Below are 119,860 nucleotides of genomic sequence, written 5' to 3' on the forward strand. Positions count from 1 at the left end.
AACTGGACTTTAGCAAGACTAGTATTGGTGCCATTCTCAACCATTGACAGACAGGTTTGGTCAGTGTGGTTTTCACTGGCTGACATGTTAGCTCCAACTTACCATCTTAACTGCTGGCACTGGCTAAGTGGCACTCACTGCCAAAAAAAATGTATGGTAAAATATATAAAGGCTACAGATAAGCTCAGCATGCCCACTTTGTTTTATCTCCTTGTTTTGGAAGATTAAGGCTTAGAAGATTTCATATATTCCCACTATGCTGCTTAGAAGCCGACTACATATAGGCATAGTTTTAGGTGTTTATTGCGGTCTGGGGTTTGATGCTGGAGTGTGTGGAGGGACAGAAGAAGAAGGAGGAGGAGGAGGAGGAAGAGGGATGGTGGTTTTAGCCACCAGCTGTTGTTACCTTGAGCATAACGTCCTTTAACCCCCATTACAGCAAGCCACCACAAGCCACAAACACGCTAGCTTCAACTGACTGAAAAACAACCCAAACTCACTTGTTTACTAGCTAATGTGCCAAGCCATTTGCTGTCTCTTACTCATTCAAACACTCATTCAAAAACTCTGTTTTTTTAAATCAACTTCTTAATTTACATCTTGCTCTCTCATTTGTCTATCCAAATTTCCTGACATAGTCACAGTCGCTTTGTTAAATTTTCTCACTGTCTTTCATTATGATTCAGTTTTTCTGTATAATCATTTCTAACATCTTTTCCATCCCTTTCTTTTCACTTCCTTTTGGAATTTTCTTTCATCTGTGTCTTCCTCCTTTTGCCCGATTCAGAGCCTTTGTTGGTTAGGGCCCCGGGTATGCGTGGGTAACCCCGATGCCCATGCAAAGGCTGTGGACTCATTGAGCCTCAGTGTCAGCAGATGAAAGCAGAGGGAGATTCTGGGGCTGGCACCCATCTCCTTCTGTCCTGCCACCATGGTCTCTTATTTCGCAGAGAAAATTAATAACTTTAACAAACATCAATGAATGAGGGCCTGATGCTTGGTTGGTTTGTCGGCTGGCCTGGCATATGTGTGTATACTGTGTACACATGCCTAGATATGTGTGTCTTTGCGTTTACGGTTGTGTGTTTGAGCTCATACCTTACTTTATGTGAACCATTTTAGTTCTGCTGAAAGAGCCCGACAGGAATAGTTTACACGAATAGTGTACAGCAGAGAAACTGACAGGTTGATGAATAGTAACAGCGAGACAAGATTTTGGGTGGGGGTGTGTCAGGCTCCACTTTGGTTTGATCTGATCAGAATGTTGTCTTCTTGAAACGCCATAGTGTCGTCTTTTGAGGCCAAGAAGAACTGAGAGATGGATGGATGAAGGGAGGGATGGATGGATGGGAGAATGTGACCACTTCTGAGGCATTGTCGACAGCCACGCTGAATAGGCAGCGGGCCTGCCTGGAACCACGCCTGTATTTATGATCTTCAAAGGAAGGATGACACACACACGCTCACGCACATCCACAAATTATTGATAGTTACAGGAAAACACATGCTTGTGCAAGTGTGGCACATGCAAATTTGCATATAGATTTCTTCTCACACATAATAAACAAAGAAAAGCAATTCTTACATACATGGCGCCAGCACAAGTACCACCGCTGATAATGTGTATGTAAGTGGTCACAGCAGGTCAGTTTTAGTGAAATGTGCATTGCTGTTTAGCTATAAATGACACCTTTATGGTCAGAATGGTGCAAAGGTCTTTACAATGCCTATAGAGGTTTCACACGTGAAGTTGTCCGCCACATTATATATGAAACAACCACTGGGGAAAATGTGTATTGTAATGTGTAATGTGTATTATAAGTAAGAATAAAAAAGTCCCCAATCTGGAAATGGAGAAAGTTCACCTTCAGTGTAAAAGTTGTGCCTTAGCGCTGGAGTAAACACATTTCAAAGGTGCAACTTTTACTTTCAAGCAAATATTTTATAGTTTCTTGGAGAGTTGGTGAGTGTTTGCAAGCACAGACATTCACTAACTACAGAGCACAGTGACAGTCTGATAGCAGTGAAACCAAATAAATTCCAAGGAGGTCAAGAAATACACCCTACAACATACACAAGAAATCAAGAAAGTTTTTCCTTTGTAAATGTTGGTTGGGAGGAAGGGGAGGTCACTGACTGCCTATGTGATTGCAGCTTTAGCAACCAATTTCACAGAGACCTCCATCAACCTTCAGCAACCACTCAAGAACCAGTCAGGGAATAGACTACACATTTTTACTGGTTAATGGTGGTTGCCAGCTCAGATTCTAGGCCTGTGTGATTGGGATGTTACATCGCCACACATCCAAAATGGCAGAGAAGTTAACCTCGCATGGTTAGCTGACATGTGACTGAAAAATCTCAGTACCTGCATCAGCATCTGCAACTGGTGCAAGAACAAAAATGTGCAAGATGCTAACTTGGTGAATGATAGCATTTTCGGGGTTCAGTCTTTTGCTGCTTAGGAGAGCAAAGGAACTAAAAACTCCCAATAATGTGATATTTAAAGCAGTGAGGCACAGTTAGCTTGGCTATCCCTGAATTATCTGAATTATCTCTGATAATTATGACACTGGATCATGCGGTATGCACATGTAGACACAGATTTTTGGCTGTGAAGTTGACTGGTAGCAGCATGTGGCAGCAGTTGACTGGTGAAGACTTCATGAGGTTGCTAAACTGGTGAAAGAAATACGCTGTTTTACGTGAAGAGTGGGGAAATGTCAAACACTTAGAAAGCCATCTTCATGTTTTGTTAATAGGGTAAGCAATCCAGAGGATGAACTAGAGATATAAGAACTGCACATTTATATTAATTCAATCATAATTTCACAGACACCATCCATACATTCATGATCTTCTTAGCTGTGAGGAAGTAAATAAGTTTACTGCCCAAATAGTGAAACCTTTCTTTTATTTGTTAACACTGCTACGATTTAAGGAACAGTCATTAAAAGAAACTCTTAACAGTGATATCTTTGAAAAGTCACTGATCATGCCCCAAAAAAGCTTTTTATTCCTGGAGTAGCAAAAGTTCCCGATAAGATTAAACTGCATTATGGGAGCTATTCCACTTTGCGAAGCTAGAACCAAATTTGGCAAAACACTGACACCTCTATCTGACAAATTTTGATTTATTTGAACTAGTCTGCATGCTCCATACCAGGAAAAGTTTAATGAATTTACACAAGTGTCAGTATGTGCTCTGTTTCAGCTTAAAGGCAAAAACAAAAATAGATGGCTGTTTACTCTGTGTGAATCTCTCTATTTGCCTTTCAGTGTCCCATCAAGACACATGAAAAGCAGTGTTGCAGCAAAAAATACTTTACGGTGTTTACAGACACAAATAATAAAACGTAAACTGTGGAAAGCCTCAGCCTTGTACAGTTTAATTCATTCCAAGGAGCCAGCATTGAGAAACAGTGGTGAGACCACTGATTTTCTGCTGGCAAATATTTGAAGAGCTAATTTGGAGGGGTTGGGTTTGCTTGTGTGTGTGTTTGTGTGTGCATGTGGATGTGTGCTTCACCTATAGGCAGCAAGAGAACCAAGTAGCCAAAAGCTTTTAAATTAAAGATGTCCATTTTAGAAAACTGACATAAAGTTAGTACTATTGGTTATTTATTAGAGCACTCATTTAAGACTAATTGTCCCTGCTGTAACTCAGTCAGTCAACTAGCCGTTCAACAATCTGTCAGTCAGTCAGCAAATCAGTTTTTCTGCCAAGCAATCTACCTGCTAAACATCCAGGCAATTAGTATGTCTCACCCCTGGTAATTACCCTATTACGCAGTCAGTCATCCAACATCAAGCCAACTAATGACCCTTGATCTTTATGCAGCCGGGAAAAATTGTGGCAGTCTACTCCAGGAAATTGATTGCTTTAATTGATTGTGATTGTTGTTTACAATGTAAAACAAAAAGCAGGGCTGTCAGAGTACAGAGCTGTCAAGGTCACAGAAAGACACAGACAACAACTGGAAATGTGAAGTGGCAGCAATAAAGGGCAAACTTGTGTTTGCTGCTTGCCTGTCTGCCAGCAGAGTGTGGACAGGACTCTCCAGTGCGCCCTGTGCCCAAGAGGGGCGGGGTGGGTGGCAGAGTATAGGAACAGAGGGAGCAAAGGAGAGAGAGGAGGGCAGGACTGGCAGGGTGCGGTCTGAAGTGGCAACAGATCGTTTTGGATCACTCAAATCCCTTCAATTCAACTGGAAAGCTGCAGCTTGTTGCACGCCGGCAGCATATGGAGAGGAAAAGCCTTCAATCCAGAGAGGGCACCAACCAAAGAGCAGGCAAAAGTGGCTGCTGTTATGACAGTTTCCCAGAGGAAAAGAAAGAGGGGGAGAGAAACCACAACACTGCAACTTGGATATCAGTAACCGCTCTCTCTCTTTAACTCTCTCACCCACCAAATCGACTTTGAACCTGTTTGTTTAAAATGCACGGACTTTACAGCCTGCACACTTACTGTTGATTCTGTAAGGCGGTGCGAGCGAAGTTTCTCAATACAGGGTCGATGTTCTGGAAAAGCTAGAAAGTTTTTGGTATCCAAATGGTGCCCCGTGCAGCCGAGGTGCTGAGCTTCTTTTATCCGAGTTTTTCGGACGTGGATTTGCAACTGTCACGGACGATGGAGTCGGTAGCCAAACCGCGGAGGTACTGAAGACATCTCTCTCCCCCGGGAGAGTCCTCCCTCCCCCCGGGGCGATGCGGATCTCCTTCCTCCTTCTCACCGCCTCTCTGTGTGCCTTGGTCCTCCTCCTCCTCGCACCTGCCTCGGAGGGCTGCGGGCCGGGGAGGGGGTACGGCAAAAGGCGGCTCCCGAAAAAGCTCATCCCGCTTGCCTACAAGCAGTTCAGCCCAAACGTCGCCGAGAAGACCCTAGGAGCCAGCGGGCGTCCCGAGGGCAAGATAACACGCAACTCCGAGCGCTTTAAAGAGCTGACGCCAAACTACAATACAGACATAATCTTTAAAGATGAGGAGGACACGGGCGCCGACAGGCTAATGACCCAGGTGAGAAGGGGGATGAATGAGTAGCCTACGTATACGTTCGCAAGATGCGATACAGGCCAGAGTGCCTAAATATACCTGGTATTGCAAAAGGGGGAAAAGCTTTCTTTCTTTCTTTCTTTCTTTCTTTCTTTCTTTCTTTCTTTCTTTTTCTTTTCTTTGTTTTTATAAAGAAAGAATCGGTTGAAAGTTGATTGTAGCAAGTATACCACAAGGAGTTGAGTGACTAGGTTAGTTACACTGTTGCATACAGTTGTCTGCTCAATATCTCTGGTCAGTCAGATGTTTGAACTACAGTGATTGATTTCATTGACTCCTGGTCCTCTGGGTTTTGCTGTCTGACATACTGAACTGTTATAGACTTTTAGTGTTTCTTTTAGTCACGCACCAAGTGAGTCTCGGTCGTCGCCAATCTGCACGGTTTTCATGCCTAGACATAAACTTTGGTGTGCGTAAAATCACCGCCTTTGGGTCCCGGAGCATCTTTTCCCATCAAATATTAATGTCAGTGCTGTTTTCATATCACAATGTTCATTTGGTCAACAAGCACACACCTTAATGTAAAAAAACCCCAAAACACCCTGTTTTTTAAGCTCTTTTTTAATTGTGAACCTTTAAACAGATCGGCTAATTCATTTAATCCTACGTTCATTCATTGATCAAAGAACTAACATAAACCACAATAATAATGCTTCTAACAATCTGGAAAAACCCACCTGGCACATTTTTAATGTACAATGACTATTTGCAGATTCTTTTGTGTTTTTTTACAATCTGAGGTATCCTGTATTTATTTTGATGATTATTATTATTATTTTAGTCACTCATGCTTTCCTGCTAGTTACCCTAGCTAGTTATCTTACTGGGCTCTGCTGTTGTCATCCATGATCCATCTCTTGTCACCACATAATGCCCCTGATTAACAGACTTATCAGAAACAGACTGTCAACACTGTAAAATGTTTTTTCTTTTCATTTGTTGATTGCCACAATGTAATCATTCTTCAGAGACATTTCATTGCAATAAATGTTTCATATACGTTTCTTCTCAAGTTTAAGTGATACTGGGACTAGAAGATTTCTTTATGTTTCTAACAGTCTGCTTTCCTTTTGTTCTTGTTTGTTCCTCTCTTAGCGGTGTAAAGACAAGCTAAATTCTCTGGCCATCTCTGTGATGAACATGTGGCCAGGTGTGAAGTTGAGAGTGACGGAGGGCTGGGATGAGGATGGTCATCATTCAGAGGACTCATTGCATTATGAGGGGCGTGCTGTCGACATCACCACATCAGACAGGTAGGCTAGAATAAGTTATGTGCTGTGAATAGGCCGGCCGTTGGCCAGAGAACATTTAAACTGCTTGTAGTGCGTGAACTGTGACACTCAACAAGTTAAACTGTCAGTTAACTTATCTGCAATGTGATGAGTCAAGCAATTGGTAAACAAATACACCACATTTTTTTAGCTGATAGCAAGTTCACATATTTTAGTCTGAATGTGGGAAAAATTCCTTCCTTACAACTTGTCTACATAAATGTCAAAGTAGAAATGGTCTTTTTTGTGAATTTTAATTCAGATGGACTCATGCTGGAAATTAACTATAATTTTTTGTCCTCCTGACAGGGACAGGAATAAGTATGCTATGTTGGCTCGCTTGGCTGTAGAAGCTGGATTTGACTGGGTCTATTACGAGTCCAAAGCCCACATTCACTGTAGCGTCAAGTCAGGTAAGAGATGTAAATTAGAACAGTGCACAGTATGTATGCATTATCAAAGTACCTCTTTGTGTGTTTTTGCTTTTGTGTTCAGCTGTTATTACTGCTAATGAGGCTGATGCTAGACCATTTGACAGTGAGCCACTAATGGTTTAGTTTCCCATTCATTGCCTTTATTAACACTCTGGGTGTGTGCTTAAGTGTATGGTCTACTGGGAGCCAATCAAAGCAGGTTGTGCACCTGTGCTCTTTGCCCAGTTTAGCCTCACATGTTGGTCTTAATAGATGTTGTGTATAGTCATTATGTAAATTGTTAGTTATCAAGGTTTTAGGATATTTAGCTGTACAACATGTGGATGAAATGAATGAAAACAAATGTAAGTAGGCTTTTCTGCATTCAGTGCAAGACTAATGGCAGCTAATACTCTATATGTAGTACCACATTTGTGGTCAAAAACCATGAAAGATATATGGTGGTTAAATTAAAATACTTAAATTGCTTGACATAATAGTGTTTTCTGTATTCTTGACTGTATATTCAATCTGCATTTTTGTAGTAGATCCATAATATTTCAGTACACATACTTTATCACATACTTTCTTCATGCAAACAATAGCTGAAAGCATTCCACCTCCAGCTATTCTAACTTTTAAGACACTTAAGAAATCCATTTACCCATGTCTGGTACCACCAGTTATTTGATGCCAAACTGCATTCTAGCAGTCTGATGAGGTTAGTAGCCTGTGAGATGATTAACTCTCTCTTTGTTCGCTATTGCTTTTCCTTCAGTAGGTTTCTCTGAGATCGCTTATCTGAGTCTTATCACCCCCTGGTCTCTGCAGCCTTCAGGCTTACCGACACACACCTTGGACAAATATTTGGCTGCCTTAAGACAGCCCTCTCACACAAACACCCACGCACATTTATACTGATTCATTTCTGTTTCACAATTTTTTGCATTAATTATTCTATTCTATTCTATTCTATTCTATTCTATTCTATTCTATTCTATTCTATTGTTCTCCCAGTTCATTTAAGACGGTAGTACCATATAGTGCTTAGTAATAGCAGGATTCTTTGCTAAGATTCGAGCCCATTGTGATGTCTCAGTGTGTATAGAACCGCTGAGACTGGGGCATGTGACCCAGTTTAAAAACAATATCTAGAACCAGAGTCTGTGTACTTTCCTGGCTCTCTGACCCCAGGCCGTGCTCTGACTGTGGTGATACAATCAGCTGGTTATCCATTAGCTCTTGCCGACTACCCCTTTTTGCCACCTCATCTCGCTGCGTCTTAAAGGGCCAAATAGCTCAGATATACTCTGCAACACTGTCACTTCGGCAATAGCAAAATAAAATAGTAAAACAAAGGATGTTTCTCTGTTATTACTCTGCTAACTGTTAACATGAAAAATCTGCTTCAGAAAGATAGAAATACAGTACATGTACATACCATGGCACTGAACACTGTTTCCATAACAGAGGGCAATACATGAAAAATATGAAGTTACAGCATTGGCTGATATTTTGCTTTGTTGTCTTTTTTTGTAAGATTTCCATTACCCCAAGAAATTGATTTGCCTTAAAAAATGTTTTGGGAACTATTTCATGTATTTCAAACCATATAAATTTATTGTAAGCATTATAAAATGGTTACAATGACACATAACCATATTTAAAGATTGCCTCACACAATGAAAGGACAAGTAATAGTTTAAAAATCCAGCGATCAGCTCTTAATTGGTTTGTTTAAAAGCAGATAAAAACATAATTTTTCTGAAGTGGGTTTCTGTGTGTGCATAGTTTCTAAGCACAAGAAGAGGGCAAGAATCAGATAGACAAGAAAGCAGTTTGAACCTTGACTTTGAGTCATAATGTATACATGTGTTAACAATCCACCACTAATCCACTGAGATAAAGTTCTTCGAGAGTCAAAGTCTTACCTGCTTTATACTCAGTGACCCAGAAAAATGTGAAATCCCTGTAGGAGACCAAATGCCGCGGTGCCTGTCCTCCTCTCCTGAGAGGACCTCTCTTTATGCTTTTCATTCTTGCATTAGCACTAAATAATTACAAATAACATCATCATGTCTTTTGTTCTTCAATTCAACAGAACACTCTGTGGCAGCCAAAACGGGTGGTTGTTTCCCTGGTGACGCTCAGGTTGTCGTTGAAGGTGGTGCTGCTAAACAGATGCGTGACCTCCTTCCTGGTGATCGGGTCTTGGCTTCCTCAACAGCAGACGGCCATGGTCCTTTTCTCTACAGCCCAGTCCTATCCTTTCTGGACCGCCAGCCCAATGCCTCAAAGATCTTTTATGTTATTGGGACTAATGCAGGATTCAATATTACTCTCACAGCTGCTCACCTGATCTTTGTCACAGACTGCACTGCTGGGCTGAATCAGCAAGAGGAAGAGCCGTTATCGGGTTCCACGTGGGAAGGCAGGCCTAGATGGGGAGTAGGTCAGAGGACGGTTTTTGCCAGCGAGGTCCAGCCAGGACAGTGTGTGTTTACATCGGCAGGGGAAGTGAAGTCGCAGCCAAAACTTTCAGTTGTGACCTTTGTGAGCGAGCAGAGGAGCATTGGCTTGTATGCCCCACTCACCCAGCATGGGTCTATAGTGGTAAATGGTGTATTGGCATCTTGTTATGCTGCTGTGGACAGTCACCATTTGTCCCACTGGGCCCTGGCCCCACTACGACTCTTCTACAGCCTGATTGGGCCATCAGAAGCACAGAATGATGGGCTGCACTGGTACCCTTGGCTTCTACATTGGCTAGGGAAAATGCTGCTGGATACTACACACTTCCACCCCTGGTCTGTTGAACAATGACATAGATAAGAGGCGCAGAGACATGTTTCACCACGATGTCTTCTTTCAGTTAACACTAGTATGGAGCACTAGAACGCAAAGCACAACAACCTTTCTTTTCACAAGAAATCAACTGAGGGACCACCAAAGGCAATTCATTTTATAATGTAAATATGTTTTGTAGTAACTCCACTTGCCTGTATTTGCTGTACTTCAACAAGTTCTTTTGTTGTTCATGCAAACGAGATAAAGAGAGAAAATGAGACAGGACACATTATTCTAGTAACAGAAATATGGAAAAATTGTATTTCTAGTTTTATTCATTTCCAAAAAAATGTAATAGACATGAAAAAAATCTGATTTCTGTTTACCACAGATCAAAAACAAAGATTATACTAAAAAAAATTGCTGAGAAGTGAGACTGCCGGGTTTTTATCCTTCCTTTGTACTGTATTTACTCCAATCTGACAATATTTGAGCTTATTGATACAATTTTGTGAAACCTCTTTAGTGTCTCAGGCTTAAGATGAACACACAAAGAAAAAAAGAGGAGAAATTAGTGACTGAACAAGGTGAGATGTGAAACTTTAAATGTACATAGGTATTTATACAGTTAACTCATGGACTTTACTTAGTTTACTGTTAGATTCATCACTGCAGTAAATTCACTGATTCTTTACTCTTCCTTTTAGAGTCTATATTATATATTAGCAAATAATTTACAGAAAAATATTTAACTAGACAGTTTATTAAGTTCATTACTTTGTACATGATGAGATTAAATGTACTGGTGTTGCATTGTTTTTTGACATCTGAAAAAGGGCTTTGTTGTAACAACTGGATGGCGGAGAAAGAGTATGAATACACAGTATTTGTGTTACACTTTGTACACATACTGTATAATTCTACTTCACAACATTTGTCACTTACTGATGCAGGATTGATTAAAGGTGCTATAGTGGCCGCCCTGTCTCTGCCATCCGTTTCTACACGACTTGATTGTGTTAAACAAATTTATGTGGCTCATTTAAACGTCTCCTTGTTGATTATCAGGTGTTTTTAATTTAAAACTTTTTTATTTGTTTTTCATTGTTTCAGGTTTCCAGTTTTCAGATCAGTGCACTCAGGCTGTATTCAACTACTGTATTAAGTAGCTAGCTAGGCATCATATTAAAAACAGTACTTATTTTTATTCTTAAGCGTTTAATAGGTGTTTATCTGAAACTTTGCATGGTCTTTTTTGACTTCCGTCTTTATACACTTAGCAGTATGCCAAGCAGGTCTAATCTTTTTTGTTAAATGGCTTATTGGAGATGAATAGATATGTAATATATAGTTCATATTTCCCGCATGCCCCTCCCAGTTGAGTTGCTATGTGAAGACTCAAACATTGCAGTCGATCTGGAAAATTGAAGGCATTCTTTTGTATGACTGCTCAAAGATTTGTCACATATGTATATTAAGCTATTGTTGGAGAGACTATTTAAAGATCTATTTTTTAAAAAATGTAAATGTAATATTTTTTCTGGCAACTCTGTTCATAAAATTTTGAATTTGAAATATAAAGGTTTTCTCTTGTTTGTAAACTAAAATCTGTTGTGCTTTTATCATAGCAAAAAAAAATCTAAACGAGATCGTGACAATACAATACAAAGTATCATATAGATATAGATTATCTAATAAAGTAATAAAGTGGCTATTCTGCTTGTTGTAATAGAAATGCTTTCCGTCTTTTCAAGATCTATGCTAACAAAATGGACTAGCAAAAGGATTTCATAGATAAAACATAAATAACCTATTGGTCACTTTATGAAATGATACATCTATAACTTAATATAACAGCAGCTGTGGTTAGGGTGGGCTGCTGTTTGGTTTCAGTACCAAGGACAGCAGCTCTCAGCAAAGCTCCTCTTTCCTCCCCTTGATGCCTGAAAGCTTTTTCTTTTTTCCAGGATAGGAAATTAGTCAGTGAGCACAGTACCCCCTGCTGGATGCTTCAGTATTTGCAGAGAAGCAAGAAGAAGAAAGAAGGTCCTGGCTTTAAATCCATTCTGATTCCTTTTTAGGTGTTTAGCTTTCTTCCCACAGTCGCAAAACGGAGGTAGGTAAGGATAACTGGTGATTCTGAACTGGCTGTAGGTGTGAATGTAAGAATGAAGGTTTGTCTGTTTCTTTCTCAGCCCTGCACCAGACTGGGAACCTGTCCAGGATGTAGCCTGCTTCTTTACCTATGGAATGAAGTAGATGGATGGATGTCATGAAGAACAACACGCTGAACACAATTTGTTTTTCTTAGCTGAAGAAAAACACATGAATTAGTGAGAAGTACTTTAAAATTTTGTTCACTTTGTTCACATGACCAATGATCGCAAATAATGAGCAGAGGGAGAACTGTTTTTTGTTCCCATCTATCTATATATAGTTATTTATTAGACAAAGAACAAAGTGTGTTTTTATAACCAAATTTTAAAGCCGGCATTAATAACATTTAAAATATAATTTTGATTTGAACAAATTGGTGGATTAACCAGTTAACAGAACGAAAAATTCTTTTAGTAAGCAGCAATTTTGTTAATTAAAAATATTGTAAGGTTTATGCCACATCTTACACTCAGTGTTGGCATGATAAATTTAGTAGGAACTGTAAGGTACTGTACATTTAATAAATAATAACCACAGACAAGTAGCTATTATATTTTTTATCTTTAATATTGGTCAGTTAGGTACAGGAAAGTCCTTTGTGTCATACCCCATAGCTCAACATAGGAGAGTGTTACATAAAGACAAATACAGAGCCAGACTCAGGTAAACATGACTAATTTATACAAAAAAGGGAAAAGAAATAGTGATTAATTTGCCTTAATGTGAAGCTGTTGTTCTCACGTGTTATAAGGCATTTTAAATATACATGAACAAAAGAAAGAAATGCAGTCCAAAGTGGTTTAAAAATACTGAAAACCATTCGAAAAAGTCCACTTGTGTCTGGTTGCTTGGAATTTGTCTTTATGTGACAAGCCTCCATGTAATTAGCTCTGTTTGGACCACGATACCTAGCAACATTTTGAGGCAAGGCTGATGGGCAACCAGCAGTAATAATCAGGACTGATTTGAAAGAGAATGGCAGAAAAACACACACCATGACTGCCCACCACCATCTTATAAAGTTTAACAAAACACATAAAAAAATAAAAATAAATACCTTGTTTCAACTGCCTCAAAAGTGACCCAAGTATCACTGTCTTAAATTAAGGGTGTTCACACAACAACACATGGGAAGTCAGCATGCACACAGTAACACACATACAATATGAATGTCTTTATAGAATATGTATCTGTCATCACAGCTTGGTAAAATTACACTTATACACAACAAATGCACAATAACACCTGGAACCGTAATACCAGCCAGTGGAAAAAGGCCCAAATACATTTGAGTTGCCCTTGTCCGGTCAGAAAAACTTCCCCTGGTAGGTTGTGGCGGTGGTATCATCCAATAACAATAGCCTATAGATAAAGATTTCTGATCTCAAACAACTCATAAACACACACACATACAATCGTACACACGTACATTTTCTCTCAGAATTATTACATGTTAATAACATCATGAGAATCGCTGTTAATTCAGTGACTGAATGAATGACTGAATGTGAGATAGTTTTAACTACCTACGCGGCTACGTCGAGAGCAGTAAACCTTACAGAAGTACAAAACACTCCATATCATCCTCAGTTGGCAATTCTGTTGACATAGTTACATTAGGCTATATGTAATCATTGCTTGGCAGCATATAAAAATAAAAGAAGTTGCTCTGGTGCATATTCATAATCATCTGCATGTGAGTTAAATAGTCTCTTTGCAAACAGAGGGAACTGTTTTCGGCACATTTATTTATTTATTTAGTTAGTGAGGCTGGCTCAGTTATTATATATTTGATTAGTATAAGGGTGTTGCCATATCTATAAACTATTATACTACCAGTAGCAGTTTCTTGTTTCTGTATTTTGTAGGCTAGCTTTTAGCAAGCCAGGCTAATGCATATTTGAAATCGCTTGATAAGGTAAAAAAACAAACAAAAAAACAACAACAGTCAAAAATAATTTATCAATTAGTCATTAATACCATATGAGACTCCCAGACCAGAAATCATAATTATGGATTCCTTGTTTACTTGACTGTTGTCCAGCAATGTAAATCCAGTAATATGTTGATCAGTTAACAACATATATGTATTTATTTGGATTTTAACAACAGGTTCATACTACCTATACCACCACAGAGTCTAAACTAATACAACAACCAAGGGCCAATCTTCTATAAGTAAACAGTTAAAATAGGGATAAAGGACAGGTTTTATCCAATGCAGTTTATCAGGAGTGTGATCACTAATCTGAGAACTCCAGTCCTAGTTAAAGATCTGCTGCTGGGCTGATGAGGTTTCAGTACCATGTAAGTTCAAAGTTAGAAGGAAAGTGAAGTTGCAAGCTAGGAGTTGGTTCGATTTTTTCAGCGTTTTAATCTGCTTAGTGACTGTTTCTACTAAAGTGAAGTGTTTTTACCTTTTGCTCAGCCTTACATTCTCTTAACAAATCCATTTTTAGACTGACGTGGGTGTAAGACGCTCTGCTACACCTGACATCATACTAACTACAAACGGTCCTTGATATCTCATTCCCAGTTTAAAACATGTCAGTCAACATCTTTCGCATGATGACGAGTGATCAAGGATAAAAGATTTTAATGCCATTTCAGCTGCAACCATTTCAGGAATCACCATCCTTGCATTTATTCAGTATGAGCTCGAGTCTCCAATCACTTCCTCAAATATCAGGTAATTGCAGTGAAAAACTGCTGAAAGTGAAACCTGTGAAATGGCTACATCTGTAATTTGTAAATGTTGGCAGAAATCCACAGAAATGCCAACATCCCCTTTTAGCACAGTGTAGCAGACCTTAGAAATGCATGATTTCATCCAGGGCTGTGACAGCTCTGCTTTTATGGCCAAAGTCCTAGGAAAGATACAGTATCAGGGCAAGAAAGGGAAAATGGGCAAGAGGAAGAGAAACATAAAGAAAGTGCCGGACTGCGGTCCTGTCCTCTTGTAGATAAGAGGCAGCCTCACAGCCTCTGGGTAAAGTTTTCGGGAAATACTCCTTTAGTGCCATTTTCTTTGTTTTGCTGCCAGTCGTCTTGCTTTACTCCCATCAGCCAGCCTTCATCCTAAGCACACAAACATGCAAGCAATCAGATAACAGTGTCAGTGTTTCTGTGGCACAAAAGCACATGAGTACGCGTTTGAATTTTGAGTTTACCTGTTCTTCGGGGTTGTCAAAAGTCACTACTAGCACCACGTCACCGGCCTTCATCTCCAGTTCATCTGTGTCATTGGCAGCATAATCGTGCATCACTTGGACCTATTGTATATAAATGCTAACATGAGTTATCGTCGTATAAACAAAATACATTTTACACTTTTAGGTTTTCCCATTTGGTCTCCTGTTTTACCTTGAACAGAAAGCCAGGAGGCATCTCTGCAGATTCTGATGCTACTTCTGTTGATTCTGCTGCTACTGCAGGTGTCTGGACAATAAATACATTTAAAAAAAATGCTTAATTTATGGATACATTATTTAAATAGTAACATTTCACCTTAAAGCACACATACATGTCCATTAAATTTTACTACCTGTCTTTTTTAAACAAAATAACGACCTCATCAGATATATTATTTTGTGACTAATGAGATGCACTTTGTCTTTTATTGTATAGTTGATTCGTTAAAAGACAAATGTAGTTACCTAAAAAAAAACATTGCCAAGTATAAGGTTTACAATGTACATCACTTTGTCTTTCAACTGGTCCTTTAGGAGTAGAAACAGCCGATCATCTGCTCCATGTCATCCTATCTCTAGCATCCTCTTCTTTCACACCAACCCTCTGCAGGTCCTCCTTCACAGCATCCATGAATATTCTCTGAGGTCTTCCTCTTTTCCTTTCTTGGCAGCTCCATCTCCAAAATTCTTCGATATATCCACTATTTCTCCCCTGAACATGTTCAGCCTTGCCTCTTTTACTTTTATTTCCAAACCTCTCAACCTGAACTGTTGCTTTGATACACTAATTTTTAATCCTGTTCACCCAGTAAAAAATCTTAACATCAGCACTGCCAACTCTATCTTAGCCTCTTGTCATTTTGTTGGTGCCACAATCTCCATAAATAACAGAATAAATATAAAATCCAGAAAAGTAAGGGTCGTTTTTGTTACATAAAAAAATGCAGCTCTAAGTTAATTATAGCAATCGCTACATATTATAAATTAAACTCTTGCGCTCACCTCCTCTTCCTCCTTTGCTTCTTCTTCCACTACTGGTGCAGCCGGTGCAGTTGGTGTAGCTGGTTCAGCTGCTGCAGCTGCTGCAGCTGCTGCAGAGTCTCCCTGGTAGCAGAGAGAAAGATAAATAACAAGAGAGGTTAAAAGGTGAGACGGATAAAACCTTAAATTAAAGAGGGGCAAAGAATGAAAGAAAGAAGAAACAGACAACATGAGACAAAGACAAGCAGAAAAGCCTAAACAGCAAAGTCTTTGTTATTACAGGCATGCTGCACAGATGCAAGATTAAATACTACTGTACAGTTGCAATAAAGCTTTTGCACAGAATACTATGTGTGTGGATTAGCAGTGACTGGGATTAACTGAGTGTAGAGAAGCAGATGTTGCTATTCTTTTCCTTCCCTCAACAATTTATTTTCAACTTGCCCTCTTTATCACATTTGATGCATCCATGCTTCAGGTCCAGATGCATCCTAAATCTTTCCATGTCAAGATTTCTCCATCTGCCACCTTTTATTCACATGATCTTTTTCTCTCCAGTACCCCATGCTCAAACCTCTTTCTTAAGAGTCGATGCATCCATCATTTTCATCCAGATGCATCTCTATATTTTTTTCTCTCCTTGGTTACCTGACCCTCTTCATTATCCAACACAGCAGCAGCTGGGGGGGCTTCCTCCTCAACTGCGTCTGCTGGAGCCTCATCTGCAGGTGTTTCATAGTCTGTGGCAGGCACCTCTGCGACTGGTTGGCTTTCCTCATCGCCCCAGCCCTCTTGGGCTTCAGCTACGGTGTCATAATCAACCGGCTGGTTTTCATCATCCCCCCATCCCTCTTGAGCTGCAGCCAAAGGGTCATAGCGAACTGGCTGGGTTCCGTCATCCCCCCAGCCCTCTGTAGCAGCTGTGATGGGATCATAGTGGACAGGCTGCGAACCATCATCCCCCCAGGCCTCTGTAGCAGCAGCCACAGGGTCATAGTGCTGTGTGGTCGCTTCTTCTTGGGCACCACTGTCCTCAGGCTGAAGGGCAAGGGTCAGGTTTCAAGGAGTCAAGAGGGCACAAGAGATATTTTACCTTCTGGATATTCTAAGGGCTTCATAAATCAAATGGGATCAAGAAGAATTAAAAATAAGAGAAAGCTGGAGATGTTGTATGACCAGTTTAAGACTAATAATAAAAGTAAAGTATTGTTAATGTAGAAAGGGGTTTGATATTTTTTTTAAAGTGTAACTAAATTGATTTAGAAGAGATACATTCATAAGAAAGAAAGGAGGGAGCTTGAAATGTTTAAATACTAACAGGTCATACAAGTGATTTTGAATGTTTTAGCCCTTAATGTAACAACTATCTTTTACTAAATCTTATACTGGCCATATTGATGTAGCCAAAATACTTCTCTGTTTCCAAAGGATGATAGTTTTCACTTTGTCTTTAAAGAACACTGTAAGCATTTGGAAATTGACCAACTGTTGTATTTTGCAAAGGCAAATGTTTTCTATTCTTTCCCGATAAAGGGTTTTAGTTGCTCATCAGGTCTAGACTGCAGGCAAGCAAGTTTTGCACCTGGACTCATGCTACAAAGCCACACTGATAGAATCTGTACAAACAGACGCTTGGCATTGTCCAGGTGAAATAAGCTAACTGTGTATGACATTGTCTGTCTACCAGCATAAAACCTGCATATATCATTCAGCATTAATGGTCCCGTACATCAGCGGTCCACAACCTTTTTTGCGCCACGGACCAGTTTAATGTCAGACAATATTTTCACGGACCGGCTTTTAAGGTGTCGCGGATAAATACAACAAAATAAAATGATGCGACCAAGACAAAAACTGTGGTATTTTGTAAGTATAATAATAAATTATTATTATTATAATAATAATTGTGTAACTTTATTAGCAGCATCCTCCTGAAATGCACCAACAACATTGAGAGTAACATCCTCCTCTCTGCCCCTTAATGCTCTCTGGTCACTATGGTAACACGGAAATATTTCTTTCAAAATAAGACACATAACTACAACATGGGAAAAGACCCAGGGAAACCGAGTTAATGATAAAAACCCAGAATTTCACACCCGAGCTTCAACTCTCGCGGTACCAAACGACTCACGGACCGGACCGGGGGTTGGGGACCGCTGCCGTACATGGCATGGAAGTTAACGTGTACTGTACCTGTACTAATGTACCACAATCTGGTTTTTGTTTGTGTGACTATCATGAAAATTGGGGACATGGCATGTCACATTGTCCAAAGACTGTTAAGCATTTTGAAATCTTGGTTCACAGGACAGTTTTCTAATATGTCTTGGTCTTATTTACGTTCACAGTAGAAGGTGGAGAGATTTGTTGATTTTCTTTAGGCTATATGTTGTTTTAAGACTGACAGCAGTTTTCAGAAATGTTCTTGAGCCCTATATGGGCTCTGCATGGCTTGAGAGCCCCAAAAACATGGCCATTCAATATCGTATTTTAGCACAATCCCTTGTGTATAGAGTATGGAGTGTATTTCTTTTAATGACATAATGTGTCACATAATGTGTCTTTTTTTGAGAAAATTCTGACAACATTCATATTCTTAAATAGAATAAATAGAATAGAATAGAACAGAATAGTTCTTTATTGTTATTTTACACTTTTTGGTTTTGGCTTGACTTTTTTAAAATATTCAATCTTCATTTGGAAACAGGGCTGTACTTAATGTTAAATAAGGGGCTAAAACTCTTGCAAAATGAGAATGGTCTTTTGAAGGGATTTGAACAGCGATAAGTATTATCCTTATCAAAATAATTGGTAATATTTAAAGATAAAAATAAAGAAATGTATCTTAATTGAGCAGAAACAGGACCATGGGAGATCAGAATATGTCATTGCTCACAAGCATTATCATCATAATTACCATAAAGCCCATGAAGATTGATGTGGAAGTACCAACCTTTACAGAAAAGGTTCAGATTAAATCAAAAGACAGATGAGGGTTAAGGAAGGGTGGCAGTAGAAGGCAAAAACATAAAAGCTGTCAGCTTTTTCCCATCAGAAGATAGATGTTGGATCTTCTGTGTGTGGTTAGCAAGCATGGTTTCTAATCCAAGGCTATGTTCAGATGGAGAAAGAGGAAGGAAGCTTTGTAAGAGTAGACATGTCAGTCCTTTCTGAGCCATCACTGCTTTGCCTCAGCCTCAAATATAGCAAAACTCCATGATTGTTGAGACACGTCTCTCTTAACAGCGAGAGGGACGAACAAAAACGTAGGTTAATGGTCAAAAGGCCAAGCTACGAAAAAAGGCTTTGTGAAGTTGCCCAGTAGCTCTTGTTAGTTTACCAGACTCGTTTGTATAACACAATCCACAGCAAGCGTGAGCAACTTCACTAAACTTTGAGAACACAAAAGATCCCTGTGTGTCACATGAACCATGAAAATAACATGTAAAGGCTACATGTTCTATCAGTTTGACATGTGAACATACAGGTACAGCATGTGAAGGGAAACAGAAAGGAAATAAGTCAATTCAGTTGCAAATGATTTCAAACCACAGAAAATATTTTTCACTATTAATATTATGTTTCACTTTTACATTAGAATTTACCATAAAACACTGGGTACACTGGGGCTTTTAAAGGTCAGTGGTGTTTTCAGGAGGCAAAAGAAATAGAGTGATTTTAATTGTGGACTGCACACAAGACACTAATTATATGGACTCAGTATGTATAACTGTATGAAATGTCAACTTGGAACTGAATTGACTCAAACTCATTCACAAGCTCCATTTGTGCTGTTCAACAATATCTTCAGTGTCTATCAAATCACGCACTGCAGACACAAAGACAATGCACAAACAGATTTGGGACAGACAAATGAAAGAGGTCAGTGTATTGAAAAGCTTGCTAAACAGAAAAGCTGTAATAGAAAAGGCATAATAGGAGCGGGGCTTCTATAATGTATGACTGTTATTAAACTGATGGTTACTAGAAAAAAATAGAAATAAGTATTGATGAAGATGATGATAATTAGATTTTTTGCTAATTACTGTTGCACTTTTTTTTTTTTAGCATGAGTATAGATGGCTTACCCATGAGTCCCAGTTTGCAGGCTGTGGAAAACAAAGGAAGTAATAAATACGAAGAGCAGAATACTTTACAGGGTTGTTGCTTTTGCCTTTTACATTCAATAAGACACGCCCCATGCTCTAGAGCTACAAGCCCATAGCATAAGATCTCCAGCAGAACAACTGTACAAGCACTATGTGGTAAAGTATTAACTGATGTGTGAAGTCTGAAGGGGTAGATTTGTTAAATATATTAGTATATTATTTAATTGTGTTAAAAACTAACAACACTCTCAGACCAATGGATAACAATGTCACTTGGAACAGAGGACAATATTTTAACATTAAGATTTGGCAGCCTGTAAAACTAAGTCATAGAGCATAGCAAGAGCATTAGGGAATCCACAGTTAGGTCCACAATTACATTTTTTGTAATTTTGCCTCAGTATACAAATATAGGCAATATGATAAAAATTAAAGTGATAATTGACGTGTTAACTTTTAGCTTTAACTCAAGCATCTTAAAAAAAGCCTTCCGTTAATTGATTATGAATTATAGCCTTGGCATTGTAGGGCCCCCCAACCAGCAATAGCAGATGGCTTCCCCTCTGAGCCTGGTTCTGCTCAGATTTCTTCCTGTTGAAAGGGAGTTTTTCTTTCCCACTGTCTCCTTGCTTGCTCATATGGGGTCATCTGATTTTGGGGGTTTTCTCTCTTATATTGGAGGTTCTTTAAAAAATATATATATACATACATATAAAGGGATTAAGGAAAATATTAAGATAAAAGATTTTATCTCTCATTTGAGGCAATAACTTGTGATTTGGGGCTATACGCATGAACTTGAACAGAATTGAACTAAAGTGAATATTATACTACCACTAGTATAATGATTAATGAATATATAGTCAAACTATAACTGCGCTCTATGTACTTCTGTGCACTTCACAGGAGCATTTCTGATATTAATTATCAGTGATTCGTAGCTTTTCACCAGATCAATATTTTTACTGTACTATTAGTTTTGGTTTGCTCATCATGTACTTTCGTGAAAAAATATCTTTTGGCATGTTGGATGTTTAACGTTTTCACAAACTAACTGTAACTTTGCTAATTTTAGTTTAATTATACATTATGTGTACTTTAAAACCAAAACAATTAACTGAAATGGGTTAAAAAGCTCTATACACTGGGCTTCAGAGTGGGGAATTTAAAATGTATGGGTTTGTCATTGCAAGCTTCTTGTCTTTCAAGCTATGTAAATCACAAGTAATGGCATGTAGTAACTTTGATCAATACCATGCATAGTATAAGCCAAACAAAAATAGATCATTTAAGTATTTGAAAGAATAAAAGCAACTTCCCAGTAACATGAGGACCGTTTAGGTTATTGAGAATTTGTACAGTCTTGAGGACCAAGAAAGAACAGCAAAGCAGGGCTGTAGTCTGCAGTTCATGCCATGAGTGATCCATGGAAAGTGCTAAAGCAGGAAGAAGTGTACACTAGAGGCAGGTGTCTACAGGTCATCATGCCTTCATCTAACTCTTTTTTGGTATTTTGGAAAGAAGCAGAGCAGGCAACACTTCAAACTATGCCACGCTTACCAAGTGATTTCAATTTCTATTCAGACCTATCAAGCTTATTTCAGCATATTTAAAGTGAACCAACCACACTGGCAATGGCAGATGTTGTTGGCTAATCCTTCATTGGACATCTCATTCTTTAACTCAGTTCATTTGGAATTAAATATCATGAAATGAACTTAAATTCTGTCTGAATAGAAACTAAAACCTCTTGTGAAGACTGACATATCTTAAAAGAGAGAGGGTCTCTAGGATCTTTATCTTCATGCCGTGAATCATCCACCTGTGTGACCGTGGAGGCTTTGGTTGCTGCACTGAAAGAATCCAGGTCCATGTCCAACAGGTTGCTCACTGCAGGACTGTCAAACTGATAACAACAGGAACAGGAGGGCTCATTGGCTAATTGGGCACAACAGTGGGAGGGGGGATAAGGACAGAATTGAAAAGACAGAATAGAATAGAATAGAATAGAATAGAATAGAATAGAATAGAATAGGAGAAATTAGAGGAGGTGCAGATCAGAAGCGGGTGTTCTGACCTGCACAGAAAAGGGGAAAGCTAAAGGGTTCATCGACAGCAGCTGCTCACTGACCTCTGTAGGGGAGGTGACGTTGATATCAGGAGTAGCTGCAGCATCAAAAAGGTTGATGATATTCTCTGTTTTTAGCTCTTTAGATGGTGTCACCTTGGGTGGAGGAGGCACTGCTGGTCTGAGCTAGAATATAGAAAAAAGGCAGTAATTAATTCCTTCAACTAGACAAATCAATTGGACTTTGCTGTTATGAATGCAAAATTCATATTATGCAGTTCAATTTTGTCGGAATGTGCAAATTATATTTTGTATTCATTTGTTTTGAAGTACATGCCAGATGGATCAACATAAATAAGTTCTACGATAGTCTCACAAAAACTTTACCATGAAGCCGTGAATGTGTTTACATATACGATAATAGCCTAAACTGGGGTTCTATTGCCGATCACAAAGAGTTGACCTGAATTTAAAAACAAATGAAAAAAAATGTTTTGAAAAAACAAACAAACAAATAAACCACTTACAGCCCAAAATCCACAGGTATGGCAACCCTATGTGTAAGTGATGATGGCTCCCCAGAAACTAAAACACTAAATGATCCTCTGTGTATTCTGAACAAAGAGAAAACATCAGTGTGTGTGTGTGAGACACTGTTTGTCTACCTTGGATGGGGATTTGGGGATTGGGGGTGGTCCTCCTGGCCTGAGAGTGTGGTTAGATGCCTCTTTACCGCTGAGTAAACAAGATAGAGAGAAAGAGGGAGAAGAAAAGAAAACAAATTACAGAGAAAGCAATGAAGACGGCAAACGATATCAGATAAAAGCGCCGAGGTTAAAGAAGCAGCTAAATGCTAAAACACAAGATTGTAAGAAGGGTTACAAGACATGCACTGCAAGATTTCAAGCTGAAAGTGTTAGAAAAGCTGTCATGCAAGAAAAGTGAGTCCCCTTTCATGGTTTCAAGTTCTCTCCTCTCATGCAAGCAGGCTTTGTTTGTGCCTCCAGTAAATCGTCACAAGCGAGCAGTGATAGAGGCAACTCCTGTTACAGAGAAGATGCTCTAAAGTGGATAAAAGCTGCTCCAGAGCTGCAGATATTAAAAAAACGTTGACATATACCTGTAACTTAAAGCTGCAACAGGTGATTTTGTACACTGGCTGTTTTAGATGGCAGTGAGAGGTACGTTTTGGAATGTCAAACACATCAAGGAATTTGGTGTTTAGGATTCAGGGAAAGACAACAATTCTGGAGCTCCAGAACTCCAGGGTCCCCCCTAAGATCCAGGCTTATTTTGTGTCAGCATCTCTGAATATGTATGCTGAGTCATTTTACCACAGACAGAAGCTGCAGCTCCACTGATGTGTGTTCACTTATGGATCCTACAAAAACAATGCATGTTTATATATCTACAATTTAGTCATTTTAATCTTCTCTAATTTATTTTGGTCCATAGTTTTTATGATGGACCTTTGCTCTATTGTTGGATTTCAGTTCCTTGGTTTCCACTTGGCTTGAAAACATTGAACACTACTGACTAATGCAGGACCGACTGAAAATTCACCTTCTACCTTACGGTGAAAGACAGCATAACTGTTGCTAACAGTGACAGTCTTGCATGGCGCAGCATATAAGACACACAGGTCTACTCAACTCTATCTGCAGCTCTGAGCACGAAACTTTCCGATCCAAAAGTACTTCTTTGAAATCACTTGCACAAATCAAGCATCCAGTGCTCTGAAAACTCCCAAGTCTGCAGACTGACTAACATACACGCTAGCTCAACAGACAGGTCAGTTGGACAGACAGACAACAGTTGTTTCATCATTGTTACCCCAGCTGCTTCCAGTTACCTCCTATTTTCTCCTGATGATGAGGCGCCGCAGATACCTGTCTTGCTGAAAGGGGGGGTGGGGGATTCAGGGGTAGCTCTAAGTTAATCCATTGCTGTTTTTGATATGTGGTGTAATAATCTAAAAGATTCACAGTGATAGATTATTGCACCACTTCAGACATGCATCATAAATTAGTGATGCAATAGAGAGATCAGCCTTCAACATAAATCAGTTAAGATCATACATTACTCTAAAATATTTATCCCTTACAAGCACTCATAGAAACGTCTTCTATTTGCTGTTAATGTTAATCAAAAAATGAGGTATTTTTGGAACCTGCAGGATTTACAAATTAAAATAAAACTCTGCTCATAAACAGTGTGGACAAAAAAAGTTGTATAAATAACCTCCCCACTTCATTTATGCATCAAAAACAATGGCTTTGCGCTCTTCCTAAGGTAAACTAGTTTATGAGGCTCAGCATTCTGAAATCACTGTTAGGATTTTTTTTTCAAGCAGCTGTTTCAGGTAATCTGAAATGTTTCCAGTACCTCAGGTGTGTAAAACCCAATTTTATCAAAATAAAATTTGATTAAAATTAGTGCTGTCAGCGTTAATCTCGTTAAAATGACGTTAAAATGCATTAACGCGGCAAATCTCCGTTAGCGAGTTAGTTATGGCATTAACGTCATTTTAACAAGATTAACGCAGACAGCCCTAATTAAAATAGAAAAATAAAATGATATCTGTTTAATTCCACAGATCCCTCCTAAAGCTTAACCTCTTATGTAAAAAGAATATGAAACCACAGTTTCCAAGTACCTGAGAGAATTTAAATGACGGCTCATTTCTCACTAACCTAGTTGTGTCTGTTTCCTCCAGTTTCTCCAGGGTGTCATACATATCCTGATCCAACTGTAGAGACAGAAAGATGGTGTGTAAGATAAACATTTTTATATCATGTATTTATTTATTTAATTAATATTACATTTCCTTTGCCACCTTCTTTGATTTATATTTTACACTGCAAAGGCACCCTCCTAATAGATATTGTTATCCATGTATTGTAAAGTGTGTTTGCTACAGTTTGTTTCCATCGTCGGGTCCAAACAAATTACTTAGAAACTTTTTTCTTTCAAGGGAAAAAACAGAAATACATTAAAACACACTTTGCACTAGGTGATAAACAAGGAAGGTTAGATCAGATTTTATATTCAGCTGCAGGCCCTGCTGACATAGTCGATGGCCTCGTCTGGCCTGAACTGTTACCTGATATACTGCATCCATTTCTCTCGTCTAATCTTTATCTAAATCCATCACTGCTAGAGGCTTATAGAAGACTCCTACCCGACTCATTTCTTTGTGAAACTTCTCCTCAAAACCAGCCAAACTCTGGAAGGTGCTGACATAAAACCCAACACGACTAGAAAGGGCAGAGAAGAGAGAGACAGCACTGACTGCATTAACAGCTTGACTTCATTTAATATGCCTATAAGCACAGAAGAAAGTGAAATGCACTGATCCATTTAGGAAAAATCAAAAACACATATTCCCTACCTGTTCCAAAGTGACGGCAACTCTTCTTGCAAGTCAGCATTAATCTCCTCAAACACCTTCTGGGCCCTTTCTAGCTCCTCCTCAGCCTGAAATTAATGAATTAGAGTATGTTTGCAAGTGTGTTAGATGTTCTGGTAATGAATTAAATACATTGTGTGTGTGTGTGTGTGTGTGTGTGTGTGTGTGTGTGTGTGTGTGTGTGTGTGTATGCACAACATCTCTTCCACCACTGATTGTGCTTAATATGATTTTTTCTTTTTGATGTTCTCATTTTCAATTTGCCCTCATTAGATTATCAACAGAGAGGACAAACAAACACAGGGATCATCTCTAGAAAGGCTTCCTGAAACTAGCTCATACTGACTTCTTTGTTATGGTAACATATATTTTACTGCTGGGTTACCAGAAAACTCCTTACAATTGTAGAATAAGGTAAATATGTACCTGACTCCTGGAAAGACTGCTTTGGGCAACGTTGTGTGCAGACAGAATACCCTGAGCCCATCCTGGAGTGGCCCTTTCCAACAAGGATGAGGGCTACAAAACAAACATATATATTTTTTTAGGTTTCTTACATGTTGATTCACCTAAATAATGAACTGAAAAACAAAATAATTGTTGAATTTTGCATCTGAGTGATTACAAACACCGCAGCGCATTTGTTTTACCTTAGTAATTTTAATGCCCCCGTCCTTTTTCTTGGTTTTGTGTGTCACGGCATAGTTATGCCTGGCACTGTCGTAATCTACCAGCTTCCTGTCCCTTTTAGCTATACGAGTCTGAATAAAAAGAAAAAAAAATGTATTATTCACTTTCTTCATTTATATCGAAATGCTCAGTATTCATACAACATGCTTTCCAGCAAGGTCACAATATATAAAAGAGACGCTCACTGCCACTGGATTAACATTTAAGACCAACGATTTTTTGTTGAGGTCACGACCTCTTAACTTACCTTAATATCAGGGAACTGGCCCAGGTAAGTATCCATGGAGATGAGAGCATGATCAACCAGCTTCTGGTGGTAATCCGTCCAAAGCACATCACAATCCTGCAAGATGAAGGAATGTACAGAAGCAGGCACAAGACAGACTGTTTAACATTATACGAGACAAATCTCCTGCAGAGCACATTTTATATTGGAGTAGCATGCAATGTGAATATATTTCTCCTTTACTTTGTAACTTGTTTCAGGAGCTCTGTCGCATCATTTTGACTTGTGGTCTTCACTAAGGCAAAAGCCTTTTAGCTAATTGCAATGACTTCTTGCTATTTGTGGCTAATCAAAAATGACCTCAAGAATACAATTAGAGGACATTTTAAGGATCTCTGCAACATTTTTCACCAGACGTGGTTCTACGACATTCGGCATAATATAAAGTCTGTAGCAGTACAGTTTTTCATGCTATGGGACTATAATTGCTTGCAGAGATGGACAGCCTGAATATTTCAGAAGAGCGGTTATTCTATTATTTTCTAATCAGCTTGGAGGACTCGTGTAGTTGAAACCACTTATAACACAGGATTGGCGAACATCCTTCCGTTTACCTCATGACGACCAGACTTGTAACACTCAGCACTAAGTGGGCACGCATACTTGAAGGCAAGAAAAGTATAACCCCTGTATCACACAACTTTCAGGATGTCTAAGCGCACACATCATGTACACACATATAGCCTACTCACTTAATATGGCTTTTAAAGAAATAGTAAAAAGTGTTTCTCACCTCCACAATGGAGTCCACTTCATTCTTGCCGTACCAGTCTTGCTCATACATGTCAGCTAGACATGCCTGAAGGTTCTTAGAGGACTCATGCATGGCTAAGGACAAACATACATCCTCTATATTAGCTTATATTAGTGTGTATTCATACGCCAATGAAAGTGTGTTTCTGTGTGTTTGTGTCTCTGGATTGACTTGTGTGTTTGTGCGTGTCACCTTTCACAGCCTCGAGGTATGCTCTTAAATCCCTCTGGAGTTTGCTGCCTTCAGCCTGAGGATGAAACACTAAATGTGAGCCTCATCAAAAAACGCCAATCGTGTATTATATGCTGTGGATTCAGACTCAATGCAGGCTACAGTTTATCCTATTTTAGGCCATACTATTGTTGATATCTAGAAAATGTTTAATTATGACTCCATGAGTCACTGAACTGCACTCTTACATATTGTTTGTTGAAGTTGATTACTCCCTCTTCAAAAGCGACATCTTTGGTCTCGTCTGCTTTGCCAAGTTTCTGCAGAACCTGTCACACAAATAATGATTGAAAACATCAGACCGTACAACTGATTCCCAGCAGCTTTCTGTTTTGCCATCAAAAATCAATAGTATTTCTTTGCATTTGGTTAGAAACATGAAGTGACGATGTAAAACAGAAACATACACACACATGGCAAGTCTTTTTTTTTTTTTTTTAAATATTTGCCATATTGATGGGACATATAGCCAAAATCTCTATACACAGTCTAATTTCCCCCTTCGGTAACATTCACACAGACATAGTATGCATATAGGGAGGCACCCGTGTCTGCTTTCTGTCTATCTTTAGCCTTACAGCAGGCTTTATAATACCTTTAGCTGAACAAATAGCGCCCCCTCCCAAATATTGAGCGCAAAGTGCAGGTGTTTAAAAGCGTAGTCTGTGGCCTCCTCTACAACCTATAGTCAACATATTGCTGCATGGTTGTTTAATAACGGCCTCAGAACGTATGAGATGATGCCCCTTACTGAGTAACATCACTCATCTGCCAGTTTAGATAGGAGCCTTCAAATACCAGACACATCAGGCTAGATCATGAGCGGGCCTACACCATATCTGACTGCAGTACGTGTCCGCTGTGTGACAGTGTTTTAAAGCAGGGGAGCAGCCTATTTCAAGTAAACAGCTTCTTCCTTAAATACAGCAAACTCCACGCTTATTTGATGATGTCGTGATGCGACACTGCGCCTCTGTGGAGGATGCGGCATTACTGCTTCGTGGCGTGAGGGCCGGAGATATAAATTTACCACACAGCAACGCGTAAGGGAGACACGCTTACCTTTTCTTGCGCTCTGGTTAGTTTTTTCTGCACGTTACTGGCCACTTTCCCTGCAGTGAGCCCCTTCCCCAAATTCAGCTCAGCCATCTTGTAGCGTAGATCAGTCTTTGGATGCGGGAGGGAAGGGAATAAAAGCAATAACGATCGGAGGGACCGCTACGGTTACTGTTGAGGCAAATGCATCAATGTCCAGTTGAGAAACAACGAGGACAGGTGTAGTTGTGTGAGGTTATGATGTACCTGTGGGAAAATATGTGTGCAGAAAGCTAGCTTGTAGTCTCTAATATTGCACTGCTGTGTGTGCGCGTCCCTGACAGGAGAGGAGGAGGAGGATGCTGTGAGAGATGATCTTAAAGGCACAGATGCTGCGCGTCCACACGGGGACATTTTAAAACATCATTAGACAATAAAATAACCGCCGACACGCGGAATGTGAAGAAAAATGACGTGTTTTTGAATTGACAGCCAGAAAGGTTCTTTTGCAAACGTTTTTAATTTCATTTCTATCTGTACTTTGACTTTTTAAATACCTGACCCGAAGTCAGGTCTTGAGATCATCAATGTCTTCGCTTTGCGAGAATTAAACATTCAGCAAAACTTTCATAACTTCCAGCAAACTGGCGATAAACAAGAGGGCTACCTTTGAGCATGCGCGGTTTTATTAACGCGTCAAAACTCGTCCGTCCAGCTCCGCTAATATATCGTTACGTAATAGGTAACATGAGAGGCTGGTTTTACTAAGGAGCAGCTGTGCGTAAACTGACCCGAGGAGTAAACATTTGTAACTCACTATTATAATCATTCATTTAAAAATTATTCTTGTTAATATTTTAATGATGTGTTTGGTTTCAAATGGAATGGAGCCAAACTATAGAGCAGAAGTATTTATATGTTTCAGTTTAAAACGCAACTACAAGGATCTTCTCTACGCACATTCACGGATGATTAAACGAAGTTGATCCCAAATCAATATCATCTGACAATAACGCAAACACCCGTGGACTACATCAGGTTTTATCTGGTTCAGATGCGTGGCTCCCGTGTCCGACACGATGATGATTTCTCTCCGGGAGGGGGCACCATCAGCACGCTACATACATCCACATAAGACCACTAGAAGCAAGGTCTTTCACGCTAAGCTGTCTGATTTTGACAAAAGGCTGCTAAAATCAAGGCAAAGGCCTGATACTGTGTAAATTTAGCCACTTTCACGAAGACGGGCAACTCAAAATATTATTCTTGGTATATTTTGAATAATCCGAGCATAGTACCAGTTGGCAAACTTTATAAAAATATTCCTGCTGTACACTTATAGCTTAGAAAAAAAATCTAATTTATTTATTTATTTATTTATTTTAAAAAAAGACAAAAAACAAAGACAAAAAACAAACAAACCACCCATTAGAAAGTGCAACCCTTTATTTACACTGGTTGTTGGTGCCGGCTCGGAGCTCTCCGAGGTTCTGAACTGACACTATATTTTTTTGCTGAAGGAGCTCACAGGCAGCAGAGCAAACATGAAAGGCTATTGAAATAGTAGGCCGGCACTTGTGTTTTCTCTACCATTACACTAGATATAATTATATCTTGGTTGCATAATGTAGCATGAGAGCCCGCTTAAGGAGAAATCCTACTTACACATGACAAGAAAAATGGTTTAGTGTGTGGAAGCAGCTGTTCCAGAGGGAGCGATTATACAGTTTAATTTCATATTGCATGTAATGATATACCAGGCAAAAAGAAATTTAAAAAAAAAGAGAAAAATGGAGAGAGAGAGAGAAAATGTGCCCTTTGTCCCTCCTTTGCATCAAACTGCTTTACAGTAAATGTCTCCTTCTTTCCTTCTCTCTCACTTTCTCCTCCTCCTCTTCCCTTTCCCCCCTCCCATCACTCCATCTCCCGGGCTCTTTATCCCCAACAATAACAACATTTGGCCACGAGTCACCAAACCCATTCGTTCACATATAATCACAGGAATAGAGCACCCATCCACCTCCCCCCCCCCCCCCCCCCCCCCCTCTCGTGCTGCGGGAATGGTTCAATCCGCTGAGAGTGAGAAAGACGGGGAGCACAAAGGAAGCAGCGCGCATACTGTTCGTTTAGGAGGGAGATAATTGGGTGCGTGATGTAAACATGGAATTAAAAAAACCGTAAGAGTGCATTTATTTTTCACAATGCGCTGATCCATTATCGGTGTTTAATATTACATGAGGCTCTGGCTATGAACCACGTATCTGTCTGGACAAGGGAAGACAGGCAGCAAGTGAGAAATTGAAGCCAAGAGTGGAGGAGAGGAAAGAGGAGTTGAGCATTCTTTCATCTTCGCTTCAGGGTTTTATCTGGAGTTTCTCGCTGGCTTTGGACCGAACCCGCTTCATTAAGACGTGATGTCGGGTTTTTAAGCTGACCACACCGTCAAGAACAGATTTCTTCTTCTTCTTCTTTTCACATGCTTCCCCCCTTTTGAATATAGAATGACAAAAGGAAAACACGCCAATATGTTGCATTTCTGAGGTGAGTGAGTTTTCTTTGTTCAGTACAAAATGCAGTTATTTTATTTTATCATACCACATTGATTTTTTTATGGAACCACAGAGTGCCACAAGATTAACAGTAATAAGAATAAATACATAAATAACATGCAGCACCTTACCAATAGTGTAATTAAAGAACCCTCCATGTTTCCAAATGTTAAAGCGGTTCCAACAGCCAATTGTGTAGCCCACGGCATTGTGCCAATCAGTGTAATTGCTTTTGAAAATTAGATACAGGGAGGACCCTCAGCTCAAGCTATTGTTTTCCCTCTATTGTATTCAAACCGCTGCTTAAGGGAACATTTAGTGCTCTTACACAAAACACGAGCTCTTCGAGGCTACTCAAAGGTCGCATATCAGTGACAGCCATGTGAATCCTTCATGATGTGTGGGAATTAGTAACGTGAAAGCTTGAACTCTGTTTTTAACAGCAGTGTGCATAACTGGATTGGACAGAATGTAAACACGAGGAGCACAATTGATCGGAAGGGTCGATGGAAGTCACGTGCATTCACATTCTATCTATCTATCTATCTATCTATCTATCTATCTATCTATCTATCTATCTATCTATCTATCTATCTATCTATCTATCTATCTATCTATCTATCTATCTATCTATCTATCTATCTATTTTCAATCAAACTCACTATCTAACAATATTTAAGCTATAAACAAAACATATAGGGGGCAGATCTCTTACTGGATTTCTACATAACCTTACTCTGCCCTGGGGTACAGTAATAGCACATGAAACATCTTCGTAATTAGTAGTTTGCCAGAGCAAAGGGAAAGTAATTATAGGCAACAACCCAGCCTATAAGTGCTCAGCCTTTATTTCCTTTGTTAAAGATGCACACGTTGTCTGTGCAACTCGCTAGTTGTGTTCTGCAAATGTCACAGCTCCAACGAGTGTTTATTAAGAGACGAAATTATTTTAAACTGATCGAAACAGAATAACTTCAAGAATAAAGACTGTAGTTATTGGCTTCATTCTCCATATATTTTAGTTGTAATTACGTGTGGTGGGGAATGTATGCACAGCTGTTAATGTGGTGCAAGAGGAGATAAACAAAAGAAGAAAAGCAGACTTTCACATGAAAAATACAAAACAAAAGAAAGCAAGAACTGTAATAGTGAAATGCTAGAGCGGGAGTTGCAGGGGATGTAAAATAGAGTGTGATTATGTTGAAGTTTGGCTGCTCTAAAATTACAGCTTATAAGGAACATTGTGGCCTTTTCCAAGCATGAAAAATTACAATGTGCATGCTAATAGAAAAGCTAAAAGCACATCCACTGTAGGTCCCTTGAGATAAAATGATGGATTTGAAGGTTGTGCAGTGTTTGAATACAGGACTACACAATCTGGAATTGCTGTGAAGGGATACTATGGGAGGGGGTGTTAAGAAGCTGCTCTGTAGTGACTGTTTGCTATGTTGCATTGAAGAGTGTACTGGTGTCAGCTCATTGAGTTTCTTGCCTTGGTGGCTGTTAAGTCTTTTAATAAGACTCTCTGATTCATTTCCATGGCTGAACTTTTGCCTTACTACAGGTGAACTTGAGGCGTGTTCTGAGAAACAAACAGCTCGAGGATTCAGCACTCGAGCTGTTTGCTGGAGTTCTGTTTTACCAATCACACATTTGCATTCAGCTCAGGATTCAACAAGTCTGGTAACAGAGCTGCTTCACCAGTGCACCTGTAGGTCTTCCAACACAGCATTACACAGTATAATAAAAATTTCAAGCAGAATAAATGCAGTTAACATTGACTCTCTGATGGCCCTCTTTTATGTGGATCTGACAGCAATTTTCAGTCAGATCCACTTTCTCTAAATGCACCAATGCTATGCACCATAGTTACAATGGTCAGTGGGTGTTATTTACACTTCAATCTGCTCTTCTTTGATGTTTGGAATAATGTCGGCTCTTGACATCAGATTTCAATCATAGTGTCATGAAAGGACCGCTTTGGTCTGTGTTTTAAATAATGGGGCAATGGCAAAGAGGCAAGAGGAAACTGGGGACTCAAAACTGTGCCATCTGCAATGGGAATCAAACACATACCTTCAATAGGTCCATTTGAATCCACTTTAATCACTGAATGATCAACCCATATTGCGCTTTCCCGATAGTTACGTAACCATAACAAAAAGCCCACCAGTCTTTAGACTTAGGACTCTGGCCAAATTGGCAGGCTGAAAAAACGAGACGTCTATCAAGAAGTGGACACTTATTTCTCCTTGTTTCATTTCTTCTTTCTTATTAGGTCGTAAAAATGAGAAAATTCACATAAAAAATTCTTTGTATAGCACAATATCTGTGATTTTTAGTTTGAATGACGCTATCACTCCAGTGCATTTCCGTTCTTGAAAGAAAAACAGTCCAGGGAAGGTAAACAAACAAAGAAATCCTCCCCATCCAGAAATGTAATCAACACTGGGGAAGATCTTAGCTAGAAATGCACTAATAAAATTCGCTGAGGGGAGGATAAGTGCCATATATGGGCTGTCATTCATACAGAAGATATAATTCATGAATTACCAGTGTTACCGTGCACTCTATGTACCCGGCTTTGACAACAGATTATGTAAGTGCAGCATGAGCCAAGAAGTCTCAAATTCAAAACTGAGCACAAAAAGTCTGCAGGGACCCCTCAGTCTGACAGCGCTAGCCTGCAACAGGCAGCCTCAGCCATTCAGCTAACGAGGAAAGAGTGAAGAAGGATGCTGTCTGTCAAACTGCAGTGAAATAAGAACAAGTGATTTCAGGAAGAAAGAGATGGTGCAAACAAAGAAAGAGGCGGAGAGTTAAAAGAGCCAGGATAAGGAGTGTAAGTGCAGACGGAAGAGAAAGGTTAAAGTCAGTCCTAATCCCATTAATGCACGCCACTGCTGTGCTTCACACTGCAGTTTCCACATGCTGCTTCAAAGTAATCACCACATGTGTATTTGAGTCATTCAGCTCACCAGTGCACAGTGTGGGTACCATTTAAATGATATGAGCACTTAATGAAAAAAAATTAATGGAGACCAATGTGCCATCTGTATAATGCTGCCATTGTCAGGTTGAGAGCCTTTATTTCCAACCAGATCTGACTCAGAACATGTAAAGGCCCCCAGGCAGTGTGGCATTGTGTGTGTGTGTGTGTGTGTGTGTGTGTGTGTGTGTGTGTGTGTGTGTGTGTGTGTTGGCTGTCATGTTGGTTTGTAGCTGGAAGGGTCTTCTAATCTTCTAATACCATCTAAGTAGACATGTCTCTGTATCTGCTACTATTTATGTGGTAGCTGCACACAGAATTTCAAAAACTGTGTATATATGTCCATGCAGATGCACATCATTCAGAACTGTATGTGTATTAGACCAGAGCTTATAGTTTTTTAAAAATTCAAATCTGGTCACAGAATGTGTGAGGCCGTTGGACATTTGTCACACATGGTGTTATCAATGTAAATGGTGCCAAACAGAGTAAAGGGAGAGTAGTGCTGCAACTGAATGCAGTTATTCAGGACGGGTCTACAGAGAGACTGAAGTGTGAGGAGCCCAGCTAATAGAATCAGGGAGAGATAGAAGACAAGGCTTTCTACAGAGAAACTGTGTGCCACAGACTACAGTTGTGTGCTCACATCACCACACTAGTTTTCAGTCATGGAAATAAATTAAATGCATTTATTCACAATGTCTGTATGTATATAGTGGATATTGTCACTTGGGTTTTGTATCAGCAATGAAAAAGGGGCTTTTTGTGAATGATCACCTGGCTCTGCAGTGTTTTCTTGTAAATTGCTTTGGCACATTGTTACTGTTTCGGTTCAGTCTTGCCAATCTCGGCAGCCACTTTGCAACTGTTGGCAGCTGTTTTCAACAATTAACTTAAGATAAATGCACTGTATGCCCATCATCAATTGGCAGACTAAGACAAATCAAAACTCAAAGGAAATTGGTGTTTGGACTTTGTTAAGTAACCTATAATATGGCTGTTTATGCAAATGTCACTCAATGTCTAACTGATGTGTAAACAGGAAAAATGCTGTTTGTCAGTTGCTATAAACAGATATCTTAACTTTTAATCTTAATATGTAAGGAAGGGACAAGGATTTTGGTATCAATAGCTTTCTGGTTTCATCTCATAACCCAGTATTTTAAGACTACATTTACAATGGAAATGTCTATATTTTGCAGTTAAACACTGAGAGTCAAACGAGTTGACCTGATGGACTCTTAGAAGACTAAGAGTTTGCATAAATATATGTGAAAAGGCAATGCACTGCAAATTCTCCATTTTGTGGATTGTTAGCGTGCATTGTGATATGTAGTCATACATCAGCTCATTTGGGACATTTGGGCAAAGACAAATGAATCCGTGAGGGATTGAAGAGGAATTTTAACGCTGTGGCTTAAAGTAGGTCTTGTGTTCAGCAGGAGAGAAAGAGAGAGAGAAGGAGCAAAGTAGTTGAAAGCAGCAGTAAGACAAATGATGCTGGAAAGAGAGATGGTGAAAGACAGAGAATGAGCTGTAATCTGATGAAAGCCTCTTTACTCCCCTGTCACCTCACCTTCAGGCCACAAGCGATGACCAAGGCTTACACAGAGATCAATGCTGAGGCCGCTAGCACACAGACACACCGAGACACCAAACACATACACATGCTTCAGACATGCGCACGCACACACTTAATGATTAACTTTACAGGGACTTTCTCTTTGTCGCCAAAGGGAGGAGGTCCCCACAACAGATTTATGTGCACACAACATAAGTAATATAAATGCACGCTCACTCCTAAGATCGCTTCACTTTAAATGCTGTAAGGCTGCCTGTGGTACACGTGCAAGGTCCAAAGTAGATAGATGGTATACTGGTTGGGTAGAAACCATGATATTACATCTAAAATGAAGAACGCATTTTGTTGCCTTTGTGTTTTAGGGGTTTATAGGTCACTCAGACATTTCAATAGACTTGTAGCTCAAAGGGAGAAAGCAGGAGTGTGAGGAGAATGCTTCACAGCTCACATACAGATCACTCTAATGCATTTAAACCTCAGCAACCAAATAATCCCAGCCAACACTGTTTTTTTTTTTTATTTCTGCGTGTACTTTAGAAAAAAAAACCAATCAAGTATAAAAAAAAGGGCAAAGGAAATGAATGAGAAAAGGGGAGATCTGGGTGAAGGCGAGGAAGATAAGCAAGCAATGAAAGCTATTTAAATCCTTGTTTTTGTTACAAAAAAGTTTAATAGTAAAATGATGCAACTCAAATTGGCATTGAAATAGCCTTGAGTTTTGTTTTCGCTAGAACAGAAGTAAATAGGAAATTGTGTCATTAATTTCTTCTAGCAATAACAATGCACTGTACCTTGTTATGACTGTTCTTTTAGAACAACATTTTACTTCCTGATTTGCCATATATACTATGGTAATGAGACATTTTTAAGCTTTGTAAATTGAATTTTTTTAGCTAAGCATGTTGTCCATGATGTAGTTTAAACGTAAATGGATTGATGGATGGAAATAAATTAGACCTCTCTGAGGTCCATATATATATATATGTATATACGGAGAGAGAGAGAGCTCGATCATCGATAAATATTCAGACATTTGAGCTGCAGTGGTTGTGATTTCTGTTAAGGAGTGAAATGAAGCAACAGCTCATGAGATCAGTTTTATCCCAGGCCACTCGTGGCCACTACGGATATGCCAGAGAAAGTCTTTGAAATTGAAATTCAGGTCTCACCAACTATCATCAACAACACACCAAATGTGGTGAAAACACACAAAGTGTCTGTCCTATGATAAAAGAATAAAAATAAAAGATTAGGTCAAATAATCTAATGACTATATTCAAGCACTGAACATGTCTAAAGGTTCAAAGAACTTCACACATTCACACGCACTTTGTACATACAATTTTAAATGGGCATGCATGTATGCATGAAATGTGTCCGTGGAGTGTTTTTGACTCTTTGACTCTGATTGTGGCTGGTTTTAGCCGCTTTTAGCTGCTGAGCCAAGTGCCTTTCTCTTTTCATTTTCCCTCTATACTCCCCCATTCCTTATCTATTAACTTTGGGCAACTTTTCTAACTGTTTTCTGTCGAAAATCAGGCAGATGTTGTGCGCATTGCCGATATGCAGATAGATGCAAGTGGCAGTAATGCTGGTGGGAGATAGTGTCATCTGATGTGCGGATTATGCTGTGTTATCAGTGGTCAAGTTAGCTGTTCCTAGCAGGCTACAGCAACCCTCAAGCCATTGAGAAATGTCCTGGTGATATCAAAGAGCAGCTCAGCACTTTGTCATTACCACTGTAGGAACTAGTGCAATTGGCACATCATTGTCATACCTTATAATCACAGTGTAACGCCCAGCTCTGCATGACAAAGGTCACCAACGCACACGTACTGCCTTTTCTTTAAAGACGGCGCTGACAAAGCTGTCACATTGCTGCTAACCTCCTTATTGAAATAAAGACCACTATGCTTTCATAATGGTTGAACAGCAATAATTTTACCTTTCATGTCAGAGGTGAGCTAAATAACAGTAATTTCAGTGTCTCTTTTTTTCCACAGCACTCTTTAATGAGAGCAGGTGTTAGACTGGAGCATAATGCTACATGTCTTTCACAAGCTAGCCAGATTCCTCGCACACATAGACACACACACAAACGCACATACACACATGCACAGTAGTAGTCTTTTTGGTGACAGATGGACTAGATGGAAACAGTCATCCTGTCACATGCACACGAACGCTGTCCCTTTCTCTTTTCACTAAAAACAGAACAGAAGTGTGACAACGCAGATAAATAGTAACCATTACGTGGCTGTTTTCCTGAATCAAAATATCTTAAATAGTGGGACAGAAATATGAGATGAAAAGAAAAGCAGACAGCTTGAAAGTCTTACCTAGGTGTGTGCAAATATACAAATATTCACCCACATTAAAACCATTGACAAGTGGAGTGAATAACACTGTTACAGTGCAGCATTCTGCTGGGAAGCTTTCTTTCATGGCATTCATGTGGATAATATTTTTGACATTTGCCACCCACCTAAACACTGTTGCATTGTGGCAATGACAGCGTCTGATCCCTCCACCAGCACGACAGCCACAATGCAAAACCTGTTCAGGAACAACTCGAGGAACTCAGCAAAGAGCCTCAAGCACTGGTTCGGCTTCCGGACTCACAGATTTCAGTCGGATCACGTAATAACCGTGATCCATGGAGGCCCCACCCAACCAACCTACAGACTCAAATTATCCAACACCCCTTTGCCAGACACAACAGGACACCCATGGAGACCCTCTGTTTATTCCCTGATGGGTCAGAGATATTGTGATTGCATGAGGAAGACACAAAGAATTAAGCAGATGGTTTTTAATCAATTTACGTCAGCCTGTAAACAAAGATTGTTATGTTTTGAGACGTAATTAATGTACCCATGGCTCTATGAGCGATAGATCAAGAAGTGTTTCCTTTGAGTTCTCCAATATGCCAGTAAAACAACTATACCAGTTTAACCTTCAATAATAATGTAAAAGTCCATCAATATTTGACCATATCAACATCTGAAATGTTCACCATCTACTTTCTCCACTGTCCAGTGATCCTCTGTAGTATCTTGTCAACCTCACCAGGGAGCAAGCTTGATATGTCAGTAATACCTTGTTAGGAAGGTTTACCGTAAACTAACCAGACTAAATCTTCATCCCGCTTTATCCTACTGAACTGCAGCTCACTGAGCGTCATTCCCATTTACTGTAACACACCTGCAGGTAAACCTTCTGAAACAAAAGGTTTGACTGTACAGGCGACACGCACAACATTAACCCGTCAGTAAATCAGGGTTACGGAGGACAATTATGCATGTAAACACTCACGCAGCAATGTTTCACATTTTAAAGGCACATTAAGTTTGGTTAGCTGTGATTTTTAGCACCAGAGTCATTAGAATCAAAATCAGAATACTTTATGATTCCCAGAGGAAATTATGTGGTCCAAAGAAGTTAAAGTACCACATTAAATAATACAATATATCACAAAATAGCTGTAATATGTAAATATGCCCAACATATTATTACACAAAATAAATATGAAGTATAAAGTCGAAATTGAGGTGCCCGCCCCTCTTATCAAATCTACATTTTGCATTTGAAGATTTTTGCTGTCAAGCACAATACCAGTCGATGCACGTCTGAGCTGTAACACCAGAAAGCAACATTTTAAAAAATTTAACAGTATCATCACTTTACAGAAACAGGTTGTTCCTTTGTACTCTCGACAGCCTTTTTGCAACACACTGTCAAGAGTTTTCTAGAATTTTTTTTTTAAAGTGAACATTTTCACAGTGTGGTCTTTTTATTATGCAGAGTAATGACAGCAGTGGTTTTTTGGAGTTGAGTCAAAGATCTCAGAGGTAAATATTTTAAACCCTCGACAAATGAAACAAAAACTTGTCTGCCTGGATGTAAAAAGGGGCTGTTTTTCTAATATTAATGAGCATAATGCAAAACATATTTGCTCATTATTGTTTTGTAAATATTCTTTGCATTTTGCCAGCGTGAATCCCTTATTCTCCATTCTTAACCATACATGTTGTTTGCTATATTTCCTCGGCATAGGCTGGATGTGTTGTTGGAAAGTCTAGATTTGTTTCTTTCTTCTTCTTTAAGTTATATCCACTGTTTTCCTTTTTAACACTGAAGTCTCCCATAAACACGTGATAATAGGATGAATTTCACAGTTGTTCCCGCCTCCAAACATATTCTTGTTCTTGAAATTCGGTGTGTGTGTGTGTGTCTGTGTGGCCTTGCTGTTTTATGTTGCGCTCTTTCTCTGTGTAATTTCCCCCCTCCCTCTCTCTTTCTCTGTCCGGCCTTTGCAATCTCCAACCCTGAAGAGCAGCGTGTCCTCGTTCTGGTGATGCTCCGTCGCCAGCGCTCAGTTAGGGGCCTCTGAAATATTCATGCCGACGCGCATATACACACAAAACTAGAAACACACACAGACACAAACTATTTCAAACCCTTCATCTTTTTCTCCCTGTCAGTTTGCCCATATCTACAGAAGATTAGAAAATATAATTTATCTAGCAGCAGGTTTAGGGAGAAACAGCTTTACACTTGCAAACACTCACACACTCTCATGTCAGCGGCAGAGGCTGAAACAAACTATGCAATTCCTCTGAATTTCTACACAATACGGGTTTTACAATATTTACTGTACTTATATACTTTGTTTTTGTTTTTGACGTGATAATGTACAGGTGTGAAATATTTTTGCTTGAGATTTTTTATATAAAATGTGTCTTTTAAAGCGTGTATATTGTTTCTGCATCAAAGATCTTGAGAACAGAAAAGTCAACACACTCACAGAAGTGAAGTCACACCTCACTGTAAAAAGCTTGCACAGTTTTGGGGCCAGAGATACAAGCTGGCATGTAGCAGAACAAATCATAAAACACTTATTACAGTGCCAGCAGTGTTCAGATTTGATCTGTGACCTTAGACTATCATCTCATTTGGAGGAAAGAGGAACAGTAGCAGAACTCCAGCAGGGAGCACATCAACAAGCAGAAAGGTTATTACGCTGCCAGCGGTTTTGATATGTGTCCTAACATTATTGGCCTGTTATTTTCAGTCTGACAGAGGAATGCAAGCAAGGATATAGTGGAGCAAATCATCATGTGTATTGTGTCAAGGGGTTCTCTGGTTTGATTTAGGGCTCCTTTTTTAAACAGAAGCTTTCTTTTAAGGTTAACAGCTAAACATTTAGATTGAGCTGGCTCTTATGTTTAACTGTCGTGCAATGTGAGTAACTTAGGTCACCACAAAGAAACAGATTTTTTTTAGACTGAACAAACATTTGTTTCTCCATGTTGTAATAAGAAAACCTGCGCATTAAAGTGTTGTGCAAAAAGTAATTATATTTTGCTACTAGGGAGAAACTTTCTTGTCATTTTAAAGTTGTCTTGAACAAGAGTTCCCCAGGCTTTCTGTCAAAAGTCTCTCAAAGTTTATCTTTGGACATTGCTTTTTCACTAATTCTCAGTCAATTCGTGGACTTTTTTTTATATACCTCTGAGCACTGACCTTAGAAATCGTTCAAGCAATAAAAAATGCACCTCAGTAAAGGGATGAACCTGTGTTTTGTCTACACAGAAAACTTAGCAAAGAATCTATTTTAAATTGTACCTTTAGACACCTTGTTACTAGCCGCCTGTTACCAAACCATAATTTGTTCCCATTTATTTTATTGAATGCCAAAGATAACACGATTTGACAGGCAGAAAATAGCATTTGTGCACCAACAAGATGATTCTGAAAGAGCTGTTAGCTGAAAACTTGGCAAAGCTTGGCACAGTGTGCAGTGTGTCCTCAGAGAAGAAGTGGAAGGCCAACAAACTGTCTACATCAAATGTATCTAAAAGACATGGCGTTAAGAAAGAGGAAAATTTCAGCAAATACTTGACACATGACCCAAAGCTTCATCAGAAATGGCCTCAGTAGAAGGGCGACTGTTAAGAAGTCATTCGTATGGAAGGGAAACAGTGAGAGAAAATGCAAAAGTATGCCAAATTACACAAGATCCGCCGCCATAATGTGCTTGAATGAGCACATGTGAGGTACACTGAAGTAAAAAATTAACTCACTTAATGAACTCGGATAAAATCGAAGTCACAGATCCTGTGTCTAAAAAGGTTTGTTTGGCTTCTCTCTAGACTTTACATGCAAAACCTCTCTGTGCAGTATTATGATCTGTCTGATCTATAGCCTCATTTTTTTTTTGTTTTTCTCCATTATCCTAAAAAAATTAACACAATTCTAAGTGATACATAACATCTGCCACATGTGTCAGCTTTATTGCTGATGTATTAGGGCAACAACAACAGTTGCCTCGAGGAGCTTTATATTGTAAGGTAAAGACCCTACAATAATACAGAGAAACCCCATACTATTCTCTGTAGTAAACAAAAGCACTGGACAAACTCAGTTACATTGGCCTGAGGCTCAGGGTGAAAAGCTGAAGTCATAAGAATTTGTCCCATGGGTACACTGAATATCCAAGCAGTATTTTATATCCATTCATAATTATGGTTGTTGAAGTAGTTCCTGTGAACAGAGTGATCAGTAGACAGGATATTACATCACCTCTCGATCTATGTCAGTACCAGAGGTAAACATGTTCTCATATGGAGCTTCAAGGAAATGGCTGTTGAGGCCATAATACACTCCTGTTGATCTAGCATTCGGTTCAGAGGATGTCCTACTATGTTGGTGAATTGTAAAGAGGAGCTGAATAGGGTCAAAGGTCGGGACTTTCTGTTGCCAGGAGCCTCAAAGAAACCATCACTGATTGGCTCTTAAAATGCACATTCCCTTGGAGACGAGCTCCCTGTCCCATTTGCGGGGTCCTTGTACCGCTGCTGGTTGTTATAGCAACAGACAGGACGTGACATTGTTGCATAATATGCTGTTTTTACTCTTCCCCGTTCTGACCTTATTGGTGGGCTATTTTCTAATCAACTATTTCTCTGCTGGTGCAGGGCAACAGGTCACCACTGACTGTTAATGGACTTAGTCATCACCCAGTGAAACAGACCTGAGGATGAAACTGGATGGTTGCTGGATGATTGCTGTTGTGTTAATGGAAGATTTATGTAATTTACCAGCCTGATATGACATTAAACATTAGAACAGTGCTTTGGATAAAAGGATGGTACTCAAACCCTACCATTTTCCTTCTGTGTGAGCTTAAATAATGTAAATAATCATTAGATGGAGACATTTTAGAACTCACTGGAATCCGACTAGTTGTGCGACAGTATCTCCCTGATGTCTCCTTGTGACTGTGGGGGTGTCAACAATCCAGGCTTAGTATGCTTGTTAGCAACCAATGTGTATCTAAGCAACGCACCATGTTATCCAAGAATTTATGTGTCTTTGAGCAGCAAAGTACTTCATTTTTGTCTCCATCTGTAATATTGGATGCGTGCAAGGAGAAGAATTGAATTCCACACAGACCTGACAAACTAATCAGTTTTACTTTATCAGATTTTTGGCAAATGTGATAAAGAGCAAACAATCACCAAATGCACAAAAACAACAACGTTTTATGTAGTTCGAATTGTAGACAGGGTTCTGATTCAGAATAAGAAGTAAAGGACAGCTTTAGATTTCACTATGTTCTTATTCTTTTTGGCATTGCGGTAGAGTCCATTGTCATGAATACTCAGTTGGGTCTTCCTCCTGACTCAGAGAGCCTGTGGTGTAACTAAGCTGCAGCATTCACAATCTGTTTCACCACTGGAGTGGAGGCAATTATGAAGTGGAAGTCTTCCATTTGCTTCTCAGTTTTTTTTTTGTTTTTTTTTTACCAACTCTGCACAGAATGTAAAACAGTACAGTTTTTCTTTTGGTTTGAAACTGAAGCTCAGGATGTCAAGATTTTTTTAACGATTTGTTAGAAAGGAATAGGGTAAATATTTCTCCTTTAGAATGAAAAGTCAAGATTAAGCTTTCCTAAACATTTCCTGTTTTGAATAATTTATAGGCTTGTGCAGCATTGGCAGTATTATACCCTTGCTTAATTCTTTCAAGTTTGCAATACTGAGCATGCATGTTATTACATTTTTACTTTTTTTTTACTTCAAATCTTGGAATGTGGCCAACCAGATAACTTTCTAGAAACTTTTCCTTAACTTTATGAACCTCACCACCCTTTAGTTACTAAGTTTTACATTAAGATTCCATTACAGTGCCAGTGTGTATATATGTATGAGCTTTACTGCTGATTTTTTCCTTTTCACTTTGCCCACCCCTTTCCTCCTTCCATCATAGTTATGCAGTCGCTTATTGAACAAGAACGTTGCTTTTTTCACTGCTGATGGTGTGTTCTTATTCTTGTTCTGTTCAATAAGACTACATGTCAGACTGACATCTGCTTACCACTGAATTCTTCCTGCTCTAGCGAGCCACAAGATGAAGGGCTAATATGCTCTTTATCTTATTTTCCCTGCAGGTGGTGAGACTTAATATTTACAAGTAACATTTAATCCAGATTGAAATTTTATTCCATTTTCATTTCTTGTGATGTCTTTTTTCTGTGTCACACTTCTTTCCTACAATACATAATGTCATAGCGTAAAACGTCGAAAAGCAGGCCGACTGTGCACTCCAGACGTGTTAAGATGCTAAACATCACCTTGTGCGTGCATGTAGTTGAGTCTGCTTGCCACAGTGCATCATCATCACCCGCTAATTTATTACTAAAGAGCACGGGCTTACTTTTCTGTGTAATCAGGCGTAATATGAATGTGTATCTGCCCAGGTTACATTTGCATACATGTGTGCATTCTTTTAAATATAAAGCCAGGAGAGGCAGAGCGTGTGCGAGTATGTCTTCCATGCTTGGATATGACAGGAGAGTTGAACTGAAGGATAACGCCTTAAAAAGGTGAAGGAACCAGAGTAACAGAACTTAAAATTTAGCATGCATCCCTAGGAGACTATAAAGAGATCAGACTCCATTACACTGATGTGCACTGGTAGCAGAACTACTGAACTATACTGTACCTAGGACAATATAACACACAGTAAAATAATTTAAGTCTCCTCAGTTCCACCAGTACAGAGAATGTAGAACAAATAGTTCCCATTTGTACAGGATTTACATTTTAATGTATGACCGTGTATCGTTTTTAAGTCTTTTAGTAAGTCTGGGACTTCATTTGACAAAAAGCTTAAGATTTGCAGATTCTGACCAAGATGACATGAATTCACATATGGTCAGTGGACACAGCTGAAAAGCAATAATCTGTGTGAAGAACAGCTTTAGAAAGTGCCTGAATTGCTTTAGAAAGTGTTTGAACAGCTTGATAAACTACTGCAGCCGTTCTTCCGTGAAATAACGACAATGCACAGTAAAATAGTCCAATAATGCTTCCTTTAAACGTATCCACAGTTGACTGTGTCTTAGTAGGCCTTAATTTGCGTCTCAGCTGGAAATGAAACCATTGGGGTTTGGTGCCTGAATAAGTGTGGAGCTCTATGTGGGTGTTTGGCTAATAGCGCGAGTCAATGATCCATGAATCTCACGCTTTACACTGCAATTGTATGTTTCTTTTTTCCTTTCTTTTCAAAATTGATTTGAAATGGACTTTTAGAAGATGCCTCAGTGCTACTTTTTATTTCTGAAACTGGAATGTTCTGTATGCTATTATGTCAGGCCAGAGTTTGACACTGTAATTGACTGACATTCCCCTCAGCTAACTTTGCTCAAAGTCTGTGAAACATAACTAACTTTGATCAGTTTATCACCTGAGAGCAGAAATGCTTCTAAAAAGACCAAAGTGGAAGTCATGCACATTTTAATCCTACAAAAGCCCGCAATCGCTTGAAGAAACATATAACAAAGGAGTTTCTGAACAGCGTGTGTTTGACACCAGATGGAGCTGATCTCCTTGTGTGTTTTTGTGGCACAAAGAAGATTCATTAAGAATGAAGTTATCAAGGAGACCGTGTTATCAGCGCTAGAATATGGTACATTATGCAAAGGCACATCTCCTAGAAAGCAAACTGTGAACTTAATAGCTTCTCATAACATAATATTAAGAGCATCCAATGCATCACCTACCCTGTGTATTTACAAATTAAAGTCAATTACACATAGCCACCCATCTTCTTCTGCTTATCCGCCTCGCCTATCCCAGCTATGACAGCAGGAGAGAAGGGGACGGCTCATCAGTCTGTAGCGGGGCTAACACAAATAGATAGACAGGCATGCATTCACACTCATATTCACATCTAGAGCCACTTTAGAATCACCAGTTAACCTAACCATGTTTTTGGACTTTGGGAGGGTCCCAGTACCCAGAAAAAACCCACACAGGCACAGGGAGAACATGCAGAATCCACACAGAAAGTATTAAAGGCCAAGGACCTTCTTCCTGTGAGGCAACAGTGATAACCACTATATACTATGTATAGTAATATACATAGTAATAACACTGATTTACTAGTACAATATAACCTTGCTTTTACATTAGTCATTGAACTTTGGATTTAGTTATCTATACTTAATTGTGCATTATTTTTTGTCTATGCTTTTCTATACATGCATATGAATTATGCTTATTTTTTATATATCTATTTATATGTGTTTATTACTTTATTTAATCAGGAGTAGTATCCTAATATTGTCATTATATTCTGGTTTCACTCAGTACAGTCACAACACAGGCTTTCTATTGTATTCTATTCTATTCTATTCTATTCTGTTCAACACTATATTGTTATATATATATTATTATTATATTATATTATTATATTATATTATATTATATGTTATATATATGGACTTTGTGAATTATCAACTTGTTTTTCTATGTCAGAGAAATATATACCTAAATCTACAAAAATCTTTATTTTCATTAAATCATAAATTTGGTTACTTAAAATACTAATTTTAGATTTAGGTGTTACAGGATCGGTATATTCTTAACCTGGGTAAATGGTTTAAAAGCCCAGTAGAATATCTGAAAAAGTTACAACACAGAGTATTTGTTGAAAACAAGGAATATTTGTTCTTTTAGGTCATGTGAAATGTTCGCAGAATGAATGGTTTTAGAGAAGAGTTCATGTAATATTTCAGTGAGTGAACAGATCAGTGGCAGAGTGCAGGCACAAGCACTGATGTGAAATTATTAAGGGGTTTTTACATTAATCGTTTCGTAAACCTTAGCTCTGGCGTACAAATAAGAGGTCTACAAACAGCCTCTTACTTGTGTCGCAAATTTCCCACGCCATGCAAATTTATGCAAATTCATTCTGTTGTTTTTTTCCATGGCAACAACTTGAATATGTGTGTGTGTTGCATAGCTCCTGCAACTGGTCGAACTTTATACTGTACAGCCAAGTGAATGATAGTGGCTGAATTGCATTTTATCTGCAGCAGTACTCATGGTTGTGCTGAGATGTTTCTTTTTTCAGAAATATGGAGCATGCTTAGTGTATAGTCAGCACTCAGAGCTGAGTACTTAAAATGAACAATCAATAATAATTCTCTCTTTCTTTTCCTCATCCCTTCTCACTGTTGCCCTCTCTTTCCATCATTCTTTTTTTCTGTCCCGCCCTTAGACACGTCTCCGTGGGTGAGGCCCACTGATCCAGAAATTCCTTCAAACCCCCTCAATCCCTTCCCCCTTCCCCCTACCCTCTTCTCTCCTTTAGACCCCGTCGCCTCCACTTTATCCACCATGACTTCCACAAGCCAGCTGTTTGGCTTGGCTGAGGTGGGGCTGAGGTGTGACCAGGAGATTGAGAGGAGATATGAGATTGTGCCCTCTGTGGTCTGCTCCATGTGCTGCCTCTTTGGAATCATCTATTGCTTCTTTGGTAAGTGATTAACTAAAAAGAAAGAAAGAAAGAAATCAACATTAATGAAAATTTTAATAGCAGTTTCTATCTTAAATATGAAGCACTTTGAACAGCCAATTATATTAGTTTATGGAAAAAGAGAGAAAAAAAGACAGCAAGGTTACAAATTGCTGGAAATGTCAAAGTAAACCTCCAATATTATAAAGATAGAATCATCTTAAAATGTATCCAAGATCAATATATGACTTTCTTTAATCCATTATGCTCTAATTCTAAGTTACCTCAAAGCAACTCTCTTGCATACAGACTAGAGCCCTTCTGTGTGGCCATCTGCCAGCAGCAGTAATAACAATGGAAACGTTGCGAGTCAATTTATTTTTATGTACAAACGCTGATTAAAAAATTGCTAAAGCATGGTGCCAAAACCCCATGAAATCCCTACTCATCATTTTCAGTTCATCCTGCTCTGCTGGTCTATGTATATTATTGATTTAAGGGCACTACAGTGTAGTTCTCTTGTTTCTGACTCTGTGAGTCAATATTGAGTTCTCATACAGCAGCAAAGACTACTGTGACTTTAGTGGGTGTGTGTTTTTGCTTCACTTTGGTGAATGAGTTGCACTAAAACATGGCGAACACACAGCGTGGACTGAGCTCAAGTAAAATCCAGATATTAAAGCGATCGCGATCAGACTAAAACATGCTGTCATTCCGCTTCTTATTCTAAGTCATGTTTCTTTTTCTTTTAACTAAAAGTTGTAGGAATACTGATTTTTTTTTAAACTTGCACAAAGTTTTGCAATTAATAAAAAGTGCCGTGCCAAAAAGGCAGCAGACCTCCTGTTGTGTGTTTTTTTTAATCTCCTCTGTGTCTTCAAATGTCTGGACTCATACTGTATGCACAGGTCCATTCATTAAAGAACGAAGTCCTTATTGAGGCTTAGTTTTGTGCTCAGAGAGAGAGAGACTGCATTTTATTGGATCATAAGTGAGGGGTCACTCTAATTAGTTTGGATGCAAAGTCATTACAGGAATGTGTAATCAATAAATAATCAGGGTAAAGCGATCTCCCTGTTTATCTAAAGGAATGATTAATGTGAGAAATACTCACTTGCAGCTATTTTTTTCATTTAAGTGCCGGAAATTTTCATCTTCTCTGCTTTCTGCAAGTTAATGATAGTTTGGCACGGCCTGTAGGAATGAATACACATAAGATCAAATGCATAGCCTACTAAACTGGGATTTTTCTGTACTTTCTGTACCCGAGAAGACACTTTTCTTATGCATTTATTGATATTGATGTGATGTGATATCCATCAACCTTTCCACAATGATTTCTTTCTTCCATAGGAGAGGTGATCTTACTTTTGCATACAGTGTTTTGTGTACAGACAAATGAAATCACACAACACAATAAAGGAGTAATTCCTCAAATTCACAGGTGTGTATTTAAGCCTGAAACGTGCAGCTGCCGGTGAAACAAAGAATTTATCCAACATAGATATATTTTCTGGTATGAAATCCTTGAAATGATTTAGGTTTTCTTTTTTTTTTTTTTGGTAGTCTTGCATGGTCAATATCCAGTCAAAGAAAACACATGAAATTGGAGTCAGATTTAGAAATGGTCTGTTTGTAAGCCGGTGGAAAATCTATTTTGACAATGAAAAAACAAATAAACAAAAGATAAACTACTGTCAGTATTTACAGGAAACACACAGTGTCAATTTAGTGACTGAAAAGCAGAGGCATGTTTATTTTTGTGGCAGGTCTCATTACATATGTATTTTTAGGAGGTTTTTTTCCCTTTTTAACCTGAATAATTTGAAGCAAATTATATGATTTACGAAAGTTTGCAGAACACAAACTTGTGTATTGAGCCATATTTCATGCTTAAAAGAAAAAAAAATATTATTATGCGCCTGATCTGCATTTGATTGTTGCCACTAGGATAGTAAATAAAGTTTTGGTGCTGTAGGCAGATCTATAGGATTTTAAGCAGAGAAGCCCCTTGTCTGGATTAATCCTGCAGTCGATTGGAGATGTCAGGTGCAATCAGGGAGCAGCTGCCCCAACCTGCAAGAGCCCCAGAACAACCTGTATGCTGTTTTTTGGATGAATATTGATGTATGTTGAATATGTTGAACCTCTGAGAAGGCTCGTTGCGTGCAAATGCACAAGGAGGGATTGAGAGCACATAAAAAGCATTAACATTCACTGTATACACCAGTAATACACTAGTGTGAGTCAGGCTCCCTGGGATTTTTTTTTTTAAGAAATTTGACAGCAAACACATAATGTTTCTTTTATTTAAAAAGGGGTATATCACACTGTTATTCAAAGATATTGCAAGAGCAGACTTTTGGCGTTTTTTTGGGAGGGGCAAATGACTCTTCTGATCAACCTAAGCTGAACCACTAATTGTAAGCATAACTCCTTACTGGTTAGTTATACAGTTCAATTTGAAAGAAATGTGAAAACAAATTGCATTGTGATCCTTGTTTTGCAATCTTAAAGCACTGCTGTAAGATTTAAAGTCTCAATTTGCCCATCATTTCTTTATATTTTCTGACAAGGAGCCAGACTTTATTGTATTGTTTTTAAAGTGGCCTCGAGCGATAGTTCATTAGGCTTTCTAAAGGTCTTTTAAAGCTTTTAACTGAAAAATGGCTGTTTTTCAGTTCATTCTAAGTACCTTTTTATTTATTTACATCTATTTTTTTTTAAACTTAAGACTGACCAATGAATCTTTCAAACATAAAAAACGTACCTAATTCAAGGGAGGAACTGGTGTTGCATCTACAGATAAAGCAACTTGTTACTTATTTAATGTGGGATCATTTTGACAAAGAATGGAACAAAAGGCATTCAGTATCCAAAGAAGAACTCTGAATGTCCTTCAAGAAGCCTGGAGAACTTTTCCTGAAGACTAGCTCAAAACCTTTGAAATGTGTATAAAGAACTGCTGCAGAAGTCATCACTCTTTTTTTTTTTAAATGTCACATTCATTTAGTAAGAATCCAAAATGTGATGTCCTTGTTTCAAAATTTTTGCATACGGTACAGGTACATGTTCTTATTTTTATATTAGGATAAAAGTGTATACTGTTATTATGCTGCATGGTGCTGGCTGTGATCGAAGGTGTCACCAAAAATCGTTTCTTACATCCTGCCAATAAAATCAACAGCAAGAAATAAGAGACATCAAATACACGACAGCATAATTTTACTTCAAATTCTTTACCTCCTCAGTCCTACTAGTCTGTTTGTCTCTCTGTTTGACTCCATGCATTGTCACTCTCGGAGCTATAATCACTCTTCTGCAAATGAGATGCAGAGCATATTGTTGATGTTTCTTGGAAACCCCGCAGTCACATTTGAACAATATGAAGAAAACCGTTATCAGCAGGAAGATTGATTCTCCCTGCTGATAAAGTCCTCTTGGTACTGCAGAATTTAGTTTACCTCCAATGAGTTAGGAAGAAAGGGTTAGCTGTCATTTATTTGAGTCAGAATTACAAAGTTGTGGTGGAAATGATGAGTGATGTTATTGGAACAAGATGGATGAAGCAGAGAAAAATGTCGAAAGACATGCGTGAACAGATGGGAGGGTTTGATGGAGGGAAAGTAGGGAGAGCAGAGAAGAGGAATGAAGGGAGTGGGAGGGATGGGAAAAAGGTGCAGCAGCAGAACTGTTGAAAGGATAGCAGCCTAATGAAGGGAAAGAAGAGGAAAAGATGGCAGAAGTAAAGGAAAAACAATTTATTTTAGAATTTGTTTGCTGATTTATGGGGACCATCAAATATGAAAGAATATTGTTGCGGATTTGTGACAGCTGCTGACCAAACACATTTTCTGCTAGCTGTAGATGTTATGGAAATGCTTGAATTACTCCGTGTCAGGACTTGTACCCCTTGAGGCATTCTGTTACAGAAGAAGTGCAAACAGCTGTGATGAATACAGTGGCTTTCACTGCACACAGCAACTGAAAGGTATCTAGGAAAACACACACGACAGAGGGGAAGGAATAAAGGAAGCTACAAGAAGTGTGTCAAATAAATGAGGTATGGTCACAAGGGGGGAGGAGCACGGATGGTGGTTAGGATGAGAAGAGGAGCATTGTTTGACTCAGCTGTGCAATGCCTGATTACACAAAGATAACAATCTGACGTTGGGTTCCCTCGAGACAGAGCCCAGTCAGAGAGACGGAGCTACTGAGTCGACATAAAGGGGGACACAAACGTTAATAAACATAGAAAAAGGACAAGGAGATTTAAACTATTGATAAGACGAGCCTTTAATCTTTCAGAGTATTTTTTCTTTGTTTTCATTGAGTTAAAACACTTTAAGATGGAAAGAAAGCCAAGAAGGACAAGAGGGAACATATGGGGGGAAAGAGCAGCTGTTCTATTCAGCGAGCCTTCTGACTAATGAATGTGGATGACCTTTAGTAATATGATGATGATCATATTTTAAAGCAATTTCATAAATGTTTATAGAGCGAGTTTATCGCTTCTCACCATTCTGCGGAGAGGAAGTGCCTCTCTCTTTCTTGCCCACCATAGCGTGGTTGCTGTTTATCATTATTTTTTTTCTCTGTTCATTATGCTTTCTCCCTGGCATATTTTATCTTTTCAAATGAAATACGATAAGATCCTTTTAATTTCAAGAGCCATTTGCAAAACCACAAACAGCGTATAGTTAATCACTGGGCTGAATGGAGAAAACAGTGAGGTGTAATTACAGAACCAAAGCAAAATGTTAAATCGGGAAACAAATACCTGTGGCACTTACTGCTGATATACACTAATGGTTTTTACTGTTCCATTAAAAATGTAATTTTGTTCTGCCACAGTCATGGCATCATCCATCCCATCAGCAGCTGTAAATGTTTATGTCTCACTAAATCAATGTTCTTTAAAGTAGTCTATAGCTTTTAGATTTTTCAGTAAGTGTGGCCAATGATGAAGACAGATAACACAATAATTAATGTAAGTTCATGTTCAAATTAAGAAGAATCAAAATTTGGAAACCAAAAGGTTTTCACAGGTCTGCAAATACATATATATATTTTTTTTATTTTTTTTTTTTTCAGCTGCATGGGATATTTTTGGTAAACTTGATGTTTTTTAGGGTGCTGAATCCAAAAATGATCTCCATTTCCCTCCATTATGTACAGGTTTGTTTTGCAAAACATGAGGAGTTTACAAAAAAAAGTACAACAGAGATAAAAAAAAAAAAAATCTGTATTTTATTACAATCATCCATCCGTCCATTCATTTTCTTCCGCTTATCCGGAGCAGGGGCAGCAGAGAAGCCCAGACCTCCCTCTCCCCAGCCACCTCCTCCAGCTTGTCCAGGGGTCCTGGGTCTGCCCCGATGCCTCCTCTCGGTGGGACATGCCTCACCCATGAGGCGCCCAGGGGGTATCCTTGTCAGATGCCCAAACCACCTCAACTGGCTCCTTTCGATGTGGAGGAGCAGTGGCTCTACTCTGAGCCTCTCCCGAATGGCCGAACCTCTCACCCTATCTCTAAGGGAGAGGCCAGTCACCCGCTTGCGATCTCGTTCTTTCGGTCACTACCCACAGCTCGTGACCATAGGTGAGGGTAGGGACGTAGATCGACCGGTAAATTGAGAGCTTCGCTTTTACACTCAGCTATTTTTTCACCAAGACAGACCGGTACAGCATCCGCATCACTGCGGCCGCCACACCAATCCATCTGTTGATCTCCCGCTCCCTTCTCCCGTCACTCATGAACAAGACCCCGAGATACTCAAACTCCTCCACTTGGGGCAGGAACTCATCCCTGCCTGACCCGGGAGTGGGCACTCTACCCTTTTCTGGCCGAGGACCATGGCCTCAGATTTGGAGGTGCTGCATTTTCTATTTGTATTTCTCTTGAGTCTCACTCACAGAAATATTAAATTAATGTAATCATAATTGGACATGTTTTTTTGACTCAAGTATAGGATACCAGATTTCAGTTTAAAAAGGGAAATTGTAGACTTAATTAAACTAAAACCTTGAGTTTTGTAAGAAAACCTGACGAGATGGAATTTCATGCATCTCTGGACCTCTTCTGCTGCTGTTTTCAGATTGCTCACACTTCATTGATGTGCACTACACGTGCTCCATAGTTTCAAACTGAAGACCCCTGAAGTTGAACTGTACTGTTGCTTTTTGTGTCTCATCTTGTCACTTTGATGTGTTTAAATTCTGTGTTTTTTTCCCCTCAGGCTTGTGTGTAGATTTTATGCATTTGTATGCTGGTCATATCTTCACATTGGTTTATTTTCCATCTGTCCTCCAGGCTATCGATGCTTCAAGGCCGTGTTGTTTCTAACAGGCCTAATGTTTGGCTCTGTGGTCATCTTCATGCTATGCTATAAGGAGAGGGTGATGGACACTCAGCTGAGTGTGGAGGCGTCCGTGGGCATCGGCCTGGGCATCGGGACCCTGTGTGGTCTGGTGACGATGCTGGTTCGCAGTGTGGGGCTGTTCATGGTGGGCCTGCTGCTGGGCCTGCTGGTTGGAGTTGCATCACTGGTGGTAATTTGCCTATTTTTAAGAATTATGTGTGTAAGCCAAATTATTAAACAATACATGCATTTGATATATCAGTATTACTTATATTGCATGAATAACACTGGAGCTAAGGATAAGAAAGTAGTTTTCATTGTCTATAGAGTAAAGGTGTATAAATTAACTGCATGCCATTACTATGTATCTGTAATTTTTGTAAAATAAACTATACATGAAAACATGACATTGTCAACAAATCCATCATGCATGTTTAGATATTTTCCTGGAACAATCCACACAAAAATGTCCCGGGTTATTTTTCCCATGATTCTCCCCTCCAACAAGTTTCATGAAAATGTGCCCAGTTGTTTCATTGCAATCTCAGCACCAAAATTTAGAGGTCTATATTTGTCCATGTGCCACTTCTGCAGTGAGTTTTGAGGAAATGTAGGTTTTGTAAAATTGTACAATTGTAGGGTTATTTTTTTTCTTAACTCTGAAATAGCATTTAGATTATGATCCCAAATTGATTCACATACAAAAAAGCAAAATGGAACACTTTTCCTGTCTCTCTTAGGTCATGGAGGAGTTCTACCACCCCAGAACAGTGTGGGTTCCTCTGGGTATTCTCTTGGGTTCTGGGACACTATTTGCTGTCCTCACACTACAGTGGCAGCGCTGCTTTGTCACCCTCTCCACTGCCACATTTGGCTCTGCCATCATAACCGTAACCGTGGATTATTTTATAGAGCTGTTCGCTTTGGTACACTACGTTTATGAGAGACTCAAGGTAAGAACATCAGGGTATGCTTCTGTGCATCTTTCCGAGTACATGTTTGTGAGAAAGACAGATATTATAAAAGTTATTAAAAAAACTTGTTTGTTATGGAATATGTAATTCTGACATAGTCCATATTCTGAAACACATATTCCAGTGATATGTGTGTCAGACTAAAAGGAGATGTAAAACATATTTTGAAAAAAGGTGTGTTCTTTTTGTTAGTAGAAACAGGACTACAAATACTTTTCTTCAAGTGCGGAATGTCGATAAAGGCCTTGCCAGGTCATATCAATTGTATTTATAGAGCATATATCAAATAATTGCCTCAGCTGGCTTAAAGACTTGCACTAAGTCTGCACACCCTCTGTGCTCAGGCACTTGGCAAGAAAAAGCTTACAGAAAAAAATCATTAAAATTGGGAGGAAATGGAGAAGATAAATTATTTAACTGATCAGCAGTTAAGGATATAACTGACACTGGAACTGTATTTTTTGCAGGTGGATCCCAAGAAGCCAGTGTGCTGGTTTACTTGGGTGATCATGGGGGTGTGGCCTGTCCTGGCACTCCTCGGAGTGCTGATTCAGTGGAAAGTCACTGCAGAGGGATTTTCTCACACAGAGGGTGAGTGTTATTGCTTTATACACAACTAAACTCACCAGAGCAGACTGAGAATCTATTTCAATGTTTGTGGTTTTTTGCATCTTGCCAGAGGAATTTCTGGCCAAGTTTAAGTTTGTTATTCATTTTGTTGTCCTCAAAGCTTTTTTATTTATATAGCACCAAATCACAACAACAGTCACCTAAAAGCACTTTATATTATAAGATAAAGACACTACAACAATAGAGACAAACCACAACAACCAAATGACCCTTTGAGCAAGCACTTGGCAACAGTGGGAAGGAAAAAACCCTTTTAACAGGAAGGAACCTTCAGAGAACCAGGCCCAAGGAAGGGCAGCTATCTATCCTGACCAGTTGGGGGTGATGAGGCAGTAGGTTATATAAAATAATTTTTAAGTGAATAATATACTATCCATTGTCACAGCATGTAATCACCAACAAAGGCGGACGTCACGGATGTTGGTTTGGCACTGGCGTTTTGATCTGCGTCACTATGTTAGTCTTGCCTTGGTAAACTTGAGCTTGTTCAAGAGATTTATTTAGAAACTTCTGAAAGGTTCATAACTTTTCAGAGATTTTAAAATGTTGTAAACCATTAGGTGACATAATTACGTACTGTATGTGGATTCTCAGAGATTAGTATAATATGTAAGATGAATGCAGAGTGTTCATCTCTCTCATCTGCAGTCATACATGGCATTTTGGAAAATGCCATGTTTGACTGTCATCAAGGAATCCCGTTTAAGAGAACTACATATATGAGTTGTGTATATGAGTATATGGAAATCAGAATATCTCTCCAAGTCATGAAGTATTTGCTAGTTTCAAGCTCTTGAAGAAATTGTTGGAAGTATCATTCTCTCCACAAAAACTTTCAGTAGCTGTCTACCAGACATATTGTAGTACGAACAGACAACATGATGGCAGCAGTGTGCATTGCATACACAGTAGGCTTGTTTGAAATAGCCAGTAGCCTGCTGCTGCAGCCTCAAAATCTCACGCTGTTCATCAGAGTGGTTCACATCATGGAAGTACAGATCCTTGCAGGAGACTTGATGTCTCTCACACATTAAAGGGAATTTGATTTCTATACATTGTGTAGATGTTTTTGGACAAATCTGAGAAGGAAGAAGTGGATTTGTTTACCATGAAATAAAAGAGTAATTCAGATCTCTGTAAACATATAAGACAACCCTTCACTGGATGTTGCCTTCTCTCACTAGTCATGGCTAGGGATGGGTATCGTTTAGGTTTTATCCGATACCAGTACCAAACCGGTACTTTTGAAACGGTGCAGGTGCTTAAACGGTGCTCGAACCGGTGCTTAAAGAATGGAGAACACACACTTTGTCCAAAAACTTCTCATGTTTAGCTGTTTTTTTGTAAAAAGATAATAACGTTAGCCTTTTCTGCAGCTATAGGGGATTTATGGCATCACTCTTGGCTGGAAGCAGTGCTTAATCAATGGAAAACACACCAATTTTGTCCAAAAACCTCTCATGTTTAGCTGTTTTCCACTTTTTCTTTGGTCATTTTAGCCTTTTTGGCCATGGTGAAGGGAGTATCTGCCATCAAACAAGAAGACAGCCGCATGTAACTACGACGGTGTTTGCTAGTTCACCTTACGTGCATTAATGTAATAACGTGGTTAGCCTACTCAACGTAAATAACACACGAACAACATTAAGCTACTCACGCAGAGAGTCATCATTTCTGCTACACTGGCAGGGCTAGGGGCCAGGACTCTCCTCTTCAGGTTTTTGGGGGATGTTGCTAACTCCGGGTCCGATAACAGGCAACCCACCCGCAGTAGATGTGCCCGGTGTGAGGTCTCGCAGCAAGCTATCAAATACGGCGCATTTCTCGGCTTTTAACAAAATGCTATACGTTGCCAGGTGTTTCATCAGATTCGAGGAGTTACCTCCTTTGCACAGTATCACCTTAAAGCAGGCTGCTGAGTTTGCATCTTTTGCTGTAAAGTACAGCCAGACTTTGACCCCTTTGCCTAGGGCATTTTTAATCTGTAGCTCTGCTCTAAAATAATCTACATACCTGGGCACGCCTACTACGCTTGCAAAGGTAAAATGATTGGTTAGAATCCAAAGTGTATGACATTTCAAGAAAAAAAAAGCACCGAAATAAAGCACCGAAATGTGCACTGCTTTTCGGTCTGGTTACTACCATTTATGTCAGAACCGACACCGGTACCCATCCCTAGTCATGGCTCAGATTTCCCTTTTACCCATTTTCCCCAGTTTACCTGGTTTCTTTTTTCTAGCACAGTCAGAAGGAGAATCTAGTTGTCATTCTGGTGGCTACAAAACCCACATCATCATAGTACCCAAGCCCTGGCGCCATGGCAGTTTTCTTGCACTGTCATAGCTGAAAGTGCAATTATCCATCAGTAGCAGTGGGCCATAATGGGAATGCCTGGAAAGAGGTCTGCTCCCTTATGCCCTTGCTTCTTTCTGCTACCTGGTACACAGGCAAATTATCTGCTTGTCATGAAGACAATCTCAGACCTCATACAGACCTCCAGATGTTGGTAAATAAGAAACTAACTCCATCTATTAACTTTTAAAATGCGAAAAAGCATTAGGAGGAGGGCAGTTTCTGCATTATTTGGTTAAGTGCTTTCTGATAGGTATCAGGCAACTAACATCTGTTGTGGACTCTTGATACCTCGGTAGGATTTACCATTGGTTCTAATTGCTCTGGGAAAACCTCCTGCTTTACCTGATAGCTGAAATCTCTCTTAAGATACTGCCTCTAATAATAGCACCCCCCAGGATTGATTTTAGTGAACAGTGAGTGACTTATGTGCACCATGTTATCACTGGAGAAGATGGATGTGCAGTTATTTCAGTGACAGATTCTTGTTTGACACCTTGTTGGGTCAAGGGTTAAGTTTTTTCCTCTCCCTTAGGACAGTGCAGCTGAAGCAACATCTCTGCTAACTCTGTTATTTTATATTTAGCACATGGATAACATTAGGCAGACACAACGATTGTATGTCCTCCACAAAGGACACTGACAGGGCATGACCCTGTCAAAACAGCTTCCGTCTCAGTGCGCGTGCAGTACGTTAACACACAAGCTTGCATTGTAGCAGAAGCAAAGTCTACAAATTGAGCTTGTGCTCAAATCACAAGAGCCTTATCTTTGTCCAGAGGGATGGCAGTGGCAGACATCTGTGTATCAGTATCGTGGATTTCTTCATGCGCCTTCATTCGTATTTGCACAAGATATTTGAGTCACCCCCTGACTCAGTCAGTTTTAAGTGTGCTAGACACCCAATGACGCGCTGTCAAATCTGGCACATTAATGCACGTGGAGTGTTGGTCTAATCCCATCATGGATTAGTGAGTCTCATGGTGTGTAACGTCACAGTTCTCTGCTGTGTCACGTGTGTTGTGTGAAATAAACCAAATTTTAAAGTGCAAATTTAATGAAAATGCATTTATCTGAGAATGTTATGCTCGTCATTTCACAACTCACTTGGTTTGATCTGCTACTATTTCCCAAGGTGGAAAGTAACAAAGTAAGCATATTTTGTTACTCTACTTAAGCAGAATTTTCAGGTACCTGTACTTTAATTTTACTCCACACATTTAAACACAAACATCTCCACTTTTTACTCCCTACATGTTAATTTAGGTTTTAGACATTTGATGTAAGTAATTGTTTCGCATCACAGCGATTTGAACCTAAATGGAGGGAACACAATCCTAAAGGCACTCCCATTGGTGCATCAATCACCGGTGCTTATCACACACAAACAGACGAAAGAGGAATAAACATAATTTACGCATTTACAGCCTTTCTGAGGTTAAAAAAAAAATCCTGGAATGATTTGAAAAGCTGTTTTTGGTACAGAAGGTTGTTGTTGCAGTACTTCAGCACCTAGCTAGCGCTGCAGCAGAGGAGTGAGAAAAAAGGGAGCAACATTTTTAAGTGCAGTCATTTCTTACAGTTCAACAAATACCAGGAAACAGCCAAAGTTTTTCTGTACAGTTTGTTACAAGATGTGTCTGTTAGCTAAAGGTATAGCATCTGCATTTCACAGACAGAGAAAAGCAGAACAGGAGAAGAAGAAGAAGAGAGTTGTTTTTTTTTTTAATTTAAGAATTACTCAGTGTTTCTTTGATAAACTTGTGATTTCAATCGTACATGTAATGTTGTCATTCAAGTCAGGCTTTTTTTTGAACAGATGCATGAAATTGTGTTTTTATATTTTAAAATGTCTTGCAAATAACTTTGAGTATAATAACTTTGAGTTATTCAAAGATTCCATGAAAAATGCTGGTCAGTTTAGTGCAGACTACATTGTTAGTTTTCTGCGCTACGGTGGACTTGGGTAGGATAGTTGTGGTGTTCATGGTCAGTGTTAGGTTACATCATAGTAGCTGAAAGATGATAATCAGTCATGATGTCTCGTTAAACATTTGCTTATATCTTTCTAAATTTAGCTAAATCCTCAAAAATCAGCAACACAGGTCAGCTAATTACAGCCATAAACTAAATATAGTAAGCTTGTCATAGACATTACTGTGATTGTTTTCGCTGAACCACTACAGTTGATTTTGGGGTTTCCACACCTGCTGAATCACACTTTAACCCCAGACTGTCTCATTTTTCCTGTTTAATGTGGAGGCAAAACCACCCATCTGCAATGTAGGCAAATGCAAATAGAACTTTTTTTTTAATTCCCTTTGTTTTTCTCTGATTGTGCTCCACATAACAGCTGTGCAAGCTGAGTACTTTTGTTAGGATTTGAATTAAATTGAAATAAACTTTGTGTTCCTGTCAATCGCTTCATTGTGATATTAATATGACACAAGTATCAGTTAACTTGGCAAAAAAAAACGAATAAATAAAAGCAAAATAAATACATAGCCGGTAGAAATGTCCTCTAAAGAGATTTTTTAAATTTTATTACTGAGTAATTTTTCCTAGCCTGTGCTTTTTCTCTTTTACTCAAGCAAAGAAGTTGAATCAGTATTTTTTAACACAGGATTCAGTACTTCTACTTGTCATGAATAGATAAGTGATGAATATATGTACGTTTGACACCTCTGTTCCTCATGTTTCCACCTGAACAGACATTTCATCACTTATCTACTGCTTATTGCTGTTTGTTTACATTACACTTTCAACACAAGCTTTTTCCAACTTTCAAACAGCAACCAAAACCTTAATCTTATTCCACATATGTTAATTAAGGATAAAAGCTAACAGATAAGAGACACATTAATGAAAGTGTCTTATACTAATATATACCCAGTAAGTAAACAACATTCAATGTACCTAAAATTCAGTAACTTCAGTCTGTCAGTTTAGTGCCAAGATAAACAAACAAGTCACATGTTCCAGACTGCAACACGCTGAAATGTCTGAGCAAAAATGTTTGATTTAAGTACTCAACCATGTCTAGTTGATGATAGGAGAAACATGTTGTGGTGAGAATAAGGCATGGCGGGACCACAGATCAACATTCAGAGCCATTTTATTCACACTTCTCACCACAGAAAACACCCCCACACACCTGAGTCCCCGTGTTTTAACTCGGCGGGCATGATTACGGATGCTGTGCAGGTGCGTCCGCCCTCCCTGCACGGCAACGCAGACCACGCCCCACCACACATGGCAATCTATCTTCTTTGAAACTTGTAGTATAGATTTTGTCAAGGCTACTGGCCTGACAAATCCCAGCTATATGAAATCATAACCATGATGAGGATAGGGAACACTGTGTGTGCGGGCATCACTCTTGTGTGATTTTGTGCAGGGTGGATTCTGAATATACCGACACTGGTGTTTTCACCAGAATGTGTTATTGACGCAGCCTGCCTTAATCTGTTCTGAAGGCAGCCACAACACAGATGGCAAGATCGCACATACATGTCTTCAACACAATATGTGAATGCAGCAAACAAACACAATACACCCAAACAGACAAGGGCAGAGACAGAAACACTGCGGGTTAGAATCTCATTCACTGGCTCACTCGCTCGCTCATACCTCAACTAAAGGAAGAACAGACACATGCATATACATGCAGCACACACTCAGCCATTTGATCTTTGCCTGTGTTTGACTTGCACCGTCATACAGTGACTTAGAAGAAGTCACACATGTCCTCAAATAATGAGATTAAAAAGCAGGCTACTGCAGCTTCCAGTCAGAGGGTGTGGGCTCAGAGATAGAGGAAGCTTTTCAATGCTATTTTCAAAACTGTGCAATTGTGAGGGGAAAGAGACCTAGGAATAAAAGAAGTAGATTACCACATAGTGTTTCTTGTGGAGAAATAATATAAAACCAGACCATTACATGATGACCATTCTTCCACGTTGTTAAACAAACAAAAATATGGTTTACTGCTATACAGGGAGTGCAGAATTATTAGGCAAATGAGTATTTTGTCCACATCATCCTCTTCATGCATGTTGTCTTACTCCAAGCTGTATAGGCTCGAAAGCCTACTACCAATTAAGCATATTAGGTGATGTGCATCTCTGTAATGAGAAGGGGTGTGGTCTAATGACATCAACACCCTATATCAGGTGTGCATAATTATTAGGCAACGTCCTTTCCTTTGGCAAAATGGGTCAAAAGAAGGACTTGACAGGCTCAGAAAAGTCAAAAATAGTGAGATATCTTGCGGAGGGATGCAGCAGTCTCAAAATTGCAAAATTGAAGCGTGATCATCGAACAATCAAGCGTTTCATTCAAAATAATCAACAGGGTCGCAAGAAGCGTGTGGAAAAACCAAGGCGCAAAATAACTGCCCATGAACTGAGAAAAGTCAAGCGTGCAGCTGCCAAGATGCCACTTGCCACCAGTTTGGCCATATTTCAGAGCTGCAACATCACAAGGTGTGCAATACTCAGAGACATGGCCAAGGTAAGAAAGGCTGAAAGACGACCACCACTGAACAAGACACACAAGCTGAAACGTCAAGACTGGGCCAAGAAATATCTCAAGACTGGTTTTTCTAAGGTTTTATGGACTGATGAAATGAGAGTGAGTCTTGATGGGCCAGATGGATGGGCCCGTGGCTGGATTGGTAAAGGGCAGAGAGCTCCAGTCCGACTCAGACGCCAGCAAGGTGGAGGTGGAGTACTGGTTTGGGCTGGTATCATCAAAGATGAGCTTGTGGGGCCTTTTCGGGTTGAGGATGGAGTCAAGCTCAACTCCCAGTCCTACTGCCAGTTTCTGGAAGACACCTTCTTCAAGCAGTGGTACAGGAAGAAGTCTGCATCCTTCAAGAAAAACATGATTTTCATGCAGGACAATGCTCCATCACACGCGTCCAAGTACTCCACAGCGTGGCTGGCAAGAAAGGGTATAAAAGAAGACAAACTAATGACATGGCCTCCTTGTTCACCTGATCTGAACCCCATTGAGAACCTGTGGTCCATCATCAAATGTGAGATTTACAAGGAGGGAAAACAGTACACCTCTCTGAACAGTGTCTGGGAGGCTGTGGTTGCTGCTGCACGCAATGTTGATGGTGAACAGATCAAAACACTGACAGAATCCATGGATGGCAGGCTTTTGAGTGTCCTTGCAAAGAAAGGTGGCTATATTGGTCGCTGATTTGTTTTTGTTTTGTTTTTGAATGTCAGAAATGTATATTTGTGAATGTGGAGATGTTATATTGGTTTCACTGGTAAAAATAAATAATTGAAATGGGTATATATTTGTTTTTTGTTAAGTTGCCTAATAATTATGCACAGTAATAGTCACCTGCACACACAGATATCCCCCTAAAATAGCTAAAACTAAAAACAAACTAAAAACTACTTCCAAAAACATTCAGCTTTGATATTAATGAGTTTTTTGGGTCCATTGAGAACATGGTTGTTGTTCAATAATAAAATTAATCCTCAAAAATACAACTTGCCTAATAATTCTGCACTCCCTATAGATACTGATGCAAAACCAGGTAGAAAGATAGATGTATTATACATGTATAGTATTTATTTCTTCTGTTGTTTCTGAATAAAAAATAATGCAAGAAAAAGGAACAGCACTCGGAGATCAAATCCTCTAAACTGTTCTGCAATTTTAAAGAAACTGATCTGTATCAGCAGTGCAGGTTAATGGATTCTTTCTTTGACCGTGCTTTACCTCTCCAACATATTTCACAAAATGTGTCCTAGCAGCTTTGCATAAAAAATAGGTAAACAGAAAGACAAACAAGCAGCGCTGAACACTCACCTCTATCTCACCTTATGCCTTGGTGAAGTAAACAAATTATAACCATGAAATTTTTGAGAGATAGAAATTAGAACTGTTTGCCCCACTCCCCATGCACATAAAAAATATATATATTACTATCATTATCATTAATTTTTTTATTAGTAATTTTTATTATCAAACGTAGATGTCAGCGTTACATCTACATTACACAAACCTGTGCATTACTTGTACACAGTGTATACGTTGCTGACATTTTGCTACATAATTCTGCACTTTGGCATCATTGGAATGTGCTGTCATGCATACCTGTAAATAAATACTAATGGAATAGTGATGCCTGAATACTTTCTCTTCGACCCAGTATCACAGCAAAGCATGTTAACATGATATCGGGTTGTTGTCTTACACAATGAATAAGAGGTACACAACAACTGGGGGAGCTTTCTATAACAGCTTTCTAATAGTGTGGTAACTGTGCAATAATAAAGAAGTAACAATACGGAATAGCATCTTATTACCAATAAATTACCAAAGTAATATCCAAACAATAAGTTGGAGTACACATTGACAATAAACTGGACTGGGCTAAAAACACCACAGCACTTTACAGGAAGGGCCAGAGTCGTCTCTATTTTTTGAGGCGACTGAGGTCCTTCAACATCTGCCAGAAAATGCTGAGGATTTTCTATGAGTCTGTTGTGGCCAGTGCGATCCTCTATGCTGTTGCATGCTGGGGGAGCAGGCTGAGGGTCGCAGATGCCAACAGACTTAATAAACTGATCCGTAAGGCCAGCAATGTTGTGGGGATGGAGCTGGACTCCCTCAAGGTGGTGTCGGAGAGGCGGATGCTGTCCAAGATAAAGACAATGTTGGATAACACCTCCCACCCACTCCATGACATGCTGGTCAGTCACAGGAGCTCGTTCAGTGAGAGACTGAGATTACCGAAAAGCACCACTGAACGACACAGGAAATCATTCCTGCCTGTGGCCATCTCCCTGTACAACGCATCCACTTAACACACTGTTTGCTGCTACAACTACACATGTTTCTTTTCCAAATATTTATTTATAAGTGACTTATGTATGTATGTATGTATATATATGTATATATTGTACTATTCTTAGCGTATTGTCTGTCTTGTCTTAATGTTGGTTTAAAATGGAGCACTGTAACAAAAAATAATTTCCCCCAGGGATCAATAAAGTATTCTGATTCTGATTCTGATTCTGATAACCAAGTGATATTGTATCAACAGTGGTTACACTGAATACGGTTACAGTGAGATGTATGCGATTGGGTAACAAGGCACCAAAAACTAGGTAACGCAGTAGAAACAAGCAAATACCAATAAGGCAAACAAATTAGTAATAGTACCATAGTATTCTAGTATAACATCATATATAATAGCCTGCTAGCAATAAAATGCTAATATTTGGATGCTTGATTATTTTATGTTTATAATAATAAATTAACATTAGTTGATGCTTTATGATATAGGAATGCTATAAACATTTTATAACACTGGAATGCATCCAACCGTATGCCTTCTGCAGTCTTCTTTGTTTGACGGTAACAGAGTAAATACTGTGGCTTAATCATGTGGAAGCACATGTGGTAGTTTCTGTTCAATAACCAGGAACAAATAAAATTTTAATCTGCATATATATGAGTTTTCATTTGTATCACATTTGCTACATAAGCCATATTTTTGCAATTTAGTCATTAAAAATGTGTCATGCAATTTATATCATTTTTTTGAGGTTAAAAAAAAGTCATTCTGATGATGCTGAAGTCTCATAAACTCACAAAAACACATGTATCAAATATGACACACTGGGCTTTAAAGGGTTAATATCCTATTAAAGCAAACTTCAAGTAATATGATAATTATTCTTAAAGCATGTGTGGAAGTTACCACATTATTACTGAGCTGTAATGAAAAGTCCTACTATTATTTGCATTACTTAACGTCCACAGCATGTAATCTTGAATTAACTTTTTTCAATTACTCTTTATCTGCTAAAAGATACTCTGCTGGCAGTAAACGGAGGATGAGAAATTGTGTGGAGGAGAGAAGAGAGAAAAGTAAAGAGGAAGCAGGTGTACTGGGGGAAGGGCAGAGTGAGGATAATAAACTGGGGCACAATGGGTAAGCTGGGCACCCAAGTGGAGCTGTGAGGAAAATCATCTGTCAGCTGACTGAATAGTGTGCAGAACAGGGCCATGAATGAATTAGCTCGCACATGTTTGACTTGTCTCGACTGTTTTTTTCAGGGGGTTTTTGCCCCTCTGTGTAGATACTAATTGAATATGCACCGATTCACCTATGCTCATCAGGACTGTCACTGACATAGCCTCTCAATACTAACCCCAAAAGCATTTTTTTGTTACTTGAACCTAAACTCTGAAGAACCTTTTTAAAATAGTGGACCCCCCCCCCCCAACACACACACACACACACACATACAGAAGCATGTGGCCAGAGGGGCCTGACGTGGGGAGATCCAAGGAAAAGAAAGGGGGGTATTATTAAGCAGTTTCCTTGCCAGATGGTGCCCTGTTGTCCCCATGCATGAAGAAACAACAATAGACCTCTGAACACTTACACACGCACACATAAGGCAGCTGTGACCAGTACAATACATCTGTAATGGATAAATACTGGAGCTCAGATAATAAATATTACACAGATAGTGTATATCTAACCACTGAATGGAAATGCCTACAAACACCCATGCTCAAAAATACTCCTATGTGTAATGGACGGTGAAGCAGGATGGTTTACCGACATCCTTTTCTGGACAGGGTGCAAAAATAACACACTCACCCACTCACAATATGTCAGGAGATTGAACAGCTCAGTATAAGTACATGCAGAGAGGAAAATGATTTGTCTGCCAACAGACTGAACAGAATAAAGGAAATGAGCAAATTGGCATCAGTATTTTTACTTTTTTTTTTTTTATAGCCTCCGTTCAAAATAAACCTTGAGAAAAGTTTATCATCTGCATTTAAAGCTATTTAAAATATTTGTACAAGCCCTTACCTGATTAAAGGCCTTGCTTGTATTCCTTACCTTGGTAATTTGGTAAGGGCGATCGTGGCTCAAGAGTTGGGAGTTCGCCTTGTAATTGGAAAGTTGCCGGTTCGAGCCCCAGCTTGGACAGTCTCGGTCAATGTGTCCTTGGGCAAGACACTTCACCCGTTGCCTACTGGTGGTGGTCAGAGGGCCCGGTGGCGCCAGTGTCCGGCAGCCTTGCCTCTGTCAGTGCGCCCCAGGGTGGCTGTGGCTACAATGTAGCTTGCCATCACCTGTGTGTGAATGGGTGGATGACTGGATATGTAAAGCGCTTTGGGGTCCTTAGGGACTAGTAAAGCGCTATACAAATACAGGCCATTTTGAATCTGTCTGTTCACTTGACTTAATCACTTCTCTTTCTTAGCAATTGTTTCAATGTCTCACTGTGGGATGGGCCTCCCTCATATTCCTCAAAAGGATTTATCTCATTAAGTCAGTCTTGATTGGCTGGTAATGGCAGTGACCGTGTCAGGCAGAACCACCCACCCTTAAGTAGCTTGCGCCACTATGCAGTCAATATTCAACACACCTGAAAGATAGGCTAGCTAGGCCAGGGGTGGGCAATCTCAGTCCACGAGGTTTTTAACCCTGCAGGTTTTAGATGTGTCCTTGAACCAACACAGCTGATTTAAATGGCTAAATTATTTGTTTTGTTTTGTTTTTGTAAAAAAAAAGAAAAAAAGTTAAATGGCTAAATTAGCTCCCTCGTGGACTGAGATTGCCCACCCCTGAGCTAGGCCCTGATTAAGGGGTTGTCATTCCAAGACATCTGTGCGTACACTTTACTTTTGTCTGGTTCTACACACTGGAAAGTGTAGCCCAAACAGTACCACTGTAGGTCTTCACTTCTATAAGGGGGCTACTTGCTGATTGCTGGTGCTTGCTTGAGATGAGCTTGTCTGGCAGTACAAAAGGTCTCCATATCCGAGAGTGAGACATCAAAATCAATGTTCGGAATGAAAACGTTGGGTTATTTATGTAACCTCTGTTCTCACAGTAGCGCAAGTGAGATCTTTCACCAAATAATCCTTCTTGCTGGCTGAAGTGAGAAGAGGTGCTGCATCCCATAGCACAATGTCTCACTCATGCAACTCTGAGAACCGGGGTTACACAAGTACCCTAAAGTTAGTTTCTCTATAAAAGCTTTGCTGTTTTCTCTTTATCCTGAAGTCACTCCCTCTTCATTATCTATCGTTCTAATTTTCTTCTCCTTACCACTAATTATCAAAACTTTTTTTCTTTGACTCTAGTGGTTTTAAGTCGACAGCAGCGAAAGGTGCAGCTCATGCGGATTCGACAGAGAGAAGAGAGGCTGAAAAAGGAGAAGGAAAACAAAAAGAAGAAAAAGAGACAGAGCCAGAAAGCAGGGCACAAGCAGAAGACTCATTCCCATCACAACCACCAGCAGTACCACCACCCAGCAGCATCTCACCCTCATCACCAAACTCAGAGCTCTCAGCCTCCTAAAGTCCCTCCTCCTCCTCCTCAGACTGAGCCTGGCTACCACCGCAAAGCCAACTCCAAAAGGCGCTTTGATGGAGATGTGCTGTCTCCGGTAAGCTATAATACTGTATCTATTCTTAACAAGGTAATTCGATGAAAATCTGAACATCCTCAGTCCAGGTCATTAAAATGTTTGTGTTCTTCGGATTCTCTGAAATTAGATTTTGGATAAAATTCTACATTCAAGTCACAGTTTTAATTTGAGTAGAATGACATCAGTGTTCCACTCCGCACAGTTAAGTGACAAGTTCAGGACAAATAAGTGTAGGAAAAACAGAAACTGTTTTATTTATGTACAAATGCACTGCACAGCAAAATCTTTATTCTCTCTGTGCTAAACTCCTGCCAGAGCGCAAGTCATACAGTTTGACAGCCATTTTTGCTGATATCTCCAGGAATTTATTTAGCTGTACTTCTGTTAAGCGTGCACACAGTTCCTTCGGTGATCATGCCAAAGTAACGAAGAAAGCCTTGCAAATTAAAATATATATATATATGTATACTTAACTAATTTTTTTGCTACAATAATAATAAACTGGGACAATGAAGAGTAGACACACAACTACACCAATCATGCTCAGCTAAACATGTGCCACTCAACACGACTGGCTTATATGTTCTTCCCAACTGCCAGCTTTAGCATTTCAGAACTCTCCCACACATTTCTGTTTAAGATTCACTAAGTGTCCTCTCCCTATAATGTCTGGCTAAACTAAGTGTCTGCAGGCTTCAGGTTCATATTTAATGTTAAGATAAGGGGTAATGATCCTCTTCAATGGGACTTCAGAAGAAAACTGAACAGGGATAAAAGTGTCACATGTCAGACTTTTCATTGAAGAATAATTGTACATGAGTGCAAGCTTTTGTGTCTTGCTGTATTTACATATGCCATATACCCACCGCAGCCCTTTATTTCCTGTCTGTCCACAGAGTTACATCAGGAGTTTCAGGGACAGACAGACAGACAGACGGGCGTACTCCCACAGTAGAATGATGAGCCGGTCTCGGATGGCTGAACTTGACTATGACTGCGGTTCTCAGGTGCCCCTTACAGCACCCAGTGGACCCCCAGTTCGCATCTGAGGCAGTTAATTGCACAGATCCACACACACACATGTGCACCATCACAGGCTACTTCAAGACTCACTGATAAGGATAAGAAACCTAACCTAACCTAACCGTGCCAACCCAATCAACTGCCTATTAAGCCAACAGGAGCTCAAAGTGCTCCAGAGGTGGTGTGACCCACACTGCTATTCTCCTGTCAGACCCACTGAAGTATTTATTTGGTCTGTTTTTTCCTTTTAATGTCTAAAAACAGTGATTTTCTTTGTCGGAAGTGTGAGTCATCATATGTTATATTTGGCTTCTCTGTAATTGTACTTACATGGAAAACACTGGAAACAAGTGAAACGCTCTTATGCATAGTTAATTAAACTGTCTCTGTTGAACATTTGATACGAAGATTTATACTGGTTGGTTCAAGCCATACAATGTAATTTCTAGTGGGGAAGAAAAATCACTCCACAGGAGCCCCACATCATGTTAGAAAAAAATTGCATTAAAAAAATTGCCTTTCATCAAGTTAAAGTAAAAGAACACTTTACTCCAAAGGTAATTAAAGGATTAAACATTTTGACTTAAGGAAGCATCTGCTGTGAAAAATGACTGAAAAGCAACATAAAAAAATCACAGCAAACACTGAAACTCAAAGGGAGCTCTTCTCATTTAAAAGGTCATTCATGAAGTCTTTTTTTTTTTATCTTCACTGACAGCTTGTAAATTCAAACGTGGCAGCGCAAGGCCTGTACTGCTTCAACATGCAGAAAGAGACAAGTTTAGGTGTGAATTGGATTAAACGGTTTACACCAAAGACAATGTTTGTGTTACTTCTGTTGTCAATTAAGTGTCATTCCCTGCGCTGTTGTGATTTTCAAGGAGACTGTTTTTACATCTCACCACTTTCCTTGTATCCTCTATTCTATTGTCAGCCATTCCAACTACAGACCTGAACAGGATACTCATCTGTCTGCTCTTCTTTCCTCTCTCCATTAAACATTTCTGCAAGCGATGTGATTTTATTTATTAACAGTGCTCTTGTGTCCCTTTTTGCTCTTTTCCACAAAGCTTCTGTTAAAGACAAATAGCTGCTGTCCGATATTAATCATTCTGGAATTTGATTGATATAATGAAGTCTGAGAATAATAGTTAACAGTAACAGTAAAAATGTTAAAAATAGTGTATTTTTGTGTGTGTGAGTGGACACATGAGCCCTGTGGCAATTGATGGAACATACCAAATACTGGCCAAGGAGAGGGGGGAATGTATGCGCAGCATGTTGTGCATACATTAAATTCTCTTTTCTTTACCAGTTGGTGAAAAATGGTATGAAAATATTTGAGTGAAATGTTAAGTGATTAAAAAAAAAGAGGCAGCATCTTTTTTTTTAAGATAAGAGAATGTGAAGATAAATGCGCCTGCAAGTGGCGCCCTCTGATCTTTACTTCTGGACCTTTTTTTTCTGGCCTTTCTATGTATGTGTGTGCATACGGTTCAAATGTACATGCATTTGTGTGTTACTCACTTTGAAATTGAAATAAGTTCCTTACATTAATATTGTTATACTAAACACTGAGACAGGAGAAGGACTCTGAATGCGAGATGTTAAAGTACAGAAGGAGAAAGTTGTTTTGTTTTGGGGGTTTTTTGGGCTTTTTTTTTAATTAAAGCTCTCTGGAAACAAAACATTGTAGTTCATGAACACTATTTCTAGTAATGTTGCAATTCCTACTTAGGTTGAATATTACTATAAATGGAAGAGTCGGTAGTAGGAAAGGAACATTTTTTAATTAAATTCTGCCTCAATATTGTTTTTTTAAACTATTGTTTTATTATAGCTTCTTTTTTCTGAGGTTTAGGAAAACAAAACAATCTGACTGCACATAAATTATAAAATAAAACTTGAGGTATGTAAGTTAGTGCCTGGATTCAGCAAAATTTACAGTACTTTTAGGCCCGAGGACCAGGGATTTTTATCAAAAGCCCATTACTGCATGTTGATCATTGTGTATATGTTTCGATTGTGCTGTTGTCATGTCACAGCTCTGACATTTACACTTTAGTTTTCTGGTCCTGGGCTGATGTAGGTAAAAATAAAAACTCTCTTCCTATCTCCAGTTCTCTTCTGTCTGTAAAGGGCTTTGAAAGGCATTTGAAGCATTTTCCTCTTTTTCACATGCATTATGCCTGTTACATCAGCTTCCTACCTGCTGTTTACTGTTATTAAATGTTGTTTCACGGTTGTGGCAGTACAAGTGTTATTTTTGGTTTTCTGCCTATACTTCACTCCTGCTTTGATCTGCTTTTGTGTTTTTATTGTAGTGTAATTCTAAACTAAACATTGCCCCTCCTCTTGCTTGTAATTTGGGGACGGAAATGAATAATTCTTTCACTGAACTTTTCTTTTATGTTGTTGTTTTTCTTATTTCTAATATTTTTTTTCATTACCTATTATATAACATTTCTGTTGAGAAAACCTTTGACTGTAGATATTGACTTGTAAATAATTTTTAAGTGTACAAATGTTTGGCTCCATTTTCATGTTTGCACCACAGTCATGTATGTAATTTATGCAGGCTATTACTTTCTGGAGTAGACCTGTTATGTTGTGATTCTGCTGTATGTCCAGTTTGCTTTGATTTGGCTGAGCGGTGGATACACTTCTCATTCAGGTGTTTCAGTGTTTCATGTTCAAATTTAGCAAAGAAAATGGACTCTGATTCGTCCTTTTCGTATCATCCAATTTAAATATGTAAAAATCACCCGATTATTATTATTATGATTATTATTATGATTATTATTATTATTGCTATTATGTTATTAAGCATGGATTTCTATGGACCTAACATATGATAAACATTGTGATTCTATAATTCAGTGGTCTTGTTATCTTTACATTGTCATTTGTGTGTGCACAACTGTTGGAGCACAAATATCAAATACTTTTTTGTTCAATCTCTCTCTCTCTGACACTCCCACAAATACATGCGTTACATAAGTTTAGTTTAGAATTAGTCCCTAGAATAAATCGACAGATATTTACCTGTTTCAGAAATGGTGCTTGTACACAGATATCAGTAGGTGATGATTCTGTTACATATTTTTTTCATAATTATTGATGATGCAGTGATGTGCAAAAGTGTTGAGCCACCCACTAACCCACCACTCACTATTATATGTTGCTAGGAAAATGAGTGAAACATCAAAAAAACAGAGTTTGTGCAATTCTAATGAGCTTGAAAGTCAATATTTGATTACTTTTATTCTTCAGCTCAGCCTGACCTCTCTTAGTCAAGCTTTTTTGTCATTTCTTGAAATAGTCTTCAGAATTATTCCCCCAGATTTCTGCTTTGGCCTTGGCTGTTTTTGGGGTTTTTTGTAATTTGCAACACCTCACCCATCTTTCCCTTTTCCTCTTTCTAAAGAATAGCTTCTTGACAGCCACCCTTCACACTGAGGCCATTTCTGATGAGGCGTCAGTTAACAGTAGATGGATCAACTGAAGGTCCTGAACCACTTGTCAGGTCTTTGCTGGATTTTTTTTCTCAAGGACGGGACTTTCAGACACTGTTTATCTGCTGTAGATTGTTACGACCTGACACTTCTTTGTCCTCCTCTTATTCAGTTTTCCTCAGATTTTTTTTTTTTGAGGACACACTCCACATCATGCTGAGATATGCATTTAAAGAATCACCTTGCTGGTGTAAAAATACTATATTATGCCTGTTAAACTGTGTTATCTTCAGTTTTTTCTTTCATATATTCATTCATTCAAACATATACTTTGCTATTCAAAAATAACAAAGTATATGTTTTTTGCAACAGGCTACAAGTAACAAAGTAGCCACAACAATGGTTCATGCTTTCAGTTAAATTCCTTTTTTTTAATATTTGCATAATTCATTGGTCAATGTTATTTGGCTTAAGAAACATACAAACAAAACAAAAAAGCTGCATTACTCTGATAACAGTCATGTACAGGAACTGCCCTGAAGATGAGAGCAAAAAGCCAAAACTTTGCAAGACCTTCAAAAAGACATTTTAAGGTCTTTGAAAGAAATTGCAAGAAAGTCTGGCTCCTTGGAAGCAAAATGTGAAGATGAGCAGGATGGCTCAAGTCTTTTAGAGAGGACAAAGTGTGCAAAGTAAAGAGAAAAACGAGTTCTTAAACACCAGATATGAGCTTCAAAATATCATTTTTACTCTGCAGGTGTTGGCTGTGATAAAGAGCTGCTTAAGAATCATTAACATAAGTAATGGAGAAAAATCAAGCATCTGGATTTCCAGTCAGTTGCATTCTTATGTGCTCTGACAGTGTAGGTTTCAGGCTACATTAGCAGTGTAGCTTCATTACAAACTGCAGCAGTTATATAACAACAAATACAACAGCAAAACTAATCAAGAAATAAGAAGTGCAGTAATGCTTGAAGCTTTTTGCTTCCTAGGAAAAAAGAGGAGAGTTCACAGAAGTGAGGAAACTTTATTTAGAGGGAAAAGAACACAGGAGCAGTTTGCCCTTTCTGTTGATTCGGTGATGAAAGCACACCGTCATGGCTCCACTAATTACTGGAGTAGCAGTCACATACTTCTTTATGTTATTCAGCGTAATTATCTCTTTCTAGATCTTCCCCGTGTCTCTGTCTCACAATAACCTTTTCATTATATTTGTCCTCTGTTTTTCTCTTCTTCCCGTCTTGCTCTTTCTTGCAGGCTCATTTATTGTTTCTGTGTTTCCTTTTTCTCTCCTCCACCCCAACAAATTTTTATCTCTGATGACATTTTCAGTCCAGTGGCTTTAGAAACAAACTGCACAGACTGTAATTCTTGTTGCTCTGCTAATCTGCTTTTGCTGGAGACCAAGAATGACAAAGGGCCGCTCGTTAATGTGCCCTTGTTTCGTTTTCCTTGCACCAAGATCAGACTGGTTACTGATAAATTCAAGAAAGCCACAACTCGTGTTTTGTGTATAGAAGAAAATTAAATGTTGACAGAAGAGTGTTACGCTTGGCTGGGGGAGCTAGTATCTTTTGGAAAGCTAAAACGGGCCACATCAGTTGATGCATGCAGTGGGAAGAGAAAGTTCATAAAGATTTGGATGAAAATGCACGCATGCTGTCTGAGGAATGCTAATGCCTAGAGATATGAGTTACAGAATTTGAATAAACTTTCTGCCCAGCAAGTGAAATCTTTTATTTGAGTTTTTGTCAGAGCGAAGGAGGATACCATGGTTACTCATACACATACCATCAGACACGTAGCACATGCTGGAGAGCTCAAAGGTCAAAACACAACTGAGTTCCTATTTCAAACCAACATCTCACTTTCCTTGAATCAGTTACAGAGATAGCCTATCTTAATCAATCGATGTGCATACACATGTAAAAATCCTGGAATACACACAGTGAAATTTATCTGACTGCGGTGCTTCAGTCAAATTGATCTGCCATTGATTGCTACAGTGGGTGATGGGATAATTCGGCAGTACGAGCTGTACTCATTTGAAATATTACTCTTACCACTAAAATATTTTTGCAGACAAGATAGATGCAAGATACTTTTCTTTTGCAGCGAAAAGTAACACAAATACAGAAAAACATCCTGGAATGCCCTTCATTTAAAACAAGGCTAAAGGCATTATGCCTCTACACTGCGTCTTTCCTGTGACGCTTAAAGTAATTTATGTACGGATGTACAGTGGTTAAATTTCACTTCCATGACTGGTTACATAAAATGGTCAGCATTTTGTATCTAAAAGTAGGCACAGCTTATTAATCATTGTAATTCTAATAGGAAAAGATTTCATTATTGGTGCTATTTTTTTTTAAGTAACATTGTTTCTTCTTGTTTACATGATGTCTTGCTGGTGCTGTGTCGACTCACTGACAACCTGTGGAAGGGGAAAAAAGGGGACACTGTAAATTGATACAAAAGGGAAAGAGTCTATTTTCGCTATGCACAGTGTCTGCATAAACGGTGTGAGAAAACACCCCATCTGCCGTGCTAGTCTGGCAATAAAGTTCTACTTAAGCTTAACATTCAGTGCAGGTGTTATGCTTAAGGTGAAGGACTGTGCTGGGACCAACTGGAGCGCTGACAGTGAAGGTGCTTGTTCAGGGAAGCCGGTGCTGTAACTTTCATGAAAGTGTCTGTACCCGGATTGATTCAAACTACAAGATTTCAGGGATAACAAAGAGAATAGAAGCTAAAACAGCTTTGCTACTATGTTGCCACATTTGTATGTGTAGACAGTTATGAAAATGTAGTGGCTGTGATTGACAAATGCAAGAAGGAACGTATCCTTATTAAATCTGGTAGCTTGTTTCAACCCGCTGATGTGAGCAGACAATCAGAAGGCAGGTGTGATACTGAAACCAGACTTACACATGAGGCATTAGCACTCTGGCTCATAGAATATTTAATCTGGATGAGAATATAGTAAATCAGAATGGTTTGGTTGAAAAAAAATATAAGTTATAATTTACTAGCGCTTTTGTAGTTCATTAGGGTACCTCAACATGGACATTTTTGTGCATAAAAGTGTATATTTGTGTGTATGCCTGTGTGTGCATGTACGTGTGAGCTCAAACCTCTCCATCGCGGGTCTCAATGGTCTTGATGAGAACAGTCTTCTTGGAGTGAACCTCTGATGAGCGCTGATGCTGGGACTCAGGACTGGTCTCTGTAGGAACAAATTCACACATGCAGCTCTTTCATAAACTGCTTTAATTCTTTCTGCAGCTACACTGAGATAATTTAGTCACTGATATTAGTTAAGCATTGCACTTAGAAGTTTTGAGCTTTGAACAATTTCACATGGCTGTAACATTAATGGAACATCCCCACAACATCCTTGTGTTAACTTTAAGCTGTCACAAAGTGCTCAGATGGGAGGTACTAACAGAGACTAATTGCACCTTCTTACTGTTAATCTATTAAATGAAGAGGGTAAGTCATATGATTATTAATGAAGGTTAATTCTTGCCTCCCTGAACCACAGAGGCATGAAGGTTTTAGTCATATATCCCCACACAGTGGTCAGAATGTGTCACTGCAAAGACACTATATGTAATGCCCTTATAATAGCAGCTACCATATACAGTCACAGCCTATAATTAGACCTTTTATCATCCCCCCTTATTGACTCATGCCCAATAGATTTTAACGGTATTTACGCGTGACAGGAATAAAGGGTGCAACTTCTCATACCTCTAAATCCAATGGAAGAATAAGCAGACTGGACAGGTATGGTGGTAGTGATTCTACAGAAAGAGGAGCATAACAAATCAGTAATGAGTACGACATAAATGCAAAATCACAAAAAATTAAGGTAATTTTAGGACAGAAACACACCTGCTCTCCTCTCCTTCCAGCAGCTTGCGGTAGGTGGCAATTTCAATATCGAGGGCCATCTTCACATTGAGGAGGTCCTGGTACTCCCTCAGGTGGCGGGCCATATCATCCTTGAAATCAGTGTGTAAGAAGTGCTTAAAATATAGTTTTCACCAAACACAAAATCCTGCTACTTCTATTACCCAGTGTGAAATGCAAAAGATCAGCATGACATATCTAAGCGTATTACTTTCATCTTAGCAATATCTTCCTCGAGCCGTGCAATGGTATCTTGGTAACCAGTAGCCTCGCGGGCCATGCGATCCTCCATGTCTCTCATCTGGCGCAGCAGAGACTCATTCTGCAAAGAAACAGAGACATGAAGTCCTTGAAAAGAAGGGATAAGAAGCTTGAAAGAGAGTAAACGCACCTAAAAGAAACAGAAGTTTATGGCTGTTTATGGCTGAAAATATGGTTATCAAGGAAATGTAAAGATGATATCAATCAGAAAGAAGAAATGTAAAATCAGAAGCCAAAAAAGAAAGTGAGAAAAGTTGCTACAAATACTCACAGTGCCCTTCAGTGAGTCAATCTCGCAAGTGTAGGACTGGATCTGGTGTCTGAATTCCATGGTCTCCTGCTTGGCCTGACGCAGTGCATCATTGTTCTTGTTCACGGCCTGGTTCAGATCAGACACCTGAAGACAGAAGACAGGAGGATTAACAGTGCAACAGCTAAGAACTACTATGTGCATTTTACGTGTGCATGCCTCCATTCTACCTTAGACTTGTACCATTCTTCAGCCTCTGCAATGTTTTTGGCAGCAATGGCTTCGTACTGCATGCGGATGTCCCTCAGAGCAGCAGTGAGGTCGGGCTTAGACATATCCATCTGGATCTGCACCTGAGTGTCCTGAATCTGGCTCTGCAGCTCACGGATTTCCTGCAAGGAGTCCAGAAAAAGTCAAACTCCGCTCGTGTCAAAATGATGAATAAGCAAACATGTGAGTAGCTACCGGGACATTAAAACGATACCTGCTAATTCAGTTGACAAGTTAAAAATAATTCAACGTGCGATAACACGTCAGATCAGAATATTTACATATAGAAATCTAATGTGTCAAATTACAAATTCACCCAGCTGTCGACTGATGCATTCTGTTAGCAACAGGCTTTTTTTTAAATTAGCCAGCCTGGATTGCACTCAGTTGTTGTCTGATCTAACTGAAAGTTATAAATAGCTTTGCATCTGTTCACAGGCACACCCTCTTTTTCTCTGTCACACAACAGCTGACAGAGTCTTTTGACCAATCAGCACTTTGGCATTTCTGGCAGGTCAAAGTTCAAGCAAAGAAGACAAAATGAGAAGAAGGGACTTCAGCTGTGCAGACATGTGTCTGAGTGTGTGGCTCAGAATATCATTTGATATCTGTAAGTGTATAAGGTTAGATCTTTCTGTTGCCCTGTAATAGTTAAATGACTGTTAAATTTTCCTACAGACATGAATTTACGTAGATGGGAACGATATCTGTGCTTTAACATCAGTAGGTGGATTTAAGTACGATGTCTTTGATCTCATGAAGAGCTGCATGCCTGTGGAGACTCAGATCTAATATCACAGCACAGTATAGTAACACACACAGGTGTTATATGATACACTATACACCATCCTAGTGACACACATAATAGATATAGAGAGGAAGGGTAGTTTTTACTGCTCTCTTATTTCCCAAGTGGTTGCTACAGCGAATGGATCGGATTTTATGCCAGATGCCATTCCAGACGCAACCCTCCCACCGCCTAATTGTGTGAAGCCAGCCAACCAAAGTTGGTAAATCAGCAAACCTCTTCATGAATCTTCTTGAGGAAGGCAATCTCTTCTTGCAGACTCTCAATACGTCTCTCCAGGTCCAGCCTAGCGAGAGTGGCACTGTCGACATCCTAGATAAGAGAAGAGAATGGCAAAAAAGAAAATGACCAATAACCAACACATTTAAAAAAATGTTAAAATAAGAAGAAAATTAAAGGAGAAAAATGACTGCTCAACCAAAGGAGGCAAAGTTTCTCTGTTTTGGACTGAAGAGAAAATGACTGAGCTATAGATGAGTGATTTAAGGAAATGGAAGACTTACAGATCTGAAAGCAGACAGGTTGTTCTCAGCTTCTTCCTTCTGGTGAATCTCTTCTTGCAGTCTGCCAGAATGACAGCAACATACAAAAAGGAAAAGAGCGAAAAAGAAAGCGGAAAGTTGAAACAAAAGTGAAGACAAACTGTTGGAGTGAACAGCTTTTCCCCCCAGGGATCACTTACTAGACAGATAAACTAGTTACCACCTCTCAGTCCTCCAGCCTTTCTGCTCTTTTCGTCTCTCAGTAAATTCAGAAGAATAGAACCGGCATAGACAATGAAACATCAAAGTTCAAGCTTTTATTTGTATCCATGTCCACACACACGCACACTTCTGCACTTGCTCTTTGAGTCCTAAAGCTCTGTTGCAGCTGTCACACTGTCAGAATCAGAATGGTAACAGTGTGAGAGCAACACAGGCCTGTCCCGGTGCAGTTTCCAGAATTAGCATTTCGCCGTGCGCTTTGAACAACTGGAAAATGCAGAAAAAAATGCTGTCATGCACCTCACACATAATCACTACCGACACAAATACACACAGCAGATGCTATTGGCATTTTTTTTGCGGTTTTGAATCATGTCATCGTCCATGGAAACGTTCAGTGAGAATGTTCAATGAGAATGTCAGCGTGCATGCGTTGCAACTGTTTGCATGTGATATTAGGAGCAGCTGGTGCTTTAACAAGTTTCACTGAACGTTTCAGGCAACCATTTGAGCAGGCGTGATACACAGAGAGTGAAGAGTCAGAGTGCTGTGTGTGTTTGAGCCTGTCTTTTGATATACATTTTATTTAAGTGATGCTGCATGCAGCATCTCGCAGTGACAGAATTTCACAGAGATGATTTAGTCGCTCCAAATAGATTATTCAGCGATACACCCACACTGCAGCTCCCCGTGCTTTTCTCTCTCTCTCATGCTCACGTTCTGTCACATATGCAGTGCACATAGAAGGAATGTGTATTTGGTGGACTGGCTTTTGAAAATTTTTCACTTTTTTAGATTTCTTCTTCTTTAAACTCACCAAACAAACAGGCCGTGTGTATACACTTATTTTTATCTGTCTACTTCTCTCATGTCTGACTGCTTTCTGTCGAGCTGAAACTTAATCTGTCTGCTTGTGAGTCTCAACTCTATTCCTATGAACCTGCAGATCTCCCTCTCTCTCTCTTGCTCTCAATTTTCTTCTGCTGTGTCTCTCGTGAATAAATTATAAAACACCTTTGTAATAAGCCATTGGACCGTAACAATTACTGAAGCATTCCTATTCTCAAATCTCTCCTTTGTTACTTTGTTGTTTTCATTTTTCCCAAAAGAGGAGAGACACTCTTTAGAAATCAATGAGTTGTACTTGATGCCACTTGTTTGTTTTATTTTTAACACACTGGATAAAACGTTTTAAAGTCTCCTCCCCCCCTTCTGCTTTCCCGTCTTCCGATTTTCTCCTTCTGTTCCATCTGATAGAGGTTTGGTGTGTTGCCAGAATGTGCGATAGCACCTTCCAGAGTGGGGGGAGGGGGGGGGATGTGAGGTCACAAATATTTATTGTATCACATGATTTTTTTTTATTTTTTATAAATGTAACAGAATGAGCTTTTCTTTAAGTAAAAAAGGATCACATCCCCCATGTTTCAGTTAATTCAAACTATTCCATTTGTTTGGCTTTAGACTTAACATGAGACTCCTGTGTACTCCTACATGTGAGTGCATGTGTTTCCAGTAGCTCACTTATATTAAAGCCATATTACATGAGTCAGTTTTTTATATATATATTTTTCTTTACTCATCATTTGTTCATGAAGATGTTTATCTACATATTGGCCCAGTCCCATCAATCCAAGCTTACCTGAGCTTAAGTTTCTGCAGGTCATCGGCCAGGTTGTCTCTCTCCACCTCCACTCTGGCACGCTGGTTGGTGATGGCCTCTATCTGCCTCCTCAGCTCCCTCATTTCCTCCTCATACAGCTCAGCCACACGCCCAGGCCCCTCGCGGCCCCTGAGCTTCTCGATCTCCACTGTCAGCGCGGCATTCTGCTGCTCCAGGAAACGCACCTTCTCAATGTAGCTAGCAAAGCGGTCATTGAGGTGCTGAAGCTCAGCCTTCTCATTGGTCCTTGTGTTGAGGAAGTCTTGGTTCATGGCGTCTGCAAGGTTGAAGTCGAGCTTCTCCCCGGCATAGGTGCGCATGGCCTTGGAGGAGCCGAGCCCGGCCCCAGAAGACAAGTTGAAGCTAGAATAAGAGGGAATGCCGGTGCTCTTGACTTCGTAGACTCTGCTAGACATACGGCTAGAAGCGGAGCTGTGGGCTCCTCCTAGAGAGGAGGAGAACATCGATGACAGTGGTGTTGACCCAACACCAGAGCCAAAGGTGCGACGGTACGAGGAAGCACTCTGGGCTGAGGAGCTGTAGGACTTGCTCATGGCTGGTTGAGTTGTTGGTTGAGTTGTAGATTTGATGGAACCGCTTGAGGTGCTGAGACCCAACTGTCCCACTGGGCAACTGGGAAGAAAACTAAGTGAAGAAATGCCAGCCACTGAGTGCAACTATTTGTAGCTCTACCACCCCCACACACACTCATAAACCCAACCCCTCTTCTTGATGTCTCTGTTCACCCCATCTGCACTCCCACTACTCCACCCCGCCACTGTATCACAACCCCTTTTTTCATTGATTACTTTTGGCATTTTAAATCAGTCTGGAAGATTCCTTCATTGGTTAAGATGCATTAACAGTTCTTCAAATTTTACCCAACAAGTCTTTTTAAAAAATATATTTTTCATAACTGCCTCATTAGTAGTGGCTTTTTAAACCCCAGATTTAAGGGCATGAGGTGAAAATTAAATAGCTCTGCTAACCAGTGTTAATCAATGTGAAAATGTATCATAATTGTAATTATGATTTGAGTTTTTTATTTTGGCTGTTCTAGCTTTATTTTCTCTGCGTAGTTCATTGTAGAAGATGTTCACTAAAAATGACTTATACAGGTTTTTAGGAAATTGCTCAGAGGACATTTTTGTTCAGTTCATTGTCATCTCTTGAGATGTTATCTGTTGGACTAAAAGCCTTTCTTTCATATTTCTTTATGCTCTTCAGCGATGCATTTTTGTCCAGCCTTCTTTTTCTTGTCTTTCAGCCTCTCCCTACCCCCCTTGTTGCACCTTTTGCCAGCCCTTGATTCAGCTGTTGAAGGGATCTGGTTTCACGATGGCCTTCTGCATGTATGTCTGTTTGACGATGGATGATCGAATGAATGGGTGTAAAAATCAGTCAGACAGTCCCTTCCCTTTTGTGCAGTAAGTCTAATATGGGAAGTTTTGATAGAAATGATCAGGAGCTGTTAGAAACACTGCATCAAATCATGGTTATATTTTGTATGAAGCTTCACTTAGTGGAAATTGTCCAACTTAATTCAAAGAAACTAAAGAAAGAGGCTAAAGAAACTGGCTCAGAAAAGCACATAACCAAAATTAACATGAATGATTGTTCTAAAATATGGCCAACATCATGTTAAAATTACCATTTTGTGTTATAAGTAAGTGGAAAGAATGTGTTCTGCTCTGTCCTAATGTAGCACATCAGAATTTATTATATGGATTGTTTAAATTAGTATGAAGCTATAGAGTTACAATAGAGTTATGTAGCCTTGGTTATATAAGAAATATGACTGACTACTGCCAGGAAGGTCACACGCTCAGCTTTGTCATCAGAGCTCTCTACCCGACTCGCACACACCCAGAGCAGATGGATACATCTGTGTGTATCAGTCGAGCGCTATCTTGTTACATGCATCCTGAATATTTAAAATAGTTAATGTCAATGCAAGTTGCAACTTTGTGTAATTCCATATATGAGTGTTTTAAATTTGTCAAATTTCTCAGCTCAGGAAAAAAAGAAAGAATGAAAAAGAAATCCATCCCAAAAGTTTTACCCATTACAACACAGTTCTGACATAATACACAATCACAATGCTGTCATTGCAAGCATATTGAAAATTCTTTGTTAGATTTCAGTGTAGATTGTGTTTCTGAATATTATGAAAATGTAAATATTAATGTAAATATTATTTTGCCACAAGTAGAAAATGTAAGGAAAGTCCAGCATTTTCTGAAATACATATAAAATCCAGCGTTGTTGAAGGCTGGAGCCTATAGGATGAGGAAATTAATGTAATGATCTCACTGGCTGCAGCTGAAAGCATACTAACACTTGAGGAATCTCTTCCCTCTCATGTGTCATAGCTGTGTAATGATGATAAAAAGGATGATGATGACTAACTCTGGTTCTGTAGGATGCTAAATATTCCTCTGAGTGCAATCTACCAGATAAAAAAGCAATGCTTACAACAGAACAAAGGCATAAAAGTACAAATATCTGAGCTGTTTTGCAAAATTTAAAACCCTGTCTGTAGCATTTCAGTTCTGAATCAAAGAGGAAACATGCCACTAACGTACGTGGGAGTTGTGGCTGTTGGAGGAGTTGTGTGTGGTCGTGCACATATTTGCGTTTCACAGAGAAAGTCTGCATGTCAGCTGCAAATGGTGTCAACTCTATTTTTAGATTTCTCGTTTGAACTCTGTTGTGTGGCCACTGGACTGGAGATAGAGCTTGACTACTTTTACTGCCATGCTGTGAGATTATTGTAGCTGCTAATCAAAGTCAGATAGAAAATATAAATAGGCCTGACCTAAATTGGCTCACTACACAAACTGTCTGGTGCCAGGTCATTATTACCAGATAAGAGTGATTCAAGATGGATCTCTTGCAACATCAACAACAAAGGCTTCTTGCATTCCTTTAAAGTAAACAAGAAACATCAAAAACCTGAAGAATTTATGAAAAGCACTTCTCTGTGGGAGCTCAAGAATTTTTCAAATTAAAATTCTTTAAATATTCCTGTCACATTTCATGAGCTATAACATAGTAATAAGGGGGTCACTATTACTTCAGTAAAGGTCAGACAGCTTGGATGGTGAATAATTAAGCCCCATCTTATCTTAATGACCTTAAAGTACTGTATCACATTATTAGAGCACTTTCCTCTCAGACTGCTGGTTTACTTGTGGTTGCTAGAGTATTTAAAAGTAGAACGGAGGCAAAGTCTTCAGTTTTCAGGCCCCTCTTGGTGGAGCCAGCTCCCAGTTTGGATTCAGGATACAGAAAACCTCTCTGCTTTTAAGATTAGGCTTAAAACCTTCCATTTTGATAAAGCATGTAGGATCATATTATTCCCATGATGCACTAAGGATTTCTTTTCTTTGCCCATCTTTTCTTCACTCTGTGTGTTTATTCACCTCTCTGCATTCAATCATCAGTTGTTATTAATCTCTGGCTCTCTTCTACATTGTGTCTTTGCCCTGTCTTCTTCCCTTTACTCGAACCAGTCACAGCAGATGGCCATCCTTCTCTGAGCCTGGTTCTGTTGGGGGCTTCTTCCTGTTAAGAGGGAGTTTTTCCTTCCCACTGTGGCTAAAGTGCTTGGTGAAAGGGGGTCATATGATTGTTGGGGTTTTCTCTGTTTTCTTTATATTATTGTAGGGTCTTCGCCTTACAATATAAAGTTCCTTGGGGGAACTAAATAGGGAAATACAATTATTAAAATTCATATTTGGTATTAGTATCAGTCTGTCAGTCTAAAGTCAGTCACTAAAATATCCAATCATTATTATTAACAAAAATAACATATTTTTGAGTTTTTAGTCTTCATATGTAATGAATCATAATAGGTGATCTGACTTTTCTGAGGTTGATATTATATGAATCTATATGAATCATATGAATGAAGTGCTTAATTTAGTTTAATTCTTTGGCTTATGAATTATTATTTGTCAAACAAATGTGATTTACTTTACCCTCCACTGCCAGCTTCTTTAGTGGTGATTAGCACATTTTAGCATGCTCACATGACAAAAAATAAAAACAATCGTGATCATGATCAAAATTAACAACGAGCTACCTGTTAAATATCACCATGTGGGCAATGTTCTCATTGTGAGGATGCTAGCATGCTCACAATGTTACATGGGAGTATTTAACTAAAGTGCAGCTCAATCCACAAACACTGGGATTCAAGGACTTGCTAGGCTCCCTTCTGTGGAGCAGGGAAATTATTTTACTGCTATTGTTAAATAATCATCATTATTACCATTGCATTAATAATATAATCTGGAGTTTATATTGCATTCAGGGGTTGAACAGTGTGTGTCTTTCAGAAAGGCTAAAAGTCACAGGCTGACAGGAAACAGGCTTGCAGAGAGTTTGCAGAAGCAGGAAGTTATTTTGAGCAGCAGGCTAAGACGAGGCTTTAACAATGTAACAGATAGCTTTAAGATGGCCTTAAGATGTTTATGATGATGTTAATTTTGTATTTCAGATGCATCTGTGTATGCTCTGATTAAGTCGAAGATCAATTGCTGTCTGTAGCGATCTTCCCACACGTGTGTATTCATTAAAAATCATTGTTTGACCAAGAGCTTCTGGACCAAGGGTGGTTTGTACTCTCCCTCCTCAATTTTGAACCTTAACACTTCCAAGGCCATTTGATTGTTCCATCGCCAAAATCCCATCAAGTCTAGGTAAGATCCCTGTCTAGAATTGGACCAAAAAGTATATTACATTCTAATGATACCATTACTGAACATGAATCCTGTGGTCTATGTCATTCAATTCCCCATCCAGTTGCAAACATCTGTCAGACGAGGGAGCCTTTCACCCCAAGAAATAATGTGGGGACACCAGCAGAGATGATGGGAAAAATCTGATATGTGCTCGATGTGACTTGACTGTGGTATCTGCTGTCGTGGCAGGAGCAGTCATCCAGGTGTTTTCCCGTTAAAGAACACATCATTAGCTCAGGACAGAAAATGAGCTACCTACAAGTTGCCTAACAACCCCAGATTCATAACTAATACACCATGACCCATAGCCTAGAAAAGACACCCTTAAATTAGAACCAGATCCCAGAACGGCTGGGAAAAGCATTATAATACAGACACATGCACGCACCAAGTCTCAGAATATCAACAGTGCATAGCAGCCAAACCCTTTACTCAGGGCATGTCACAATTCTATTTTGGAAGTAGGATGCAACACTGCAGTATAAAAATATCAGCAGTAATTTCCCCACACACACCCCATACAATACAGCTTTATGCCTGTGTTCAACTCTTAGTTGGGAAATACCCAGACACTTTAGATATCCTTACACAGCACCCCCATGGAGGGTCTGGCTGACCCCAAATGTATCTTGGTTTGCATGACAACGACCCCAAACAGCCAGAGTAATAAAGAACAAGCCTATCTTCAGCAACAAGAAGGCTAAAGTGTCCTTCAAACGAACATATGATCTCCGATATGTCACCTTCCTCCTATAGGACAGCACTGATCTCAACCTCAGTAACAGAAAGATCTGTGACGATCTATATCCAAGGCAGAACTGTGGCAAATTCTTAGACCCTGTGGAATGCTAGGGCAGTCAAAAGCCATGCAACGTGGGTGACATGATGGGAAAATGGAACGATGTGAATACTGTTTGGGGATTGTTTTTTAGAGACTGAAACTAGAGAACATATAGACGATCTGTAAGCTTTTGTGGGAGTCCTGGAGAATCGTTACATAGCCCCTGCTTTATGGATACATTGTACGTGAAGGTGAATACACTTACAGTTTGGAAAATGAAAGAAAAAAACAAAAATTAGAAATTAAATATGATATAACTAGCATCTATAGGTGATTAGGGGTCAGGTGGTTTCATCATTCATGAACGCAGAATGCTTGTTGCCCTGCAACCACCCAAACATGCATACACACATGCCAAAGAGCTGAGCTCTAGCACAAAAGTGACTCTGGGACTAAAAGGATCCAAGTAAAGGCGAGGGGAGGAAAGAGACGTTCATGTGCATTTCTGTGTGTGCAGTATGTGTGCTTGCACATTAGTGATTACATACAAGTGTGTAACAACTTTATAGACCTCTTTTACAAGAGAACCTGTTCCAGATTTTTTTGGGTCTATCACAGGAGAGAGATATGATATCAAATGCCAGCAGAAGCACAATGTGCCTGAAATAGAGAGCAGCAGGCTCTGCATCAAACCATGTCAAACCATCAAATCATGAGTCACGCTAGATAGAAAGGCTACTTCCTATTTTATGAGACCCCAGTACAGCAGACAGTCAGCTGCTAAAATGAAGAGAAATTGATGCTCACAACAGGTATGCATTTAAAAGTGTAATGCAAATTTCATGACACAAATTTCACATATTATATGTTACCGACCAAACTGTAAGAAGGTCAAAGGTTTTAATCTGTTGGCTGAGGATAGGTAGTCAGCTGTCACAGATAAGTCATTTGGACATCTGACTTAAAAATAACAAGAAAAATAAATTGAATGTGCAGCAGTTGAAGGTTACATGCAGCATAGAGTCAGATAAACATATATTGTAAGCTAGTAGCATGATTATATATTTAATTCTTCTTCTCCTTTTTTTTAAAAACCTTTTTCTGTTGTTGTATTGGATCAGTACTATAAGTTAGTTTGACTGCTTTCAGCAAACACCACATGTGTAAAAGGAAATGATATGTATGCCCTTTCTAATCCCTGAGCTGTGTCATGATTTAAATATTTTATATATATGATAAAAAGCATTTTGAATGTTTTTGGTTTTGGTTTTTTGTTTTGTTTTTGTTTTCTTAGAGTGGTGTACCACCACCAACAGCAGCAGCCACAATCTAACAAGTGCCAACTGTTTTTTCACAGACACAAGATGGAGCAAGAGGACAAGCAGAAAAGAGAAAATGCTGTGGCACTGCTTACTCTGGGGGGGGGAAGAGAGTTCTGCCATATTTAGTGGAGTTTCTATTAGCTATAACTCATCAAGTGTTGACAAAAGAAAATTGCCTTGAGATAGAAGAACACACACACACACACAGTAATAATAATAATTAAGAATATAAATGTGTAGTCTACATAAACATTATATTTGGGAGAGGGCTCAGAGAGCCTTATTATGTGGGAATCCTTTCCCTTGGTCTGGTCTCCTATTACACTGTACTCCTACCTGAATTCACTGAAGGGCTGAAGAATTAACAATCTCGCCAAACCTTTGACTGTGGAGCACATTATTTTTTAACTATTTTAATAATAAACCAAAAACCTTTAGCGCTATTTTTTTTTTAAAAAGCCTCATATTTACTTTCAGCTACAAGAAAGTTAACCTCGGACAAATCCTTAATGAGGCAAGAAATTAAATATGGGGCTGTACTGTATACCGTTCAATTGATGCGACTGACACATGTGCACATGTGCACATGTTCGAAGGAAGAGAAATATATCTACATTTTACGTGAGAGGACGCACAAAAAAGAAAGAAAAAAAAAAGAAAAAAAATATGGATAACGAATGCATGACGTTCAGGAACGGGCGGACTATAAAAGTTAACGCTTTCGTTCACCATCCCTCCCCAGCCCCCTTTCTCAAAGCCGTGATGACGTAGGTGCAGGTTGAGCTCCTGTATGGAAGAGAGCTCCCTGTTTCTACAGATTCTACGTTATTTCCGCAACTGTGCCGTCGTTGAGTCGATATACGTTGCATGTTAACAGTCTATCCCCGCTTCTCTCGATCTCCACGCCCCACCCGGTGACTGTGAAGAGTTACTTTCATCTCCTATTTATTTTTTATATTTTTCCCGTCACGTGGGCTTTTAGGGTTCAATGTGAGCTGTCGACTCCACACGGGCTCTTCCTTTTTATCAATATGGACGTTTAAAAGCGTGGAAACGCAGAGGGACTCCGCATCTTTCTCTCTCCGTCTCCTCCTCTGCTGTGAAGCTTCGCAAGATCATGCAACACCTTAAACCATGGCGAGCTCTGCTCCTTTTGACGGTGCTGTATCAACTAGGGATCTGTGATAAATACGGTAAGAAAATGATGGAAATGATAGTGGAGCGGTAATCATCGCGAAATACACTCCTGGGATATTCGCAGTTTGATGTTAGCAGATGACTTTACCATGGTGTCACCTTTACCGTAGGATACTTTATCCTCTGTTTTTGGTTTTGTAATGAGTTCCTTTCTTTTATTATACTCTTCTTATCGTTCAACAACGGACTGAGAGATGGACTGTGTGTCTAAATACAGAGGATGTTTAATGAGATTAAACACGGGCAGAGGAGAGATGAAGGATGTGGGGAGTAACAGGAAAAACAAAACCGAGTCTTAGCAATGAATAGTTTTTTGTTTTGTTTTTTTTTGTTTTTTTGTTTTGTTTTGGGGGTTTTTTTTTGGGGGGGGGGGGGGGTTGTTTTTTTGCTTATGATGCATTAAGGGATCATTTTAGGGTACTGTTACACATACAATACTCTGACGCTCCTTGTTGGGCTCAGTTTCTATTTGTTTGTTTTTTTGTTTTTTTTTTCACGCTTCCAAGAGAGACAAGAGTAGGGAGCTGCCAAATCCACTTGTTAATGAATAACGCCCACACTAGTGTGTGTAGGGTCTACAAAACATGATGAAAAGTAAACAGCAGGGGTATATACATGTACATCACGGAACTAACTAAAGCTGTACTTAATAATATAACCAAAAAACCCCACCTAATTCAAGTTTAATAAATATTTTGATTACTGGGCTGAAACGTGAAACCAGTTAAACATTTCCACTCAGTAGAAATGATCGTGACATTCGTAATAGTCCCTGTCATTTCTATAACAATGCTAGGAATACAGGTTCAGCTTTATTATTTCAAACTGACGGCAGCTGGGTTGGGTTATGAGCTTAGTTCTTTTAGTAGATTGATGCGTTGTGTGTGTAACATGAGCAGGTTGAGATTTGTGATGCAGGCAGTGAATTCAGGGAGTAATTCAGAATTAAGCTGAAAAAAGCAACTGTTCTCTCTCTCTCTCTCTCTCTCTCTCTCTCTCTCTCTCTCTCTCTCTCTCTCTCTCTCTCTCTCTCTCCCTTGCTCTTCATTTTTCTTCTTTGGCAACAAACACAAGAACAACCCAGAAACACTTTGTGACAATTTAATGATAAACATGATGGCAGGACAGAGCTACTTACTTAAAAAAGCTCTATAAAATAAAATGTAAAAAATCAACACAAAATGTTGGTGTGTTAGTTCTTGCTTTTGAAAATATAATTAAAAAGAATAATGTGACTTGTAAAACCCATAGAATAATAAGAAAGCGCATAAACTAAAAGAACAATGAAAAGCCGTGCGGCTCAAATTTCAGCACCATGGAGAGAAACCAGTAACCACTGTTGCTTCCCTTTGTCCATTCATCCGATAGCACCTCTTCTTTCCTCCCATCTCTCTTCTTTCACACTTTCATATGATGATCAATCCATCCATATGTCTGACTGTCCGTCCTCTCGCAGACCATATGATGCTCAGTGTCTGAGGCGCTCCGCTCAGTTGTTTCTCTGATGGCCTGACAAAACAAACACTGTTTGATAGGTCAAGTTTCCTCAGAAAAGCTAATGGATTTACTGGGATCTTTGTGATACATTTTTTGATTTTTTGATACATTTGTGATACATTACGATACCTTGCTCTGGTATACATTTTACTGTTCTCTCTCTCTCTCTTCCTCTCTCTACATATGTGTATATTTATATATATATATATATATATATATACACACACACACATATATATTGCAAAAGTGAACATTATAATCACTATGAAAAGGATATGTCTGATATTTTTGTAATGCTTACTCCTAATCTGTTGATGTGAGGAAGCTGACTTACTGTACCTGCCTGCAGAAAGTTTTATAATGAAATCATAATATTAGCAATAGCAAATACGTGTAACGATATCTTGTTCAGATATTGAAGGTCTTCCTCTGTGCTGTGTTATAAACCAGAGTGTACAGTTACTATGCAATAAAAAAAAAAAATGAGAGCCATAATTTAAAATGAACTTACGACATGTTTTTTTTATCTATTGTTTTTTTGTTTTTTTTTTTGGTTAGGGTTTTAATTTGGGTATTTACTTTCAGTTATGATGGTGTGTATGTCAGCCCTTCTGCAAGCCCCTGCAATTACACAGATACTTTTTTATTCAGTGAGTGTTGCGCATGTATTTTTTTTTTTTGCCAAAGCTTACTTCAGGTAGTAACCACCATCTCTTTTACGGTGGGTATGTTGACGTCAGTGCAACGCAAACACATCTTTGGCTTATTGTTTGTGAAAGAAATCCGGTTTGTATTCACAGTTGTAAGATTTTGCTTCAATAATGCCACTCATGAAAAGAAAGTTTCAGGGCTTCTCAGCAATACAAAATCCATGCACTGTGTGTTTGCAGTGTGTCTGTTTCTAAGCGGTGAGTCATTTTTAGGTACTGCGTCATTTCAATAAAAGGTAGAGAAAATAGTTCTCATTCTTTGCTCTCTACTCGAGTTTGAGTTTAACCAGCCAGCTAGATTACTGACATATTTGAGATATAGTTTTGCATGTACACACTCTGTCTCACACATCTACTTAGAATTATTTTGTTTTATTTTATTGATTTTTATTTATTGTCTGGTACATGGAAATGGATCGAAGCATAGACGAGGGCGAGTTATCTCATGCATATTCTGCTGGGTTATAGTCCTCTCTATCGCCAGCCACCTGCTCTTTCCCACATTGCCATACCCTCCAAGGTCTTACTCACTGACCTAAAAAAAGAAATAGTGTAAAATCTACAAATGAATTACAGTAAATACCCCAAAATATATAATGAAAGCATTGTTATTTGCACCCATGTTCAATCACTGTGTCATCTGTTAACAAATATGCATTTTATACCTGCAAAATTTAAAGGTCACAAACATTTTGTCTTCAGCCATGCTTATCAAAGGCATTTGTTCAAACACAGATATCATTTCAACTGTGTCATTTCATCAGAAAATGAAATAATAACAGTCATAAAGTTTTAGCCATTTATTTTTTGGGTTAACTGGGTTAAGGGGGTGACTAAAATGCCATTATATAAGAGGCTTATTCTTATGTAAATAATAATTGCATTTACTTGTATTGACATCTGTAACATTTGTATATAAAAGGCAAGGTGACGATAGTGGGTGACTGTGTTATGGTTGCCACTGAGCAGTACGTTTCTCATTAAAATGAATAAGCCCAGGTTAAGCTCACTTTGTCTCATTTCCGCCCTCTGAATGTGCGTTTAAGGCAGTCGTTTCCATGGAAATTACTGTAAAAGATTTTACTCTGGGTGCTTGTTAGCCTTCTCTTTGTGTTTCTGTCTCAGGTTGCCTGTTTGAGCGAAAACTGTGCACTAGGGATCAGTTCTGCTCAGATGGTGAGTACGCCACACACACGTGCACATACAATCAAACACAATGTTCTTGAACTTGTTAAACTTTTAAGACAGACCGCTTTCTTAATCCTTCTCTAACACTGCACCTTAGTAAATTAGTAGCCCTCGACGATAGGCGCACACAGATCCTAACACAAAGGCTGCGCATAGAATCATACAAACACAAGTCAAGGATTTTTGCTCTCTCTGCCTTATTTACCACAGATTCTCAGTCACCTGCCCCTCTCCTTTTCCTCATTTTAAGCCCCACCCCTGCCCCCTGTCTCCATAGCAACACTGACATCACATCGAGGTCGACCCCCCCACAGTTGTTGTGCTAATACAGTGATGAGTCACTGACACACACACTTACGTCCTTCCCCGTGGAAGCTTCACTTACGCAAGCGCACAATCATTGGACAGAATACTAAGTGGATGAGCTGCCCAGGAGCAGACACAGAGACAGATATCAGCGTGTCTGACAACACTGGGAGAAAAACAATCCAAGTGGATGAAATGTTCCCCTTTTTCTTTTTTCCTGTTGATCTCTGTACCACCTCAAGAACCTACTAAGCAAAATAAGCTGTAAACTGTCTGTGTTTGTCAGACCCCAACAAAGATTAAATGACCTAATTTTTGGTCAGCACTGCTCCTGTAACACTTAACTAAATGTTTAACACATAAAGAATAACAGCAACTGTGTTGAGTTGATGAAGACAACGAGGAACAATAATAAAATAATTTAAAAAAACCCATTAGGGCTGTATAAAGGTGTGTCCTCATTAATTGAAGCAACACATCTTCCCTGTTTGTGTTCAGAATAAAGGACTTGGATATGCTGGTGAATTTTTAGTTAACTGCTAACCTTGTAGTAGCCGTAATGCCCTATTATTAATTTTTTTTTTTTATTTGATCTTCTAATGTACAGTCCACACAGGCTTCGCTGTAGTTATATAGGCCTAGCAGCTTTTGTTCATCTTTGAGACTTTGATATTTTATACTCGGTTCAGTCACTAATAATGTTTTCAATAATTTCTGTGATTACAAAGGTACTGAACTCTCAGAATAAAATAAAAAATAAGGTTTGCATTCTCTAACTTAACTTAAATAACTACAAGATTTGTTATTGCGCCTTTTCAAAAACTAAACAGAACAAATAATTTAATGATCTGCAAAATGTTGTTTATTGTTTCAACCCAACAGTAATCAAAGACTTATGGGCTTAATCTATGATGTCCTCCGAGGTTTCGCCAAGGCTTCATTGCATCCACATTCACCCATTGAGCAGTAATTACTCCAATAATGCCTGCTCATTGTAAAACAGTCCTTTATATGGTTGCAGTAAATCTAAAATCTTCATGAATTATTGTAGTGGAGTCCCCTTTTCACCTTCAGTACTGCTGAGTGCCTACCGTGAAAAGGAACAATGATTGTATTGTACTGCATTCTTTTTAGTGTGTTTAATGAAATACATGCCTCCCTTCAGATCTTTGAGTTTGTGTCTGTGACAGGATGAAAAAGCTGCTTTATTCTGTATGCATTTGCAAGAAGTAGTGGAGTGTGCAGTGACACATTTTGCTCTGCACGATCCAAGTTTTTATGCTGAGGCCTGTAGTTTTTACTCATGACAGTCGCTTCCAGAAAGAAGTATTTGTAGGTTTACTGATGATCCCTATGATCTCACGTCACGTTTATCATATTGTGATGGTTCAGTTACTCTAGTAGCTTATGCTGTTGGAAGCATTATCAGTGTAATGTAGGAAGCACGTTAAACCCTCTTCTATATATAGTAACCTGACCTTGCATCTTTGCTGGTTAATGTGTAACAACACAAGTCTACTGAGGACGGTTTAGAGGTTTCCTATATTATATATGGTGCTATAAATGACCAGATGATAGGGCTGTGCTTATGCTTTTACACGTATGGGTAGGGTCAAATTATTAAATCATTACTTCATCTGGCTGTTTTTTCCTGTTTTATTGTACATTATTTTACATTATTTACCTGGGATGAAAACTGCATGAGACAAAACTGCTGTTGCGGGTTTACTGTTAGTTGGACAAGTACAAGTTGTAGGTTACCAAATATATTATCCATAATATAATATAATATATATTTTATATATATAATATAAATATATTATATTATACTGGGACTGTTTCCAAACAAGTGGACTGGTACTCGTGGTTCTTTTCTATGGAGTGCAGAGTGTTAATATTGCTGTGTTGTTGTTAAGGTAGTGATAAATCCAACATGACTGATAAATGTATTAATGTTTTACAGCTTGATTGTTTCTATGCATACTTTTGTTCCAAGGATATAAATGATTAATACATGTTTTAATCACAGTTAATATATTGGGGGGAGTATGTTTTTAAATGAGTTCATTTATCTTGAATCTTATATTTCTCATATTGTCAGATTCTTTTGGATAACAACACTGAAATCGATATGCTATGATCCCTGCAGAAAAAAAATGACATTTACTGAAATAACCCGAGCTCTCAGAATAGTCCCAGTCCAATCAAGCCATCCAGTTTGATGGCTTCTCTTCATTTGTCTTCAATTCTGCCTTTCTGTCATCAGTCCATTCACCAGGAATAATAACAGCTTTATACTCTACTAGTACAATAAACTGCCAGGATGGCCCTTCATCAACATTAACAAAGTTGTAATTTGATGATGCGTTTTACAATCATTAGGACGAGATATGTATTTATATGATTGTTTTTCTTTAGTGGTCTTGGTGGGGAAACATATACAAGTTTGTATCTTTATTTCTTTATAAGAATTTTTAAATCCTGTATCCCTCATGAGATTGTAAATTTCTTTGGTAAAATTGAGCACAAGGCTTAGGCTATTCTTATCATATGAAACATTTTCTGCAAAAAAGAAACTAAATAAACATAATAGAATATATATATATATATATTTATATATATATATATATATATATATATATATATATATATATATATATATATTTATTTATTTATTTATTTATTTATTTTTACCATAGTTAATGTTAAAATTTTGCCATCCAACTTCACTAATTCACAGCATTTTTAGCTGCTCTGATGTCAACCTTAACTCAAAGTGTTGTTTTGGCTTGAATCATAGATTATAATGACTGTAGGTATCATTTCTTTACCTTTAGTGACTGTTTCTTAAAGCAATAACAAGCTGGAACTGAATTCATGTTTTCTTTTTGGGCAAAATTTTTTTTAAATCAATACCTGACCTGACATAGTGCATGTGTAATACTTTCTACACTGCTCCTGAGTTTTCAATTGAAAAAATAAAAGCTGGGCTGTTTCATACAAAATGCGTGGCTATAAAAACACCTTAATCCTCCCTAATCTGTTCACTAAAACAATTCACTATCTCAGTGTGGCAAAGTGGGTTGTGTGAGATTTAGCTGGTGTAGTGGCTGTGGTGACTCATCAGTGCACCAGTTAAAGCATAGCCTGCTCGGTTTTATCTTTATTCCTATCACATAGCATTTCAGCAATCTAGGTCCTAATTCACTGAGTATACAGATTAGAAACACAAGCCTTCTATATCTGATTTAGACTTTTCACAGCGTTTCATTTGCAATAAACTCACCCAAGTGAGTTAGATGCTTACAAAAGTGAGCATACACTTTTTTAAGCACTGATTTCAGACCTTTTCCATGTAACCCAAACAGTTTATTTATAATTTATAGGGGCAATTCCTATTGCATTGCACTGATTACCTAAGTGCAAGTGCAGCAAATACTAACTTTATTAAGATCCCAGTAATTTATTGCTGAAGAGCAGATCTATGACGATGCATGCGGTTTATGATAACAAAGAGAGAAAACTGTCCACAGGTGATCCTGAGAATATGCTATTAATATTTCTGTTGCCATGAAGGTACCTGCAAGTTAGCGACTTCAATTTTTCAAAACCACTTACACACACAGGTGGCGACAGGAGCTCTTCAAAAGGATTGTGACAAGTGTGTGGGCTGAACTTCAAAACTATGACTCACTACTGTGGGCTAGTGTAGTGTGGGCCACCATATGAATTACAGCTATGACTAAATAACCTCCAAAGCAGTGTCAGTGGAACCATTTGTATTGAAATGTATACGGTTAAATCACAAAAAGCACAAAAAACTGAACTTCGCTTGATGTCTTATGAAATAATAGGATCATTCTCAGAGGCTTACTGAGATATAAAAAATATAATAGCTTCTCTAATATGGCAATGTCTTTGTTATGAGGGGAATTTCTCCTGAGGGCCTTTTTTAACACAGCCGACATTTTGAATGAGGAAAAAAGTTAACGATTGCTCCCTTCTGTTTAAGCGTTGCACTCTGCCTTTTTTGTCATAACTGTAAGCAGACATGTCAGTATGCCAGTGATGGTGTAGTACAACGGGGGTCCGGAGACACAACTGACACAGCCACATAAAAAGTCAGCCAAATTTTGTTACTTACACCTGTTGATTTCCTGCTGCATTGTGAAATCACTGTCAGCTTAGTTGTTGTATCCTGGACCAGGACTCGAGAGGCTGCCCTTGGCAAATTTGGGGTTACATATTTACATCCGTATTCATGTGTGTATTTCAGATGGGTTGTTTGGTCAGTGTCGAACCTCTAAGCAGGACCAGGTCCAGTACCAGGTGTCAGTTCCTGTTCTGAAGAGGATGCAAGAAGTTCTAAAACAGCTCATGCTAGAAGGTGAGACTGAACATAATAGAGAGCTAAAAGTGTTAAAGTGAATACCCACATGCCTTTAAATAGCTGCAATAAAACGAAAAAGTGCTTTATTCATTCATAATGTCAGCAAAGAGCATTGATATCAGTGCCCCTTTTTCTGTCTGTATTTCTGTAATCTGTACACACACCATGGTCTTGCACTTTTACTAACAGCTATTTTTTAAAATGTATTTTCCATCTGTATGTGCAGGGCTGTCATGGCAGGATGACATCACCCAATATATTTTGTCAAAGGAGCTGAAAAGAGTTCCTCATACCACACTTCCCTCAAAGCCAAACACCTCATCCTTGTCTCAGCAAGTACACCTTAGTTATTTTGAAATTGACAGAGAAAGAAATTGCATATTTATATAACAGATTTAGTCGATTCTTTCTTGGTCGCCAGGTCCAAACAGCCCTCCTCCCACCACCAAAGTTCAAAATCAGCGTCTGCTTCTCCTAGTGGCAAATATGTGGACTACATGATTGTTGAGCCGCCTCAGTCCCCACTGCGCATGCAAACAGCATCTATGGACCCATACGCGTACCTCCAGGTATGAAAACACACACTGTGATTAGCAGCAGCTGGATTTGTGTCATTTATAACACTTCATGAACAGGTGTATACAAAATTTTGCATATAAGTGTAACACACATAATAATGTGCCACAGTTTACATCTGGTATAACAGGTATTATGTACTGTCTCTGCTAACACAGCATAGGTACCAAGACGAAGTAGAGAGATCTCTCATGGGTTCAGCAGGTGCTTATGCCCGCCCTTCTTTGAGGTCCCAGACCAACCAGAGAGAGCGTGATCGTGACAGGCAGCTGCTGCTGGAAGCTCTGTCTCTTTACCTGGCATCTGCACAGCCATCTTACCGCCACAGAGGGGCTCCTTCCGTGGTTCCTGCAGGTAAAAATTTTTTAAACATAATTACTTTTTTTCATAATTTTTTTTACTAATTCAACACAAAGATAAATAGATATTTTAAAAATATTTAAATGCATACACTTAAATATATAAAAACAAACTATCCAGTCTCAGTTTCTCATGCAGAAAGTATCCATAGACATAAAAAAAGATAGAACTCTGGCACATTTTTGGGCCAATCACAAACAATGATGTTTCCTGCTGTACCTGCTTTCATGAGCAGGTCTGCCTTATTATGACGACTTGGAACTGGATATACCAGTGGACTATGTGGAAGATTACACCCTACAGGAGAGGCTTGGTACTGCAGGCAGGCAGCAACCCTTGCAGACTAAGAAAGTTCTTCAGGACTATAGCACACTGTCTGGGAATAATGGTGAGAAAAAGGAACGCAAGCATAAATATATACAGCATAAACATAATGACACACATAGTTAAACTACAGATGCACATACATAATCTGCCAATATGTTTGAAAAATGATTAGTGCAAAAATAACAGTAATCCCATCCTGTGTTAGATGACTTGCGCCAAAGGATGTCGGCTGTCTTGCAGAAGTACGGAGTCAGTCCAAGAGACCTCAGTCAGGAGCAGCTCTACAAGCTAGCTCTCACACTGCTGCAGCATCAGGGCAAAACTGGCACACCCCCCCAACTTGGTAAGAAACCAAAGCAAAAAAAAAATTCCCAATTTCTTAAATATAGAAATATCATAATCCCTACAATTTCCAGCATTTTTTATTTAGTATTTGTGTAAAAAAGATTTTCTCTGTATTCATAGATCCAGTCGAAAAAGACCTCAACACCCTCAAGGAAGTATGTTAGCATCTACTAATAGCAGTCATAAAAAATGTGATCATAGGTTCTTACATAGGCATGTTTTCTCCTCTCCCCCTTATATGCAGCTGTTAAAAACAGACAGCATTTCCAATAAGCCAGAGAAGCCTGTTCCTGTTGCCCCTGTCCCCTCCACTGCCTCAGTTCAAGCTACACCTTCATCCAAGAGTTCCAGCCTCCCCCCGTCTGCCTCTCAACCTCCGCAGGCTGCTCCCGCTGAAGCTGGACTAGATTTTAAGGGACAGGGGCTGCCAGTAGTGGAGAGCACAGGGGCCAAAGAGGAGTATGGGTACATTGTCACCAATCAGAGGTCAGCACTTGATCTATTTTAACACTCAGTTCTTCGGTTCATAGGAAAAACATCTAAAACATGAAAAAAAACTTTGTTTGAGTTACTAATGATTTGTTTAGTGTAGTGATGCTTTAATAAACGCTGTCTAATTATAGCCTGTTGTGTAACGTTAATAGTAATTTATTTAAAAGTAAAAAGCAGAAAACAAGACATTTATTAAAAATTTGTGTTTACAGCAAAATTAATGATGTTTGTTTCATTCATAGTCCCCTGAGTCTGTACGATGGAGTCAAGATGTTGGAGCTGCTGGCTGATAAAATACACTTGACAACAAGCAGCTTCATCAACATTAGGTAGCACTGTAGTTGTATGTTAGATGCTTTAGAGACAGTTAGTTTGTTGTACTCTTCATTCCTGTATTTTTGCAGTTTTCGGCGATCCAACATGTGTGTCCCTGTGTTTATGTGTTGCCAGCGTTGTCGGTCCTGCACTGACTTTCCGTATCCGACAAAATGAGCACAACATGACGGCGGCAGAGGTAGCTGCTAAAGCCGGTAAGGCTCAAAAACACAGATTTGCATTTATCCACATACTGTACATATCCATGGCCCGTAGCAATGTAGCGTACTGTACATATGTTAAACACAATTTCACCATAAGGCTAAAACAGACCATAAGGCTCAAAATATACGTTCCCAATCTTTGGATTCATCCCCACTGAAACACTAAGAAGAGTACAAGACAAAACAACATTAGAAATGAAAAAAAGTGAAGAGTTTACCTTTCTATATTACATTAGGAATGTTTTTGTTTGGTAGACTTATACATACTATAGGCATTTCTTTTCCATGAACCGTTTGCCTCATGGAGAGCTGAAATGTTGTAAATAAATGTGTTTTTGTCAGGTTGTATGCAAGAGTCGGTTTACAGTGTTAGACCCGATATTGAAAGGCCTGTGTTGTTTTTTTATTTTTTACTCCAACAGTATCTGAAAAGAATTTCCTGGAGTCTGAGACGGGTCTCAAGATTGTGCAGACTGGTGTGGGAGAGGTATTTGTTTTACACACAAACATTTTTCATCTTTTTTGTTAACATTTTCGCTCTAATTTAATCACAGTGTACTGTGTGTCTTTATTTGCGCTTATCTTTTGTGGCTTTGTTTAGTACTGATACTATGACATGAATTAAATGTATAGCTAAGAAAGTGAGAATAACTTGATCACGTTTATTACCTTCAGCGATTAAGTAACCTTTGTTAACAAGATCACTACACTTGTGCTGTATACAACTCTTTTTTTTATGTGTGTAAATTGTGGTTGCCAGAACCAATAAGTGAGGCAACACATCCTAACAACCAGCATTTCACTTGTTGCCATGGAGTTCCATCTCCCCCCCCACCTCACCCCTACTGAGGCTTCCAGATCCCAGGTGCTATGGCAACAGTCACCAATGTCATTAACCTCATTATTCACCGTTTCACATAAACAGCTTGATTCCTAGCCTCTGAATCGTCACTCATGTGTCAGTCTTTATGTGTAATCGATCATTATTTCCAAAATGCGCATGTAGATTGAATATAAGGATGACACACACACGCACACACAGGCACGCACACACACAGATTGCTTTCAGGGTGATAATATCACAGTCGTGCTGCCAGCATCTGTGTATCTGATACTGATGTGATCAAATGGCACAAGCTGATCCTTTTTTTCTCACTAGACATGTTTGTGTGTTATTAATTTATTCAAATGATGTTGTCCCCCCCCCCCCCCCCAAAAAAAAACAAACAAAAAAAATTACTGCATTTCTAAATTACTGTATGCTGTTTTCATTCGTTTTATGTACATTTTGTAAACTACGACAAAGGACAGTTTCTTTGCATTTTTAATCACACAATATCTCAGTGCTGGTATTTGTCAGTAAACGATGATATACTGTAAAGTTAGGACAAAGTAAAGATACTGTACTACCTCTGTCTCTTTGGTTACCGCTGTGCACTTCCCTTCTGGCTTTTGATTTTCTTCTCTGCCTTGGCCTTCAAATTTAACTTGTCCTTTCGAGGCTGGTTGGTTTATTTATTAATTTTTATTAGTTTTTCCTTGGATTGACATTTCAATTTCACTGCTGTGAAACAGCCACAGCATTAAGCTGACAAAACAGAGCTGGTAACTTCTGTTGTATGTGGGTAGCATGGGGAAAATTGTTTGTAAATAAAGATCAAGTTGAAGAATAGGTGGAATGACACTTGGGGGCAGACTATACCTCATAGCACTGATACATGGCATGTTGTATAAGATGGTTGGCTGATCTCCTGGAGCCTCAGCTGTCTTTTTAATGATTTCTGGGGCGCAACACCTTGACCTTTCAGACCTCTGTCTCTTAAACTTAGCTCAGCAGCTCACTGGGCACACGTTGCTGTCAAGTGCAGTTACAGAGAAGCAATTCTGTTGGTAAAAGGAAATGAGTGGCCTTTGAATTGCAGTAGTGAGGGTGGATTTGCTGGAGCGCCTTAGTTTGGGTTGACCGTTGATGCGCATGTTAAAAAATGGAGATAACAGCCTGTTTTCTTTGTGTTCCTGCCCACTTGTCTATATCTTACTCACTGCTCTTTATGATCATCCTTTTTCTAGAGGACAGATGCGCGGGGTCTCCCTCAGGTAACCAGGGTTTCCCAGGGCTCCAGTGGGACAGTTATCACCCTTGTTTCCATGGCAGTTGTTGGAGGTGTGCTGGTATTGGCCATGGCCGTAGCTTGTCTCAGGCACTATGCTCAGCAAGTGAACAATGGCAAGCTTGGCCTGGGGCCAGAGGGAGGTGCAGAAACTCACTTTGACTACCAGGTAAGGCTACATAAGGGATCTGGTCAAAATTACATACAAGTGTCCTTTAGTGCTATTTGATGCATTTTCATCATTATGTATTTTTCCCAGTGTTGAGGTGTTATAATGGATGGAAAAGCAGAAAAAGGCAGATAATTAAAAGCATCGAGAAAAGCTCTTAAGTCAGGCAGTTAATTGCGTGCAGTTCGTGCATTAAATGCCTAAAGTAATGCAGTTTTCCATCTGTTCAGGAGCTATGTCGGCAGCACATGGCATCTAAATCCTCCCTGTGCCGCCAGGACTGTATGGGAGGAGTGAGCAGCAGCATCTCTGGACCTGCTGTAAGCACGGGTGCAGGTGGACGGAGGGGTACAGATACATCCCGTGTCAGCAGCGTTTCCTCCCAGTTCAGTGATGGTCCCCAGCACAGCCCATCCTCCACCCACAGCTCCACCCCGTCCTGGAGCGAGGAGCCTGCCCAGTCTAACATGGACATCTCCACCGGTCACATGATACTAGTGAGTGAAAAACAGTCAGCGTGGAGAGTAAATGTACTACAGATTGGTGAAATCTGCTCTTTGTTTATGAAATATTTATTTCTGGTGTCCCATCTCTTCCTCAGGCGTATATGGAGGATCACCTGCGTAATAAGGACCGTCTCCAGAAGGAGTGGGAGGCTTTGTGTTCCTATCAGGCGGAACCCAGTTCAGTAGCTGTGGCTCAGTCTGCAGACAACATGGACAAAAACAGACATGCTGAAGCCCTCCCCTGTTAGTAACATGTAACACTTTTTATAATTTCTATATTTTGTACATTTTCATGGAAAGTATTTAATTGAAAGTCTCACCAACCTTTAACCTAAACCTTTAACATAATTAAAGCCCAAACACCTTCTTTTTTCTTCCAGATGATCACTCTCGTGTGAAACTGAAGACTGATGTAAACCCCAATAAACAAGATTATATCAATGCCAGCATGCTTGTAAGAATCCCTCATGTCAAATAAAACATATATAAAATATGACATAGTTATTCAGTTAAGTATAAATTTGTGTAATACTCTGTTGCTGGATAGATGACTTCATAAAGAAAGGAGTCATTGTTTGGATGTAAGGAAACACTTTGAAGCATAATCTGCAGCTCAATCAGGATACAGCGTGACATATTTTTCTCTCTTGATATTCGAGAGAAATTAAGAAATACAAATCTTAATATTATAATTTTATGAAAATGCAAATTGCATCTGAACTTTCTAATACTCATATTCTGTGCATGGATTTTAAGAGACTCTTTTTCCTTTTTCAATCATCAGTTTGATCATGATCCTCGCCAACCATCTTACATTGCCACACAGGGACCTCTTCCCCATACTGTTGCTGATTTCTGGCAGGTTGGTGCAGTCTCCCCTCTGCTTCTTTTCCCCATCACTCTGTCTTCCTCCCATTTCTATGAATTTGTAATATATTCAGTGCAAAAGACAGTAAAGCAGTGCATATTTTACAGCCATATACTGAGTCGTCTTAAAGTGACATTAAGATGTGTGTTTGTGTGTGTGCTTGCTCTGTTCAACCTTCAGATGGTGTGGGAGAACGGCTGCACAGTGATTGTTATGATGACAGCTTTGGTGGAGGACGGAGAGAAGCAGTGTGAACGATACTGGCCTGACGAGGGCTCGTCACTCTACCACATCTATGAGGTTAATTTCCTGTTTAACTTTGAGCTTTCTCGCGTAGTGCAGAAGATAACATTACAAGTGTACATCCACAAGTGTATACAAGTGCAAATTGTATTGGCACATGTCTGCTTCTGTCACTACATTGTCTTTGTATAAAGCCTGTTAGCTAATTGATGTCTTAAAATGGTGGCTGTTTTCAAGATGGCTGTCCACAAAGCCAAGAAATATGGATATTTTTATATAGCATAAACTAGACATGCCATTCCTGAATGATCATAGTGTCAAATTTTATAAGTTTCGCAAAAATGAAGTCTGAAAACTTCTTTCCATTCTTTTCAACCTCATGTGTCTGAATTTAGTTGTTTTTTCATTGACATTACTGTATTAATATTACTGATCTGAAATCACACAAATGTAAAATCCTAGTAGTATTTTTTTACTGTAAAAAAAAACAGAAACATGTTGAGTAAATTAAACTTGAAATGCAAATATAAATTGTACATTTTAAAAAATTATGCACACATTTTGTAAACATATACAACTATTTATCTAAAAATGCAGTCACTACACCTGCCGTTTTTTTTATTTTGTACAACCACTTAAAAATATTACTCTATCTAAAATGAGAGAACAATCGGGTCTTGCAGTAAGATGCCCCACAAATTGTGTTTTCCACAGGGAAAAACCTGCAGGCCTGACAACAGGAGGTGTATCACTTAGTGACAGTGTTTACATTGCAAATGTGCCTTTGTGACGTTCATTAGTGCCCTTGCTGACACACAAAACAAAACAAATACTACACGACAGACTAACTACACAAGACAACACAACACACTAACTGTACACTCCACACTAAACGTCAGAAATGTCCCCCTTCTAAAAACTCTCTCACTCGCTCGCTCTGTCTCGCTGCCGTTTCCGTCACTCCCAAAACTTTCCTTTCTTCCTAAACAACCAAATCCCACGTGTTGACTTTTTTTTTTAAATTGGTCGAAGAAAAAAAAATGTAACGACAGTATTTAGAAAAAAGCATGGCTTATATATACAAATATTTTTTTATCATAACTCTGGATTTACTGGCCTGTAATTAAAATGTAAAAACTTTGAAGTCCGAACATTCAACGCAGGCTCAAAAACTCAGCACGGCTGCAGCTTGTTGCTGTGTCAGCTTAAATCAGTCATGTGATTTGGAGGTGCAGCGTGTCCGTGGACCCCCAGACGGTTAATAACACTCACCTTCATTCCATTTCCAGAGTGCAACAACCAACCACCTGAAATCTGTGAATCTGTGAAATCTGAAATTCCCATGGTGTTGTTCAAAATGTGCTCTGACACAATCATGAGCATCGCTTGCTACTGAACACAAGAAAAAAGCCGGTCTGCGCTATGGGCTGAACCATTTGTTAATGGTGGAGGGGGGTAACACTATGCAATATATTCAGTTTAAGCATTTCTATTCACTGTTAACTGTAACTAAGTGTTAATCTAAGTGTTAATCTATAAGCTATCTTATTTTAATAAACAACATTGTCATATGCAAAACTAGGGTGGCACTTGGGGTGGCAAGAGATCATTTTAGGGTGCCACCCCATGCCACCCTTTTAGATCCGCCCCTGCTTAGACATGACACCAAACCCCAAATACCCCCGGTGCCTACATCCAGCTTTGCATGAGTGTTAAAAATGTGTTTCTGGAGAAACAAATCATTCACCATGGAGTAAAGGAGAGGGCAGAACTCAGAGAGCATTAACTTTATATACTTGATATCGTACTTGGATTAGTCATTTTATTTAGCCAATACAACAAATATCTGGGTAGCCTCACAGCAAGAGGGTTCTGGGTTTGAACTCCTCCAAAGAACTGCTTGTTGGGTTAACTGGTGATTAAGTGGCTGTTGGTGTAATCTAACGTTATCTGTCTGTTAGCATGTTAGAAAAATAACTGATTTACATTACATTTGACCTACCTATAGCGAAAAGCATATAAATCAAAGTGAAACTTGAAAAGTAGGCAGTGGTTGAAATGATGTAATAAAACAGCTGTTTCTGAGATGGTCGAATTGGAAAAAATTGAAAACTGTTGTGGCAAATAGGATTTTTCAAATTAACAGCTCCATACCAGAGAGATAAACATGCAAAGTTTGATTCCTGTATCGATATTTGCACGATTGTTTCAACACTCATGGAAAAGATCCCTTGATTAGCCCTGCTGTTTTTGCTCAAAATATATGACAAAAAACGATGAGTCATAGAGAATACAATGAATAAAGCTGATTAGACTTAGATTCACTGTGCCTTGTTTATACTAAAGTTATTTTCACAGTAAGTAAGTACACAGTATGTATAACCTTTTTTTCCTCCTGGAAGTTTACCTGATTAAACGCTTAAAAAGCTGAATCTCTGTATATTTAAATTTTAAATAATTCAAAAGATTCATGACTCATATTTTTTACCCCTTTCCCCTGCATCCAACCCCTCCCTCTCTTCTTTCCTCCCCACTGTGTCTTTGTGTATGTCAGGTGAACCTGGTGTCAGAACACATCTGGTGCAAGGACTTCCTGGTGCGTAGCTTCTACCTGAAAAATGTCCAGACGCAGGAGACACGTACCTTGACCCAGTTTCACCTGCTGAGCTGGCCAGCTGATGGCATCCCCACCTCCACACGACCACTGCTTGACTTCCGCAGGTAAGAAACTACCCACAAACATGCACGCAGACTGCCCTTGTTTATACAAAAGCATACAAATAAATATATGTATAAACACTTGAAATACCAGTAGTCACATTGGTGGATTTGAATCCCGCTGATCGCCTTCATGTCCATCTCTTTTCTGTGTTTTCCATCCTCCCTGCCATTTGTAAGTGTATATGATCACTTTCCGTGTAATTCATTTCAAGCTTAATCCATCATCGTTGACACTCTCTCTCTCCCTCTACCCCAGTGTGCAGGTTGACAGGTTTGTATTTTAACATCTCCCGGTGTCATTTTTGTGGTTTGCAGCTAGTACTCTGGCTCCAGTTGCATAGTCATAAAAATGAGCATTGGCAGGTGTAACTGGCTACTGCAAGAGGGACAGTGAATCTGTGGCTTCCTCTCCACTTATTCTATCCTGTTTTCACCATCTCACTGTCCTCCACACCCTCATGCAGTATCTAATTTTCCCGTCCAGTCAAATTTCCAGCTATTCCTGATCTCATTTTATTTACCTGTCACATGCAGTTATTCCATTCCTTGTATTTCCAACATGGTCACTTACTTTGTTTTCACTGTGATATTCCACAAATACTCAAAGCAGACTTTGCCATTTCTGTATTAATAATAAGATGTTTTTATTTTATTGTGAAAAGGTCAGTTGTAACCTTTACCATAAATATTTTATAACCAAGCACATTTTCCTGTCATTTGTCTTTTTCTTTCTTTTCTCTCCCTGGTTTCTACTTTTTCAGGAAGGTGAATAAATGCTACAGAGGTCGTTCCTGTCCAATCATCGTTCACTGCGGGTAAGACTGAAAGGAAGATACTCTGGTGTTTGTAGGATCACAGATTTCTGTGGAACAACAGAAATCGCAGATATACATGTGAATTTTCTGCTTAAAGGGTATTTTAAAGAAAAATACTTTGTAAGATCATGTTTGCGTTTCTGTCACTCCCACAGTGATGGCACTGGCAGGACTGGCACGTATATCCTTATTGACATGGTGCTGAACCGCATGGCCAAGGGTGAGTCAGTTAAAACAAAAACATTACCCAGAAACATTACATCCATACCTAATCTTTATGACTTACAGCCCACAGATGATGCAGTGAAAGATTTTGAGAAGTCAAATCTTTAATTGGTCTGAGTCATATTACAGTTGCATTTCCTATCAACTACAGCAGAGGGTGCTATAGTTACAAGCTGCTTGTTGAAAGAAATTAGGTACTGGTAGTTCAGACTATATTTTAATAATTACAAACTTAATCATATGTGCATACTTCTTCAGTATTTCTTGAGCTGAGTGGTTTAGCAGCTTAACTGGAATCTTGTAGAAAGAGTCAGGAAACTTGAAATGCAATCAAATTCCATCTATACCATTCAAAGTCTTATTTTACTGAAACTAATTTCAGCTGGGTTGCATTATCTTTTTCCTTTTTTTTCTTGCAGTTGTCAGAATCTGTTTTTGTTTATCAGACATGGTTGCTGTCTGTTTAGACTTCAACCTCAAATGAGACACTGACCTTTTCACTGTCTCTTGTCAGTTCTATCACAATAGTTCTTCACAAATAACCTCAACAGATCTATTTTGTGAATTTTCTACATCCATATCATCTGAAAATAGCAGATTTAGATTGATGGAGATCAGAAAAAAACTATTAGTGATGCTGCTACTATTCTTGATGACATTAGGAGTGAAGGAGATCGACATTGCAGCCACACTGGAGCACATCAGAGACCAGAGACCTGGCCTAGTCCGCACCAAGGTACATACCGTCCATTGTTTGTGTGCATATTTTTTTCAGTATATTTTTTCTAGTCTTCAGATTGTGCATCATTACCCAAATGCCTCACTTCCCTGCTTTTCCTAATTAGGACCAGTTTGAGTTCGCCCTGACGGCGGTAGCTGAGGAGGTGAATGCCATTTTGAAAGCCCTGCCACAGTGAGATGCAGCTGCTGATGGATACAATGACATGCAGACACAAAAGAATACACGCTCCAGTGGACACACTTGTATGATTCAGTCATGTATGATCATTACTGTACATAAAAATCTGCTTGGCCACAGTGGAGCTATTATTGCTCTTGCTTTTTTCCCTGCTGACTCATTGTCTGGGTGTTTAAAACATTATGGAGTCCAATTTTATTTTGAGGATTTTTTTTTCCAGGAAGCAAAAGCAAAGAGAATCAAAGTTCTTTCCAATTAGAGCAAGATTCGATTTTTCTATTAGTATCCTAAGTTTCTAATTACACATGGACTCGGTTATCAGTCGGGAATTTAACAGAAAACCTTGGTGCCTGTGTGAATCCAGATGAATATGGGATAAGCTTGGTCATGCTGTCAGACAAAATAGTTATCTTACACTCATCTGATTAAATTGTTACTGGACATTATTACCTCAAATGATCAGCCAACATAAAAGGAATTTATGACCAACACAAGGTTTGTATTGGCTGCTCTGGTGAACATATAAATTGGACCAAAGTTATAATACTGTCGAACCCCCTGTCAAAACGTATCAAATATTTATGGCTGCCATCCCAGTTAAACATGGTGTGGTTGTTCTCCGATGTAACTTTGAATGTGTTGTTATTCGTGTCCATTTGAATACTGTATTCTTTTGTCAAGTGTGTTTTTATTTCTGAGTCGTGTCTTTTTTGCCTTGAAAACATGATCGTTTGCTTTCAGCGCTGGTCGTTTCGTAATGGATGTTCGACTTGACCATGAACTACCTTCTCGCCGTCTCCCTTTCTGCACACAAAGCAACTTTGCGTTCTTCTATTGTCTTACTCAGTGTACGACCTTGTGATTCGTGTAAATAATTCATTCTGATGATTGTGTTTATTTCATGTAGCAGACCGACAGAAAATATCTATAAAAATGTATTTTTGACTTGACCTAAATAAATTTGTGATGTGATGCAGCAGAAAACAAACTCTAATGCCTTCAGTGTTCTCTGTTTTCTGGATTGCTGATTCTACCATGACTGCAAGATAGCCACTGTGATATAATCCATCATCAAGCACCATAATGAAGCCTTGAGCATCTTGACTCACTAACTTGGCTTTTGGAAACAAGATGTGATGAGCTAGAGTGATCTGAGTGAGAAACCAAGGGCCCACCCTACCACCCTACAGTATAGCAGCCTGCTTTATCCCTTTTTTAACATCAACAGACACCATTAACACTTGAAACTAGCAATTCAGATCATTAGAAAAGTTCTTACTATGGTCGCAAATTATAGGAGCAGTATGATCATTTTTCCAAAGACATCAATACAATTGGACATTTTTCTATTAAACCAGAGGTGTCACTCCCTCCTGGCAATTACAAAGAATGCAGTTTGTGTTCCACTTTACTTTTTTGACCCTAAGCTACATCTAAATTTTATATATCTTCTATGGGTTAAAGGGTTTTTATCTTATAACAACAAACACGAGTTAAAGATAAACGTATTACAACTTTTTACCTCAACTTTATGGTTTTATCTTAACTGTTAGACAGCCTTAATCTTGCCACAAAGACGCTACCACAAACTGAGAAAAAAAAGTCAGCAGGAAAATCTTTATTTTCTCTGCTTCATGTGTTTTACAAGAACTTTCTTTTTGCTTTGTGCACTGTTTTCATATTTATTAGAAACATGATGATTTGATGAAGAGATGATTGTAACTACTGTACCTCCTTAGAGTTTTCAGTCTTTTGTTCCACAATGAGCTACATACACACATGCACTCAGAGACACAAACATATTAAATACATATATCTTATAAGTGTCATTCAGCAGGTAGGAGCCATGGTGGGCAGAGATAGAAAAGTGCATCGTGGGATATAATCTTTGACCTGTAAGAATAGATGTACAAGGACAGGTTATACTTAATCAGATATGCAAGTAGGCATCATCTGATCTCATCTACTTGGAGTTTAGGGGGCAGGAGAAGGAATGGGTGCCTCAGATTCACACTGGTTCTTTACCTCAGGGCAGGGCAAGGGCACAGAGCAGCGTGAGCCAATCAGGTTAGGTTGTGAAGGCCTCGAAGTCTGAGTCTGAAACAGGAAGCATGAATCGTAAGAGAAACGAACAAGTATTCAAACTTATGTCCCAACAATATGATACTAGATGTGTTTGCTACATAACAGATGAAAAGTAATGTGTATGTGATCCAGCACATTTAAACATTAACACCAACAAGACTGAATAACCTGATCCAAGGAAGTCGTAAGTGCAGATAAACTAAATTAAAAATACAATAAAATAAAAACACACAACAGTCTATGGGACTTAACTACTGTTTTAGTTTAAAACACAATGACTAATGATGCCCTTGCCCCTGTTACATATCTTATAACAAATGGTGCATTATGCCACTCGCATAATAAGGGCTATACTGAAAATATAAGCTCCTGATCTGAACTTAATCAAGACACACAGAAACAGTTAACCACATACATGTGCAGTTTCCAAATCAGTAAAAGCAGGAAGTAGTTTTTAATGCATGATTCTGTTGTCTTATAATGTTTAAGGGTCCTGAGAACTGAAAATAATCCTTCAGATTTCCATGACTATATAATTATCAAACAGTTATCATACTGTATCATCATTTTGCACTAGCATGAATTTAGTGTAAATTAGTGGAAAATACGTGGCTGCCATATTCTAAAAAAAATAAAATATTCCAAATTATCTTGTGGCACAATCTTTATTCGTTAATTCCTTTTTAACAATGTGAAAATAAAAAGAACATCAACATGTGAGTAATCAGTAACAATTAATACAGGCTGATATATTTATTCAAGTTTTCATTTTCCTATTTCACTTTTAGTCTTCGCCGGTGCTGACAGCTATACTTTCAAGTGAAAACAAAACTCATGCAATCTATGATAAATGAGGCACTCGTGAAAAATATGTGTCAATATAAATTACAAACATAAAGCATAAAACACACCAGGGCAAAGGGACACTGCCTGTAATTAGAAACTCATTGAGACAGGCATGTGTCTTTTTTTAATGCATATTACAACATAACACTGGCAGCAGTAATTATTTTAACATCTGCATGATTTGGCACCAGCATGATTTTCTTTTGCTTTCAGCTTTGCCCTGCAGCAACAACCACATTTAAAACATTTCTTAGTGTTGCACTTAAAACATTGGCAGTATCTTCATGTTACTTGAGATCTACGAAAAAGGCATATTTGAGTTTTATGCATGAGCTCCAACACTAACTATCTTCAGTAACTCCGTCCTGTGACTGTCTCACAGACACAAACATGCAGCCCAACAAAATCAATATTTGCGGGACATGAGCTGGATAAACTATTTCAGTTACCATTCACATTAAACCCAACTTTAGTAGCAGCTGACTGATTGTCTAACTGAAATTTAATTGTAGAAAACTAGTCTGTTTATTCCCATTTACTTTTTTCTACTTTCGTTAATTATTAAGACATATAATTTAATCAAAGGTTTTTTGGGGGAACTTTTTAAAAAAAAGTATTTAAGCCTGAAAGCTGGGAAGCAGTGCAGGAGGGAAAGTCATCAAGTCACCCCTAAAGTACAGTGTTTGTAATTTTGCACACAAGGGAGCTCATCTGGAGTTGGCTGAGGTTTAATAATTCGCTCAGGGAGCATGTAAACAAATGTTCTTTGATCATTTAGCTATTATACATCCTGTAACCGGATGCAATAATACAACATTTTTAAAAATCCAGGACAGGTAACACACTGCCGTCACAATCATTGTCACTTTCTTCTTCCTCCAATCACTTGACAACACTCTCAGTCACATCTACTGCAGGAGGACCAAGGAGAATCCAAAAACTGATTTATCTTTATAATTTGTTTATAAAGCTTGGCACGTTTGCATCGATAATGTAAGAATAGCAAACACATAAGTAGTTAACATGTACAAAGACTTAACAATCATTATTTGTAGCTGTTTCAGTCACAATACTGCGATTTGTCCTTTAACTTAATAAAGTGCTTTCCCCAAACTATAATCTAAAATCTGATTACAATTTTAATGCTATTTGGGTAAAAGTGCAGGACCAACATATGATAAACTTGGATTTAATGATACATGAGCACCTCCCTACTTCAACTTTCCAACAACAAGATAGTCAAAGTGTGTGAGCATGTGCTTCACCTAACTACTTATTGCTTCATACTTATTCTGGACATCATAACAAGCTGACTGAGAAACACTGGTCTTCAGTTAAAAGTAGTTTATGTGGCAACCTGGAAATAAACCACAAAAAGTTCTGTGGGCTACCTTTGATTTTCGTGTGGCACAGTTGTGCAACATTCCCACTGCCAGAGAGTCTGAATGAGAAAATTCTATGGCAAGGTCTCAGCTGACTCAAACACAGAAAGAGCTACACAGAACGACATGCACACACAAACACCACCACACACACTCAATTTTAGACCTTCACTGACATAATGTATTCTGAAAAAACTTACACAAACCTCAAAATTCCCAAATATATTCCTAACTCCAGGTTTGGCTTTAAACCTAAACTCAAACCTTAAATTCTAAAAGGCCTTTCAAGCTTTGTTTTAGAGTTACTTAAACTGGTCCTCACAAAAGACTCAATTGTGGCCATATATACAACAGATCTAAATCATCACTTAATTCCAATTCATCAGTCTATGCAAATATCTGGCAAATTCGCGTTCACGAGCAATCCTCCACACCAGCTTGCATCCAAATGCAAAAACAATTTAAATGCCTGTGATAATGTAGAAACGTAACCACAAATCTTATCTTTAGTGTGTTCCTTTGGAGGAATGTGAAGCCTTGTCATCAGTATAGGCACTGTCTCAAATAAAGATCTGCTTAATTCACATTACATTAGAGCTGGCTGAAGGCAAAACACTGAGGTCAGTATAATAAGGCAACCCAAAGAAAGTAAACCTACAAAAACACATCATTAGGAGACAACACACCCACACTTCTTTTTCTTTTTCACGCTGCAATCACTTTTTATCACAGGTTTAAACTTATCCTCACTGCACTGGCTTAGGGGTGTAGTGCTGGCAGTTGTGGATGACTCAGGGGAGGAGCCTAGCTCCACTGTACCCTTTGCCACACTTTTGCATCCATCTCCAGCTACTGAACCCAATTTTATCTCTTTACATTTCTGCCCTGCAACAACCTCTTCCCTGCTTTGTACATTCAAATGCTTTGCCTTAGCAATCCCGCCATCTAAACGGCCCCCAGTTTTGTCACTGACAGCTCTGCCCCCACCCCGAGCACCTGATATGTAGTCGTTAGCAGCAGCTCTCTGCTGGGCTTCCATTTCTGACAGGCTGCATGCCAAAGCCATCTGTAGGTCTTCATCTTCCTCATCATCCTCACTGCCTCCCGCAACCCCGTAGTGGTAGAATGGGGCCGAGCTAAATGAACGATGCGTGGGTGAAGTGTAAGGGCTCAGGCGGGATCTGTCTGACTCAGCGGTTTTGTTCTGGAGTCGTGGCTTTGGAGTGGCCTGCTCCTCTCGTCGGCTCAGCTCCAGAGCAAGGGCCATTTCATCTTCCACACCTTCGATCAAAACAAAAACAACAAGACAGCTGTCTCACTGCACAATCAACACAAAGCAAAAACCTTAGACATAAAGAAAAACACATAACCAAGCAAAAACTTCAGGTCAAGCGGTAATACAAAAACTAAAGCCAAGGTACATATAGTTAAACAAACTAAACCAATAACTAAAACTATGTGAAAAACATTTCCGCAGACTGAAAAAACATGATTAAGACTATAAAAGAAAAAATAAAACTAACTGAAATTATTTTATGAAAAATATCAAGCAAATATCCTTAGTATTTGTTAAACTTGTAAAATTACATTCATCGGTGCTGATGAGGCACTTATGAAGTTATTTATTGAGACTTCGGATGTCTACAAGACTAAGAGTTAATTGCTTTCAAAAGGTTCAGTGTTTTTATTGTAATATCTATACTAATTTTCCTGAAATTTTGCCTTTGGCACATGTCCTCAATTGAATATGATTAAACTAACACTGAAAGTCATAAAAACTAAACTAAAACTAAACCTTGTTAAAAATTAAACTAAACTTAAAAAGCAAACCTACTCTGGGAACTGACTCAAAAAAACCTGAATTAAAAATAACAAAAATATTAAAGATAAGAATAAGATCGATTAAATACAAACTGAAACCTCGTCTGTTTTTTAACACATTTCCCTGCTTGCATTGAAATCTTTTGAATAAGCAGCACTGCATTTTGACACAATTGTGGTTGTATTAGAAAAAGTTGACACTGAATTTGTGTTTTCAGGTTAAAGCAAATAAGCACCAGAAAAAAGTTTGGTTTTTTTTAGTTTTTCTTTTTTTTTAAAATCTCAATTCATTTATTCCGTCAGCATTGTCTCACCATTAATTAGAACACTTTTCAACACACCATCCTCCTCAATCTCTATTCTTTCCTGCCCATTCTCCTTTATCCTGTAGGAAAGACAAATACAGACATAAGTGGAATTATTTAAAAGCCACCACCATTTCTAGTGCCTCTGTGTTTGTGCAAGTGCGTAACCAGTCTTAGGGCTGAAAAATTACAGCCAAAAAATATTTTGATTAACACTATAATCATGATTATCTACCACAATTACTCGCTTTCATTTTAGTGACACAAATACACTGCCACATAAAGATAAGAAGGCTTTCACATCTATGCTTTGGACTGTCTACAAGGCTTGTAGACAGTCCCTTTGATTCATTTCAGAAGAAGAAGAATATAAACTGATAACGAGGGCACTGCTTTCACTTTGACATTGCACTATATTCCTGTTAATTAGGCTTACCCTCTGGCATTTTGCATACAGTGCAAGTTTTACCCCTTTAGAAAAACACAGATCTATAGAGAAACGAAATGAGACTGTGTTGGTATTTCCACTACATCTTTGTGAGCTTAAATAATATGCTGTATGCAATGTACAGCCTCACTTTTATGGATTTCTGAATTGATATTGGACAAGACATGTCATCAACCTCTACAATGCCTTTCAGGCTCTTCATGCAATTTTCATACTGCAGTGTGAATGCTGCATTTTTAGGTAGGTGTACACATTCATTTTGTTGCTTTGTAGTTCCAACACAACTTTATGGTGCCCTTTGCATATGATTTGTTCTTTGCTCTAAATCTAAAGTATTCCCAAACAATAGATGACGATCTGCTTCTAGGGACAATCTATTGAGACAAATACAATTCAAACATGCACATATGCACTGCTCTTATTCAGCAACCACAGTCACATCAAGATAATTCTTAAAACGCTGGAATGTGAAACTGTTTACTGGTGCTAAATTTAATATATTCTTCAATTAATTTTTCACGTTTTGCTTTGAAGATAATACACTTGAATATGTACTTCCTTTGCTGCATAATAGGAATTGATAAGGAATTCCATACTTCTTGGTGGTGGTGCGTTTTCCATTTATGATGCGAGTGGAAGTAGAAACTGATCTAAAGTTGCCCATCCCTCCACCCATGCTGTCCATCCCATCCAGACCACCCAAGGTAGTGGAGAAAGAGGAGAATTCAACTGTAGAGAGTCAAACAATCAAAAAGAGGAGAGGAAAGCAATATTCGTTTTTAATGTATCTAAACCATCTCCTGATATTAATTCTTTTAAGTATTTTTTAAACTAACAAGTGAAACTCTTGATATTAACAATATCAAATATCATTAATCTGGCATTTGTTGATGACATACAACACAAAAAGTTATAACCCCTCTTTCTGTGAGACACTCCTGGCAACCACTGATGATAGAAACAGCTTATAATAGAAGTTTAACTGCGTAGAATTGCATTAATTACCAGTAAAGTAAAGCTGAAAGGAAAAACTACATGGGAAAATCCTCTTCAATCCTCTGCAAACAGTTTACTTATAATATTTACTTCTTTACCTCCTCCTGATGGAAAAGAGAAGAATCGCCCCGGGCTGAGACGAGACGATGAGCTTCCAAATGAGGAGAAGTCATCTGAGTGAGAGACAAAGACGTGCAAGTACATAAAAATACAACAGTAATGGACAATACCTCCCACCCAGTCCATGACGTGCTGGCCAGTCACAGGAGTGCGTTCAGAGACAGACTGAGATTACCCAAATTCACCACTAAATGAAGCAGGAAACAATTCCTGCATGTGGCTATCTGCCTGTACAGCTCTAATGTACAGTACATAGTGCAATAGTTACTCCATTTTGCAGTGAAAATAACAAATAGCAGTTTAGAGGTTTTACTGTTGAGTTTAGAGTAGAATGTCGACCATTTATATTTAATCTCTGTAATATTCTGGATATTTATTATTGAGCTACTCCTCTATATTCAAGCTATTTCTTATATTTGTAACTTTGGAATATATTGTAGCATTTAATTTAGTTCAGTTACAGTAGACCTAAGACAAATTACTCTCATCATATTTTTTTATTTTACGTCTAGACTGAATAAATAAATGTTAGTATTAGTTTCTGAACTAACAGCAGATGAACCCCACCCCAATATATGTTTGACTTACCGAAGAAGCTGGCAAAGGGATCCTGTCCACCAAAGAATTCTCTGAACACCTCATCTGGGCTGCGGAATGTGAAGGTGAAGCCAGGCATTTCTGTAAAGTCTGAGCTGGAGGAACCTGAGAAACCAACATGTCACAGTCAGGAGCGAAAAGGAAAAATTAGGACTAACGTAAAGGAGAAGGAGCAAGTAGGAAGGGTAGGTAATAGTAGTAAGAAAATTACCCAAACACATTTTTTTCTTAAACTGTAGCAATTAGAAGATTGCTAATGATTACTATAATGGATGCAACAATATCACAGATTTTTTTATATATTTATACCTGTGTGTCGCATTCTGTCATTTCCATATCTGTCGTATGCATCACGTTTGCTCTCTGTCGAAAAGGAAAAAATTACCCACGGAAATCAATATCCGTACACATATACATCTACAGTATACCTTGTACATATTAGACCAGTTGTCATCTATGGCGACTTACTGTCAGACAGGACTTCATAGGCCTCAGCGACTTCTTTGAACTTTTTTTCTGCTTCCTCCTTGTTGTCTGGATTTTTGTCAGGATGCCATTTCAAGGCCAATTTCCGGTACCTGAAAACACAAACAACATCAAACATCCATGCTTATATATAAATAACCACACACATAATGAAGTCTAGTTCTTAAACCTCCATCTATGAGATATGAGCTTATTTAGTGACATAATATGATAATACATCTTTGCCCTGAAAAGCAATTTTTTTTGGACTGAAATTAAACTCAAAAAGTTTTTCTAAAGTTTGTAAACTCTTAAAAAATAAACACACAAAAGCACATACTGGCAGTGGCCTCAGTTTTTCAGTGCTTACATAACCTTGCTATCTAAAGTAGGTTTTCACACTTCAAATATATCTTCAGATATATTTTTTTTTACTCAAGTGAACTTTTTGTTACTTATGACTATATTTTCTAACACTTGAAATAGTCCCAGGATACTTACGCTTTCTTGATGTCATCCTGAGTGGCTGTTTTGGACACTCCCAAGATGCTATAGTAGTCCACCATGTCACCTCCTGTAACTCCTCAAAACACCACACTTTGAAAGAAAAATACAAATACGAGTTTTGTTTGGTCAGAAATTAAAAGCACCAATGTGTGTGGATGTACAGCTTCTGCATCATTTTTAAAAATGCTCCTCTTGACTAAAAAAAACTTTTGTATCTATGGAACCAAGTAGATTTTAAATAATGCTTAATCACCATTGTAGTGGAGGTTATATGAGCTCAATGGATCTATTGGAAACAGTAAAACGACTCTAAAACATGTATTTAGAAGCTGGAAAATTATATCCCCCTAAATTTACTTAAATTATGATTTCACTAAGACAGTGCTGCTCAAACTGTTCAACAGCTGTATTACTGTAGGACTCATGAGTTGAACTACACTGAGTTTAAAGCTACATTAGTTTTAAGAATGCTTTTTAACTTTAGTTAAGTATTATTAATCAGCACTTTAAAGCTAGAATATGACATTAGTGTGGAAGCAGTATGGTTAGTAATGTTTTCATTTTTAACTAAACAATTAGCAACTTGTATGTGATGCATGCATAAAAGGACAGACACTTTAATCTATAGATATTTTAAAGCCAAATACATTCTCTTAACTAGTCTAAAAAAACTCCTTTAGGTCCTTTTATAATATGAAATTTCCAACAAATATATTGAGTTTGAAAGAGTAAATAAAAACCTAATCAGCAGACTTCACTGAATCATAAATTTACCTGTTATAAACTACTTCAGAACGGTCACATGAAAGCATCAAGCCTGTTATCTTTAAAAAAAAAAAAAAAAAAAAAAGGATCTTGGCACAGTCAGCTGTTCTATAATAGCCACAGACGACACCCTAACCGAGATGCCAGTCTCATTTGTAATCGTTTCGGGGCTGAAGGGGACTTCCGAACTGAGGTGAAACAACTAAATCTAACTTTCTTTGCCCCTTCAGGATGAGCCATGCACTCATACAAGCCTCATTACTATGTTATTTCTAGCGCCAAGGCATTTGTCAACTGCTGCAGTGCTGACATGACTGCAGGCCTTATAGACGCTTAAATACAGGGACAGATGAACTTGGAGGCACAGGTGCTGTGCTATTCGAGTATTGACATTAGGGCACAATTAACATCATTTGGTATTTCGGTAGCACATCTCCTTTTATGGTAAAGTTGGACATCTGTCATAAATTGCAGCACCTATTTGGATAGGCACAAGTTGTTACGCCTAACCTCGGCAATGGACCTACCTTAGGAGTGTTTTGGCCTAATGAGTGAGCAGTTTAGCCGTCTGTCCACCAGTTTGGAGCGACAATGAATTAGTTGTTATAGCGGTCCTTCTGGACTACACTCCCCCTCTTTTTCTTCTCCTTTGTTGACAGCCGTACAGGCACCTCCCCTGTTTTCGGCCTGTTTCTTCACCGCAAATATTTTCCACCAAGCCAATATGACTGTAACCTAGCGTTAGGGTCTGCGCTGAAGTCCCCACCGAGATAGCATGCGCGCAGTCAGCTGTGTTTGTCCCTAGTGCTCCTCTGCCCCACGCGCTACGTCACCGCGAGCGCATAGAAAAAAATAGAGCGCCTAGAAAATGCCAGCGTTTGGAAACGTCACCGGGCCCGCCCTGCATGCCTCAGCGCCCGCCTGTTGCTCCGTGATAATGCTTTAACCTCTAAACATAAACATATGCCAAAACCTAGAAACTATTTTTTTCTTTTTAAATATAGATCACCCAATCATCGCAGAAATTACTAAATAATTTACAGTCGAGCGGGGAAACGAGGAAACGATTTTACTACAGTCCAGTTGTAATTCTGACATCCCGCTATACTTTATTAGTAGGTAATCATATAGGTAGATTATAGAAATTAGGTTTCCAGTTTAGCACGTGATTAATCGGTAGAGTCATTGATCTGGATCACACAATGAGGACATCATGTAATATCAGAGTTATGTGGACTGCTCAGCTTTGTGTAATCAAACCTCCTAGGCCATGTTATGAATAGTAAAGTGTAGAAGACCGCCTCCTGGTGGGCAGATGGGTACTGCAGGTGGGATGTCAAAGAAAGATCTAGATATTTTTTTAAGTGAATATTGTAAATAAGAGTGAAAAAATATATGAAACTTTTAGGACTTGATATTGGCATTTAAAATAGTTTAATGAATAAATTAGATTCATTTTGTAATTTAAGTTATTTGTTAATCTGATGTCTGTTTTTTGTTAATCTGATCTTTGATGGGGGACCTTGGATCGTAATTGAAGTGGGCTCGACTTCACATCAAATCAGTTTGTTTAGGAGAATAAATTACACAGGAAAATAATTTGGTCCAATATAAGACTATTATGTTGATCGGAGGACATAAAAACTTGAAGGGCAGACAATTTCACCTACACCAACCTCGACTTTTTATCCGTGTCCCTTTGTTTT

At 38.9% G+C, this 119,860-nt stretch overlaps 6 protein-coding genes across 13 annotated transcripts; 3 read left to right on the forward strand and 3 right to left on the reverse strand.

Moving 5' to 3' along the window:
- The first annotated feature begins 4,200 nt into the window (after positions 1 to 4,200).
- LOC147311745 (indian hedgehog B protein-like) lies at positions 4,201 to 10,502 on the forward strand. The gene is made up of 4 exons (XM_086266916.1): positions 4,201 to 5,016; positions 6,148 to 6,305; positions 6,633 to 6,736; positions 8,838 to 10,502. Exons 1-4 carry the CDS (start codon positions 4,708 to 4,710, stop codon positions 9,557 to 9,559), a joined length of 1,293 nt encoding a protein of 430 aa, XP_086123042.1. The 5' UTR covers positions 4,201 to 4,707; the 3' UTR covers positions 9,560 to 10,502.
- A 1,706-nt stretch (positions 10,503 to 12,208) lies between these two features.
- Positions 12,209 to 28,800, reverse strand: bin1a (bridging integrator 1a). Of its 5 annotated transcripts, XM_086265911.1 has the most exons (20): positions 28,465 to 28,800; positions 27,591 to 27,671; positions 27,364 to 27,418; positions 27,151 to 27,245; positions 26,379 to 26,474; positions 26,092 to 26,202; positions 25,868 to 25,960; positions 25,424 to 25,509; positions 25,214 to 25,289; positions 24,726 to 24,781; positions 23,885 to 23,929; positions 22,698 to 22,767; positions 22,096 to 22,218; positions 21,787 to 21,870; positions 19,944 to 19,964; positions 16,501 to 16,890; positions 15,874 to 15,975; positions 15,044 to 15,118; positions 14,851 to 14,952; positions 12,209 to 14,758 (listed from the first exon to the last, which is right to left on the reverse strand). In XM_086265911.1, exons 1-20 carry the CDS (start codon positions 28,549 to 28,551, stop codon positions 14,657 to 14,659), a joined length of 1,950 nt encoding a protein of 649 aa, XP_086122037.1. In that variant the 5' UTR covers positions 28,552 to 28,800; the 3' UTR covers positions 12,209 to 14,656. The 5 variants fall into 5 exon arrangements, with proteins under 5 accessions (XP_086122037.1, XP_086122038.1, XP_086122040.1 ...); XM_086265912.1 differs by lacking the exon at positions 23,885 to 23,929; XM_086265914.1 differs by lacking the exon at positions 16,501 to 16,890 and having other exon boundaries at positions 12,210 to 14,758.
- Positions 28,801 to 30,520: 1,720 nt separating this feature from the next.
- On the forward strand, positions 30,521 to 72,014 carry tmem198aa (transmembrane protein 198aa). Its single transcript, XM_086267865.1, has 7 exons — positions 30,521 to 30,978; positions 47,129 to 47,386; positions 53,679 to 53,917; positions 54,468 to 54,680; positions 55,169 to 55,292; positions 67,830 to 68,134; positions 69,013 to 72,014. The coding sequence occupies exons 2-7, from the start codon at positions 47,248 to 47,250 to the stop codon at positions 69,163 to 69,165; spliced, it is 1,173 nt and encodes a 390-aa protein (XP_086123991.1). The 5' UTR covers positions 30,521 to 30,978; positions 47,129 to 47,247; the 3' UTR covers positions 69,166 to 72,014.
- A 1,591-nt stretch (positions 72,015 to 73,605) lies between these two features.
- On the reverse strand, positions 73,606 to 81,122 carry desma (desmin a). 2 transcript variants are annotated; one of them, XM_086267863.1, is made up of 11 exons: positions 80,442 to 81,122; positions 78,602 to 78,662; positions 78,315 to 78,410; positions 77,251 to 77,412; positions 77,042 to 77,167; positions 76,721 to 76,831; positions 76,492 to 76,601; positions 76,348 to 76,400; positions 75,729 to 75,820; positions 75,523 to 75,561; positions 73,606 to 75,028 (listed from the first exon to the last, which is right to left on the reverse strand). In XM_086267863.1, the coding sequence occupies exons 1-11, from the start codon at positions 81,014 to 81,016 to the stop codon at positions 74,987 to 74,989; spliced, it is 1,467 nt and encodes a 488-aa protein (XP_086123989.1). In that variant the 5' UTR covers positions 81,017 to 81,122; the 3' UTR covers positions 73,606 to 74,986. The 2 variants fall into 2 exon arrangements, with proteins under 2 accessions (XP_086123989.1, XP_086123990.1); XM_086267864.1 differs by lacking the exon at positions 75,523 to 75,561 and having other exon boundaries at positions 80,442 to 81,121.
- A 6,948-nt stretch (positions 81,123 to 88,070) lies between these two features.
- Positions 88,071 to 108,805, forward strand: ptprna (protein tyrosine phosphatase receptor type Na). Of its 2 annotated transcripts, none has more exons than XM_086265547.1 (24): positions 88,071 to 88,506; positions 91,843 to 91,893; positions 96,488 to 96,598; positions 96,828 to 96,933; positions 97,023 to 97,170; positions 97,336 to 97,531; positions 97,773 to 97,925; positions 98,070 to 98,207; positions 98,330 to 98,364; positions 98,454 to 98,695; positions 98,944 to 99,030; positions 99,152 to 99,231; positions 99,663 to 99,727; positions 101,311 to 101,520; positions 101,799 to 102,017; positions 102,122 to 102,269; positions 102,407 to 102,480; positions 102,811 to 102,888; positions 103,075 to 103,194; positions 105,692 to 105,858; positions 106,620 to 106,673; positions 106,829 to 106,893; positions 107,561 to 107,634; positions 107,744 to 108,805. In XM_086265547.1, exons 1-24 carry the CDS (start codon positions 88,431 to 88,433, stop codon positions 107,813 to 107,815), a joined length of 2,769 nt encoding a protein of 922 aa, XP_086121673.1. In that variant the 5' UTR covers positions 88,071 to 88,430; the 3' UTR covers positions 107,816 to 108,805. The 2 variants fall into 2 exon arrangements, with proteins under 2 accessions (XP_086121673.1, XP_086121672.1); XM_086265546.1 differs by having other exon boundaries at positions 88,072 to 88,506; positions 101,751 to 102,017.
- dnajb2 (DnaJ heat shock protein family (Hsp40) member B2) lies at positions 108,011 to 118,983 on the reverse strand. Of its 2 annotated transcripts, XM_086265549.1 has the most exons (11): positions 118,682 to 118,983; positions 117,384 to 117,479; positions 116,886 to 116,995; positions 116,727 to 116,780; positions 116,409 to 116,522; positions 115,799 to 115,873; positions 115,301 to 115,433; positions 114,266 to 114,336; positions 113,127 to 113,411; positions 109,843 to 109,914; positions 108,011 to 109,710 (listed from the first exon to the last, which is right to left on the reverse strand). In XM_086265549.1, the coding sequence occupies exons 2-10, from the start codon at positions 117,446 to 117,448 to the stop codon at positions 109,886 to 109,888; spliced, it is 936 nt and encodes a 311-aa protein (XP_086121675.1). In that variant the 5' UTR covers positions 117,449 to 117,479; positions 118,682 to 118,983; the 3' UTR covers positions 108,011 to 109,710; positions 109,843 to 109,885. The 2 variants fall into 2 exon arrangements, with proteins under 2 accessions (XP_086121675.1, XP_086121674.1); XM_086265548.1 differs by lacking the exons at positions 108,011 to 109,710; positions 109,843 to 109,914 and having other exon boundaries at positions 109,942 to 113,411.
- Positions 118,984 to 119,860: the final 877 nt, after the last annotated feature.

This window comes from Aulonocara sp. 'chitande type north' Nkhata Bay, linkage group LG16, assembly GCF_057382095.1.
Source record: "Aulonocara sp. 'chitande type north' Nkhata Bay isolate Kocher_YH1m ecotype deep benthic linkage group LG16, A_spYH_male_GT1.1, whole genome shotgun sequence".
In the NCBI taxonomy this organism is placed as follows: domain Eukaryota; kingdom Metazoa; phylum Chordata; class Actinopteri; order Cichliformes; family Cichlidae; genus Aulonocara; species Aulonocara sp. 'chitande type north' Nkhata Bay.

Coding starts and splice junctions, on each gene's coding strand:
- LOC147311745 (XM_086266916.1), top strand. CDS start 4,708: ATGCGGATCTCCTTCCTCCTTCTCACCGCCTCTCTGTGTGCCTTGGTC. Junction 6,306..6,632: donor GACATCACCACATCAGACAG/GTAGGCTAGAAT, acceptor TCCTCCTGACAG/GGACAGGAATAAGTATGCTA. Junction 6,737..8,837: donor TCACTGTAGCGTCAAGTCAG/GTAAGAGATGTA, acceptor TCAATTCAACAG/AACACTCTGTGGCAGCCAAA.
- bin1a (XM_086265911.1), bottom strand. CDS start 28,551: ATGGCTGAGCTGAATTTGGGGAAGGGGCTCACTGCAGGGAAAGTGGCC. Junction 27,246..27,363: donor ATACCTCGAGGCTGTGAAAG/GTGACACGCACA, acceptor GTTTGTCCTTAG/CCATGCATGAGTCCTCTAAG. Junction 23,930..24,725: donor GAGGAAACAGACACAACTAG/GTTAGTGAGAAA, acceptor CCCCCCTTTCAG/CAAGACAGGTATCTGCGGCG.
- tmem198aa (XM_086267865.1), top strand. CDS start 47,248: ATGACTTCCACAAGCCAGCTGTTTGGCTTGGCTGAGGTGGGGCTGAGG. Junction 55,293..67,829: donor GGGATTTTCTCACACAGAGG/GTGAGTGTTATT, acceptor CTTTGACTCTAG/TGGTTTTAAGTCGACAGCAG. Junction 68,135..69,012: donor ATGGAGATGTGCTGTCTCCG/GTAAGCTATAAT, acceptor GTCTGTCCACAG/AGTTACATCAGGAGTTTCAG.
- desma (XM_086267863.1), bottom strand. CDS start 81,016: ATGAGCAAGTCCTACAGCTCCTCAGCCCAGAGTGCTTCCTCGTACCGT. Junction 76,832..77,041: donor TTGACTCACTGAAGGGCACT/GTGAGTATTTGT, acceptor GTTTCTTTGCAG/AATGAGTCTCTGCTGCGCCA. Junction 75,562..75,728: donor TTGAGACCCGCGATGGAGAG/GTTTGAGCTCAC, acceptor ATTCTCATCCAG/ATTAAATATTCTATGAGCCA.
- ptprna (XM_086265546.1), top strand. CDS start 88,431: ATGCAACACCTTAAACCATGGCGAGCTCTGCTCCTTTTGACGGTGCTG. Junction 98,365..98,453: donor ACCTCAACACCCTCAAGGAA/GTATGTTAGCAT, acceptor CCTTATATGCAG/CTGTTAAAAACAGACAGCAT. Junction 107,635..107,743: donor CTGGCCTAGTCCGCACCAAG/GTACATACCGTC, acceptor TTTCCTAATTAG/GACCAGTTTGAGTTCGCCCT.
- dnajb2 (XM_086265548.1), bottom strand. CDS start 117,448: ATGGTGGACTACTATAGCATCTTGGGAGTGTCCAAAACAGCCACTCAG. Junction 116,523..116,726: donor TGACAGAATGCGACACACAG/GTATAAATATAT, acceptor TTGGTTTCTCAG/GTTCCTCCAGCTCAGACTTT. Junction 114,337..115,300: donor AAACGCACCACCACCAAGAA/GTATGGAATTCC, acceptor TCTTTCCTACAG/GATAAAGGAGAATGGGCAGG.